Source organism: Mustela nigripes, chromosome 2 (genome assembly GCF_022355385.1).
Source record: "Mustela nigripes isolate SB6536 chromosome 2, MUSNIG.SB6536, whole genome shotgun sequence".
Classification (NCBI taxonomy): Eukaryota; Metazoa; Chordata; class Mammalia; order Carnivora; family Mustelidae; genus Mustela; species Mustela nigripes.
The window spans coordinates 61,816,879-61,943,487 of NC_081558.1; the positions used below are offsets into that span (position 1 = coordinate 61,816,879).

Below are 126,609 nucleotides of genomic sequence, written 5' to 3' on the forward strand. Positions count from 1 at the left end.
TTAGTGTATAGAAATCTAACTGAAATTTGTGTATTGATTGATATTGCATCCTGACATCTTATTTAACTCATTGATTAGTTCTGGAAGTTTGTTTTTGTAGATTCCTTGAGATTTCCTACTAGAAATCATGTCACTTACAAATAGGGACAGTTTAATTTTTTTCTACTCTGCATGCTTTTTTGTTTTTTGGGTTTTGTTTTATTGCCTTATTGTACTGGCTAGAACTTCCTAAGTATTATGTTGAAAAGTGTGGTAAGAACGGATATTCGTGCCTCATTCTTAATCTTAGAGGAAAAAGCATTTGGTCTTTTGCTATTAAATATGTTAGCTGTAGGTTTTTCGGTAGACGTTCTTTATCAAGTTGAGGAAGTTCCCCTCTATTCCTAACCTGCTGAGAGTTTTTATCATAAATAGGTGTTAGATTTTGTCAAATGCTTTCTTCTGCATCAGTTGATATGATCATAACATTTTTCTTTTTTAATGCCTGTTGGTATGGTGATCACATTAATTTATTTTCAAAGATTCAAATTATTTTCCAACCAGCTTTGAATACCTGGAATAAATCACACTTGGCAATGGTGCATAATAATTTTCATACATTGCTGGGTTACATTTATTAATTTTTTGATGATTTTTCATCTAAGCTCATAAAAGATATTGGTCCCTTTTCTCTTTCTTGGTATGGTCTTTGGCTTTGATATAAGAGTAGTACTAGCTTCATAAAATGAATTGGGAAATGTTCTCTCCTCTTTCATTTTCTGGAAGATATAAACATAATCCCTTTTTTAGTGTATGTGTTGCCAAAGCGAGCACAACATAATCCCTTTTTTAAAAAAAATTTACCATTTAGACCTCCTCTTTTATGTACTGCCTCTTTGTATTTTTTGTCCGCTTGTCTCTTACGTTGTCTTCTAAATTTGTGAGATTCTTTATGTATTCCAGATATAAAGTCATTATCTACACTGAGAACATTTTCTCCCAGACTATCTTTTCTCTTTCTAGTCTATTTAGAAATTAATTAAGAGCAGCATAATACAGTGGTCACGTATGTGGCCTCTGGCTCATGATAGCCAAGGTTCAACTCCCACTTCTACTACTTACTAGGCCTGTGACTATAAGCAAATGGCATATCCTGTCTGTGCCTTCATTTCCTCCTTGACAATACGCAGATAGCAATGGCACAGACTTCAGAGGATTGTTTCGACCATAAATATGTAATAACTAAAAAGAAGTTCAAAACAATCACTTGCAAAGAATAAGCCTTCACCATACATGTTAGCTACTGTTTATTTTTAATGATTTTTATAAAAAAAAAAAAAAGATTTTAGGGGTACCTGGATGGCTCAGTGGGTTAAAGACTCTGCCTTCAGGTCATGATCCCAGGGTCCTGGGATAGAGCCCCACGTCAGGCTCTCTGCTCAGCGGGGAGTCTGCTTCTATCTCTCCCTCTGTTGCTCCTCCCCCTGCTTGTGCTAGTGTGCTCTCTCTCGCTCTCTCGCTCTCTCTCTGTCAAATAGATAAATAAAATATTTTTTTAAATGTCAAGGAAGAAGGAGGAGGAGGGTGGGGGAGGTGAAAAAGAAGAAGAAAAAGAAGACCAGCTCTGGCTGCACCCTGGGCAATGGCACACCATCCATTAAATCACTTCTACAAGTCAGGTCTGGCCTACCCACAGTCTCAGCCAATGGTGACCAATTCTGAAGACAAGCTCCAAACCCACATTCTGTGGTAAACTCCTCTACCATCCATAGGCTGTGTGTTCCTGTGGGAGCCATTATCATCTTTAAATAGCCGTGGGGGTAGCGTTCTCCTAATGATTTTTTTCCCACTATTATGGTAGAAAATTTGTCCTCTGTCCATAGGACATAGCAATGTGTCACATCTGCTACTTTTAGATCCATTAAAGTCTTCTTTACTTCTTTTAGTAGCTAAGCACTTTTTACTAATTCATAATGGTATTTTCCTTATGTGAATAACTAGTATGGTTTCTGTCTCCTAACAGGACCTTGACTGATACAGTGGCAGTGTACACAACTGAAAATTTGATTACTTTGAAAATAGATTATCTCTGCACAGAATTCGGTATTTTTCTATATTACTTATTATTTGTTCCAATATCATTTTTGGGGAGCCACTCACTCCCTAAGTGATCTAAAATACCACCCCTGAAATATATAGTATCAAGCTCCTACATATGCTTGGATCTGTTTATGGGCACTCTGTGCAATCCCACTAACCTACTTCTCTATCCTTGTCCTTGCAACACACTATGTAAATTACTATTTACACTATATAAATTACTGTAGTAACTCTGGCAAGCAGTCTCCCTTCCCTGGTCTTACTCAGAATTTTATTACTGTCCTGGCCTTTTCATTTTCTAAATGAATTTTTGAATTATTATTTGTTTCATAAAATCACCTGCTGGAATATTTATTGAAAATACAGTGAATTCAAAGATTATTAGGAAAGAAAATGACATCTTGAAAATATTCAGTCTTCTAATCCAATATCAAAATACAGCTACTTATTCAGATCTTTATGTCCTTCAATAACATCTGAGAGTAATTTTCATAAAATACTTGCCAGTTTTTATTGTATTTATTCCTAGGAAATACTGTGTTGCTATTATGAAAATATCTTAGTTCATTCAGGCTGCTATAACAAAATACCATTGAAGTAGGACTTATGAGCCACAAAAATTTAGTTTCTGGAAGCTGGAAGTGCAAGACCAGGGTGCCAGCCTGGTTGGGTGAGGGTCTTCTGGATTTCAGATTTCTCTTTGTATTCTCACATGGAGGAAGGGGCTAGGGAACTCCTTGGGGTCCCTTTTGTAAGTGCTCTGATCCTGCTCATGAGGCTAGCCACCTCCCAAAGACCCCACCTCCTATTTCCATCACCTTAAGGATCAGGATTTCAGCATAAGAATTTTAGGAGGACACAAATATTCAGATGATAGCAGAAAGGTACATTTTACCTTTTATGAGTACCTCCCATGATTTTTGCTATTGGAGAGGAATGCTATTGATTTTCAAATGTTGATCTTGTATCTGGAAACTTTTTGAACTCTTTTTGGTGCTATGTTTGCACATTCTCTTAGATTTTCCTTGTAGACAGTCATGACTTTTGTTAGTAAATGTTTTGTGTCTTCCTTTCAACGCTTCAGCCTCCATTTCCTTTCTTCTCTTATTGCACTGAGGGCCTCCTGAGGGATGTTGATCAGTAGCAGTGAGAGTAGGCATCATAATTCTGTTTCTGTTTTAGCAGGCAACTGAGAGAATGGAGTTCAAAGGGCAACAACTAATACCTGAATTGAGACAGGCTCTGTAGGGAAGAACAAGACCTGAGCATTTGTTGAACAGAGACAGATCCTTGAAATGCCATATAAGCCAGTGAGAAGCTTGAGAGTGTAAAGTTCTTGCAGGGGCCCAGAAATAGTGGAGTTCACACCCTCTTGCATCCCTTTTCTCCCGAATTCCACCCGACTTTCACAAGGAAGATTAGGAAGAAGCTTGATAAAGGTCCATCCCTAGTGCTGGCAGGGAAGAGGAATAGCATTCACAGCCAAAACTCTACCCAGACCAGTGCTCCCTAATCCCTTCTTAAAAACAAAGATTATTATTCTACATATTCTATCCCATTATTAGAATTAGAATTATTCTATATTCTATCCCATTATTCTACAATGGGAAGGACAAAACATGAGCCTGAGAGCATGGTGGAAACCCACTACATCTGGGAGACAAAACAAACACAAAAAAAACCTCTACAGGGGCAAGGGGGGACAGGAATATGTGGGAGACCCAGGATTGTATTGAGAGGCATGAATAATTTTGAAGGATACATTCCCAAGATCCAGGTTCACATACCCTCCCAAAACTGAGGCTAAATCAATACATCAAAGGATGTTTACCTCCCTGTTGTCCACCACCATGCTAACAAGTGTCCTATAAGAATAACTGGAATACAACTGAGAGTGGCAGGAAATTGACTCCCTGAGAAGGACAACATAAAAGGAAGACCTAAAGCCAATAGGAGAAAGCTTCAAACTCAGCCCAACCGCTGATTAGATTGCCACCACCACCACCACAACCACCACCTTCTACCTGACAGCCTGGCAAAAGGAGAAGAATGCTCAACCTGTACCACTTGGAGTCGATGGTGGCCTACATTTAATAAAGTTGAGATAACAGGACTTCCCTAACACAATATTAGAAAGTTCCCTAGCATGAAATGTAGAGTAGATTTATCATGCATAACTGCATATCAGCCCTTTCCAACCTAACTCTCAAAATAGTCAAAGACCCTTCCTTTCTCCAAGGCACTGAAAAACACACTAATGGCAGGGGGGGTAGGCCAGAAACCAGCATCTTTGAGAAGCTCTGCACTGTCTGTCCTCTGCAATCAGGTATCATGATGGTATATGCTGTCAGTGACCTGGGAGCCTTGATTTCAGTGGGATGATGGAATTCCAGAGTAGCAGAGGCCAAAAGGCAATGTGTAACTGCCTTAATTAAAAGATAAGGAAGTGTACTTTTACTATAATAGGTAGCAAAGGAAAAGAGGTAACCAAAATAATTTGCAACATAGCAATCATTGAGGATGGCTAATTGATGGGAATGAAATAAATGGGAAGCCTACTAAAATTCACTTGATCTACTTAACAGGAGAAACTCCAGATCCAGTGGCCAGAAACATAACTTGAGTCACTACATTTAAGAGTCAAACCTCTCCTCCTTAACAACTTCACAGGCTAAGATCCCTTCACTTGAAAGGAAGACAAATTCTCCTTGAAGAGTGGTATTGCAGAGCTCCTGTTAAGTATATACTGTAAATCTTCTACCAGGCTTTTCTCAAAGTGATCTGCAACCAATTACTATAGTAATTGTGCACTGGGAAAAGGGAAATATACAGACCTTTCAAAGGTTACAAAACACTGACTCGGGAATCGACACTAATTTGAGGGGACACAAAATGCCTCTATGGTCTACCAGTCAAAGTGGGGTTTTATGAGAGTCAGGTGATGAATAGTGTCAAGGTCAAATCATAATTGATTCTGTAGATTCACTGACCCATGCTCTAGTTACTGAACATAGATCTGTGTAGTTCAATGTAGTCACTACTAGCCACATGCAGCTGTTTAAATTTAAATTTCCACTATCACTGGAAGTTTATTGGACAGCACTTGTCTAGACCAGAGATTAGCAAATTATGGCCTGTGGGCCAAATCTGGCCTTTTGCCTTTTCCTTCTTTTTGTTCTGTTGTTGTTATTGTTGTTGTTGGAATTTCATTTTGTTTTGCTTATTTTATTTGTTCTTTGGTTTGGGGGGATTTCTTGACATAGCCTGCAAGCTAAGAAAGGTTCTTATTTTTTCTTTTTATTTTAAATCCCTAAAATAAATCCCATTCAATTGTAGTGAATGATTTTCTTAATGTACCATTGGATTCAGTTTGCTAATATTTTGTTAAGGATTTTTGCAACTATATAAAGATATTGGCCTATAGTTTTCTTTTCTTTACTTTTTGTACTGTCTTTATCCAATTTTGGTATCAAGATAATATTGGCCTCACAGGCTGAATTTGGAAGGTTTTCTTCCTCTTCTATGTTTTTGGAATAGTTTCAGAAGAATAGGTATCAAGTCTTCTTTAAATGTTTTATAGAATTTGCCTATGAAAGCATCTGATTCTGGACTTCTGTTTGTTGGGAGTTTTTTCAATTACTGATGCAATCTCATTGCTAGTAATTGGTCTGTTCAATGTTTCTGTTTCTTCCTGATTCCGTTTTGGAAGGTTATATGTTTCTAGGAATTTATCCATTTCTTTGAGGTTGTCCAATTTGTTGGTTACATTTTTAAAGTATTGAGAAGGAGGAGGAGACAAATATCTGTCCCACAAATATTTAGTATCTGGTACTTTACAAAAAAAAAAAAAAAAAGTTTGTTGACCCCTGACAGTTGGAATGGCATAGTTGACAACAGGCAAAATCCCCACATTGGATCTTCAACATACAGTGTAAAGGCTATCATAATAGAAAGCTCCTTGAACTTGTTGTCTTTGTCCAGAGAGTGAACCAAAAGCAGTATCACACCCCTGAGGGAATTTAAAAGACTGGTGCCACCAACAAAGACTTTAAAGATGCAGAAGTAATGATACCTATCACATTCCATTTAACTTACTAGTTTGTCCTGTGCAGGAGGCAAATGGATCTTAGAGAATTACTGTGGATTATTGTAAACCTAATGAGGAGGTGGTTTTAATGGCAATTGCTGTTTCACATATAGTAGCTTTACAGCACTAAATCAACACGGCCCTTGGCCCCCATATGTAGTTACTAACCTTGCAAATACTTTGTCCTCCATATCAATTTGTAAAGATTGCCAAAAAGCAATTTGCTTTCACCTGGTATGGCTAACAATACTATTGCACAGTTTTGCCACAGGGCTGATAAATTTGCCTGTTCTCTGCAATGATACAGTTTGCAGAAATCTTCATCATATTGACATTCTACACAATAGCATACTTCAGTCTTTTTATAAATATTTTCTTTATTTATTTGACAGAGACAGAGAGCACAAGCAGGCAGAGTGACAGGCAGAGAGAGAGGGAGAAGCAGGCTCTCCACTGAGCAGGGAGCCCAATGTGGGGCTTGACCCCAAGACCCTGGGATCATGACCTGAGCTAAATAAAGGCAGACGTTTAACAGACTAAGCCACCCAGGCACCCCAACATATTTCATTCTTGATATTATGCTGATTAGATCTGATCAGCTGGAGTCACCTTAGCAAGACAGATGTGAACCAGAGGATGCAAGATAAACTCCATTAAAAGGAAAGGACATATAACTTCAGTAAAAATTTCCAAAGGATCTGAAGCTGTTGAGATATTTCCTTCAAGGTGAAATATAAATTGAAATTTTAAAATAATTTACAATAGCACCAACATCAAATACTTGGTATAAATATCACAAAATAATGTGTACAGGAGATGTAAATTAAAAACTAAAAACACAATGTAAGAAATCAAAGAAGAAATAAATAAATATTCATGAATTGAATTGTTCATGAATTAAAAGACTCAGTATTTCTAAGATGTTAATTCTCCCCCAGACTGATCTGTAGATTCAGCACATTCTCAATCAACCTCAGCATAATTTTTTGTGAGAACGAACAAGCTTGTTCCAAAATTTATATGAGGCAAAGAAACTAGAATAACCAAAATACTTTTCAAGAAAAAAAAAAAGAGGGACGCCTGGGTGGCTCAGTTGGTTAAGCTGCTGCCTTCGGCTCAGGTCATGATCACAGCGTCCTGGGATCGAGTCCCACATCGGGCTCCTTGCTCCGCAGGGAGCCTGCTTCTCCCTCTACCTCTGCCTGCCATTCCGTCTGCCTGTGCTCGCTCTCTCCCTCTCTCTCTCTGATGAATAAATAAAATCTTAAAAAAAAAAAAGAAAGAAAGAAAAAAAAAGAAAAAGTTGGAAAGTTCTCATTACCAATTCATTTACTATAAATCATTAGTAATTAAAAAGTATAGTACTGATAACAGGAGACACGTGTGGATTAATGGAACAGAATAGAAAGCCCAAAAATAGATCCATAGCAATTCAATGAAGAAAGAATGGTTTTTTAAACAAACAGTGCTGGAACAATTGGACATTCATATGCAAAGAAAAAGAACCTCAATCCGTACTTTGCATCATATATGAAGATTAAGTCTAAGTGAACTATAAGCCCTACAAAATTCCTAGAAGAAAATCTAGAGGAAATATTTTTCAACCTCAGACTAGGCAAAGATTTCTTAGATACAACACAAAAAAGCATACACATATACATATACATATAGAGAGAGAGAAAGAGAGAGAGAAAATAAATAAATTATACATCATTAAAATGTAAAGTTTCTATACTGAAAAAGACATTTAAGAAAATGAAAGGACAATCCACCACTGGAAGAAAATGTCTGCAAAGTAGAAAACTAATAAAGGACTCGGATCCAGACATATTTTTTTAAATCTCAACATTAAATAATAAACAAATAGCAAACTAATACAAAAAATTGGCAAAAGAATTGAACAGACACTTCACCAAAAAAAAGGTTTAAGGATAGCAAGTAAGCACACAAAAGGATGCTCCACATCATTAGTCATTAGGGAAATACAAATTAAAACTACAATGGTATACCATACATACAGAGTTGAAATTAAAAAAAAAACTAACCAGACCACATGTTGGGAAGTATGTGGAAGAAGTGGAACTATCATACAGTGCTGGTGGGAAAGTAAAATGTACAACCACTTTAGAAAACTGTTTGATAATTTGTTAAAAACTTAAGTATACATCTACCATATGATCCAGCCATTTTACTCCTAGATATTTTTACTTAAGAAAAAAGCATATATTTATACAAAGATTTGTACCAAATGTTCATAGCAACTTTATGAAAGCTAAAAACCAGAGACAAACCAAATTGTCCATCAACAGGATAAACAGACCATAATACCACCATACAGTGGAATACTACTCAGCAATAAAAAGGAATGAGATATTGATATATAAAACAACATGGGTGGATTTCAAAATAATTGTGCTTACAGGAGCCAGACCCCCCCCCCAAAAAAATAGTATGGCATGGACCTCTTTTTTTGAATAAACCTCTAGAAAAATGCAAATTAATCTACAGTGACAACAACAGATCAGTAGTTACCTGGTGATAGAGGTTGGGTGTAGAAAGGATCAGCAAGAAAGGATGGCAAAGGGCCACAAAGAAACTTTTAAAGGTAACGGATATGTTCACTATTTAACTGTGGCAGTACTTTCATGTATACACATGTAAAAATTAATTAAATTGTGCACTTTAAATTTTATTCTATGTAAATTGCATTCCAGTTTAGAAAAGAGAACTCATTACAAAATGTGATCCAAGGATCAACGTTTGAGTTATCTACTGATATGTAACTCCCTTGCCCAAAACATCATGGGCTTAAAACAATGACCATTTAATTTGCTCATAAGTTTGAGGATCGGGAATCTGGACAGGGCTTAGCTAGGTGGTTTGCAACATGTGCCAAGGGCTGGGGTCATTCGCCCAGCTACATTCAGCTGGTGGTCAGAGGAACTGGAAGACCCAAGAAGGCTTTATCCACATCATGGCATCTTGGTCCTCCTTCATGCAGACTGTATCTTACCACCTGGCAATCTTGGGCTTCCTCACAGCATGATAGTCAGACTTTTTCCATAGTGCTGATGTCCAAGAGAGGGTTCCAAAAGGAAGAAAACAGAAGCTCAGAGCTCTTCAGGTGCAGCCCCTTGAAGTTACAAAGCATCACTTCTGCTACATTCTATTGGTCAAAGCAAGTCACAGGACAACCCAGACTTCAGAGGAAGGAAAGCATACTTATCCCTTGAAGGGGCTGTGCAAAGAATCTGCAGCCATTTTAATCCACTATGACCAGGGAGCCACAGTGACTGCTACATGTTGCCTCTTCCTACCCACAAATCAAGTCACATGTCACTGGAATAATGACAGAGAAAAGCCCAACATCTCCTTGACCATGTAGTAACAACCAAAGCATTAGGAAGATGGTTTCTGCTATTCAAATTTCCTAGAGCACGTCTAAATTCAAATCCAGAGTTCAATCTGCAAAAGACTCTAGGAAATCTAGTTTCTGGCTTGGGTAGAGAAAGGTACACCAGGAGGAGGCTAACAAGGAAGCCAAGTGCCTGACCCACTACATCCATCACAGCAGGGATCAGATGGCATCAGGAACCACCAAAAGGATCTTTTTTGCTCCTCATTGTGGACCAACAGGTATGGACTGGGCATGTGAGCCAGGAGGCAGATGGAAAGCAGCTCCCTGCTCTCTACCCCCAGAGGCCTGGATACAACCATAGAAGGCATGCCTACTAGATGCTTATCTGCTGGGGAAGGGCTTCCCAGCTGGCAGCTTGGGCCTGGGTTTATAAATTGAAGAGATTCCTGCTGAGGTCTGGACCCTGGGGACATGTGAGAGCCATTCAATATGAAATTCTGAAAAGACAAAAGCCAAGCCAGTGTTCACCCTTCTCTTCCCCTCTGAAGGTCTGCTGATAGATGAGAGTGTGGCCCCTGTGTCAGCCCAGCCTGAAGCCAAGCCCCCTGGGAAGTGTGACTGATCTGGTCCCCAGCATTGCTCTCCTAGAATGGGGTGGCCATAGGGATCCTGTCTTTACAACCCTCAGAAATTACAAGGCTGCCTCCATCAACAGATGAGTCCAGAGGAAGGTCACGCTCCTGCAATGCACATCTGGGGTACCACGTCCCGAAGCCCTCCCCCAGGAACCCCAGCAGTGGCCACAGCCCTTTACAGGCCCTTGTCAGATCACTGCTCGTCCTGGGCCTGGCTCCCACCACGAAAGGTGAGGGGCTGGAGTGCTCGCTGTCTCAGCCCTGGCAGCCAGGATGCTCTGAGCCTGTAAGAGTGGGAGGCAGCTCTTCTGCTCTCCTGTCAGCGCTCACTCGAGAAGCTTGCACTCCAGCCCCTGCCTCTTGATACGCTTACAGACAAGAGGCAGCTTTTGTACGTTGCTGCCAGTTATGAGCATTTTCTGGCTTGAAGCACTGACTTCCAGTGAAAAAACCAATTCTCCTACAAAGTCTTCTGAATTCTCTTGTCAGGTCTGGCACCTTTGTACATCCACTTCTCTTGAGAGCGTGAGGACGATGTGAGGTAGGCCTTATGCTGGCAAGGGCCACCCTGGACCCACACCACCCAGGGCAGAAATGAGGACAGAAGTCCCAGGCAGAGTCCCTCCTCGGTGCCTGCGGACCTAGGGTCTTTCTTCCTTCCCCAGGCTTTTCTCTTAGAGATAGGGAAAGTGAGGCCCAGAGGAGTCTGGCTGTTGTTCTGCACAGCACTAGGGATTGAATCCATTGGAGTGGCTGACCCCCCTCCGCATCCTGTCCTCTTCCTGTTAACACAACATTTTGTATTTTTAGGATGTTGTGGATGCTGGGGTAGAGCAGGTGCTACGGAGGCTCAGAGGTTCCCTAAGTGCGCTAGGGACTCACCTGCAGCCTCCCCCACCTCTTCTCTACCACTACAGAGAGGAAATATCTGACTAGAAAAACACCACCACCATAAAATGAAACGTGACCAAAAATAGAACCAAAAATAAACAAACAAAACAACAACCACACACACACACACACAAAAAACACGGTATTTTGCTTCAAAGTCCACGACCCCTGTTTCTGGGCAACCAGAGCCTCTAGTTCAAGCTCATATACAGAGCAGTAAAGGTAGAATTCCTGAAGTCCTGCGCCTGCTCCAGCAATCTGGGGCTCAGAACAGTGGCTCTGACCACCGTCTCTTCAAAAATCACACATACCTGTTTCTCCTCCACTCACACACACTCACTCACGCATTCCTGAAGGAAGTACCACTTCTGTTCAAAACAGTAAGGATGTCTTCATTTTTATTTTTAAATTTTTAGTTTATTTATATTTTCATTTACACGCAGGCAAATTCATGCTTTTTGGTGTACTGCTCTGAGTGTTGACAAATGCGGAGTCACACCACGGTCAAAAGACAGAACATTCCATCATCCTGAAACCTTCTCTCCCTCATGCTATCCCTTTGTATGCAAGCCCACACTCCCTCCACACCCAGCCACCTAGCAGTCACTGTTCCTTTCATTTTTCCTTCTCCAGAATATCATATAAATGGAATCATAGAGTATATGTAACCTTTTGATGCTGGCTTCCTTCACCTAATATCACACATCTGAGATTCATCCATATTATGTATATCAATAAAAATGCTTCTTCAGCATATAAAAATAAGGTGTGATAGAGAATCAGTGGCCAAGCACAGTGCCCATCTGGTGATCCTGTCCAGCTCTGAGCATAGTTCACCAGGTCCTCTCTAACCAGCATCATACCCTGGGGTATGATTCCATCCCTGCCCCTGACCTGCTTGCTCATCACAGCCCACAGCCTGCCCAAGCCCAGATTTCCCAGCCATCCCGTCACCATCTACCTACTGCTGACCCTAGTTCATGTGACCATCCTGGGTGCTCCAGAGTCCTTGTGGGGCTGCTTGGCCCTCCTCCAGGAAAGAAAGCCTCAAATGCCCGCAGAGCCATGCAGGGAATGTTAATAAACCTAATACAACAAGAAATGGTGGGAACCAAAAAGAACTGGAGAGTGTATGTCCCAGCGAAAGACATTCACAGCAGTATAAACTGTTTCACACACTGTACCTGCCCCTTGAAAAGAAACTACATCTGTGGGCTGCATTCAGGGGCCAGGATCCTGTCAGCCACCTCTGAATCTCTCCTATGTTCCTCCACTCCACCACTGCACTGATGGGAACCATGACAGCACACAGGACAAACATGTCGCCGTTCTGAAGGAGGCAGAACTCAGAGGGACCACCATGTTCCCCACAGAATGTGATGGGACATGGGGGATCAGGTTGCCTTATGTGGACTTGGAATACTTCTCTGGGATATGCTTCATGCAGGTAAGGCTGTCAGAAAGACCAGCTGAGTGAAAGGGAGAGTGCCAAGGAGACCGTGCCCCAGCCACAGGAGCCTGGGTGTGTACCCATTGTGCAAAATCCGTCGCATCCGTCGCTGGCTCTTTCCTTATTCCTGCCATGTCATAGCCACCAAGAACAACACACTCCTGGACATATACAACCCAGGGTAGGGGAATGTGGCGAGCTCCACACAACCCCTCTTGGGTAGAGCTCCCATTGTCCCTCCAGCTGCCAGCAATGTGACTACTGAAAGCTCACAGCTGTGTCCTTTCCTGATGTCGCCCTTGCCTCAAGGGAGCTGCTTCACCCAAGGTTACAGAGGCTCGGCGGGAGCAACCCAACACCATGACTGGGTAAAGTATAGGCAGTGAAGCTTGCTCCCTCTCCTCTGGTCTCAATTTTTGGGAAGACTCCAAGAGGGTTATCCAGCTCCAGGGTCTCCTGTTGGCTTAGCTGAGACCATTGCCGGTAACTCCTCCCTCTGCCCAACCCTGCTTCCCTCACACCCTACAGATGTGGTTTCCGAGAGCAACCCTATAAGCCCCTTGAATGCAAGTCTCCACCTCAGAGTCTGTTCCTAGGGAACCCAACCTAAGGCAAAGGGCAAAAGGGCTTTCGTTAATACAAGTATCAATTTCACCCACAAAGCATTCCATTTCTCAAACAGTTTTCCAGATGTTATTTCACTTGATCCTATCAAAAACTCAATGAGGTGGGTAGGTATACAGTTACTCCATTTATATATGAGTAAAGTAAGGTCCAGAAAGGTTTTGTGTCTCATCCAAGGTCACATGGACAGTAATAATCTGTTTAAAATAAACTTCAGGCCCTCCAAGCCCGGCTCTCAAGATCCCTATAATGGCCAGAACTGCTGATGGGAGAGGGGCATCATTTTGCAGGGAGAAGGTGGGAAAGGCAGTGGTAGGAGCAGGCTGCCCCATACACTTGGGCTTCATACTATCCTAGGGCGCGATGCACCTTGCTAGACATCAGATTTTTATCTATTTTCTCTCAACTCTCCAGCAGATGGCAGTCGCGTGACTTGAGGAAGGGGCAGCTCTTCCTCATTTCTAGACCCAGCATCATTTGGGCTAATGGGGAGTCTACAGCAGCAAGGGGTGCATACATGCTTGTGTGTGTGTGTGTGTGTGTGTGTGTGTGTGTGTGTGTGTGTGAGAGAGAGAGAGACAGATTAGAGCAGAGTGTACATGTGGGAGACAGTATATTCCACCTGGCAACTGTCCTTCAGATGAAAAAGGTAGCCTGTTCATCATTTAGGAATAGGAGGGATCAGGTCACCATCCCCATGGAAACATGTCCTTGACAATGAATACATTTCTCTTTTTCTCTGCCCCTCCTAAGATAGAAGGTCTCAACTGCTCGAGCTCCAGAATAAAGCAAAATCTCTTCTGAGGGGAGCCCCAGCAACACACAGGGGTAACCTGATCACTCCTTACAATCATCTGGGGTGGGAACTGAAATGGAAGACTGCCTTCAAAATACAGTGGAGTGAAATACCTCTTGCACTGTCATGAAAATGGCAACGCAATCATTTAAAAAGGCATAAACATCACAAAAACAAAAAAACGTGGAAGAGGAAGAAACAGTGGTGTCAACCAGGACTTCATGGAAGTTGGAGCAGCAAATGACTTGGCAGCACTGGAAGGCTGAGCTCAAAGTGCTCACAGAGGGAGAGGTGCCAAAGGAAAACAAAGGACACTCTCGTTCCCCCTTGAAGTTCTAGCAAGTTTCTGGGACTCTGGCACAGGCCCGGGCACTGGGGATACCTTTGGAAATGAGGAGGAGGGGTGCAGCTAAAAACAAGGAGGCTGGGCAACAGCCTGTATTGAGAGCACCTGGGCTTCCAGATCCCTCCCCAGCAGACACAATCTGGTTCCAACTTCAAAGAGGCAGTCTCATTCAGTCACACGTAGAGTGGAAGAGAAGCATGAAGGTGCTGGCTTACAGTTGACTGTCCTTGGCGGCCAACATCTGCAAATCTCCTGGCCTTACCTCCATGTTTGTGCAATGATTATGTCATCTCCCCGCATGATGGTCTCGTTCAAGGCAGGAAGAAGGGGAAGAAAGCTCTTCTAGCTGCTCCTGTCCTTTTATCAAGAAAGCACATGCTCTCCCAGAAACCATCCCACCCCAGGCAAACTGTGCTTAGGACTCGTGGCCAGTGTCCAGTCATGTGGCTGGCACTGGGCACAGGGGACATGAGAAGGCAGGTACTTAGCCCGTACAGCCTCCCTGAGAGAACCAGGCAAGGAAAAAGTGTGGGGATGAATGTGGAGCAAGCGGCACTCCTTGATAGGGAGGCTTTAGAGGGAGGACAGTTGGGTGCCCAGGATCCAAGGTCTTTTCTCTCAGCTGGTCATTTTCTCAGTGTGGAATTCCCCCATCCTTTGCCAGAGGTCCAGCATCTAGCAGGGATAGGGAACCAGGGTCCCACTAGATCCCACTACTCTCGATAAAGGCCCTCACTCCTACAAGATGCCCCTTCCCAGAGTCAGAGATAGTTAGCCACTGATGGGGGAGGGGGACCAGCACCTGGCTGGGAGGACAGGGAGACACCTTTCTGGGTCTTCCTGGCTTCTGTGTAAGCGTTCCACCAGGCCTCCTGCTTTCAGCCTCCAGCCTGTACTTCCGCCTTCCAAGATGCCTAGTCCTGAGCGTCCAAGCAAGCTGACCCCAGATCAGCTTGCTTCTTTACCTCTTGGGACCCCAGGCACGAGCAGAGCGAAAACAAGAGAAACACGAGCTAGTTACCGCTTTTTCCACCAATTAACATCTCCTACCCTACCTGTCGTCCCTCTCTAGGGGAACGGATAAATAAAGCGTGGTGGGTGCCTAACAGAGAACACGCGGCAGCTGTCAGAAGCAAAGAACTGACTGCCCACACCGAAATGTGGCTAGAGCTCCAAAGCAGAGTGTTAGGGGAGAAACACAAGAAAAAGAATGGAAGTTAGAACAATAGCCATTTATATAAATGAAAAGCACATATACACAAATGGCCAATAAACCATGAAAAAGTGCCCAATTTCATTAGTCATCAGGGAAATGCCAATTAAAACCACAATGTAAAACCTCTGCACACCCACTCCAGTGGCTAAAATGAAAAAGATAAAAATACCAAATACTGGAGGATGCTGGAGGATAAACCAGAACTCTCATACAGTCACAGCTGATGAAGTATATATTGGTAGAACCACTTTGAAAAACTCTTTGGCAGTGTCTACTAAAAGCAAAAACACTCTCCCCCAGCAACTCTCTCTCAGAAATGCATACATACACTCCCCAAAATTCATACACTAGAATGCTCATAGCAGTGCTATATATGGGAACCCCACATTAGAAACTACCGGACACCCATCTGCACTCGAATGGGGAAATAAATTGTGGTATATTCACACGATGAAATTCCGAAAAGCAATGAGAACAAATAGCAATATGGATGGGTCTCACAAACTTAAAGTTGTTCGAAAGAAGCCAGATACAAGAGTTTCTACTCAAAGATTCCATTTTTGAAAGTATCAAATCTAGGCAAAACTCGGGTGCCAGGGTGGCTCAGTTATGCGTCTGAGATTGAGTCCCACCTTGGGTTCCCTGCTCACCGGGGAGTCTGCTTCTCCCTCTCCCTCTGCCCCTCCCCTGGTTCGTGCTCCCCCTCTCTTAAATTAAATTAACTAGGCAAAACTAGCATGGGGAATTCAATGTACGCCAGTATAGTAGTTAACCCTGGGGGAGAAGCAGTTGTGACAGTTAGAAGTCACAGAGGAGGCTTCTGGGATGCTGGTGGTGCTTGGTGTCTTGATCTGTGTGCTGGCTATAGAGAGGTTTTCAACTAGTGATAACCCTTGAGCTGAACGCCTAGGGTCTGTGCTCTTTTCCATGTGAAAGTTATGATTCAGCAGAGAAAGAAAAGCCCAGGGCAATAAAAACAGAAAACACATAAGCGTGAACAACAATATTATACAATTTACAAAGATGTGTACGTATTTAAAGACCTGCTTTTTCTCCTAGAGAGGGAGCCTGTGTGGGCCAGAGAATGACAGTGAAGTGATGATGGTGACCAAGGGAGTAAAGAAAAGGAAGTAATGCAAGAGAGGAATTGGGAATGGATGTGCAAACACAATGTTCTCAACCCAGCTTTGAACTGGAAGTTGGGGGGGGCAGATAAAGAAAAACCCCTCACTTAAACTTTGATTGTTCTGGACTGCTGACTGCATGTTCTTGCTTCAATTAAATGGGGTCTGGGGCCCTTTCCAGCCTTTTCCTGCCCCCTGCAGCCTCTCTCAGACCAGCAGATGGGTTAGCTGAATCTCCACGTGGTCAGAACTCTGACATCTCCTTCTCATGGGCTTCCCTCCCCTCGTTTCCATCTGGGGTGCCTGTAGAGTCACGCCTTAGCCTACCTACCCCTCTGGCAACATCCAAGTGTCCAACGCTAAGGAGGACAATGAGAACTCCAACTCTGCTGAAGCGAGGGTGCTCTCTAAAGATCCCTGCCCCCATGCCATGGACCCAGCTGCCTCCGTCCTAGCTTGGTTTTCTGCTTGGCACGATGTCCATTTGTAAGTTTTAATCTTCATTCCGGGGTCTAGAATCTGGTCGTGGAAAACCTCGGGAGGACCCCCTTCTACAGCCCTTTCCTCGTACCAAGGAGGTGTGAGCTCAGGGAAGGCGGTCCCGCGCGCCCGGGGGCGGGGGGGAGGGGGGGCGGGGGGGGGGTGCTGCCAAGTTGACACTGCCTGCACTTCCCGCTCTGGCCGCTAGTGGGAGATGCTGGCCAACCTGAGGCCCGTCAAGGGGCTAGAGGCCAGCGTGCTGTTTTTATGATTCATCTGTCTGGCCAGGAGCCATCCCACCCAATCCAGGGCCGGAAAGCGTCCTGTGTCTTAAGACTCTCCTGTAGACCGACTTTCTCACCGATTCCCCTACCCTGGACTGGCTGTCCTGAAAGCACGGGTAGCTCCTCAGTGTATGTGTAAGGCCTCCAGTGACACCTGGAACCCCACACCCAGATCCCAAAGGGACAATGGACTCATCGTTACCTCTCCAGAGTTCCAGTGGAGGGGCAGGTCACAGTCTCTGAGATCTCAAATCCAGCACCTTGGAGCTTTCTGAGATACCAGCCCCCATTTTGCCCTCCAAGAGCAATTCTTGTATCTTGGGGCTTTGAAAGTGTCAGAAAAGTAAAGACGGCTGTGGGCAGTGGCCACTGTGCAGGGCAAAGCATACCGTCCCTTCCAACTATGTTACTGGCCTGTGGGGAAAATCTGGTAGCCCATTTTGTTTTAAAAACTTGTGTTCCTGGATATGTTTCCCTATGGGTCAGCCTGGGTATGAGCGATAATTTGCCACTGGTCTATGTGTCCCTATGTGAGAGGCAGTGTCTGTCTCAGTATCCACATGTTTGAGCGTCTCTCTGTGTGTAAAGGTGTTGGTTGTATGTGTCCCAACAAGGTGTATGTATGTGAGCATGTGTGTGAGTCCATTTCAGGGTGGGTGTCTCTGTGTTTGTTGGTTGTGCCCTTATTTCTGGTCTGTGTGAGTGCGAGTGTCTACTATTGTGCAGAATTGTGTACTATCCGTGTTTCTCCAGCAGAATGTGGTCCCATGTAACTGTGTGCCTCTGTGTCAAGGGATACGAGTCTCTGAGTCATGTATCACTGAGTTTGTCAGAGTGTGTCTGCCTCAGTGTGTGTGTCAATGATGTGTCTGCCTATGTCCGTGTGGGTGTCTGTGTGTCAGCGCAGGTGTGCGTGTGTCGAGTGTGTCTGTCAGCCTCAGGGAATGTCAGCATAGGTGTCTGTGTGAGCCCGCATCAGGGTCTGTCCGTGTCCAGGGGGCTGGTTCCCCAATGTAGGGTCCCCAGGTCAGGGAGGATGCCTGCGTGTATTCTCCCGTGTGTGCCGGGATGCGTGCCTGTCCGTGTCCGCGTGGGTGGCTATCTGTGGCGAAGCGTCCCTGGGTCGGTGAGTGTGTACCCCAGCGTGTGCCCGCGTCTGCGTGTGTCTGTCTGTGCCCGCGTGGGCGGCTGTCTTTGGCGGGGCGCCCCCGGGTCAGCTTGGGGGTGTGCGCCCCGGCGGGTGCCCAGGGCTTCACCCTCTGAGCGGGCGGAGCGCCACGTGCGGAGTCCGGGGCGCGTCGCTCTGGGGCGGAGCCAGCCGGGGGCCCCAAGCCCCAGGCCGAGCCCAGGCGGGGCCCGCCCCCGACCCCGCCCCCGGCCCGAGCCCGCGCCCGCCCGCCGAGCCCCGGAGCCCGAGCGGAGCGGCGGAGCCGAGACGGCGGCGGCGCCCGTAGGATGCGCGGATCGCGCCCCCGGGGCCGCTGAGCCTGCGCCCAGTGCCCCGAGCCCCGCTCCGAGCCGAGTCCGCGCGGAACCTCAGCTGCCCATCCCGGGGCCAGGGCCGGGGGACCAGCAGGTGAGCGAGCGCCCCTGCGCCTGGGAGCACCGGCCGGGCCGGAGCCCCCTCCGCCTGCCGCCGCCCAACTTTCCTCCCCGAGGGTAGGAGCCTCCGGCCCCTATCCACCCCCTCCCCTGCCCCGGGTGCGCCCGGCAGTTCCCTCCCCCATCGCTGCCCCCGAGGCGGGAGGGAGAGAAGAAAGGGTGCAGATCCTCCGGGCTGGAAGGGATTCCCCCCGGGGTGTGGGGGGGGGGGCGTCTGTAATCGCCGTGCGCCCCCTCCCCATTCCTTTCCTTCCGGGTTTCCCGGTGCGCTGTCGAGGGCCCGAGGAGGAGGAGCTGCGGCCCCGGCTTCCCGGCCGACCCTGGCGCAGGCTCGGGGAGGGTCTGGGATTGGGACCCGGATTCCCGAGGCCGGAGACCCCAAGGTCAGAGCGGCGACTAGGCGCGCAGTGAGTGTGGTTCCAGAAAGCCGGGGAGCCGACCGAGCAGGGCTGGGAATGGGGGAGGGAGCCAATCACCCCCTTTCTCTGGGCCCCACTGATTGGTCCTCTAGGGGTGTCTTCTTTGGGACCGGATCGCTGCCTGTCCTGACCTGGGAAAGATCTCTGCGCCCTGAGGGAGCAGAGATCTAAATACGTGTCCTATCTCTGCGAGCTTCGAGCCCGAAGAGATCTCTGTGCCCTTTGACGCCCTAACGGGGCCGCATCTGGTCTCTAAGCGCCTTGAAGGAGGAGAGACTTCCTTGTGCTCTCAGCAAGGGAGATCTCTGTGCGCTGGGATTGGAGAGAGTTCTCTGCCCTGCTTGCTCTCGCTCTTACCCGGGCAGATCCACTCGCCTTGACGGGAGCGAGGAGGCTTTCATCCTCTGTGTTATTTGATCGTCTTTGGTGGCATGGGAAGGAACGGGAGGAACGGTTGTACCTAGCCTTGTGGAGGCTGGAGGTGCAGAAAGCCGTAATGGGGGAAATGCTGGGGACGAGGCCCTGGCCATAGGCCTGCCTTGCAAACACCTGTTGGAGGCCAGGGCACAGATGAATCAGCCAGGAAGCCATGGCTGACGTTGGGGCAGGAGTCAATCTTCTCTCCTTAGAGCATTGAGACCAGTCCTAGGAGGGCAGGGTGAGCCGCCTCTTAGGCTTTTTGGCTGGCATTTCGTCCCCCCTCCCACTGAGACCCTAGTCACCTTCCTCAGTGAGCCTGAACAACGGGGTGGAGACAGACACACCACATGACCCCCACCATGCGGCAGCACCTCAGCCTTCTCGCAGATTCCCACCAAGCCCCTCATGATCTAGAGGGACTCAGAGTAGCAGAGGCCCAGGCCACTGGGAGCTCAGGCCCTTGTGGCTGTCCTCAACTCCATCTCCTCACCCTCAACTCCTCCCAGCTGGAATCGGGCAGGTGCACGTGAGTGGGTGGTAATGGAGCTGGAAGGCGGAAGGAGGGTGGCACAGGATGATAGCTCATACCATGCTGCTGTCACAGGAGTATCAGGAGGGGAGAGTCAGGGGACAGCCAGACCGTGGAACACAGATTTGATGCTAGAATGTCCCACACTGTGCTGAAATGAGACCCACTGAACTTTTAATCGAATTCTGTCATTAGTGCTACATTGGACAGGAGAAAACCAAGGCCGGGAGTGGGTCAAGGACTTATCCAAGGTCATCTAGAGAGAGTCAGTAGATTTGGTGCACCACTCAGGATGAAGATTCCTTGAGAACTACTTCCTGGGGACCAAAATGAGCTAGGACTGACCAAAGAGGATCTGGGCAGAAAGGAAACAGGCTCTGGGATGCCGGCAAAAAACCTTCAGCCCTGTGTGGCCTGGGCAGCTGCTGTGCCTCTGCGGTGCTTGGCCCATCCCTGGTTGGTGATCAAAGCTCTTCTGGAAAAGTTCCAGGATTGACTCACTCAGCATGAAGACCAAGCTCACAGGAGTGGTGGGAAGCACCAGAGACAGCTGGGAGTTGTGGAGAAGAAGAGGCTAGTGCCCAAGCCATTCCAGAAGGGAGTCGTGCAAACATCCTGGAGCAGTGGTCAATGGCAGTCTCTGTTCTGTTCACAGGAGGGTAGTTCCCACTGACTTTTGGGAAAGTTATTGGAAGGGTATCACTATCAGAAGTGTGACCCCATTGCCCCCCTGAAAGAGGAATGATTACTTTTGGCCAGAGGAGTCAAGAGTATCTCTCTAACAAAAATAACCTTCCTCATGGGTTTTGAAGGATGAATAGGAGTTTTCGAGATGGAGAAGTTGCAGTCTAGCCATCAGGACCGGCATGAGCCATGCAGATTTGTGAAAAACACCCTTGTTAGTTCAGCAACCCGTTGGGTCTCATGGTGCGAGGGAGGGAAGAGCAGAAGCTAAAGCCAAGGTCACAGTCACGGGGGCCCTTGTGAGCTCTATACTCAGGAATTGGGAATTTATCCTCAGTAATGGTACTAAAAATAGCTAACATTCACTGAGTGCTTTCTGTCAGCCAGGCATGGCACTAATCACTTTATAAGGCTCATCTCAGGAATCCTTACATCAGCACGGGGGGTGGGACCTTACTGATGACAATACTGCAGGTGTCGAAACTGAAGGCCCAACAAGGTGAACTAACTCGCTCACTGTCACACATCTACTAAGTAGCAGGCCTTGGGTTTGAGCCAATGTGTCAGGTCTGCCCATACAGACCACGAGTGCCCTCAGAAGTCCTTCGGTTGAAGGAAAGGAAGAGTCAGGTCACCACAGGTGGTGGAACCTGTGGCATCCCAGCTTTCTTCTCTATTCAGAGACGTGCCACTTCTTCCCTCCCTGACTTTGATTTCTCATTAAATGAGATTCTCCACCACCACCCCACCACACTGCAAGAGTGAAGTTTAGGTTGGTAAGTTTGATAAAGAACAAAGGAGAAGTGACAGATATTTCGGGGTACTGAGTGGAACCGTTACTACTTCCAGAGACAGATCCAAACATGCAGTGGTCAGTTGGAGGGGAGGGTCCAGTGTTTGGCAGGAGACCGGGGCTGGAGGTGGAAACTAGGAATCATCTGCAGATGCTGGCCACGGGAGTCATGGCAGTAAATTAGATTGTCCAGCAAGATTGCAGACCAGTGGTCCTCAAGCCTGGCCACATTAGCATCACTTGGACAGCTTTTAAAAATTGAAAAACATGGAGCGCCTAGGTGGCTCAGTGGAATAAAGCCTCTAACTTCGGCTCAGGCCATGATCTCAGGGTCCTGGGATCGAGGCTCGCATCGGGCTCTCTGCTCAGTGGGGAGCCTGCTTCCCCCTCTCTCTCTGCCTGCCTTTCTGCCTACTTGTGATCTGTCTCTCTGTCAAATAAATAAATAAAATCTTTAAAAAATAAAATAAAAATTGAAAAACAAAACAAAACAAAAAAACCTATGCCCAGGCTCCACTCCCTCCCCTCAAGGTTCTAATTCATTTGACTCCAGGGTGAGGCCTGGGCATCAGAAATTTTCAAAGCACCCAGGTGAGCCTGATGTGGAGGAGAGAGTGCAAGAGAACAGCTTTGGTCCAGATCCCTGAGACACTCCAACAATTGAGGCCGAAGAAGTCTGCAAAGGAGGCTGAGAAGGAGCAGTCGGAGAGGTGGGAGGCAAGCCAGGAGTGGGAGGTGTCACAGAAAGCAAGGAGAGAGCATGTCCCAGAGGAAGGGGAGTCTTCTGTTTCTTTTCTTTCTGCTGAGCGTAAAGAAGATGGTTCTGAGAAGTTCAGGCATAGTTCAAGAAGAATGCCTACTTTTAAAAGGAGTGTCCATTAGATTGAGGAACAGTGTGGATGCTGGTGACAGTGAGCACCAGAAACTTCCTTAACACCTACAGAATGTGGTGCCCAACACAGATGGTTAGTTGTTGAATGAATGAATGAATGAATGAATGAGTGAATGAATTGGTGAGAATAGGAGCCAGTTTGGAGTGGGTTCAGAAGTGAGCAGGAGGTGAGGACGTGGAGACAGCACGTGTAGACAGCTCTTTGCAAGAGTTTGATGGTTTAAGAGGGAGAAAAGAGATAGAAGGGAGCTGGCCAGGGGTGGAGTCAAGGGGGTATGTAGGGAGAGCCCAGAGTGGACTCTAGGCATGTGTATCCATGCAGTGCACCCACGGGTGGTACTTTTAGGGCAAATACTTTTCCTGACAGTGAGGGGCCAGAGGTCTGAGTTGAAGTTGTGACTCAGAGGGGGATTTTGATGGCAGGAACTGTGATTCCTCCTGGGGGTGGGGGACAGGAAGGGGAGGGAGATCTTGCTCTGAGATGAGAAGTGTTCCAGAAAGCAGTGTTTGGAGACACATTGAGGTCCTCAAGAGCAGATAACCAGGAGTAGAGGGATAGGGTGGAAATCTTGTGGCAAACTCTATGAAGGAGGCAGAGAGCGAAGGGATGAAGCCAGGGGGCAGGCTGTGGACAGAGACTGGATGCTGCAGAGAGTAGACCAGGCATGGGGGGGCTACAGAGTAAGCCAGGACTGGATTCCCACTGCCTTCTGCCTCCCCAGGCTGACCTGAAGTGTTGGTCTGAGGCAGAGTTCAGCTTGGGGTGGTGGGGGAGGGCCCAGATAAGACATTCAGCATCTACTCGGTGCCACAGAAGATTCTAGAAGGTGTACAACTCAGATTCAGTAACTGCTCTCATGAAGTTCACATACTATCGGGGAAAGACAGACCAGATACCACTAAACAAATAGATACTGAAGGTAATTTTAAATCATGACCAGGTATATGAAGGAAGTAAAACAGGATGATGTGGTGGACAGACAGGAGTGATCCTAGACTGGCTGGTCAGGAAAGACCTCTTGAAGGAAGAGATTGAATTGAGACCTAAATAACAAGAAAGAAGCAGGGATGCTGGGTGGCTAAGTTGGTTAAGTGGGTGACTCATGATTTCCCATCATAATCTCATGGGTCATGAGATCAAGCCTGGCTCTACACTAGGTGGTGAATCTGCTTGAGATTCTCTCCTTCTGTGCTGCTGCCCATTCGTGGGGTCTCTCTCTCTCTCAGATAAATCTAAAACAAACAAACAACAACAAAACAAAACAAACAAAAAGGGAAAACCTATCCAGAGGAAATCTGGAGAAAGAATGTCTTAGAAAGAGGGAACTGCAGGTGCAAAGGCCCTAAGGCAGAGAAAAGCTCCTGAGGCATGGTTGGCTTCTGTGACCAGAGCAGAGAAAATGAGGTGGAGATGGAGAGGTTTCATGCCTCAGTTTCCAACTGCCACCCCTTCTGTCATCTGCCTCCTTCAGACTGCCCCTTTGTTATGCACAGCTTATATGACAGCCTGGGGCTGGCAGTGGTTCCTGGGAATGAAACTATTTTTAGACATAACTCTTCTCTCCGTGGGCCTAGAACATTCTGTGTCTTTTTAAGATGATCAATATGGAATGGGTGCTATTTATAGAGACCCCACATCAATTATTGGGGCCAGGGACCCTCAAATGGGAGAGGGAGTCCAGGAGTAGACTTTTCCGGGGCAAGTGCCATAGATGGCACAGCTTTGGCACCATGTGACTCGTGGGCTCTTTGAAACCTGTGTCATCTCCCCTGCCAGATCACCCTCATCCCGTTCCCAAAGAGTCACAGCCATGGGCTGGGGAGCCGGGTACCCACAGCTTTCCTACCTCCAACTTCATTTCCTGGACAAGGTTCTGGCATGCCCCAAGCCCCGCAGAAACTTTAGTGGTTATTGAAACTGGGGTCCAGTGGGACAGTTCTGTGACTCTCTTTGTCTATTCTTCACTCTGTTTACTACTCTGGTTAGGCAGAAAAGGAACCAAAGACCCTTGGGGCCTAGTAGGTTTACCCCTGGGGCCAGAGCGAAGGCTGCTCAGGACAGAGGAGATGGCTGGCAGGAGTTGGGAGCTCAGCATGCTTGCGTGCATGCACACACACACACACACACACACACACACACCAGTGGAGGTCCCTGTAGCCCAGAGATGCCAGGGGAGGGTATCTGGAGGAGGTGGGATTAGAGCCCAGCCGTGGCAGATGCCCAGAATTGGGAGAGGGGAAAGAGATCAGACTGTGTGCGCGGGCCTGTTGTGGGAAGAGAGCATTTATGCTCAGCGGCTGGAGTTCAGTTCTTTCTTTCTCTTCTTCAGTTTCTTCTTCTGACTGAATCTCCAGGGAGGCAGTGGGAAGTTGTGCCCCCACAAGTGTGTTAAGCAAGCGAAAGGACGGAGCCGCTCTCGTGGCAGCTGTGTGGGCGCGGGAAGGTCCCTCACCCACTAGGAGATCCCTCCGTTGTCATCGCCAGGGTGTGTGCTCCCCTCCTTACAGCCCTGGAGGCCGGGGACCAGTGCTGGTCAGCCTCTAGGCTCAAGGTCACTCGGGTACGCGGGTGGTGCGAAGCCCGGGACCCGCGGTGCCCAGGCCCCCACCTCCTGACCACTGTGCCCAGGCAGTCCCCGTGCTTTCTGGGAATGGATTTTGAGCAGCAGAAAGGCTCTTCCTGGCATCAAGACGGTGGTAAATGCCTTTCTGGCGGGTATTGATTCCTCGAAGTCCTGGGCAAAGGAAGGGCCTGGCTCCAGAGGCAGTGTTCAAAGGGATGGAGGGCAGGGAGAGGTTTGCCTGGAGCTGCTGATTTCAGTCCTCAGGTTTCATTAGCCATCCCTCCAGCTGGCCTGGCTGGGTCATCTAAGATGTGGGGGAACATCAGACCATGGGAGGGATCAGCCCAGCCCCATCAATACTTCCTGTGTGGCCATCAAAGCCCCAGCCTCATCGATCTGGGCCAGTAGCAGGGAAGGGGTACAAAGGTCGCCTCTGAGCCAAAGTGCCTGTTCCTGCTGCCCAGCACTGCTGCCTGCCTTGGGGCCCACCCCTGGGAAGAATCCCAGCCCCTGAGTCTGTTCCCCCTGCCCCAGCCAGAGGACACCCAGCTGCGCGTGCGGGTGCAGGCAGGCAGAGGGGGCCCGCCACAGCAGGACTTGAGGGAAAAGAAGGCACAGGGCAGGGGCCAGCCATTTGCAGCGCCAACCCCGCCGCCACCACCTCCACCCCCGTGGTGGTTGGATGCGGCACAGACTGCCAGTTAAATAAAGCGACAGCTAGTTGCTAACAAAAGTGGAAACCCAGGGAAAGCCCCCACTCACTTGCTGAGCTGGGTGCCGGTTAGATGTATAATTGCTGAGTTTCTGTTTCAGGAAATGTCTGAGGGAAGGAGAGAAAAATATTCCCTAAGGATCCCCCGGGGGCGGCTGTCCCCAGAGATAGCTGGACTTCGAGTCCCTCCCAGTCCTCGCCTTTTATGATCAGGCGAAGGACTTGTCCCCAGCTGGGTCCCGCGTGGTCACAGTGCATTGCAAAGGGAAGTCGGCAAATGCGGTGTAAAAGCCTCAGAAGCACTATGTCAAGCAGGAACATTTGATGCAAACAGCCCATACAGTGTGCTTCTATATATGCGAAGTTCTAGAACAGGTCAGACTCATCTATGATGATGGAAATCAGAAAAGCTGACCAGAAGGGGACACTAGGGAACTTTCTGGGGCGGTGGGAATGTTCACTAGCTTAACTGAGGTGGTAGTTACACGAATGTATGTATACATTTGTTAAAACTCATTCAACTATACACTGAAAATCAGTGCATTTTCATATAGATAGATGTGCCCATTCTGTCTCATAAACAATTTTGTGGCATAGATCTTGTGTGTGGATGGATTGGCTTATCTTTCTCTGGGGGTTAAGGGACCCTAAGCGCCCCCAGGCTTCCCTAGGGTACTCCTGTCTCCCTAATGCACACAGTAGGTACTCCATAAATGCTTTGGTTGCCATAACTTCAGTGTACAGTTCCCCTGTGAAACCATTTTTTTTTTTAGCCCAGGTGTTGAGAAAAATGAGTTGGAAGAAACGGGGCTAGAGACTTAGGATGCTGATTTCCAGCCATCTCGCAGGCACCTGTGTGCTGGTCGGGTGCTTCCTGGGCCACCTTTCTGGCCCAGTTGTGTGTGGTGTGTGGCTATAGACGGTACACAGTCTGGGCCAGCAGTGCCCTGGTTGACCGAGCCAGCTGTCTGACTTCTGAGTTCTTTTGGTCACATAGTGGATCCTCCAAGCCCCCACCCTGGAGTCCCTGGACCCCTAGGCAGCTCTGGGCTGTGAGTAACATCTCAGTGCCTGACATAACGTTCCAGACCCCTGTGCATGGAGAAATAATTGGGCTTACAAGACAGACTCAGGCCTGGAAGGAAGCGGATGCCAGGCGCCCTGTGCAGGGGGCCCTGAATGACCTGGGCTGTGTATGTAGTTCCCCTGACCTGGCACCAGCAATACCAGGGAACTTGAGACGAGCAAGCCCTTTCCAGGCTCCCAAAGGGCCCTATCCTTACTGTGGGGAAGGTGGAGTTTGAAAAAACAGGAACTCTGGCTGAATCCAGGGCTCAAGCCAAAGGTGCCCCCACCCCATTCCAGCTCTCCCCTCAGCTCCCACTCCAGAGGGAAGGGTCTGGTCCCAGGGACCCCTTTTTATTCCGCCTGGGGAATCACTTAAGCAGAGCAAACGGGTGGGGTTTTCTTGTCAGCTGAATTAGCCTCGGCTTCAGCCAGAGTGTTGGAATAAATGAGATGCAAATGTATGTAAATGAGGGCATCCCCGGCTTCTGGGGTGGGCGTGTTCGCCTCCAGAAGGGATGGGGGTGGGGATTCTGCAGGACTTCCCCAGATTGCTGGGGGCTGGGATCAGGACTGGAGAAGGAAAGCCCCCTGGGGATCATCCTCCCCCAAAGCTCGGGCTCTGGGCTAGACAGAGTTAATGTCTATGCAGCCTCAGAGGAGCGGAGCCTACAGGGAGCCGGTTCGCTGAGGCCCTGCACAAGGACGTGCCAATGTGCCTTTGATCTGGGAGCAAGGACCTGAATGCACAGGCCACGAGAACCAGCTGGCACCCCCACTGAGCCTTTGTCCAAGCCGTTACCCTGGGAGAGCCAGGACTGTGCAGATAATTGCCTGGGCTGGAGGGATGCCGTTGACCCCTCCCACTTCCCCCTCTCCTGACCCCCATCCCCACCTGTGGGTCCAGTCAGTACAACCACCCACAAGCCACTGCCCCAAACCGGGTGGCCACTTTCTGGGCTGCTGAAGACAACTCTCCTTCAACCCATCCCCGACCTGTCCTCCCCCTCTGCTTCTCTCCCCTCCCCCACCCCCAGGGCTAGCCTGAGGCCCAGCCCAAAGGCAGTGGAACTCTAAGTGTTTAGGGCCCAACAGCAGGGAGGGAATGCCATCTGGTAGAGAGGAACATGAACTACCCATGAGAGTCACATATGCAACTTAAAATTTTCTAGTAGCCACATTTTAAAAAGTCAAAAAAAAAAAAAAAAAAAAAAAATAAAAATTTTAAAAAAACAAAATTTAAAAAAAAAAAAAAAAAAAAAAAAAAAAAAAAACAAGTGAGATTAATTGTATCATTTCATTTAACCCCATACATCCAAAATGTTAACCAGCATAAATTGTAATCAGTGTTTAAAAGTTAATAATGAAATTTGTGGGGACTGTACCACTCTGGATGGCCACTGGGATAGCCACATTCCAAGTGGTCAGTAGCCATGTGGGCTGGGTGGCTACCCTTTTGGACAGGGCCGTTCAACAGGGCCAGAGCTGGAGATAAAAACTGCTGGGGAATCATTTCCAGCGGGGAAACTGCTGAGTCCCTGGCCATTGGCAGAAATCGGCCAGGTCTCCCTGGGAGCAGCCGCCCACGCGTGGGCACAGGCAGGTCGGCCAGCCAGGCTGCTGAGAGGGAGGAAGGACCAGCCTTGGCTGGACTCCTCATTTTGTAGGTGGGGGGGCGGTTCACAGACATGCCCCGCCCCTGTCGCAGATTGACCTTACCCCTTCCTCCCAGCCCTCTGTGCCAGCAGAAGTAGGAGGGAATGTAAGTGCCTTGGTGAGACCTGGCTTTCACCAGACAGACTGGGGCCTGCTTACTTAACCTCGAAGCATCAGATTTCCCTTTGTGTAAAACAGATACTAACCTACCCTCTCCCTAGAATTGTTGCAAGAATGAAATAAGGTGATCACAGCAGCACTTCCGGCAGTCCCAGACACATCATGAGCCTACAACCTTGCTGGATTGGCCCACCCAGTTTGTGGCTGAGAAAAACAAGGCCCAGAAAAAGGGGGCTTTGTGTTGTTCATCTCCAAGCTCACAGGCTGGGCAATAGGAAGGTTAATCTGGCATTCATTCATTCATTCATTCACTCATTCATTCACCAGGCCTTTAGAGGCACCTCTACTGGGCCAGACTGTGGTTCGAAAATTCAGGACACAGCCGAAGGGAGAGGGAGATGTGAAAGGAAGTCAGTTAACTGCATCCTGTGGTGAAGTGGGTATGGGGATGCAAGTGTGCTGAGAACACAGAAGGGAAGGCCAGCCATGGAGGGAGGACTGGGAGTGGGAAGCAGAGGAGGCAGCAAGACAGGTCTTTCGAAGAGGGATCCTCTGAGTTGGATCTAGTAGGAAAAAAGTAGTGACCACAGCAACCACAATAAGAGCAACTGGCATTCTTAAGATACTTCCTGTGTGCCGAGCCTGTACAAGTATTAATAATCTAAGCCTCAGAACAGCCCTGTGCAGCAGGTACGATTATGACCCCCCATTTTACAGATGGGAAAACTGAGGCAGAAACACATCAGTTAACTTGCCCAAGGACACGTGGAAATAAGTGGACAGGACCAGATCCCACAGGCACTTGAATCATGTCCCTATCCCATTTAGAAACAATATCCTGCAGAGAAGGAGTGGGAAGGCCAAAGGCGGAAGCAGAACCGGGCACAGGTCTGGGTTCTCTGGCCCAGGGCGTTTCCTCATGGCCCATCTTGGCAAGGCTGAGTGGAAATGTCCTCACAAGCCACCACAGAGTCTCTTTGCTGATGGCTCATCTTCATCTCCCCATCATCACCTGTTGATTTAAGATCCATTACCTTGGGAAGAAAAGTGTTCTATGAAGTCATTTGTAAGACCGTGTACACAGCGGGTGCTGATTACTGAATCATTCGATTAATAAAATGAGTCTATGAGTTGAGGTGTTAATTAGTTTTAACTCATTCTCCTCAAGGAAGAAATGAATTCACTCCTCCTGCCCTCACTGACACCTGTGGGGAGTGAGCCCTGGCCTCATGGGCACCCACATGCTCTCCCTGAACCTCTTGCTGAAGGACTGAGGAGCCGTGGAAGGCAGGGCCATGGGGCAAGGGCACAGGTGAGCTGAGTCTCCAGAGCGGGAGGGAGGAGGGAGGAGCCAAGGAAGCCAGCAGAGATTTTCTAGGAAGCCTGGGAACCACTTCCACAGAGTGCCTTGCATAAATTTACATAGCAAAGGATATTCTTTGCATGCTGTGTTCCAGAGGCTGTGATTCCAAGGCGACCAAAATGCTAGAGGTGACTCAGGATTCCAGAGCGTGCCTGCCTTGGGATATGGGAGGGGAATGGGAAGGAAGGCTCCACAAGGAGGGACTAGGCTGGAGTCAGGCCCCTCTTCACCCCTCAGGTGACCAACCTTTCTGGTTTGTTCCCGACCAAAGGGTATCGCCTCTCAGGATGCAGGAATCTTAGTGCTGAAGCCAGAGAAATCCGGAGCGTCACTCCCTGGCCCTGGACCATACCCACAGCTACACTCTTTTCGTGTTCCACAACCTGGCAAGGTGACCACCACAGATTGAGCCCCAGCTATGTGCCCCGTACATTCAGGAAAGTCTTCCTTCAGGAAGGCCAGCTGAAGAGACAACACGGAGACAGGTCCAGAGGGCTCCGGTGTCTGGTGCGGACAGTCACTGCTCTCCCTCATGGTATCTCCACCTTGTTGTAATACCCATGTGTACAGCCAGCGACTCAGAGGTTTTTGGGCTATTTGGTGAAATCAGACTGCCTGAGAGGCGATACCCTTTGGTCCCAAACAAACCCAGGGACTGACTATCAGGGAACCTTTGTGGCCAGGAAGCAGGCAAGGGCTGGATGCCCAGAGGAGGGAGATCAGCGTGGATGGGCAAACATAGAAGGTGTCCTAGAGAAGGGGGTCGTGAGGAGAGCCTGAGGTGGCCCTGCCATCGCACAGGGCAGGGGCTGTGTTTGGGAAGGGCTGGGCCAGGGAGTGGTGGAACTGCAGAGTGGAGGGAAAGAGAGAGGGGGCCAGTGGCCATGAGGTCAGCATTGTCCCAGCTGGGGGGACAAGGTCTGCCCCTGCGCAGTAGCATCCGGATTGGAGGGTGTAATGTTTGGGGGGGGGGGGGGGGGGGCTTGTAGCCAGTGTCGCAGGAAAGTATCAGATTGAAAAGGAAGCTTCACAGATTGCTTCCCTGGGCTCAGGAGCCAGCAGAACTTTGACAGAGAAGCCCCCGGTAACCAGAAACTGATAAACTTGGGACAGGATTGGGTTGAGGTCCCCTGGAGCTTGAGTCAGGCCGACAGAACAGGAGCAACCAGGTTGGGCAGGGTGGTCAGCTGGAAGAAGACGTTCCAGCCCAGGGAGCATCTACAGGACTGATGGGGACAAAGAAGCTAGCCTGGACGAGGGAAGGGAGTCATGGGGTGCTGCTTCTAGAGGAACAGTCTCAGAATCAAATCAGGCCAGGCCTCTCCACACATTGGATCTGTGTAAGACTGAGACGTGTTCTTTCCCCAGATTGCTGGGGGCCTGACCTCCTAGGCCTGCAGGAGATGGCTGGGTCTGAGCCTGGAGTGTCCTCGGGCCCTCCAACCCCAGCCCCCCAACTCGGGCATCACTAGAAACCTTGCAGCCAGGGCTCATCCAGTCTCAGCCTCAGGCAGGGCGTGGGCCCTGAGCTGCTAAAGGAAGAGCAAGGCCAAAACCAGGTGCAGGCAGGGGGAGAACAGGAAGAAAAAGGATCTGTCCTGCCTGCAGGCCCAGAGACAAAGGACACGCTTGACTGGTTTACTTTGGAACCTGAGGCTGCCTGGCTGCTGGGAACCTCACCTGGTTTCAGGAACCACAGAGTCCCAAGGATTCAGGTGCTCTACTGGAGGCCACGGGGAACAAGACGTTCCTCAGATCTAGGCCCCATTGTCAGTGCTTCTTTATTAACATGTGAAATAATGAGATTTGGCAGCAGGTCTGATAAGCCTTTTAATTGTGGAGTATCAATGAGTGTTCATGATATCTGAGATCCTGGGGGCACTGGTCACAGAACAGGAGAATGTCAGCAGGTTCTGTGGGTCCCAGCACCGTTAACACGATCACTTTGCTGCCTGTATTCGTGATTGAGGGAAGTGCTCAGTTGCATTTAAAAGTTAGTAAGAACAAGGAACATTTCCTCCTACGCTGAAATCTTTCCCACCCGTCCAAGAGGCTTTTAGGAACCCCTAAACTCCACAGACAAGGAAAGCTGTCCCTGCCATTAGCAGTCGGGAGCGTGGTCTCCCTTGGCCAGGGAGGTAGCTGGTGACTGGAGGGGAATCCAAGTGTGAGGGACAGGGGACAATTTTTTCCTTGACCTGGGTGCTCTTTCCAGCTGTGTTTAGTTTGAGAAAATTCATCCACCTGCACACTTAGAATATGTGCGCCAATCTACGTGAATCAATTGATTTTAATACACATTTTTTAACACCTTTACTGGAACAGACGGCTACGTAGGTGTGAGCTTGTATGTGCACGCACATTCTCTGTCTCTGTCTCTCTCTCCCTTACACACACACACTCCCCAGTATATACCGGTGAACCTCTGCAAGTCCATGGGCATACACGTGTCCCCAGAACCCTTGCAGGCATGGGACACAGATGGATACAATGAGACAGAGAACACTATTTTTAGGAAAAAATTCCAAGCCAAAGAGGAGGCTTCCTGATTTACTTAAATAGTGATTGCTGATGGTGGAGAGGATTGTCCTGGAAAGGGCCATTGTCATCCTGGCTGGCTTTTTTTCTTTTTTTCTTTTCTCAGTAAGGACTAAGGCCCTTGTTTTTGTAAAAATAATACAAGATCATCCTAAGTAATTCAAGCACTAAAGAAAAGTACAAAAAGGAAAGTGTACCATGACCCACATTTTTACCAGCAAAGGAAAAAAATCACCATTCATGGGGCGCTTGGGTGGCTCTGTGGGTCAGGCATCTGCCTTCGGCTCAGGTCATGATCTCAGGGTCCTGGGATGGAGCCCCATATCGCCTAGGGCTTCCTGCTTGGTGGGGAGTCTTCTTCTCCCTCTGCCACTCCCCTTGCTTGTGCTCTCTCTGTCTCTCTCTCTCTCTCAAATGAATAAATAAAAATCTTTAGGGAAAAAAAATCGCCATTCACGTTCGGCAATGAGCGTCACAGACACCTTTCTTGTTCACTCAAAGATGGAAGCTGAACAGGGACACGCTTTTATAACAGGGGAACCTACTCCCTCACCTGCTATTATTATCAAAGGTGTTCCTTTAACTTTTCTTGAATGAAACAGAGGAACAAGACCCCGAAGGATGGAGTGGTTTTTAGAGTGCTAGGTCCTAGGACCTCTCCTCTGACCTCCCTTCACACCGGCCTCATTGCCCTTCCCTGGGGACCAGAGGTGCCCTTTGGAGGCCTGGCTGTGTTATGCTTGCTCACCGTTTACCTGTCAGCTGACCAGGTGCCTGCCTCCCAGCCATCCTGGGCCCGGAGCCTGGGACCTTTGCTGGCTATGTGCAAGGATTGATGCAGCGGATCGCCGGGGTCATTGGTGACGTATTTCATGGGAGTGAGATCAAGGCAAAGCCTGCCTTTGGTTGACGGAAAGGGATTCTGTCCTGGCAGAGATCTCCAACAGGTGTCCGCCCTGCCCCCTTGAGCTGGTGCCCAGCCATTCCTGGGTTTGATGTGGTAATTAGCGACACTGCCTCCCCCTTCCCGGTGGAGTCCCGGTCGGAGCTTCTGTGCCTACCACATCCTGTTTTGCTGGGACAGTCAGGAGTACATTCTTTGGTCTCCATGTCATAGGCAGAGCATGTTCACACCAGGTCCCAGATCGGTTGAGGCCACGGGGGCCCACATTCTCGCAGTCTGGCATGAGTCCCATGCGTGTGCTTCTCGGACACCCCTGTGGAGGGTGGTCCCTGTTTTCTGGTTCGGCCAGCACCAGGGGCAGCCCTCATTTGTTCGGATTTGGGAGGAGGGGAGCACATGGAGAGGTGTGAAGAGCCCAAGATGCTCCATTGGAGCTTCCTATCTTGGGAAGAATGCTCGCCCTGGGCATTTGGGCAGGGGGCCCTCCAGCAGGACATTGCTGCAGTTGTGTACATGGGGTGCTGACATCTGGATGACAGCTCTGAAGCTGTGCCCCTGCTGTTTCAAACCCCCTGGCATTTGCCTGGGTCTGATTCGGCAGACACAGGTGGTCCTGCAGGTGCCAGATGTTGGCACCTCCATGCCCCAGGGAAAGTCTAGGCACCCTTTGCCTGCAGGCACATGGTGCTGTGGGGAGATAGACAGAGTACCCCCCTCCCACCCTTTGGCCCCACTGCCTGGGCTGCCTCTGCCCAGAAAAGAAGCCTGGGCATTGGCCCAGGACGCCTCTGATCACCTTCCACAGGGCTCCAGGGTTTCCCATAGAAGGGACAAGCTTGAGAGGAGGGACGGCACTGGGTACCTTTCCACACACTTCCCTCACCTGCACATTCTTCATCATTCCTTCCATCATTCATTTGTTCAGGACCAGCCTTGCCAAGGCCCTGGGACAAAAAGATGACAGGTCCCAGCCCTGCCCCAGCAAGTGTCCCTTCTTGTCCAGAGAGAGTCATCACCTTTGTAGGAAGTGTTTCATTCGGCTCGGTTCAGGAACCCACAAGGGCAAGTGTTCCCTTTTGTGTTGAGTGGGGCAGAACAAAGGACTTCAGTGACACAGCCACTCTTGACTAATTGCCATCAAATGTGCTCGCTAGGACGGGAAAGGGACCCTCCTGTGCATCCCCACACAGAGCCCGCAGCCTTGAGGACACTGGGTTTGCCCAGGCCAGCACCAGCGAGGTGTGCCTCTGGAGATGTTGGGGACTGTGGCCGGGACCCTCTCTGCAAACTTTGCGTCCTTCCCTCCACCTGCACAGCCCGTGTTCTCTGGCTTCCCCACAGGCCACGCGAGGACTGCCTGGGCCCCAGAAGCAGGATGAGAAGATGGCAGACTTCCTGTTACCTCGGGGCACCAGCAGCTTCCGCAGGTTTACCCGGGAGTCCCTGGCGGCCATCGAGAAACGCATGGCGGAGAAGCAAGCCCGAGGCTCAGCCGCCTCACAGGAGAGCCGAGAAGGGCTGCCCGAGGAGGAGCCTCCCCGGCCCCAGCTGGACCTGCAGGCCTCCAAAAAGCTGCCAGATCTCTATGGCAACCCGCCCCGAGAGCTCATCGGGGAGCCCCTGGAGGACCTGGACCCCTTCTATAGCACCCAAAAGGTGACTGCCGCCCACCTCCCTGCCCACACCTTCCTGCAGCTCCCCTCTCAGTGCAGTAGACAGGGAGAGGGCCTCGCCTCCATATGGGGCTGCGTTTGGGGCGGGCTCCCTGGGTTTGGGGGAGTGAGTCACTGGGGATCTATATTCTAATCATTTTCATTTTATTCCCGAATAAAAGCCAGAATCACGCAGCCTGATAATGTTTGGTGTTAGAAGAGAAGGAGCAGGCAGCCACAGTTGAAATCTTGCCTCCTTGGGGAGTGCCAGCTATGGGGGTCATCTGTAGTTAGACTTTCCCCTTGGGCAGACTCCAGCCATCCTGCAGGGTGTATGATTTGGAGCTGGACCCCAGAGCATAGCATGTGGACCCAGGTGTAGCCCAGGGGGTTCACTGGGCCTGGCTGTGCCTAGGTAGCTCAGGCCGGCGGCCGCAGCAGCAGCTCCTGGGCCTTGCAGGCTGGCAATGGGGCAGTGAAGGCGAAAGGGAAATCTCAGAAGGGTGGGAAGAGAGCTTGTTCTGCTGTTGTCCTTCTGAGTATAGGGAGACCAAGTTGCTTTTGTCCACGAGGCAGGGTGACTCGGGCTCCCTCCCAGCAGGGATTTCCACCCAGGAGTTGGATTCCCCCATCTGGGTGCCCTGCCCCGGCCTCACCGCTCAAACCACAGGCACACGACGCTCCCACAGAGGCCTGGTCCCCAGCTGGTTGCCCACTCTTCCAGGCCTCGCTGCTGGAGGAAGGCGGGTTTGCATTTGAGGATGGAGTCAAGGGTGGGCTGGGTCAGGGACACTGTTTTCTATCCCTGTGATCAAGAATACTTGAACCATGGCCCAGGGCAGGTACAGAGGAAGAAGGTGGTTGCTCTCATTATTGGGAAAAAGCCAGAGGGCAGACAGGGTCAGTGCTCCCAGGGCAAGTGTGAGTCCTGTGGGTCTGTATCACTAGGTGCCTGAGTGTGTGTGTGACCGTGCATTTCAGAGACCAAGAGCCTGGGGACAGGTGTGGTTGTCTCCTGTGTGATGGGAGTGGGTGTGAGTGTGTGGGTAAAGGGAAAGCCCACCCAGTCTATATGCAGAGGTGGGAGAAGAGACCTTGAACCTGGTTCAAGTGATGCAAGTTGGGGTGGGGTCAGAGTTAGTCTGGAAGCTGGGATCCATCAGGGTAGGTGGGTCTAGGTCATGGTTGGTCACAGCTGGAAGTAACAATTAGGATCGAGGTGAAGGCCAAAGCCTGTCATTTTGAAACTGAACTAAGTCCCACCCAACCTGACATTCCCCTAAACTTGACCTTATCCCACTACAGCCACAGGCACTACAGCCACAGGCAACACCGTAAGGGGCCACTGACCTGCCCTCTCCATGCCCTCTGCCTTTCTCTGTCCCTCTCTTCCTCCCACTCCACCCTTAGGAAGGGTTCTAGGGTTCTGAGTCAACCACTGCCCCCCAGAATCCTCCTTGTACAGGGGCCTAGGGGCCACCACCCCAACTTAAAGCCGCTCTCTGTCCACAGACCTTCATCGTGCTGAATAAAGGCAAGACCATCTTCCGGTTCAGTGCCACCAATGCCTTGTATGTCCTCAGTCCCTTCCACCCTGTCCGGAGAGCTGCCGTGAAGATTCTGGTTCATTCATATCCTTTGCAGTGAGTCCCTGCTGGGTGTCTCCTCCGGGCCCTACACGGAGTGGGCAGGGTGTTTGGGGCTAAGAATGGTGCAGGTCTCTGAAGACCCAAGCATCACGGTCATAGCCTAGTGGCGGGTCGGAAATGTAGAGCCCTTGGACCCCGCACCGGACCTGCCAAATAAGCGTCTGCATTTCAGCAACATCCCAGGGGATTCTTGGGCACGTGAAAGTTTGGGAAACCCAGTTTCAGTAGAGAAGCACCCTGGCAGCCAGGTTATTGAGGATCCCAGAAGACAAGAGTTCTGCCAATGTCCCCTGGCTCTGCTTTGGCTCCCAAGTCCCCTGCCACTGCCTCCCCATCCCCGCGCAGGGACCTCAAACAGGGCATCAGGGCTGGGCTGAGGAGAAACCACTTTCCAGTAAAGAGACGTCTGTTTTTTTCACACGTGGGCACCCTTCTAGGGAGGCAACACTTGCTTTTTGATTAAGTGTTGACGAAATGTTTGCAGTTTCAGAGTTCTATCAAAGAACTCTGGTTAGCATTAAATTATATAAACCACAGCCTAAAAAAGCTGCCGGCTGCGGAGGAACGCTCTGGGAGTGCTGCAGTGTGACAAGGGACAGACTGGCCTTTGGGCCCGAAGGGAGTAGTGACAAGGGACAGACTGGCCTTTGGGCCCGAAGGGGGCCTCATTCAGGCCGCGTGGGATGTGGGACAGGACGCCAGCACCCAATCACTGCTGTTCCGTGGACTTCAGAAAGGGGGCCCCACAGATGGGGAGGCAGCGGTAGGGAGGGTGAGGAGGCCGGTGTCCGGATGCAGTCAGAGGCATCTGTGTCTCGTGGTGCCAGCCTGGGCAGCCTTCCTTTGGCTGGCAGCTGGCTGGGCCATTAATCGAATCAGTGCTGCTGGGCTCTGCAGAGTGATTAGCCGTGGGCGCAGCAGGCTAGCCTGATAGAGCTCCCCAAGGCCCTCCCCTCCATCCCCTCTCTGGATGGACGTTTTCCGAGGCTGAGTCAAAGACCCATTAACCTCTGAGCAGGGCTGGAGGCTTCAGGAAAACAGCCGCCCCATGAGGAGCTAAGTCACCGAGACAGATGCTGACAGCTCAGGGGCTTTTCCTGGCCAGGCGGGGGTGAGGGATGCCCGTTCCAGGCTCCACTCACCTGTGCCCCAGTGCCCAATCCTCACCCCAGGGGTTAATTGGAAGAGCTCAGTGCCAAATCTGTTCTCTGCATGCAGACCCTCTCTCCCCGCCTCCGGCTCACTCCTGCCTTTCCCCCAGGGCTCGCTAGATGTGTGTGTCCAGGCAAAGTCCCACGTACAGCCACAGCCGTGGCAGCCTCGGAGAGGTCTCTAGAGTGGACAGACACTGAGGGGCGCGGTTCCGTTCAGGGAGCAGCCTGCCCTTCCTAGCTGTGTCTTCCTTTGTGAGGCAAGGGTAGTTCTGGATTTAATTTTGGGCCATTCTGCAACTGTTTCTAAACTCCTTGGAGACACCCAGCACTTTGCAGGGCACCCTGGGTGCATGGAGCTGAACAAGACCCTGTCTTTGCCCTCTTGGGAATTGTACCATCCCCTCAGACTGATAAGACAGCTACGAGAATAGTTGTCATTTCTGCCAGCGGGTAGGCGCCGGCTGGTGAGGACAGCGCAGAGGGAGAAGGCAAGGCCGGCCTCCGTTCCAGCTCAGAGCTGGTCTCCCCCTCACTCCAAGGGCGTGGCCTCCCTGAAAGCATGCTCCGGCTCCCACCTGGGGCTTCTCCTCCAGGTATCTAACCAACCCAACACTGTTTGGCAGCTGGGCGCCTCCAGGGATACAGCGGCAGCCCCAGGATTCCTGCAGGGCCCTGGGCTGGGCCCTGGGTGGGGGTGGCCAGATGAGGCCAGGGAGGTGGTTGGGAAGCACTGGCGCCCACAGCCTGGCCAGAGGGTCCGTTGAGCAGTGACTGAGGCTGTGCGATGCTGCTGGTGTCCCCCCTGCTTCCCCATCCCCGCCACCACCCCCACCCCCATTCAGGGCACGACCGACCCTGAGGCCTCAGAGCTGGCCTGTGTCCCCCAGGGCAGCTGCCCCAGGGAGGTGGCTTGCCATGGTTGAGGCCCTGAAGTGGGCTCCCAGGGGCTGCCTGGATCCTCCAGCTGCCAGGGATTGGAAGCACTCTGATGGCCCTCAATAGCGCCCCTTAGTGGGCTCGGGGGCAGTGGGGAGAGGAAGGGTCTAGATATATGAGGTCCTTGCCATTCAGAGTGTGGCACACAGACAAGTAGCAACAGCAGCCTGAGGATCTCGTAAGAATTGCCGAGTCTCAGGCCCCACCCCAGGACCTGCATTTTCTCGAGGGCCCGGCGATCCTCGCACACAGCTCCCTGGACAGGTGTTTCCAGGTGTGGGTCTCTGAGGGTCATCTACGGCTCACCTGGTAGTTTATTCAAAATGCGGATTCCTGGCCCTTTCCAGACCAGAAGCTCCAGTGTGAAGCCTAGGAATCCACAAACTCTTCGTGTATTTCTTTTTTTCTTAGTTGAAATGTAATCCACATACCATACAACATATTGTTTTGAGACGTCCAGCTGAGTGGATTTTAGTATATTCCTACGGTGGTACAACCATCCCCACTATCCAATTCCAGAGCATGTCATCACCTCAAAAAGGAGCCTCGTGCCCATCAGCAGTCACTGTGAATCTGCATACAGATTTCGTGTTCTGAGTAGTGAACTTGCACTCTGCTTACATTCTTTTCTGTTGTAGTGAGGAAAAAAAAAAAAACACAGAACATAAAATTCACTGTTGTGACCACGTTTAAGTGTAGGGTGCAGTGGTGTTTATGTGGATTTTATGTGCATATTGCCCTGCAGCAGAGATCTAGCATTTCTGCCAAACTGAAACTCTGTTCCATGCTTGGCTTATGTTTTCATATCCACCCAGATACCTCTGAGCCACCCATGGGTGCCCTTTGGGGCTCGGCCCTTTGGAAAGGGTCAGGGGGCAGAGATGAACAAAGCAAGGGGCAGGAGGGTGGCCCCTGCTCTCAAGGAAGAAAACCCACTCACTAGGAATGAGGCAGGCATTCCCAGCAATCTGCTAGCAAGTGCCCCGTAATTCCGCTCAGCTTTGCTCTGAGTGCCACGCTTGTTCAGCATCCCTGGGAAGTGGCCTAAAAAGTAAATATGGGTATGTAGAATTATTTTTTTCCAATGTATTTTTGTTATAATCCTGCAGAATGTGTTCCTGCCAGGATTAAATAAAAGAAACCAACTGAATTCCCAATTCTGCTGCAGTCACATTCAGAGAGGCATCACGTTCACGCCGAGAAGCTTTCTGCCTTCCTGGGTGCACAGGGTCTGTTCACAAAATCCTCCCACGTTTCTCTAGCAGATTCAAATGGGCAATCAAACCACATGTTTGTGTGTGTTTGTGTGCGTGTGTGTGCATGTTCACTGCATGACACACATAGATGAAAATGCCCCCCACAGCATCCCTTCTTTTCTCGAGGTTTTGTTGTTGTTGTTGTTGACTTCTCGGGATCCAAAGACAGGCAGTCTAGGCAGGCCAAGTTTAAGGCATTCCCCACCACCCATGCAGGCAGTCCTTGCTGGCATTTTAATCATGAGGCTGGGAGTGGGTGTTTGGGGACAATGACATGACAGGATTGAAGATGTTCAGCAGAGCTCAGACCTAGAGAGCTGGCCTTTGCCTCTGCCCACACATGGGGCCAGCTCAGTCATTGGCCTGAAACTGCCAGGCAGTGCAAACAGGTGTGCCCGGGGATGGAGTGCACTTGACTCATCTCTCCGGTATTGGCTGCCTGCCGGGCTCCATGGGGGACCCAGGGATGCTCTGAGCAGAGTCACGTGGACTGGAGGCACCTGTAGGCAGGAAGAGAACACGCACACATAGTGATGGAGAATAATGGAAAGGTGGTCCTCAGGTTCGGGAGAGCCAGGCAGGGTTTCCAGTGGTCAAGCAGCTCCCAGTCTAGGGTTTGCTGCACCTCCCCCTAAGCCGTTGCCTTTGGTCAAACAGCCAGAACCCAGGCAGGCAGCTCCTGTCATTCCCCACCATGGGACGCAGACCGTGGCTGGCAGCATTCCAAAGAGCGAGCCGTCTTCTCTGGCTCTTCCCTAAGTCTTGATGCCAGAGTTCAACTCACCTGAGCTCCAGCCGCGTCTGTTGGTCCAAGGCAGCCTGTCCACTGCTGCCAGGGGCCTTTTCTTCGCTCTAGTGAGAGCTGTTGAGAGGGGTCTCCCCAGGCAGCCCAGCTTGCTTCACCGTGACCAGCAGGCTGATGGATTGCTAAAGGAACCCTGTCCAGACTTGGGTGCCTGTCTAAACACCTCCTCCAGGAAGCCTCTTGCCCAGCCCTAGGCAGGCCCGTTTTCTCATAATGTCCCATCTTGGAACTGTTTCCTCCCTCCCTGTCTCCCACCCAGGGCCGAGCACACATGCTCTTTAGGTCTGTTCTTAAAAATGACAGTTTCAGGGGCGCCTGAGTGGCTCAGTGGGTTAAGCCTCTGCCTTCGGCTCAGGTCATGATCTCAGGGTCCTGGGATCGAGCCCCGCATCGGGCTCTCTGCTCAGTGGGGAGTCTGCTTCCTCCTCTCTCTCTCTGCCTGCCTCTCTGCCTACTTGTAATCTCTGCCTGTCAAATAAATAAATAAAATCTTTAAAAAAAAAAAATGACAGTTTCATCCCCTAACCTCCACCCCGGCAGGGTGGCAGTGTGCACACACTTTACAAAGCCTTTCACTCATTGGTTTTACTGCCCTGTGGGTAACAGAGACCACGTATGAGGCAGCAATACCCATGAGGCAGTGTGACTTGCCCCAGACCTTCTGTCTGGAGGCAGGAGGATGACCCCTTGGTGTTCTCATGCAGAGACAGGGCTCAGAGTAGGGGGGCCTGCGCTGGGAGGCGGGGGCTCGGAGCAGGGCCAGGCCATTGACCGGCTTTGTACTGACAGTCTGTGGCCCCTTCAACAAATCACCACAAATATAGTGGTTTAAAACCACAAAATGTAGCATCATACACTTGTGGAGGTCAAGAGTCCAGGAGGGTCTCACTTGAGGGCGTTTAGGCGGGGCTGCGTTCCTCCCTGGAGGCACCAGGGGAGACTCTGGGCCTAGTCTTTTCCAGTTTCTAGAGGCTGTGTGGACTCCTTGGCTTAGGATAGCCCCGTGTGTGAAGTCAGCAACCGCTTGTGGGATTCTTCCCACAGACAAGGCTCCACTGCCAACCGTCCTGCCTACCTCCTTTGCTTAGAAGGAGCCTGTGCTGACACGGGGCCTGCCCGGACAATTCAAGGTGATATCCCATCTCAAGACCCGTCATTTAATCACATCCACAAATCCCTTTTGTCATATAAATTAACACTTGTGCTTGTCCAGGATTCGAATGCGGTTGTCTGCGGGGTGAGGAGAGAGGGCTCTTATTCTACCGGCTGTAGGAATCTCCAGCCTGACCTTGTGCCTCAGTCTCCTCAGGTCCAAAATGGAGACAAAGTCCCTCCCCTCCACTGACCCCACATAGGGTTGTTGGGAGAATTGAATTAGTTAATGGTTACAGAGAGCAGAGCCTGGCACCTAGGAAGGGCTCAATAAATATTTACTCTTAGGGTCATTACTTTCATATTTCAGGAATCACCTGGGATCCCCAGTAGTGGATCAGGTGGGAGATTAGTGAATAAAGCTGGTTGAGGGGCAAGTTAACTGTCTGACCAATAAGGACAGCCTTGGCACAGAGTCTGGGTGTGAGGAACATGGGCCATGTGTGAGGGAGAAGGGAGTCGGGTTAGCCAGGGAGACCTGCCCACAGGCAGAGGGATGGGCAGCTCTCCAGCGGAGGGACCCCACCCCCCCCCCCCCCCCCACCCCCCGCAGGCTCCCTCCACCCCCCACCCCCAGCCACACCCCATGCCTCGAGAGGTGTCCTCCCACCAGGAATCAGGGCTTCCTGGAGCCATCTGCTTTAACTGAGGGAGGTTCCCAAAGCCTGATCCTCTTTCATCTCAGGTGAGAAATTGGAGAATTCATTATAAACTGGGGGTGGGGCTTGGCAGGCTATTTCTTAATTCCCTCAGTTCCCTAGAAGGGGGACTAGAAGTGTGGAGGTCTCATGCCTGCATTCTTTGAGAGGCCTCACTCACCTCTCCTCCCTCCCCAGCCGGAGCAGCCCCACACTCTCCCAGAAGTCTGCACCCCGGCTTGGCTGACTGCACTCAGACCTGAGGCGGGGCCAGGCCTTAGAAATCGGAGGAGCTCTGCTAGGGAGGAAAGAGGCAGGCCCCTAGGGCTCAATTACTTCAGCTCCCTGGCAGCCAGAGGGAATCTCAGGTGGGCTGCCGCTTTGCACAGGTCTGGGGCCGGGGACCACGTCGCCATGAGCCTGGAGGCAGCCGCAAGGGGCAGGAAGCCCAGCTTCTCTTCTTGGGCTGGGGAGGGAATTTGAGAGAGCAGCCGAGTGTTTCCCGTTCTGACTCAGGCCCCTTAGGGGTCCCCTGCCCTAGTCCCTCCATGGCTCCAGGGTCTGCCCCCTTGCTCCCTGTAGGTCTTGTGGTGGTGAGAGAGGCCAGGAGGTCAGTCAGGGCTTCATTTGCAGCAGAGAAGGTAGCCAGAAAGTTAGGGATGAACCAAGGCCTGGGGCAGTTCAGTTCAAGGTCAGGGGCCCAGAAGGATGCCCAAGACCCAACATCTGAAGAGCTCCCCTTCTGATGGGGAACAGATGGGCATTACCGCTTAGGGGGCAAGGGCAGGTGCCCCTGCTCAGAGGCGGTGCACCTGCTAAGGAGTTTCTTGAAGGATGGGGAGGAGAGCACTAGGTGGGGCATGTGCAAAGGGCAGGTAGCAGTATGAGGAGCCGTCGCCTGCATCCTCAGGGTTGTTGGGACAGCAGAACCCTTCAGAGAGGTCCTAGATCAAAGGTAAGGAGCCTTCCGGGGGAAGTAGGGGAAAGAACTGGGAGCCCCACTGCCAGGGCTTTCCTCTCCCTGCAAGCAACTGGCCCCTGAGGAGCAGTTTCCAAATCCCATCTCCCTCCCACGAGGTTGTGGGTCAAAACTGCTCTACTCTGGGGGTCTTCCTCCCTGCCCTCCAGGACGGACCCTAGGTGGAACTCTGCAAATGGTGCCATGTCAGCTCTCTGGTCCCTGAAGGGACTTCAGAGCAGGGCAGGGCTCCTGCTGCAAGTGCCGAGGAGGGGAGAGGTGGGCAGGGCCTGGGCCCTGGATCCCCCACCTCATGGGGGGGGTCACCCAATGACCACCATATGCCCATGTACATGGAGGCGGTGGCATGGCAGTGACAATCGCAAGGGCAGGACCCTCAGGCGCCAGTGGCCCGCCCGCCGGCCCACTGCACGCAGCTTTCCTTGACCTCTGCGCCACGTTGTTCAGTATGCTTATCATGTGTACCATCCTGACCAACTGCGTGTTCATGGCCCAGCACGACCCTCCACCCTGGACCAAGTACGTCGAGTGAGTATCTTCAGGGCCTCTGTGGCTGGCCTCTCCCTCCCTCCCTTTCCGTCCCATACCGTGGCCCCGAAAGTCACCCCAGAAGTCACCGGCAGGACTCACCCACCTGGAGGGTCCTTGGCTTGGCCCCTTCCCTCTCTGGCCACTCTTGGCCCCACCGGCTCCTTACCTTGAGCGATGTCCTCAAGGGAGGAAGCTCTCCAGGTTGGCCAAGTGGGAGATTCCTTCCTGACCCACCCTAAAGAGCACTGAGCTGGCTGAGGAAGGCTCTGACTTACCGAGCACTTAGTGTCTGCCGGGCGCTGCCGTGGAATAGTAAACCACATCTCCTCTGACCCTCCGGGCGGCACCATAGGATGGGGACAACCACTGTCCCCCTTTGGGGGACAACCACTGTCCCCCTTTGAGGGACAGGAAGCTGGAAATTGGAGGCATATCTTGTCCAGTAGGGCATGGTCCAGGGGTGTCCCCACTTCACTACTCCCTCTGCTGCCTCCTGGGACCATTTGCTCAATTTCAGAAAACAGCTTCCAGTCCATCCTTCTCAAATGAGAGTACGGTACCCTTAAGTTTCAAACAGACCCGATAGCCCCTTGGGGCGCGTGGTGCCTGTTTTCAGGGAACTGGCGGAATGTCAGGGACAGCCTCTCTTACCAAAGTGGCTTGCCTTGTGGGTCTCTGCGTTCGCCCAGGACTGCGGGGATGAAGGAAGCAGCTCAGGGTCCCGGCATCTAGGCATCACGATTCTTCACCCCACCCAGCCTCAGGCATTAGAACCTCAGCCCCCTTCCCCAGTGCACTGGAGACAGCTGTACCCACCCACCTGTAGGTAGTTGAGAATACACCATGCTCTTGTCACTAGTTGCTGAGGAACCACCAGCAAGGATGAGGGAGTGACATGATCTGAGCATCCTTACAGGGTAGACCCAGTGACCACCATATGCCCATGTACATGGCCCCCAGGGCTGGAGTGAGGAGAGAAGTCGAGGGTCTTCTTACACCAAGACAAGAGGGAACATGGAAAGGTCAGAGGGGCACATGGTGGGCGCTCAGCAATGCTGAGTCATCATGTTACGGCATCGACTTACAGCAAAGATGCTGTAATTAGTCCCACATTTGGACCAAGCCTCCAGCTAGGCCAGGGGGGGTGGCCAAGGGTCTGGCCTGAGGGCTACTTAAGAGCAGAGCTATCTAGGGCTCAGGCACGCACATGAGGAACCTGGCCAACCTGGCCTGCGGGCTGCAGCCTCCCTGAAAAGCCCTGCGGGTCTCTCTTCCCAGGTACACCTTCACTGCCATTTACACCTTTGAGTCTCTTGTCAAGATTCTGGCCCGGGGCTTCTGCCTGCATGCTTTCACCTTCCTCCGGGACCCGTGGAACTGGCTAGACTTCAGTGTGATCGTCATGGCGTGAGTACCTTGCTCTCTGCGCCGTACTGTGTCTCGCCAGGCCGCAGTCAGGGACGTGGGCGTCCTCCCTGGCCCTGCGCCACCAGGCCTTCTCACCCCCTCACTGCGGGCTGCATATGGCTGGGGAGCAGCCGCCTCACTGCTATGGCAAGAGGAAGACAGGATGGAGGCCCCCAGCCCCTCCTGGTGGGCCATGGCAGTCAAGCCCGCTCGCTCAGCAGTGGCCCAGTGCAGCCCTGGGCTCAGAATCCATTAAGATTCTGGCATAGCATCCTCTACCCCTTCCACGGTGGGAAACCAGTGTTACAGCCCCAGATCTCTGGAGCACTGTGATCAATGACCTAGATTCTAAGGTGATTAAGAATGAGTCAGCAGGAAAGACAAGGAGCCTGGAGAAGTGACTGGGCATCCCCAGGAGCCCACGCCGGGCACACCAGCACCTCTGCTCTCTCCACTCACGCACTCCATATTTTGGCACATTCTAAGGCACCTGGTCACTGGCATGATCCAGTGAGGTATCCTGGATGGAGAGCCCTTGTCCCCATTTTACAGATGACAAAACAGATGCCAAAGACCCACAAGGAGCCTGCCAGAGAGTGAATGGGAATATCCCCGGCCTGCTGCCATGCAGTGTCCTTGTCTGGAAAGAGATCCTCGCTGAGACTGGGTTGAGGCATTCCCCTCGGGATGTGTCCACAACAGAAGCTGCGTTCTGGAGGCAACGACTGATCAGGGTGGGCCTCCCGAGTGGGAGCTGTGGCCTGGGCTCAGCCATCAAACCCTTTCTGGAAGCCTGATGTGTGTGCGGGCCTGGGCACCACACCCTGGCAGGGAGCGGAGCTGGTGGGCCCAGTACTTTGCCCAGTATCCTTCCCTGACTCATGGAAGGATAGTGCTGGCCTCGGTGGTGTTGGAGGTTCAGTTCAGCGCCTGCTTTGTAGGATTCTCGGATTCACTAAATGTACCTATTCATGCCGGACAAGGTCTGCCTCACCCAGGACATGAGCAGCCCTGGCTATGAGCTCAGCCATGCTGTGGGGAAGAGAGGGGAGAGCGGGCAGCCAGACCCTGCTGATGGGGTGCTTTCCGGTGAGAGGGAGAGTCCACTGGTTAGAAAATGCATCAGGACATCTGCTTCTCGGTACTCTGCTTGTGAGCTGACACCAACCCACCGCCTTACAGGCGGGAAAACTGAGGCTCCGAGAGACACTGCCACTTGCCCAAAGCCGTTGTAGACTTAGGCCTGGGCAGAGCCAAGTGAGCAAGGGAGAGTGTAGCCAGAGAGAAGGCAGGGTGGTGGGGGACAGCCCTATGGCCTTGAGGGCCATGAAGAGAGCCATCAGGGGTTGAAAGGCAGGGAGTGAAGAGACCTGAGCTATGTATCATAAGTTTGCCCAGCAGCTGAGGGGCTATTTTCCTAGCCAGGAGAGAGATGGTGGTAGGGACTGGGGTTTAAGTAGAGAAGCTGAGGGACATGGTCAGATTCTGAATGTACTTTAAGGGTAGGGCTGACGGGAGACCCCAAGGTGGGTTTGGCTTAAGCAGTTGGGTGAACAGAGTTCCCGTTTGTTAACATGGAGGCTGACAGGAGGAGCTGGCCGAGGGAGGAAGGGACTTGAGCAACTAGATTGGAATGCATTAAGTCTGAAAGCATCCAGGGTGAGATGTGGAATAGGCAACTGGATATTCCAATCTGGAATTCAGGAAAGAGGTCCGAGTTAGGGATATATATTTAGAAACCATCAGGGTGCAGATGAGACTGGCAGCCAGGAGACCAGATGAATGAATCATCTAGAGTGAGCGTGGCCAGAGAAGGGATGGCGCCTGGGGACTGTACCTCGGATGCTCCAACATCTCGAGGTCGGAGAAGAAGGGGTGAGCCGAGAAGTCCAGAGGGCACCGCTATGGAAGGTGGAGAAAAGCCTGGACTGGGGACTGGTTGAGTGTGGCTACCCTTGAAAGATGCCCTGAAAAGGCTGAAGAAATCCAAGGCATAGACCATGGCAGTCCGAGACGTGACACCGCCTATGACCTTGATGCCACTGAGATGACCGTGACCCCGCTGATTGCCTTGACCCGACATGGGGGTACAGACACCTAATTAGACAGGGCTCAAGAGACTGGGGCAAGTATAGACATGCACTTTGTGGGGTTAGCTGTAAACAGGACTGAAACAAGGATGCCGGGGGTGGGGAAGACGGCAGAGCACCACTAGAGGGGTCTTTGTAAAGGAGATGCGGTGCAGGGGAGAAGAAGGCCTGATGGTGGAGGAGGGTGAGTTGCAGGAGCAAAGCCCTTGAGCTGGCCTGAGGGCCAGGAATCTAGGGCCCACATGGAACTCTGGCCGTCAGAGCAGGGAAGGCAGAATTTCAGGTGGGTTGGGAGAGTCGGTGATGAAAGAAGAGAATTTCTGTTCTGATCACTCGTATTTTCTTCATGGTAAGAAGTGGGTTCATCAGCTGAGAACACGGAGTAGGGAAGCTCCTACTCTTGAGGAGAGAAGGAAACCTCTCCACACAGAGGAAGGACATTGCACTGACTTTGGAAGGGGGCAGGAGTGTTACGCCAGGCCCAGGCTCTGGAGTGCCTACAGGAGGGGAGAAGTGCTCTTTGAGCCACTGGGGGCCTGGTGTCACAGGAAGGGGGCTGTGGCAGAACAGGACACAGCATCTGCCTGTGTCTTTCCTACTTCCCATCCTGGAGCCCGAGCAGGACTGTGTCCACCGCAGGGATGCTCCCAGACCCTGGGTCCCTTACCTAACTGTAGGTCTTTGGAAGATGATCTGAATGACCTCAGGCCCTTAGTGAGTCCTGCTGTCTTATCCCATGAGAGAGTCTCTGTCTCAGTCCCCATGGGAATCCACAGGGAACTGCTTCTTCCGCTTGGAATCACAAAGCAGGTGTGCTTTCCTCACCAAGGCCTGCCTGCCTGCCTTTGCTCTGGACCAGAACCAGGTGTGACAAAGCAGAACAGAGCCTTAGAGGCCAGCAGACCATTTCCAAGTTCCTGAGCATCTCCGGGAAACGGCACTTGCTTCCCCTGGGGCGCAGGGACCCACTGGAATGTCAGGGATCTGCTGTGTGCTGGACTGGCCTGGCAGCTCTGATTTGAGGTGTCCCTGCCTTCGGAGAACAGTGGTGCCCTCGTAGTGCAGTGAAATGCATCCTCCTATGGTCAAATGACTCCTTAAGGTGTTGGGGCGGGGGCTTCTAAAATAATTGAGGGAGCCTTGGGTGGCAGAAGTGGTTGATTCAATGAAACTCCCCCTCCCCCATTTTACAAATGGGGAACTGAGGCTCCGAGAGAGCCTGCCTCTTGCCCAAATTTGTGCAATGAATCAGCAGCCCTGCTGAAACTAAAACAGGTCCCCTTGCTCAAGAGGCACGCCAGGTCTAAGGTTCCCACCTGATCCCCCCTCCCACTCAACATAGAGACTGTAGGAGGGTCTGGGTTGCCAGGAGGCCTGCCAGGCAACCCTCCAGCCAGAGTTCTTCCCAGGGCCCCTCCCTAGCTGGGCATTACCTGCCCATTAGCACAGCCTCCCACCTCTTGGGGTTGTTATGGAAACTGAACCTGGAGGGGAAAGGAGGGAGGGCAGAGAGGAGAGGGTGGGCTGTACCTCTATGCCCAGCAGCCTGGGAGGCTCCGGCTGCATTGAATAGGAGGGCTGCACAGGAAGATGGGGGTGGAGGAAGAGGGGGTCTGCCCTTCCTCCAGATTCCTCTGGCTTCCAGAAGGGCTTCCCCTGCCCTGGGGCTGGTGTGCAGAAGTACAATGGCCTGGAGGAACGTTTTGCCAGCCTCACAGGGGCAGAGCTCTCTCTACCCCCAACCCAGCCAGTCCCAAACCTGGCCCTTTGCCAAATACAGGGTCTCTCCGGCCACACATCCTGGAGCCCCAGGAGAGGCCTCACTGGGGTGTCTAGGGCCCCCATGTGGGAAGCAGCCAGGCCAAAGACTCCGAATCAGCTAAAAGGGCAGGAGCCTCCATGTCACAGACACGCCATGGTCACGGACACGCCAACCGTTCACCCAGCCCTGTATCTTACCTTTGAGACTTCCTTCTCCTCAACATTGCTCTCCCACATGTGTCGTGACTTCATGGGTGACCACCAGCCCTGCTCCTGTTCTCAGCCACTCAGCTGGCCTTGCAAGCCTGCTAGGAGCACACACCCTGGGATCTTGGCTCCTCTGTGCTCAGTACCAGCTGCTGAGGAGGCGGACCATGAATGGAGGGCAAGCCTGAGGATGTAGGAAGGCGAGTTCTGCCCTGGGACAGGCAGAGACAGGCAGAGTCCAAGCTTCAGACAGGCAGGGCTTCCCTGGAGATGCGAGGGGACAGACAGGGTCTGCAAGGGACAAGAAGGGAAAAGCAAGGACCGTTGGTTCCCTCTGATGTGCACAGTGCTCTACTCACTCCCTGGGACCAGAAGAGACACTCTTGGAACCAGTGTCCTGAGTAGAAAGACTGCTGTCCCAGGCCACACTTACTGGTCCATCAGCAGAAAATGGGGCCCAGGGACACTGCAGGCTGGACCCATGGCTTTGTGTCTCATGGCAACATGAGCAACGTTCGGAGATAAACCTGAAAGTCTTGTGGCAACCCCATATCCAGATGGAAAGTAAAGCCTGAAAGAAGAATGTGGGACAGAGGTTTGAGAATCTGAGTCATCACAGAGGATGGAATAACCAACAAAAGCAGAGAGGGAGCTTGAACCAAATTAATAGTTGTATATGGGCCAGAATAAGGGAGGTGACATCTACTCCCCATCGGAAGTTTACAAGCTGAAGTGAGTCCAGGGGAAGGAACGGAAGCCACACCACAAAAAGGATCTGGTGTAGCCAGAAGAAAAGCTCTGAGAATGTGTCTGCTGACTTCTCATCTCTGCAGGTGTGTGGTGAGTAAGGAGGGAGCAGGCATGGTCCACAGGGCCCCATGAGGAGACACAGAGGAATCTGGTGTCAACCCAGTCAGAGAGCTGGACAAGGTAGGACCCGGCTGACTCCAGGATACTGAGTCCCTTGACATAGCCTACCAAGTCCTTCCCTGCAAATACCCACAGCTTGAAAGCAGATTCAGAAATTCTACGAGGAATGGAAGGTCCTGGAGGTCCAGACTGACTAGCAGTGAGTGCCCCCAGTGCACACTTGGCACTTGTCCAGCTTCATCGGTCTGCAATCCTGGGTCTGATGTCACTCAGATACCAGGTCCAACACACTTGGTTAAAAACCAGACATCCTGAGTCCACTGTCCTTTATTAAACATCAGAGGCCTTCGCTTAAATGTCATGTACCCTGGATGTGAAATCTTTGGTTAAATATCACCAGTCACTTGCCACTGTCCCGATGGTCCTGGTCACACACTGTCCACCCAGCTCTTAGACATCCTGGTCATGTGGCCCATCCACACACACCCTCACACTTGCTTGGGCAGCTCCCTTCTCCCCAGGGACCAACTCCTTCCTCCCGTGCCTGTGAAGACTACAGATGGGTGACTGTCCCAGTTGTAGGTTGGAACGTCTCGACCACTTACTCTGCCAAGGGTCGCTTGAACCCCAGCAGACCTAGAGGGCTGCTCACTCTTGAGGTCCCTCCTCCTGTGAAGAACTAGGACCATCCTTGGAGGTCTCCGGAGGTCTTAGAATGAGACTGAGTTGGGGGACTCAGCCTTCAGAGACCTTACTACACCTGTGTGAGGCTCTCAACCAGATACTGGGGCAACCAGGCACGAGTTGATCACAGATGACAGAAGATGCAGAGCAAAGCTGGGACCAGAATGCCCCTTGGCTCCTCTGCCACCCAGCCATCAGGAGCACCTCACTGAGAGAGCCGCCTCCCGTGTGGGGGCTTCCTGTGTGGACATCCTTAGGTCATCTCACCGAGGGCCCGATGTCAGGAAGGTAGAGAGGAGGAAGAGAGCCGGAGGGAGCCCTGGGCTGTCGGCAGCCCTCCCTGTGGGAGGGGGAGAGGGACTGGGCGGGTCGGGGAGGGCAGGCTGAGGTGCTGCCTTGTAATTCCCAATAACTGTGGTTTAATTCTGCAGGTATGTATCAGAAAATATAAAACTAGGCAATTTGTCGGCTCTTCGAACTTTCAGAGTCCTGAGAGCTCTAAAAACTATTTCAGTTATCCCAGGTAAGATGCCCAGATTTGCCTCTCAGATCTCAGCTACAAGTGACTCTCTCTCTGTCTCCCCTCACCCCTTCCCCCATCGTGTGTCTTCTACTGGCGTGTTGTCACTGTCTCGTGTGTGACTTTCCCTTGTTACAGATACACAACTGAATTTGTGGACCTGGGCAATGTCTCAGCTTTACGTACCTTCCGAGTCCTCCGGGCCCTGAAAACTATATCAGTCATTTCAGGTGAAAAATCAGGTTAAACGCCAAGGCCGGAGGGACACGCTCAGGCCTTCCCAGCCAGCTGGGCCCAAGGCGGCCCTTGGGAAGGCACCTCCAAAGGTGCCTGTCACCAGAATACGTTTCCCAGAGCTCGGCTGTGGGGGCTGTCGGCGGACATGGCTATCCCCTCAAAGCCTCACGAGGGGCTTCGGGCTGTCCTCCCCATCAAAGCCCACCCTCACAGATGCTGGGGGGCACACAGCTCCCACGGCATGTCCTGGATTGAACCCCAATTCTTCCCAAGATGGTGAAGTCCTTCCCAAACTGAACTCAGGGCTTTGAAGAGCTGAAAGCTTATATGTGAATTGCTTTGGCCAGAAGCATCACGCTCTGATAAGGAAACCAAAGAACTGAGTTTGAGGGAAACCACAGGCCCACGGGGCGGAGGGCCCAGTCCCTGCATTGGGCCCCCTGTGGTGACAAGGGCACAGCTGCCGCCACAGCCCCATTTTGTAAAACAGTGTACTCTGCGGACAGGCGTCATCGGGCCTTGGCGTCTACCAGCCCTCGCTGCATGGCGCGGTGGAGGTGTAGTGGACCGTGCATGGTAGCCTCGGGAAGCAATTCTCCTTGACAGATGTTGGCAATTGCACCCGGGAAATCCAAGCTCGGGCAGCCTCTCTAGAAAACCGGCCTACCCCAGCCATCCAGGAACGCTCTCAAAAGGCTTATGATTTCACAGCCCACAGAGCAGTGCCCCGAGGTTCCTTCCAGAGCCTTTTCTGAATGCAGCCACACTCAGAACCGGAAAAGGCCCTTCTTTGAAGAAGGCAGCTGGAGACAGGTTGTATATACCACCGATCTGGGGAGGTGTCAGAGCCGAGGGAAGATTTAAATGAAGCTGATGGCTGCATCCACTCCTGATGTGGAAAGCCGTGGGCCCTGCTCTGGAGGAGTTCAGTCTCTCCCCTGATGGGGTTATTATCTTAGAAGAGGACCCCCATCCACTTATGCTGTGTTCAAACCGAGCCTCAGAACGTTCCTCCTAGCCTCTGAACCCCGTAGGATGTGCTCCCTGCCAGTGCCCCAGACCCCTCCTAAGAGTGCGTAGCAAGTGGGACAGTCTGCCCCCAGTGCACACAGTCACCTCCTTTGAGACAGGTTTTGTCATTGGCCTGGATGCACACAGACATGCTTAGAAGCTCTCAAGGTCTATCCTCTAAGGTCCCAGGGACAACCTCACATCATCTGCTCACAAGATTAGAGAAGCACACTGACCACAGCAGTTGAGAAAAGGCAAGTTTCAGTCTGTTTTATAAGAAAGGCTAGCAAAGGAAAATATTTCTTGGAGTGAAGGAGGAAGCCTGCCAGCCTCAACCCAGGCCTTCTTCAAAGCTGCCAGCAACCCAGTGAGGAAGCAGACAGCAGACCCTGAAAGTGGTCGTTAGAAAAATGTTGTGGTCAGCATTATGGAAGTCTCCCCAGAGGAAGTGTCCCTTGACCTGGGGCTTAAAGAGCCTTGGCCTTCTCCAGACCTCGGTCTTCTCTCCCACAAAATGGGAAGGAAATCAGAATGGTTGCTTCCCAAGGGCTCTTCACCCAGCCTGTTAGAATTTCAGTGGCTGGAGTGTTTCCCAGTTGATGCCCAGGAGCCTTCCCTTCTTGGGTCTTTCCTGAAAAAATCCTGTTACTTCATTGGACTCATTCTTGCCAGAAGTGAGCTCTCTCATCAGTATGAGAAATGTTTAAAGAACTGGATCTGTGCTCACCAACTGATTGTCCCTGTGGACACGATGTCCACAGGCCAGGAAGGGCTTCACAGGGGCCTAGAACTGGATGCTAGTTGAGGCAGAGCTGGCCGCCCACCACCTCTTGCCCTGTGCTCCCTGCCGCATACAGTACGGGCCAGGTCTCCAGGCCCGGTGAGCAGAACCAGAGTGTGCTCACTGATGGGGTCCTCAAACCTCTGCTAGAGATGGGGTATGCCGAGCTACAGAATAAGGATCCTACCGCCACCACCTCTCCAGGCCCAGACCCCTGCAGGGTTCACACCTGCCCAGGGCAGTTACCAACATCTGCCAGGACAATTTCTACCGAGTACACTGAGTGCCTCTGAGCTGTGGGCAGGCAGCAGTGCTGGGGCACAGTGGGAGGACTTCCTCCCCAATCCCGTGGTTGCCCATTGCTGCCTCCCTGTCTCGAGGTCATGGGCACAGCAGCTGTGGGCACGGCCACCACAGGTGCTCCTAACACATTAACCAGCTGAATGATGGATGGATGGATGGATGGAGCTTAATCTGAGATCTGGCCGCTTGGTTGGGGGGTGGGGCGTGGGGGCAGGAGGCAGGCCTCTGCTGCTGGCAGAGAAGCCCTCTTCCTCCCAATGCTCTGCTCAGACTTGTCATAGGACAATAGCTCAGTGTCAGACCAAAGGCGTCTACACGTGCTTTTCTATCACTTCGCTGTGTGGTGCTAGCTTCTGCAGGGAGCTGGGCCATGCAACTAACACACCATGGCCTTGGCTTTTGGGAATGGGTTGGAAGGGGATGGGTCCCAGACAGACAGGGCAGGGGAGGAAAATGCAAAACAGGTCAACCCCTTCCCTGCCTTTGAAGCTTTTCCAAAAGGAGGCCCCTAGCCAGAGCAGTCGCTTTAGAACATTACCCACCATACCCTTGCCAGACCTCCTGATTTCCACCCCCACTGTCCTCCAAGAACACACCACATTCCTCTACCAGGAATGGCTTGTCTCTCCCTGTTTCAAGGATCAAGGGAGATTCCATTGCCTGAGAATGGGCCTGGAACTCAGTGTCCTTCCCACAGATTACATTTAAAGGTCTACCTTGGGACCAGCCAGACGGGGACAGGCTTTGAGCATTTTCTTCCTCAGGAAAACAGTATTTCCCATTTCCTATGTGATTAGTGGAGAGCAAAGAGGCCTGGGCCCTTCTGACTGCCCCTGGGAGAATCAGGACGCAATCTCAGTGATAGAGGAAATGGGGGCTTTGGTCTGGAAAACCTGAGAGAGGCCTCCTTCACCTGCCCCCACCTCACGATTGCCCACCTCTCCCAACACCCCCTCAGGCCCGGCCCCCACCCAGTGGAGCAGGGAGCACGGGGCCTGTGGTTACCCCCCTGCTCATTCTTGCCTTCCCCAGGTCTGAAGACCATCGTGGGGGCCCTGATCCAGTCTGTGAAGAAGCTGGCCGATGTGATGGTCCTCACAGTCTTCTGCCTCAGTGTCTTTGCTCTCATCGGCCTGCAGCTCTTCATGGGCAACCTGAGGCACAAGTGTGTCCGCAACTTCACGACGCTCAACGACACCAATGGCTCTGTGGAGGCTGATGGCCTAGTCTGGGAGTCACTGGACCTCTACCTCAACAACCCAGGTGCAGGCTCACTCTGTGGCCTGGGCAGGGCTTTATAAGGCCACACGGGCCTCACTAGAGGTCAGACCTCCTCCCAGTGGCCATTCAAGCCCTATCTGAGCCCCTGGAGACCCAAAGGTTTGCTCAGGGATTCCAGCCCCTACCCTTTGGAGCTCTAAGAGAGGACAGAAGGGGAGCAGACTTTGGGCCTGCCCTCAAGAGTTCTGAGGCTAGATGGCTGGACACTTGAGGAGAAGGAAGGATGGAGTTAGCTGGAGAGGCAGACGAGGGATGGCAGCTGCCGTGGCTAGAGGCGGGGATGGACGCTAGAGAATCAGGCATGGGGAGAAGACCAGCTTACCTGCCTGGGAAGGAGTGCTGGCGGGCATGGGACATGGCGCTGGGGTAATCTGTGAGGCTGCAGAGAGCAGGTCCCACCTGTGGGGCACGGGATGGTGCATTCAGCTTCTGTGTTCCCTGCCAGAATGTTAATCCCATGCACATGCCCCCCAGAACCCCAAGAGAGAGTCAGAGCAAGCTCAGTGATTGTACAAATCACATGAGCTGCTCCTGTCATTTCACTGATATGTGGTTTTCTGCTTTCGGCTGATGGCCAGCACCTCTCTTAAGTAATGCCATCAGTCTGATTCAAAGGTAGATAGTGGTGTAAGGCCAGATTCCAGGCCAGGGACATTCTGAAGTTAGGGCTTCTTCCCTACAACAGTAGTCCACGCTGGAAAAAGAAACAGACCACAACTCATGGATTCCATTTGCTTATGGTTCAACTGTGGCCAAAGAGCAGTGGTTCCAGAACTTCCGCATGTACCTGGAATGTACCACATGTCACCTGGAGGGCTCCAGAAAGCACTGCTGGGCTGCACCACCCGGGTTCCTGAGTCAGTAGCTCTGGGGCAGCATTCGGGAAGTTACTTTTCTCAGCAGGTCCCCATTGATTTCCTGCTGCCGCTGGGCTAGGGACCACAGTTTGAGAACTGTTGCCTTAAACTAAGGCCAGTAGTGGTGGGTGATGACCAGAGGGTAAGGGACAGGACTGGGTGCTCCATCTGTCACCGAGTCCAGCCCCAGCCCTGTCTGAGCAGGCCACAGTATCACCACGGTGACCATAGTTTGTACCTCTTGCAAGAAGAAGTGGACCCTGACAGAGCTGGGCAGTAGCCTGCCAAGACCATGCTAGGACTCAGTAGCCAAGATGCCTAGACCCTTGCCTCCTGGTTCAGAGCCTCTCTTGGCCCTGGGTGTCCTCCTGAGTGGCTCAGGGCAGGGTACAGAAGCTCCCTGTGGGGACTTCCTGAGTCTTGTGGGAGCTGGGGGGATGCTGGCAGCTGAATGTCTGAGGGGGAGCAGAAGGCAGGCCGGGGAAGCAGCTGGAATTGCATCAGGCCTGGCCAGGCAGTGGGTAGGGGTCAGGACAGGGGCAGAGAAGAGACCACCAGTGGCATCTCTGCCTCCCCAGAGGCCTGGGCACAGCGCGGAAACTCCGGGAGTCTGGGCCACACATGTCCTTCACCATCGGTTGTTCCTCTTTCAGGAAATTACTTGCTGAAGAATGGCACCTCTGACGTGTTACTGTGTGGGAACAGCTCTGATGCCGGGTATGTGGCACCCGCCCCCCAGGGCCACCTCACCCAGCAAGGGTGAGGTGAGGTGAGGGCGGCAGGCGAGGGCCCCCGCTCCTCGGTGCTTTCTCAGCTGACTGTGCTTTCGGTTTATGCCCTTGACCGCAGGCCTTCCCCTGCCTCTGTTCCCTGCTGGGGCCTGGCATCTTGTCACCCCACCCCCACCACAGGGGGGGCTCAGATCTGCAGGGAGGGGGACAGAGCCCAGGGCCTCCTGCCAGCCCAATCCTGGCTTTTTTCCCTCATGGAAGCCCCCCAGGGCTGCCCCCTTCCACTCCAGTCTTCTCTCCTTCCCTATGCATCTGTCCTCTGGGTCAGGAGTAAGTGTGGCTTTCCCCAGCAGCCTAAATTCTCCTCAGGGCCAGCAGAGCTCACACCTGCAGCCTTAGTGGGGTGCCCAGAGATGCCCCGTAATCACGGGCAGCTCCCAGGGCTCTGTACAGATGGGGTCTGAATCAGTGTGACCGTGACACTGTTTGGGGAAGGGCGGGACCCTCCCTCCCCAGACCCCAGGTGAGTCTGGGGAGGGAGGGGCTCTGTGGGGCTGCAGTCCCACATATCTCGGTAGGAAGTTTCAGCCCTTCTTGTAGCTGAAGAGATTGTCTGGAGGGTCTTAGGACATGAGCAAGGCACAGAGGCTGTTTCCTCCCGCTTGCCAAGTCCCCTTCCCCAAACCTTCTGTCTCTCACACTCGTGAGTCCAGCCCAGTGGTCCATCTTTGGGAGAGAGGCTGTCCCATCTGGCTCTGTGAAACATCAGTCCGCCTCACTCCGCCTGTGTGCACCGTCGTGCAAATGGGCACATTCTCCAGACATGGCCAGGCCCCGGCCCATCCACCCCCGCATCATCCTTCAAGCCCGTGGCCTGGCATTTGCCCTGGTCTCCATGCTCTTCAGCTCTGTACTGTTCCCCCAAGCCTCACCGTCCTATCTGCACCACATACCAGCTCTGTGTTCATCTCCCCGTGGGGTAAACAGCCAGAGGAAAAGACCATGAGCCAGGCCCTTGGCACTTCCTCCGTGAGGGAAGAGGTCATTCACATAAGCCGCAGGGATGGGTATCGTGTGGGCAGAAGGGAGATGGATTAAGGCCAAGATGAATACAGATGGGTAGAGAAAAGATGGAAATGGTGTCCCAAGGGGGAGGCACGGCAGGAAAAGTCATGGCAGCAGGACAAGCAGTGTGGGACTAATTTCGTGGAACTCAGCCCAGGCATGTGCTGGGCTGCCCAGGGATAAGAGTCAGGCCCAGGGGGCATCTTGGTGGGGGGTGGGGCTCTCACAGCATGGAACAGAGTCTGTGTGTCTGACTACAGGACATGTCCTGAGGGTTACCGGTGCCTAAAGGCAGGGGACAACCCTGACCATGGTTACACCAGCTTTGACTCCTTCGCCTGGGCGTTCCTTGCACTCTTCCGCCTAATGACTCAGGACTGCTGGGAGCGCCTCTACCAACAGGTACATGGGTGCCCGGGCAGCAGAAACACCAGGAACAGGCTGGGGACCCACATCAGGGACCAGGATGCACAGGTGATTAGCCAGAAGTGGCCCCAGCAGCTTCTCCACTGGCAAGAGCTGGGGGAGACTAAAGGAGAAAGAGACAGGGACCTTGTGTCTAAGGGATGGGACACAGCAAAGAAACTTTGCTGGTAAACAAGTATTCATCCCTCTTTGTGGGACACTGTGCTCTGGGAGTGCAACATTTCACCCTATGTGATGGCATAGTCCCCTCTATGCATGCAACATTTCTTCTATTGATTGGAACACTCTGCCTCCCTCTGTGGGTGTGACACTATCCCCTGTGTGTAGGTCCTTCTGCTCTATAGGTTAGGACACTTACCTCTAGAGATAGGATATGCTCTACTCCCTCCCCAGGCTGTGGCCATTTGAACCCTTGGCACAGGCAGACTGAACAACTTGAAATTCCATGACCATGACCTAGAAGGGGTCCCAGTGAAAATAACCTTTATCGCCTTACTCCCCCAGACCCTGAGGTCTGCAGGGAAGATCTACATGATCTTCTTCATGCTTGTCATCTTCCTGGGCTCCTTCTACCTGGTGAACCTGATCCTGGCTGTGGTTGCCATGGCCTACGAGGAGCAAAACCAAGCCACCATCGCTGAGACCGAGGAGAAAGAAAAGCGCTTCCAGGAGGCCATGGAGATGCTCAAGAAAGAGCATGAGGTGGGTGAGCACCAGCCAAGGAGCCTCTAAGCCAAGCCCTTTCCTAACTGTGGGTGCCTATAAACCTGCTGGGCAAAACTGGTGCTTATAAACCTGGTGCATGCTGGGTAAAGCTGGTGCCTGCTGGGTAAAGCTGATACCTGTAAACGTGGCATCTGCTAGATAAAAGGCAGGTCCTGCTGGATAAAGCCAGTGCTTATAACCCTGCTGCCTACAGGGCAGAGCTGGTACCTGTAAGCATAGTGTGTGCTGGGTAAAGGTGGTGTCTGCGAGTGTGATGCATGCTGGGTAAAGCTGGTGTCTGTGGATGTGAGGCATGCTGGGTAAAGCTGGTACCTCTTTAAGTATGGCATCTGCTAGATGAAAGGCAGTTCCTGCTGGAAGCTGGCATCCGCTGGGTGAAGATATTTCATGTGACGATGGTGTCTTCCAGGTAAAAATTTGGTACCTGGGTAAAGACAGTGCCTGTTCATGAGGTGCCTGATAGGTGAAAATGGTCCACACTGGGTACAGGTGGGCACTGTGAGTGTGAGGCCTGCTGAGGGAAGGGTTCCCTCTGACCATGGTGTCTTCTGAGAGAAAATGGTGCCCTCTGGGTAGAGGTGGTAGCTCCTGCTAAAGGAGCCTAGTGCATGCTGAATAAAAGAGAACCACCTGTCCATGCACTGAGTTTATCCTAGTCAAGGGATGCCTTCTGGTAGCTTGATGAGGAAGGTCAAGTTTGGAGGCCTGAGCCAGCTCAGAAAGTAAGCATGGCAGCACTGGTTACCCATAGCCCCACACACAGGTGCTGCAGGCTAACTACTGAGCCAGCTGTTAGACATCCACTTTCTTCTCACTGCCCCAGGCCACCACCCTCAGCACCAGTCTGGGCCAGCGGAAGCTTCTAGAAGATCTCCTGCCCTCCAGTTCTATCACTTCCTCTGCTTATCAACTCTCCCCCTTCAACTGTCCTTCACACTTCCCTCTTCCAAGAGCTACCCACCTCAGCCACTTATTTCCTCTTCCCTGGACTTTGATTTTTGTCAGAATATCCTGGGTCTGTTTGAGCTCATGTCTCCATGATACCCTTGTCGGCAGTTAAGTGTGCAAGTCTACTTCCTGATGGGGAAAGTGAGATACTGAGAGATGTCTGGCCTGCCGTAGCCTGAGGCTGCACAGAGTCTCAATGACCAAAGTCATCCCTCTTCCACCTTTTCCAGGCCCTCACCATCAGGGGTGTGGACACCGTGTCCCGCAGCTCCTTGGAGATGTCCCCTTTAGCCCCAGTAAGCACCCATGAGAGAAGAAGCAAGAGGAGAAAAAGACTGTCTTCAGGGACAGAGGAGTGTGGGGATGACAGGTTCCCCAAGTCCGACTCAGAAGATGGTCCCAAAGCAATGGTAATCCCCAGCGGTGGCTCTGGCCCTTTCCGGGGGGGGGGGAGGTTGGCATCAAAAGCCCATTATGTTGGACCCCTGGTGCCATCAGCGGCCCCCATGGTTGCTCCTCAGGGAAAGTCTCCTTAAACCCACTCCAGACCATTCCTGTTTTCTATGACCGTTCTTGGAGTGGAGGAGGTCTAGGCAGAGAGACGAGCTAGGTTTGGGCATTGTGAAGTCCCCAGCACTGGGACTGGGGTTGGGACTGGGGGACACCTTGTGGTGTGGATTGGGTGCCCAAGGACATGGCCATATGAGTCAGGTGCATGGCTGATGGCCCCCAGTCCTGCTCAGGCCAGACCTGTTTGTACCACCAAGAGCTTTCCTGCCTCCTTCTCCCTCTGCCCAGCCATAGGCACATCTTCAGGCACAGGCAAGCTTGAGTCTCAAAGCCCAAGAGGCACAAGCTTTAAGGGAGCAGAAGTCCTAGATGAGGCAGGATTGTCTCTACCCCCTCCTCTGAACACAGCTTAACTCAGCAATTCCCCCACACACACCCCGCCGCCAACCCCAGTTCCTGAGTGGCCAACAAAAGCCCTCAATGCTTGGGGCACCTGGGTGGCTCAGTCAGTTAAGCATCTGACTCTTGATCACAGCTCAGGTCTAGATCTCAGACTCATGAGTTCAAGCCCTACTGGGCATGGAGCCTACTTCAAAAAAACAAAAAACAAAAAACCCAACTCTCATTGCTGTGAGAGAACTTCTCAGTCTCGGTCTCAAAGAACACCACAGGGGAGAGGCTGCGAGCACGTGAAGAGCTGGCTTGGTCATGTGCCTTCTCCCTGTGCCCCCAGAATCGTCTGAGCAGCGCACATGGCCTCAGCAGGACATCCATGAAGCCGCGCTCCAGCCGCGGGAGCATTTTCACCTTTCGCAGGCGAGACCTGGGCTCAGAGACAGATTTTGCAGATGATGAAAACAGTACAGCGGGGGACAGCGAGAGCCACCGCACGTCACTGCTGGTGCCCTGGCCTCTGCGCCGGCCTAGTGCCCAGGGACAGCTCAGTCCGGAGACTTCGGCTCTCAGTCACGCCCTCAATGGTAAAAGGAACAGCACGGTGGACTGCAACGGGGTGGTCTCCTTGCTGGGGGCAGGTGACCCTGAGGCTACCTCCCCAGGGAGCCACCTCCTCCGCCCTGTGATCCTGGATCCCCCCCCAGACACGGTGAGCCAGCCCCACAATGCAGCCCCAGGCCAGATCTGGTCTCTGAAACTGGTCACCAGTGACAGGTCCAAAATTCTCACCTAATATTTACTGAGCACCTATTGTATGCCGGGCTCTGGGGGTGAAGAGCGGAAAAAAAAAAAAAAAAAAAGGCCAAAAAAATTCTCTGCCCTCGTAGAACTTTCTTGATAATGGAGGCAGATGGGCAAACATCAAAGAAGAAAAATAGGTATATATATCTATACAGTGTATAATGTTGATAAACAGGGAAGAGAGTTAAATATTTAGCAACTGGTAAGGCCCAGGCACTGAGATGCCACCGTGGCACAGAACTGGTATCCTGAAGGCTCTGTGTGTGCCAGGGGTTAGCCCGTGGAGTTACTGGATCTTGAACAATGCGGAGGCTTCTAGGAAAGAGGCCAGAATGGCCAGGGGATACTTACGGCATTCTGGACAACAGTTATTTATCAAGCCTAAATATTTCAGTACTTTGCAAAATGGTAAACATTAGCACAAGTAATGAGTGCTGTGGGAGGGCACGAGTAAGGGTGGGGGAGCAGGAACCCTTACCCATTAGGAAGCATTTAAACAAAGACCTAAAGGAGGCAAGGGTGGGAGCCCAGGCTGCTTTCTGAAACTGGGCGTAGGGGGTGATACAGCACCCAGATTCTAGACACAAGCTGGGTTTGATTTCCAGCTCATAGTTTACCAGCTGGATGGCCGTAGGCAAGTTGCTTTCTTTCTCTGTGTGTCTGTCATCTGTAAAATGAATTAAAAACACCCATCTCAGATTGCTATCTCCTATGGGTACAGCAATCAGGACATCATGAGTATGTTGATGCTGTGATAATGTTATAATTATACACCATCATTGTATCATCTGAGGGAAGCATGTTCCAGGCCTCAAGAGCACCCAGTGCAAAGGCACTGAGGCCGTGAGAGTGCCCAGCCTATTGAAGGAAATTCCATGAGGTCAGAATGGCTGGAACCCACGGAACAAAGGCGAAAGCTGTTGGAGTTATCATCAAAAAGGCAGCAGAGCGACAGGGCAGAGCATGAAAGGCCAGCCAGAGCTCAGATCAGTCAGCCAGCCCTGGAGTGTCCTTGCTGACCCCTGCCCCCAACACAGTGCCCAGAGCAGCCCACCCAGGGAAAGGGCACATGTGTGGTTTATACCCAAGGCCTGCAGGAGACAGAGGAGAAGAGACTTCCTGAGGAAGCTAGAATAAGACAGGGAGCCTTGGTTGGGAAGGTGGGGCTGAAGAGAGAGGGCTCACAGCCAAATGGGCTGTTTTGCTCCAGCTCAGACGGACTCTGGCTGCGGGACTTGGCACAGGTTAATGAATCGCTCTGTGCCTCAGCTTCTTCATTGGTTAAGTGGAAATGAAATTAATATCCACGTCAACAGTTTGTGGTGAGGACTAAAAGGGTTAAGACCTGTCTGGTGATTAGACTGGTACTTGCCTCATGTTCAAGTCATTGCTGTTATTATCTGTTACCCTTTATTACTGAGGAGGAAGGAGTAAAGACTCCTGGGCAGTCACAGTCCTCTAGAGCATGGAGTCAGAGAGAGGGTCCTGAGAGAGCACTGGAGGCAGACCACCCCTTCCAGGTGCGCCTGGAGGGCCCTGGCAGTCACCTGGAGGGTGGGACTTCTGGCCTGGCCTTTCAGGAACACTGAATCCCAGTGGCCTAGGCCCTCCTGCAGGTCTCAGCGCATGTGTGGAATCAGGTCAGCAGCCCAGAACACTAATAGAATTTCCTAATCTCATTAGGGAGAAAATCATCTCATTGTGCTGCACATGTCAGAAGGAATCCAAGTTCAAACACTTCATTACCGGACACTCTGACTTCACCCTTTCTCACTTCTGCAGGGCCCATTTGTAACCTCAAAGGGATTAGCGGACGAAGGGGCTTATTTGCAAAGTTAAAGGAATTATCAGACCAAGACGGAAACATTGTAAAGTTAAAGAGATTAGGGGGTTGTAGGCCAGGGGGAATGCCTTCTCTGCCTCCACCGGGTCCCCAGTGAGGCCTGTCTGCCCAGTTCTAAAACTGAAGACAGAGCATTGTGTGGGACACATAGTGGGCACTCAACCAAGATAAGAGGGGGGGAAGAAGGGCCAGCCCACCAGACAGCTCATGTTTAATTTATCCCAGTCAAGGGGGTAGAGGGTGAAACTTTCCTTTGTCTACAGGAGAGCATGTGGCCCAGAAGGCCAGATAGGGGTGGGGAGCAACAGTCTTCTCCCTCCCCCCCACCCCGTACCCTCATCTAGCTAGTTAGAGGCAGGGCTAGAGCTTAATCTAAGCCTTCTGATTCTCAAGTAATTATCCATGCAGCCAACATTTGTCCAATGCCAGCCTGCCACATTGAATTGGAGGCTGCAGGGATATTGTGAACAGAACAGATGAGCGCCAACATCGTGGAGTTTACTTTGTAGTCAGGAAGACAGATGGCAAACCGGTCAGCGTTTCCAGGTTAGCAGTAAGGGTCATGGGACAGACAGTTGCTGGGGGTGGGGGGTTGGGGATGGCTCTTAGAATCCTCGGGAAGTCCTTCCTGAGGAGGTGACATTAAAATTGGCAGGCAAATGATTTGAGAGAGCCAGCTACAAAGATGTGGAAGAACCATGTTGAAGGCAGAGGGAACAGCAAGTACGAAAGCCCTGAAGGAGAGGAGGCTTGGCGTGTTGGAGGCATGAGAGAGCCAGGCAGAGTCAGGTGTGATGGAAACAGCTAGGAGGGATACAGAAACACTTTTGGTGAGTTAGGATTTGGACTCTACAGTGCCTCGTAGGTAATAAAAGGTTTGAATTTACTCTGAGTTAGATGGAAAGCATGGGGAGAGGGGAGGCACGGATTATAGTGGCCTGATTTCCTTTTTAAGGGAATCCCTTTCTGCTGTGTCTGGAAAATGGAAGAGATGATAGCATGCACTAGTGCAGTGTAACAGCTAGCTCCTGCTCCATAATGCTGTGTAACGAACCACGCCCAAAGTCAGTGGCTAAACATAAGCCTTTATTCTCACACTGACTTACCTGCCACTTACCTGTGTTTTGGCTGGTCTAGGTCGGGCTTGGCTGGGCAGCTCTGCTTCTGGCTGCACATTGGCTTGGCTCCTCACCATGGGTCAGGCTGAGGGCTGCTCTAAATGCCTCAGTGCTGAGGTTCAGGTCAAACGTGTGGCAGCTACCTGGGGAAACTGTTTTCATAAATGATTACTGGAGCCAAAGCCAGTGTGTCATTAGTGAGACAGGGAAGGGTGCTTCCCCACAGTGGGAGAGCAATGAGGAAATATTTACTAAATAATAACTCAGACTATCACTGTCGAGGAGGAGGTAGAATGCTTGAATACTTCCATGACCAGAAGCTCACTCCCTCACTAGGCACATTTCAGGGCAGTCCCACCAATGGCAAAAATTGACTTTAACTGGAGTGCAGATCAATTTGGTGACCACCCCAAGTCCTGACTCTGCCTCCCTGGGTAACCTAGGCCCCTCTTCCTTCTGACCTACAGAGATCATAGGGCCTCACACTTGCACACTGAACAGCCCCATGCCTTCCGCAGCCCCAGCTCAGGCTCTTGCACTGTGGTCATAGAGGGCCACGCTGATGGGAAGGCTTCATGCCCCACCCTTCCCCCTGTACTGGGAGGCAGGGCTCTGAGTAAGCCTAGAGAGTTCCTGCCACCACCTCCTTCTATCAGACACACCACATCTGTCCGCAGATCTGGCTCTTTTGCTTACAGAAATGATGCCAGCACAAGGACAACGAATCCCACAGTGCAGAAGCGTATGAGCACAGGAAGACTTCTCCCTCTCCTTTGCTCCTCCACCCCGCCACAATCCCATTACCCAGATATCCTCACCTTGACAGTTCCGTGTGTATCTTTCAGGGCTTCTGCTTGTTTTTTCATCAAACTGTTTGTCTCAGAGGTGCTCCCATGGGAACACACATGGGACTGCCTCCTCTCTTTGTGTCTGTATCAGGGTCCAGAATCAGACTGTATCCATAATTGATTTTAATATTCTTTCTATTGATTGGTTTTGTTTTTACGGGAGGAAGAACAATGCTGCAATGAACATCATTGCATATATATTTTGGGTGCACGTGTATAATTATTTATGAAGTTAGATGGCTAGATGAGGAATTGCCGAGCCAATTTAAAATTTTCTTGGTAGGTAGAGCCAAACTGCCTCCACAGCTGCTCCCACCAGCTATGTCTAAGCATTGTGCTTTATGCTTCTATTAATGTCACCTCAGAGCAGGGTTTTGTTTTTGTTTTTTTTTTTTTTCCCCTTTACGTTTCTTTATGCTCTTGACTCCAGAGAGCTTGTGGTCAATTAAGACTCCCAGACTGTTTTTGCATGTACTAATGTACAATGACAGCATCTGGTTAATAGAACTTGGTACATGTAGTTTCCTGTCCACACTCAAGAATTACCACTGATGAGAGACAGTGAAGAAAGGAGGATGGAGATGATGATTGGCAAGAGAGATGGGGGAAGTTATGAACAGGGAAGGAGTTGGGAGCAGAGAAACCCAGCATCCGTGTCCCATTAAGACCCCCATCCTGTCTCCCCATGACCCCCCCACCCCAATCCTGAGTCCAGGACCACTGTTCCAGGCCCAGCAGCTGCCCCAGGTTCAGGAGGACCCCCCCTTCCCGGGCTGATGCATATCTCCTGGTTGCTCCCAGACCACCCCGTCGGAGGAGCCGGGCCGGCTCCAGATGCTGAACCGCCAGGCTCCGTGCATGGATGGCTTCGAGGAGCCGGGAGAGCGGCAGCGGGCCCTCAGCGCAGTCAGTGTCCTCACCAGCGCCCTGGAAGGTCAGCTTCCCCTGATGTCATCCAAATGCTCCCACTCCTGCCCCCTCCCACTTAACCTGACCTGAGCCAAGCATCCCCCAGCTTCTAGGTTTGCCTCAGACATACCCACAGTGGGCCCAGACTTTCCAGTCTCTGTTGCCTGTTCATCCTCCCGAGCCATGTCTGTGTTTCTTCCAAACATTCCCACAGCTGTCCTGGACTGTCCTGGGTGCTTCCCAGTCTCACCCTGTCCTTTCCCAAGCATCCTCATGCCTTCCCGAAACAATCCTGGCCCAGGCATGCCAGCCCTAGCCTATTCCCACCCATTCCATGCCCACCCCAGGCTATTCCAGCTGGGATAGGAAGCTATCCCAGCTGGAATAGCCTATGCCCTATTGTAGCAGGCACCCCACATCTGTCCCAGCCAGTACCCCCCAGGAAGCCCCCAGGCATTCCAGTCTGAACTTGGCACCACCACCCCCATCTTGTTTCCTCTTGTCCCATATGTGTTCACATCTTCTCTGGCCTGTTCCAGGCACCTGCCATCTGTCCTAACATGTCCTAGATGCCAACGTCTGTTCTTCTTGTTTTGGGTGTCCTTAGATCCAAACTTGCCTGTCTCAGATGTTGTCTTGTCCTTTTCAGCTTGTCCTCCCCAGGTGTCCCCATGTCTGTGTGAGACTGTTGTCTCAAGAGAGCCCCTATCTGTCATAATCTGTCTTGCCCGAGTTGTCCTCACATCCATCCTGACCTCCTGCCCCTGTGGCCCTCCCCTATCCTATTTCCAGAGTAAGGGGCCAGGTCATAAGCCACATTTTCCCTTAGCCTTCCCTGTCCCTTTCACGGTCCCCCTGTCACGAAGGAGCCCTGCCATCTCCCCAGCTAAGTCATACATCTTTTCTGGGATACCAAATTATCTGTGAGTCAATCCACAAAAATCAAACCAGCTCATTGGCTGCCCCTGCCCCTAGAGCTGGAAGAGTCTCACCGCAAGTGTCCACCATGCTGGCATCGCTTTGCCCAGCGCTACCTGATCTGGGAGTGCTGCCCACTGTGGCTGTCCATCAAGCAGAAAGTGAAGTTCATGGTCATGGACCCATTCGCTGACCTCACCATCACCATGTGCATCGTGCTTAACACACTCTTCATGGCTCTGGAGCACTACAACATGACAACCGAATTCGAGGAGATGCTGCAGGTTGGAAACCTGGTAAGGGCTGCCAGCAGTTCACTCTCAGATGGGCATCCTGGTGTGAGGAACTCTCGGCTAGCTGGCACAGCCTTCATGGGTAGTGATGGGGGGTGATGCAGAGCACGAAAGGATCTTCTGAAGGTGGGAGTCACCGTGGAAGAATCTTGGAACAGGAAGGGTCAGGATCAGGTTTTAAGGAGATGAGAGCTATAGCTGGGAGTGAGTTGGGGATAAAGATGCCCCAGGGCTGGAAAACAAAAGTGAGTTGAGGGTAAACTTGAAATGTGCAGGGATGTGAGATATGGCGATTAGTACTGGGAGAGGAGAGTGTATGCAATAAGAGGCAGTTCTCTCAGGGGAAGGATGGATGGACGAGAGAGGATGGATGGATGGACGGATAGTTGGGTGTAGTTGAGCCAATCAGGCAAAGCCAGATTTGAATTCTGAGTCAGCTCTTACTAACTATGTAACCTCAAGCAAATTAGTTACTCTCAGTCATTGGCACAATAAGTATTTGTTTAATTTAATAAATGTAAAATTAGTATGACAATTGCAAACTCATAGGAAGCTAATGAGAATTGAATAAGATAATGTGTATAATGGGCTTGGCTCAGAGTTTGATAAACAGTAAGCACTCAAGATAAATGATAGCTGTTGTCTGTGGCTATCATCACTGTTGCTGTTATTAAAGAGGCTGCCCCTGGAAGTCAGAACGTCTGGGTTCTGATTCTGATTTTTTTTTCCTTGAGATCAAATCAGGTCCTACCTCTTTATTCTAAAGATGGGAAACTGAGGCTCAAGAAGTGACATAGTGGTGACAGAGCTGGGCATGTGACTACTGTCTCCTGAGTCTAAGAGACAGGGCCCCACTGGCTCTGCCCAGTTAAACACAGACAGCCATTCTCTAGGGGATCCCGGGTCAAGCCTGGCAGAGAGCCTGGTGGCTTCTGAAAGGAGCTTCCGGCACCATCACTGAGGTTGGGTGGAAGAGAAGTCTATTGCTAAGAGAAGCAGAAGTCCAAGCTTCCTCTTACTGCAGAGCCAGCCCTATCTTGGTCCCTATGGCGCAGGTGACCCCCCCAGGCAGGCAGGTCTCCTATGCTGCAGAGTGTGAGGATTTTTTTCCTTTATTACTTTCCATATCTAGACCTCTAGATCGTTTTCTTGGGGTCTTCAATTCTTCAATTCTTTTTCACAAGCCAGAGTCCATTTTGCTATAAATCTACTTTCTTTCCTTCTATATGCAAACAGAATGGAAAGCTCTATTACAGTCTACAGGTGTCTCATGGCGCAATTGTGCCAGCCTTGTGTGGGCTGGTCCTCAGGTGGCGGCTATGTAGGTTTGCAGTTAAATGTGGTTTTATAGGAATGTGACCATTGGGTGGCATTGAGCGCAAGTCAAGGTGATAAAGATCTCTGGTGGCTTCCCTGGATCACTGAGCTGTGACTGAATTGAAGTTGTATTAAACTTGGGGTTCTATTCCAAGGTCATGTCCTTGGAATATAGCTTTGTTTTATTTCATCTGGATAGCTTTATTGCTACTGTGTAAGGTTTTGATTGTCTTGAAGTTAATATATTCTCCATGGTTTAAATGTTACATGTAAAGAAACAAAACCACAACAATAAGCATGGGAAAATAATCTTGGTAGGGGAAAAAAACCTTTCAAGCATGTCATTAAAGACCACTTCCATAAAAGAGAAGATCAGTAAATTTGAACTTTAGCCCATCATCTGAAGAACAAATGCAACTTCTATTCCTAACATTGTGGGCCAAAAAACCTGAAAAGTCCCCTACTAGGAAGCAACTAAAAATAACAGCAAATGTTCTTTGAAATGCATATCAAAGCTCATGAGAAAGTAACAAAAATCCCGTAGTGCCAGAAACAAAGAGGAATTTAAAAACCATAGCAGTAATCATGTGAAACGGTTCTGTAGTTGCCCTGGTGGGAGCCAAGAGCAGGTAATATTGCTGATTTGGGTAATCTGGGGACATGGATTTTAGTGTAACTATAGAGACAAGGCAGGTCTTTAGACAATGTGAGTAAGGGTTGGAACTGAGTAGCCCCATAAGAATATAACCCTATTTTCAGTAGAATGGTTAACCAGAAAAAAACTCCTGACACTGAAATTGGGAAATGATAAAGGAAGCTTGTCATTCTCAGCCAGGGCTGAAGAAGAGGGGAAAAGTAACCTCTGGAAGCTTGTGACTGTGAATTTGGCCTTATATAGATTTGGAGTTCAAATTTATAGCTCAGTGTTTCTGGGACCAGTGCCTAAAAATTTAACAGATAAAATGGATCCTATGATATCTTGGGGTCCCTGCAAGAAGTAATCACAAAACTTCTCTGGAAAGACATACTTTTAACCCAGGTCAAGCATATTCTCCAAATTACAAAACACACAAGGAAATAAACCACAATGAGGAAGAGTCAGCAGACAGATGGACATAGACACACACACACACACACACACACACACACACACGCTTATCTTCTTAAGAACGTCACATAATATAACTGTCTAATACAGATTATAAAATAAGAATGTTCATAATAACTAAAGACATAGAAGAAGGAATTAAACATTAAAGAATAATATAGCTTTGGAAAAGAACCAAATCAAATTTCTAGAAATGGAAAATATAGCCACTGAGATTAAAATCTCAATGTATAAATCAAATAGCACATTCATATAGCTAGGGAGAGAATAAAATTAATATAATTTTAGATCTAAGGACGCTTCCCAGAATGTAGAGAGATGAAGAGAGAGAAAATATGAAATCAAGGTTCAGAGACATGGAGTCAGAATGAGGTCAAGCACACAGCTGATTGGGGTTCCAAAGGAAAAGGTAGGACAATGAGGGCAAAAGAGTGTTCAAGAAAAGAATAGGTGAGAACTGATCAAAGAAATGAACCCTTAGATTCAGGAATTACATCACATCCTCACAGGATAAATAAAATATCTAGACACCATGAATGTAAAAAGCAAAGACATCATACAGCAACCAAAACAAGAAAGATAGCTTACTAAGGAACAACAGTTAGATAGATGGCAAACTCTACAGTAGCTTCAACAAAATTCAGAAGACAGTGGAATAATCATTCCGAAGTTCTGGGAGAAAACAGTGGACACCTTAGAATTCTGTATCCATTGTCCTGCCATTTTCGAAAGACACTGATTACTGAGAGTCTACACACACACAAAGTACACAAAAATCTGTATGTCAGAAAGAAGTAAAATGATTGCAGAAACAGGATTTGAGAAGAACCTGAAAGGATTAGTAAGAATGTGGGTAAAGCTAAGCAAGCATTGACTGTAAACACAAGAATAAGAAGAGTGCTGATTGCAGGGTATAAAAAGTAGGAACTAAAACATTGGAACTAAAATGTCCCCCACTTCCTGGGAAGCCACCATCAGCACTGCTCAGTGGCCCTCCCTCCAGGAGTAGCATATAAAATAGGCATGGAGCAGGGATTGGAGGTAAGAGGGGCTGAAGTTCATGTACACTCTGAAATAGTACCTTAGACACTCTTAACTCAAGCCTGATTGTTAAAACTTTTAGAGTATTCTAAGAGGATAGGGATGGGAAGTCTTAATTGCCAAGCCAGAAGAAAGGAAAATGGAGAAATTTTACAACTTAATCTAATAGAAGAAAACAAAGAGGAAAAAAATACAAGATACAATAAAATAAAAACAGAAGTCCAAATATACCAGGAATCATAATAAATAAAGGTAGGGACCACAGACACCAGTTAAATGACAGATTGTTGGTTTGGTAAAGAAATCAAATGAAGTTATATGTTTTTTACAGAAGGTACCTGAGTATATTTTGGGATCCAGAGTCCTAAAAGGGATTAAATAAAAAGAGATGGGGAAAAAAATAGAACAGGCAAATACTTTAAAGAAAATTGATGGAGTTATATTAATATAAAACAAAATAAACTTTAAAGAAAAAGTATTATTAAAGGATAAAGAGATATAAAACATAAAGATGAAAAGAACAACTCACCAGGAACATATCATTCTACCTGAATGCGCTAAATTACATAGCTTCCAAATATATAAAGCAGACAGAAAGATCTATTTAACAAGACCACAATCTTAGTGGGAGACTACCCTTCATAACTCACGGGTCAAGCTTACAAAAGATCACCAAGGATCTAGAGGACTTAGATAACAGAAATGAAAAGCTTGACTTAATGAATGTACAGAGCACAACACCCAGTAGTTAAAGAAATCATACATGGAACGTTTACAAAATGACCACATTTTATGCCTCAAAGCAAGTCGCAGCAAAGATAGGCTATTGTGCAACCTTCAATCTCCAGGCATTGCCCAATTAAAATGTATGTGTCAGAATCTCTAAAAATGCTCATTGACTATGCAATTCCATTTCCAGAAATTTATCCTAAGAAAAGAATTGGGCAAGATGTTTTAAAACAAGTATGTGGAAGGATATTTATTATGGTAATGTTTCTAATAGAGACAAAAGGCTCATCACAGGGAAATACTATGGCACATCTGTGCAGTGGAATATTCCACAACTATTCAGGAAGGAAGGAAGGAAGGAGGGAGGGAAGGAGGGAGGAAGGGCAGAAGGAAGAAAGGAAGGAATGATGGATGGAAGGGAGGAAGGAAGGGAGGGTAGAAGGAAGGAGGGGAAGGAAGGAGAAAAGAGATGCTGTAGATCATTTTTCATTGACATTGAAGGATGTTCCCAGGAATTAAGTTGCGAAAGCAAGTTTACATAAAAGATATTAAAGAAATATGGTCAAGGAGAATTCAAAGTTTCCCAAAGGTACCCCCACTTCCTGGGAAGCTACCATCAGCGCTGCTCAGTGGCCCTCTTGCCCAGAGTCAGGGGAAGTGGGTCCCCACCCTCCAGTCTCTGACTGCCAGATCCCAGTGAGCCTATAAAACATGCAGAGTTGTTTGAAGGCAGCCCCTGCCTGGGCCTGGCACTCTTGGCTTCTCACATCAGTTATAATAAATAATGCCATGGTAACAATAATGGGCCTGTGGTGGGGAGCATCTGCTCTGCATCCATTAGCTCTAACTCTTAGTAACTTCCTATGGAGCTGTCCTTATCCCCATTTTACATATGAGGACACTCAAGGCTCTGGGAGATGAGGAAACTGGCCTGAGATCACACAGCAGCAGACCCAGCTTTGGAAACTGAGTCTGGCCGCCATTCTCTACATGTCTTTAAACCAACAGGCTTTGATCACATGGCCTTAGAAAGCCTGGGCTGGTCCTTTGGAAGGAGGAGTCTGGCACCAAAATTTATGCCCTTATAAATCAGTGGTTCTCAAGCTTAGCTGCATACTAGCATCACCTAGGAAATTAAGAACAAAAAACACTTAACTCCTGGGCTGTCCTCCAGTCCAATTTAACTAGAATTTCTGGGAGTGGGACCCAAGCATCTGTATTTTTAAAGCTCCCTAGGTGATTCCAAAGTGCCCCACATTTGAGAACCAGTGGCCTTTCTCAAACTTAGAATCTGGGTATCTAGTCAGAATACAGGTTCTGCTCGAGCAGGGTCAGGGGTCTTCAAGATTCAAGCATCCAGGTGATGTTGTTGGTTCCTTATCACTTCCCCCAAGAGGCATTCCCCAAGAGCTTCTGCTATCTTGCTCTTCTGACTTCCAATGCCAACTAATATGTGCTCTCTTACTGCCAAGACAGATTTGCACTTGGGCAAAGGGAGGCGGGATCTCTCCTGAGTACTCACACTCATTCCTGTCCCTGAAATGAATGTGAGCACTCTTGGGTCTGGTGAACTGGCCTTAAGAACACACCCACCCTGGGGTCCTCAGAAAGGATAAGGGAGACCAGAGGGCCGGCAGGGGTGAGGGGAAGGGGCTTCGCAGGCCCCACCCTTAGGGATTCTCAGGGAGACCCAGGGCAGGGAGTGTGGCTGACAGGACACAGGGCATGCAGGAGCTGAAGGTCGGAGGCCCAGCTATTTGTATGTTTATATTCAACAAATATTGGGTGGTTGCCTACTGGCTGGGCACCATTCTTGTAACGTAAGACAGAAAAGGTCCCTCCTGTGGAGCTTACAGTCTAGCCAAATCTGTAGCTACATATACAGTTTGTTACATGGTAGAAAGTGAGGGAAAGAAAAATAAAGCAGAGAAGAGGGAGGAGGAGTTTGGTGGGAGGGGGCCATGATTTTAAGCATCAGGAAGCCTCATCCGTTAGGTGGCTTTTAAGCCCAAACTTGAAGGAAGTGAGCCCTGTGAATGGGGAGAGCAGAGGTGGTGCAAGGGAAAGGGAGCAGCAGGTACAAAGGCCCTGAGGAAGGAACAGTGAGGAGACAGGCTGGAAGAGCAGTAGGAGATGGAGTCAGAGGGATGGAAAAATTATGGGTATAGAACCCCGAGACAGGCTGGGGTGCTGAGGAAATGGGAGAAGAACCCCAGCCTCCCCACACAGGAGGGAGCCCAGGCATTGAAGCTGAGGCCAAGAGATGTCACAGGCCCTCCTTTCCATAAGACCCCAGCTGGTGGGAGAACAGTTCTCTCTGGGTACAAGCCCTGAGCGGATCCCTGAATTCACGAGGGCTGGCTGACCGGTGATGCCGTGGTAGCCCCCCGCCAGCCGTCCTGGTGCCCTGCCCCAAGGCCCATAGCAATCCCTGCCCCCTAGCCCACCGCCACAGGGCCTTATATGAGCAGAGGAGGAAAGGACTAATGCAGGCATCCCTGCATTGCCTAGGGATTACCTTTGCCTCCCTTCAGCACAGAGCCCCGGACAGGGGTTGCCGAGGCCTGGGTGATCACCCCTGTTTGCCGACCCCAACAAGCTACTCAGTCTCGCTGTCTCTGACCTCTCCTCCCTCACAGGCCTGGTGCTATCTCTAGGGATGGTCTGGCCCTCCGACCTCAGCCCTCACCCACAGAAGACCTCAATGACTCCTCCCCACCCTCACAACAACCCCCTGAGATCCAAGAAGGCCTCGGAAGCAGGTCCAACTTCCTGCCAGCCACACCCTCCTAGGGCGTCCCCTCCTCCAGAAACCATGGGCCCCTCCAGGCTATTGGCCCACTGAGGAGCGGTTGGAAATGGTCACAGCTGCATGACCCACCACATGATGGGCTTCTTGACCACAGGACTCTGCTGGCCCAGGCTGAGGAGCTCCAAACTGTGTCTAACAAATGGAGGGAAACCCAGCCTTTGTCTACCTTAGGAATATTTCCAGAAGGAAAGAGGGGGTTGCTCTAAATCTTGAAGGACAACCCTAAGTTCATTTCCTGGTTCTCAGATGTACCGGCTATGTGACTTCAGGCAAATTATTAACCTCTCAGTGTCTCAGTTTCCTTCCCTGTAGAATGGGGATGATGATACTTTCTTTGTGGGTTGTTGGGCATATGCACTGCATTCTAGCCCAGGACTGGCATGTGGTCATGCCCTCAAGAAGAGTTGGGTGATTGTTATTACAGAGATAATAAAGCAGATAATAAACCACCCCAGTGTGTGGACAAGATGGAGCAGGAAGAGCATGGGCAGAGGCCCTGAGACACGGAAGCCTTGAGTGTTCGTGGGAATGCGTGTATTTGGCACATGAGGAGTAAGAGTGCTTCCTGTGGAGACAGGGACTGGAGGGTGTCAGGCTGGGTTGTGATACCCCCCACCTCAGCCTCCCCTGCCCCCAGGTGCTTCCTAGAGCTATCATTCTCTTCAGGGCCTGAGATGGGCCTGGCTGTTTCTGAGGACCATGCTGGCAGATCATGGGTGGCGAGCTGAAGAGGGAGTGGGGACATCAGGCTGCATATGTCCCCGGGGGCCTGGTCCATGGCTGAGCAAGCACCCACTGGGAGCCAGGTGCAGTCAGAGCTGGCAGCCCAGGAGGGGGTTCCTGCAGGAGCAAGAGTCAAAAAGCGGGGCACCCCTCCTGGCCCGATGGTCTTTCCAGCCCAAACACTGGGAACCCCGGTCTCTCTGTTCCACCCCAGGTCTTCACGGGGATCTTCACCGCAGAGATGACCTTCAAGATCATCGCTCTGGACCCCTACTACTACTTCCAGCAGGGCTGGAACATCTTTGACAGCATCATTGTCATCCTGAGCCTCATGGAGCTGGGCCTGTCCCGCATGGGCAACCTGTCAGTGCTGCGTTCCTTCCGCCTGGTACCTAGCTGGGCCCTCTGCAGGAGGGAGGGGAGGGGGCCTAGGGCACTGAGGCAACGCCCTCTGAGGTCACCACTCAGTCACCCCTACTGTGATCCATCATGCCTTCTCCCAACAGCTATTTGCTGGGTACCCCAATGCTGGTGATGCGGGTGGTTGGGGGAGGGCAAGAAAGGAGATATCCTTCTGGGAAGCTATGGGGATGGCCATCCTGATGACTTGCAAAGCCCTTTATGGCTCACCATGCCCCCTTTAGCCCTCGTAGTATCCCAGGAGAGGAACTAGTATTACTACATACCCATTCCACAGATGAGGAGACTAAACGCCAGGTGAAATGAATTTCCCAAAAGCCACATGGCAAATAACAGGTGGAGCCAGGCCTGCCAATAGCTCTCCTGGGGTTCTGCCTGCTGGTTTCAGAGTCAGCACTTTGGAAACTCTAACGTGCCCGCAAATCATCTGGTGATCTTGTTAAACTGCAGTGCCTAATTTAGTAGGTCTCGAGTGAGGCCAAAGCTGCTGGTCTTTGGACCACTCTTGGAATGCAGAAAGCCTGAGAGGTCCACACATGGGGCTGGAGGTAGGTCAGGGAAGGCTTCCTGGAGGAAGTCTGGGCAGTGTTGTTAGGTTCACTGGAGGCTTGGAAGGCAGGATGGTAGAGGCAGTAGAGAAAGCCCAAGCTATAGGTTCTAACCCTGACTCTACTGCCATGAACTAATGGACTGAGATAAGTTACTCCACCAGAAGGGCTGGCTTCTTCATCTGCCAAAGGAGGCAATAACAGTGCCTACCCCATGTGGTTGTCGGAAGCTCTGAATGACGTGAGTATCCTAAGCACAGGCCTGGCACAGCAGGTATTCAATAAATGCTAAGCATCTGGCCCCCTTTTCTGTGATAACTGAGCAGAGAGAAGGTTGGAGGGAATGGGGCAAGTCAGAGATGGATTGACCTGATGAAGATGAGTCTGGAAGAAGAAGAACACTCCATGCTGGAGAAGTCTATGGGAAGTTCCTGGCAGTGAGCCTGGGGTGGGTAGGAAGCTGGTATGGGGATGAAGAGCAAGGCTGAGTTGGGGAAATGAAGCTGGAGATGTTGACCTGACTCAGAGCTGAGCCCAGCGGAGCTGCCCTCAGGCTGTAGAGAGAAAGAGCAGTGTGTGCTTCTGGAGAAACACGTGTCCAAGGGCCCCCTGGGGTTTCAGGTAGGAGCTAGCAGGGGGTGAGGGTATCCATGGGCGGCGGGAACTAGAGCCCCTCACAAGGACACCTCCCTCCCCAGCTACGGGTCTTCAAGCTTGCCAAATCATGGCCCACCCTGAACACCCTCATCAAGATCATCGGAAACTCGGTGGGGGCACTGGGGAACCTGACGCTGGTGCTGGCCATCATCGTGTTCATCTTCGCTGTGGTGGGCATGCAGCTCTTTGGCAAAAACTACTCTGAGAAGAGGTACCGCATCAGTGACTCAGGCCTGCTGCCCCGCTGGCACATGATGGACTTCTTCCACGCCTTTCTCATCATCTTCCGCATCCTCTGTGGGGAGTGGATCGAGACCATGTGGGACTGCATGGAGGTGTCTGGGCAGTCACTGTGCCTGCTCGTCTTCTTGCTTGTTATGGTCATTGGCAACCTCGTGGTAAGTTGGCCAGTGGCCCCATATACACCAGCCCACCGGTCATCCCTCTGCCCATTCCCTTAACTTCCTTCCATCCACCCACTCATTCACTCAGTGAGCTATCGAACTGTCCATTTATCCATCAATCTCATCATCCATCCATTTACCCATCTGTCCACCTATTCATCATCGATCCTTCCGTCTATCTACTCATCCATTCATTCGTCCACCCACTTATGCACCCATTTACTCATCCATCTGTGCACTTATCACCATTCCATCATCCACTGATTCTTCCATCTCTCTACTCATCCATGCATCTTCCTATCCAGCCATCGATCTACTCATCAGTCACCCACCCGCCAATTCACCCATCCTTCTGTCCACCTATCCATCAATCTGTCTACTCAGTTACCAATCTGTCTACTCTTTATTCACTCACTCACTCACCCAGCCATCCAATCATTAACTCCCCACTTACTCATTCTCATATCCATCCGCCCATTCATTCACCCATCATCTATCTGCCCATCAACCACCCATCCGTCAGCCGCTCTTCATTCATAAACACACACACACACACACACACACACACACACACATACACCCTACCTATTCATCCACCCATTCACTCATCCACCCAACCATCTATCCATTCATTCATCACCCATATTTTTATTCTCTTATCTTTCCCTCCACTCACTAATCCAGCCCCACATCCATCCGTCAACCCACAGTCCATTCACTCATTCACCAGTCTTCTTCATCTACCTATTCATCCATCCAGCTCTCTACTCACTCACTCATTGACCCATCCATCCATTTCCATCACTCCTCATTTACTCCTTCATTCATTCACCCACCTAGGTACCTGTTTTTTCATTATATACTCATTTAATATCCATTAACTTACTTATTTACTCATCTGCCAACTACTTCATTAGTCACTTGCTGTTCAATGATTTATCACACAGGTTTTCAGTTCAGCTTAACAAACACTTCCTGTGCCCCTGTTGCATGCAAAATATTATGGCAGGAACTGCTGGGAATACAGAATTGAATGTGGCCCTGCCGTGGCTTACCAACTGGAGAGTGGGGAGATGGAGAGCTCAAACAGGCCTGAAATAACTCTTAAGCTGGTCAGAATGATCAGAAGCATTAAGGAGTATCCCTTGGGTGCTGATCCCCACCATAGGGGAAATCAAGGAAGGCTTCCTACACGAAGGTTTGGGGTAGATGTGATTGGTGATACTAGAGTGGGAAGGAACAAAGGGAGCAAAGCACAGGTGCAGTAGATGTTGGTCCAGATAAGGCAGGATCCATGGGAACTTGTATGTCACCCTGGGTAGTCGTGGGGGAGTCCGAGCTACCCTGTCACAAGGGACCCAGCCTTGCTTCCCTGGCCATCTGTGCATCCTAGGACAGGTGCCTCTTGCCTTGTACCTTACAATGTGGGGAATTCTGCAGTTGAGAGAGATCAAAAACCCCAATGTCAGAGAAGGAGCTTTGGAAAGCTCCTTCTTTGGAAAGCTTCAGGTGGAGGCAAGTGAGTGATTCAGGAAGAAGTCAGTGTCCACTGTGGATGTGGAGCTACTTGTCTGGGTACACAGGTGGTCCACACATGCTCAGACCTCACATCTGCTTGATTTGACTCTTGCCAGTGTGGACAGCATAGACTCCCATCACCTCATAGAGGCCTCAAGTACCAGGGGCTGCAGTTTCCAGACAGATCCCTTCCCCAAACCTCCCTGGTTCTCCTCCAGATGTGCCCTAACCAGGCAAGGGTGGGCCCAGGCCAAGTTGGTGGTCAGGCTGTCTCTAGCCCCACTTGTTGGGGCCCAGAGAGGTGGCAGGGCATCGGTGCACACTGCCAACAGAATCCAGCTCTTGGGCTGCACCCTCTTCCTCATCTTCAACTGGCTGCCCCTTGGGCTGGAGCCTCATTCAGCCCTGGCCCTGCTCCAGGGGCCAAGACTATGTATTCTAAGGAAGCTTATGAGTATGCCAGGCTCTCAGACCAGGGCCAGGCCCGCTGCCCTCATGCACACAGCCCTGCCATTTCCTAGCGGATCTGCCTGGGGATGAGAAGATTAGAGGCTGCTGGAGGAGGGAAGCTAACACAGCCCATGCTGCCCCCTCCCTGGTCGCCTCAGGAATTGGGCTGCTGTTGGGCGTGGGTGGAAGCAAGATTGCCATTGAAATGGGAAGTCATGATCAGGCAAAGGCTGGGGAGCAGCAGCCCGATTGAAGGGGAAAGCACTGGAAGAAGCCAAACCTGGGCACCAGGCCACAAGGGAGGAGCTGGTGTTCTTGTGGGGGCGGACAGGGCTGCCCCCACACCACTCCCCTCCACCTTATCCCCTAGCCTGGGCTCCAGATACCTGGACGTGAGGCATAGGTGAGGGCGGAGGAAGCAAGGTGGGCAACTGGGAGCCGAAGCAGGCCAGCGTGGCCGAGGCTGGGGACTCAGCCAGAGGTCAGTGTAGACAGCAACCCTGAATCATGTCACGTGCCCTGCCAACCAAAGATGACATTTTGACTTTTGACAGGTGTCAAAAGTGATCCTCTCCCCATACAGAATGCCAGATCCTGCCTCTTCCCCTTGCCATTCTGTCCTCCTGAATGTATATTGCTTCTTAAACCAAAGGCATGTTTCTGACTCCCTGGCCTCCACAGGTCCTGAACCTCTTCCTGGCTCTGCTGCTCAGCTCCTTCAGTGCAGACAACCTCACAGCCCCTGACGATGACGGGGAAATGAACAACCTCCAGTTAGCCCTGGCACGTATCCAGCGAGGCCTGCGCTTCCTCAAGCGGACCACCTGGGACTTCTGCTGCGGGATCCTCCAGCGGCGTCCCCAGAAGCCTGCAGCCCTCGCCAGCCACGGTCAGCTGCCCAGCTGCATGGCCACCTCCAGCACCCCACCACCCCCGGAGTCAGAGAAGGCGCCTCCGGCCCGCAAGGAGACGCGGTTTGAGGAAGACGAGCGGCCGAGCCAGGGACCCCCCGGGGATGCAGAACCTGTGTGTGTGCCCATTGCTGTGGCTGAGTCAGACACGGATGACCAAGAGGACGATGAGGAGAACAGCCTGGGCACGGAGGAGGAGTCCACTAAGCAGGTGACTGCCCCACCCCCCGCATATATGCAGCACCTACCTGTACAGGGCCCAGGTCTGTGCTTGCCAGGGCTCCCAGCCTTGCTTCACGCAGCTGACCCTGCCACCCTCAAGAGGCAGCGTCACAGTGGGGTGCTGAGGCCAGCTGTCAGCCCTCTCTTCCCAACCCAGCCCTGAGGGGACCTTGGAAGGGGCTATTGTCCATTGTTTGCCTGATACTAGCCAGGAGCAGCGAACTGTACAGAAAGGGGAACTGAGGCATGGCAAGAGAGAGACTTGCTAGGAGTGCCTCGCACACCTACGACAGAGTCAGCACTCCTGCCCACCCCTTTTCCCCCAACCATCGTCCCCCTCCAGTACTAATATGGCGGAATGTCTTAGGGAGGGAGGAGTGCAGTCTCCTGACCTCCTGACTGCCCTTTCCCCTCCTCCCAGGCCCAGGACTAACTTGGAGATTTAAAAATAAGCATCCCTAAGATGGCAGGTGTCAGAGACAGCACTATCTTATCTCCCAACCTGTTATTTTTAACACTTAGGACCAGAGTCTGGACAAAAGGGACAGTGCCCCCAATCCCCTCAGTTCTCCCGTGGCCTGAGCCAAGCACAGATGGCTTCTTCTTAGGTCTTTAGGTCAAGCAGTGAGTGGTTCTCTGTCTGACTGGGCCCGTCCTCACTGCTTGCTGTGGGCCTGCGCCGGTTGGGTCTGCTGTGAAGGGACACTGCTCCCCACGTGGGGAGTTGCTTCCACATCGTTCTGCCTCCCAGTGGTCCCAGAGGCCAGCTTCTACCCCTTCGGTCAGGCTGTGGGACAGGGACAGTGTAAGCTGGGGAAGGGCAGTGCTAGCAGTTCCCAGACCACGGCTACCAGTTATCTCCAGGATGCTCCCTTTCCTGCTCCTCTCCTTCTCTTGAGGCTGTTGGCTCTGGCTCCCCGGGGCCAGTGTGCGTGCATGTGTGTGTGTGCGTGCACACGTGTGTGGAAGGTGCCATGCAGAGTGCCGTGGGAACTCATGGGGGAGGTCTGTATGTCCCTCCTAAGTGGAGTTGCCAGCATTTGGGAACTGGGCAGTGCACCCCAGCCACACCCTTCCGGGGAGTGGGAGGAGGGGAGACTTAGGCCAGACTGACCAGGATCCTCCCAGAGGGAGAGACCTTCGGTGACCTGAGGCCCCATGAAGAGGGCAGGAGGCAGTGCTCCAGTTGCTTATGTGGGGCCCTGGGACACTCGGCCAGGGAGCTCATGGGCTGGGGGTCTCTTCGGCAGGAATCCCAGCCTGTTTCCGGCAGCCCAGAGGCCCTCCCAGAGCCCAGGGCCTGGAGCCAGGTGTCAGAGACCCCCTCCTCCGAGGCCAGTGTGGCTCAGGCAGACTGGCGGCAGCGGCGGAAAGTGGAGTCCCCGGCCCCAGGGTGCAGTGAGGTAACACACACCTTTGTCCCTGAAGCCAGCGGGGTGCCGCACTTGGATCGGAGCCAGTCTGAGGGGTTCTCGCACACACCTGCATTTCCTGGTGGGAGCCATAGCCACGGTCACAGGCAGTGTGGGAGACCTGTCCGCAGAGGGGGGCACGGGCAGCCCTGCCCTGACAGGGGAGGGGTGGCATGGGGCCCAGAGATTCTGGAAGGTTCTGGAAGCTGCCAGCCTCCGTGTGCTCCGTGTGCTAACCCTACCCCCCCGTGTGCTCATCCCTCCTCACTCAGTTCCCATGCTTTGGTCCTCTTTGGCAAATGTTTGTCCTGTGAATTACCCCATTCCAGGGGACTTTGGGGGCCCCTGAGAACAAGTTCTTGAAGCATTGGCCACCAGCAGCTTCTCTCCTGGACTAAGGCCAAGGCCGCAAACGGGAGGCCTAATCTAGGGTTTTGTTCTGGCTACAGAAGGATTTTAATTTGAATATGCTACGAACATTTAAAACTTGGTAGCTTTTATGTAAAAAAACAAAAAACAAGAAAACAAACAAAAATTCTGCATTGAAATGCAGAAAAAAAGTAGGAAAAATGAAAAAAAAATTGGAAGAAGAACCACCCCGCCGGAGACAAGTGATGACCACCTCCATGACACTGACTAGAACTCCCTGGTTTGCCACATACCCACATGCTTAACTTCATTCCACAACTTGCAAGCATTCCACGCCTGTAAGCATTTGAGTCTGCAGCCCCTGAGCTAAAGGACTGTGGCGTTGGTCATGCTCCCTGACCCCACACAGCCACCCCCCGTGCATGCCAAGCATGGTGGAAGGTAGAGGGCAGGTGTTCAGAGGCAGAGCAGCCTGACCCTAACCCTTGGTCCAGCAACTGTGACTTGCTTCAACGGAATGTTGTACCTTTTGTGCAATGGGTTTATAGGAGACTTTGTGATCATGATCAGCTCTGGAGCACGAGCACCTGCTGGAATCTTCATCCTGACAATACAGGTCACTCTTCTGCCCTGGAGGTTCTGACACAGAGGCATGTGGGAGCAGGAAGATGCAGGAGGGGTCCAAAGTCATGGAGAGGGAGGGTTTTCATACTGGAATGATGACACTTCTTCGTCTCCTCAAATCAGTTCATGGTAGGACCCATCAAAGGAAGAGAGAGGTGGGCTGGGTGTTCCTGGACAAGGACCCCTCATCCCACCTGCAGCGGGTTCCTGAGAACCTATCTCCCAGCCAATGCCCCCTGGTACTTTGTGCAGCTCCAGCGTCTGAAAAACAAAGTAGTGCGGAGATCTCCTCTGGCTTGTGCCTTTCCCAGTTCAACTGCGCAACGAAGTGGGGGTCAGAAGGATGAGCCCTCAAAGCCACGGGGACCCCAGAAGGGCCAAGGCTCCACCCTGCACCCAGAAGCCCTCTTGACTTTCCCATCAGCATCCAACCCTTCCCCATCACAAACGCCAAAACTGAAGAGGACTTTGAGAAAGCAGCAGAGGGAGTCACGGAAAGAAGGGAAAAGAAGACGGCTTTAGGAGCAGAGGCAGGCCAAGGACTCCAGCCAGCTCATCTCCAAGTGGAGCATAAGGCTGAGCTACCCAGGCATGCCCACTTGGCTGGCACCATAGACAGGATCCAAGGCCACCAAAGGCTTCCCTTCCCTCTCAGAAGCCTCTTGCCCCTGCCACGCCTTCTGTAGGGTAGGCTCCTAGGAGCAGAGCCTGAGACGGGCGTCCTGGGCCCCCAGAGGGAGTGCCCCCAGATAAGCTGATAGGGAAGAGCGAGAAGAAGGATGAAACCAATGAAAAAGCTCCGAAAGGCTCGGTCCTGGATTCAGGCCTCAGCCTGGTCCAGTGGGGAGTCCTGGGGCACACACTGCACATGGCATTGTCCCACTACCCCCTCCCCAGGCAAGGGGCTGGCCTCATGTCTTCCGACATCTGTGCAACAGTGGGTGTCAGCCACCTATGGCTTGGGTTGAAACCCACAAGCTATTACGGGGCATGGCCACTCCCTGGCTATAGACCGTGTTCGGAAGAAGGGGCCAGCTCCACATCAGTGTTCATGGTGCAGTGGACCTACCAGAGGGAACTGGGCCGAGCACTGGCAGTGACCACTACTGCCTCCCCCAGTGACCGCATCCACATGGGACCGACGGACACTCGCAACGCCGCATGCCCACGGTTCTCTGTAATCAGATTATTCAAGGGCTGGCTGGCAGAGCCCTGTGTGGCCAGGCAGGGCAGTCTCCAGGCCCTTCTTGCTTTGACTCCGGGCTCTGCTCATCACCCCAGCACTCATGAACTGGCAAGAAGCGTCGGTTGGATGGCTGGCCCGTGCTCTCTGTGTCTGACCCCATACCGGTGTGTGCCTTTGGCCTGGTTCGGACTCTGTTCTGGGTGTGGGGGGCATGCCTGTTTCCACTGCGTGTGCCAAGCTGCCACTGTGTGTCCTTGTCCGAGTGTGTGCCCGTGTTGCCACCCATGTCTGTCTCTTCCCAGCTGGACACATTCCCCAACCCCAGTGCTTTCCAGTACCCCCTGCACCTGACCCTAGACCCCAGCAGACCAGAGCCACAGACTCAGGAGCCTCTGAAGTCCAACCTCAGTTCAACCTGGGGCAGGTTACCACCCACCCACCCTGGGCTCAGATTTCCAGGTTATGCAGTGGGAAGAAGTCTGGGCACCTCCCCTCAGGAGCCCCTGGCTGCCCCAGACTCGGGGCTCAAGGCTGGAGCTTCTACGTGACCCTCATTCACCCCATCCCACACCCCTGCCCACAGACTCACGAGGACAGCTACTCAGAGGGAAGCACAGCAGACATGACCAACACTGCTGACCTCCTGGAGCAGATCCCTGACCTGGGTGAGGATGTCAAGGATCCGGAAGACTGTTTCACTGAAGGTACTGCCCTGAGTGGCCCTTTGCCAGAGCCTCAGCCCCACCGGGGCAGGGGGGGCGGTGTGTGGGCAGAACAGCTAGCAGCTCCTTGGGGCCCAGGGCCATGTTGCACCTCACCCTGACCCCAATGCTTGCTCTCCCTCCACATTCCTCATGACCTGGGGGGCCCCCTCCTTCTACCCAGGACCTGATGACACCCTTGCCCGTGGACTGCTGGGCTGGGCAGCTGTGGGTCAGCCGCACGGAAGACCCATGACTGCATTGGTAGAATGACAACACGAGTGTGTGACCCCCAGCAGCAGGGGCTCCATCCTCTTCCCCATGCCTCTAGCACACGGTGCCTGGCTCATTGCAGGCCTTCTGTAAATACTCACCGGTGGTGACATGTGCCCGTCATCAGCATCTGTGGCTTTTATGAATTGGTGGTGAATATTCAGAAGGCAACTGGGGATAAAATGAGAGTTTCCCCTCCACATGGCATGTCCTTTGGGGCTATCAATGAGGGCTTTGCCCTTGCCATGGCTCAAAAACTGCAAACGTGGAAAAGACCCAGGGACCGAGTACTCCAGGAGTTCTGGAATATCCCCCCAGGGGGAGAATTTCCCAGGTGAGCAGAGGAGAAACTGGTGCTCAGCCCAGCCCAGCCTTCCCTCTGCTCAGATCTGCCAGGCCCTTTACCCACTCACTGGATGCCTAGTCCATCCGGCCTTTCCACAGAGCTCTTGCTGAGCATGGGTCCCTGAGGACAGCACTGCAGTGCTCCCTGCTGTCCCATCACACCTGCCTATCACGTCACCCTGTTCACTACTCCACGTGATAACCTCGTTCTCTCAGTCACCCCTTCCGAGGGGTGGGCATCTGCAGGCCCCGGATTGGGCCTGACCCTTCCTTCCCTCCCCTCCACAGGCTGCGTCAGGCGCTGTCCTTGCTGCACCGTGGACACCACGCAGGGCCCCGGGAAGGTCTGGTGGCGACTGCGCAAGACCTGCTACCGCATCGTGGAGCACAGCTGGTTTGAGACGTTCATCATCTTCATGATCCTGCTCAGCAGCGGAGCCCTGGTACCCTCCTGGGGCTGCAGGGTTGTGCAGAGAGGGATGGTGGAGCGGGGAGGGCAGGAAGGGTAGTCTGCCACTGGGAGCTAGGCCAGAAACTGGGGCAGAGCCTCTGCTGTAGATGGGCTTCCCCCGGCCCCTGGCACGGGAGTCAGCTCACAAATTCCCATCGCCACAGCAGGAACGGAAGTCAGAGCCAGAAGGGCTCACGGAGGTCATCTGGCCAGAACCCTGGGTCCTGCCAGAGGGGAATGATTGGCCCCATTTCACAGCTGGCATAGGTCATAGGTCACAGGTCACCAGCCTCCCTCCGCCAAGTGCTGGGGACACACCCACCTGCACCTTGCACCGTTAGGCCATTTCAGTGCAGTTAACGATGCTGCCTGAGATTCCACTGGTAGCTCCCTTCATTCCAGCTGTTCCAGGGTTAGAGGCAGGGCTGTGTAGTTTACACATTGTCACATTTGATCCCAACAACAACCCTTTGCAGAAACATTACATAACCTGCCTAAGGTCCCACCACTTGCAAGCAGCGGATGTGGCAGTCAGATTCAGGAGTCCTTTGTCTTGACCTTCCACTTGTTCAATAGGTCTCTTCTAAGTTTTCCTTCTATCTAGTCCTTTGAGCCGTGGGGAGCAACAACAGGAGGAAGAGACACCAGCCCCGACCTCACTGGCTGAGAGTCTAGCTGGGGAAACCAGATTCAGTAGGTTTGAGGTAGTCAGAGATCAGCTCGTGAGAAAACATTGAAAAAGAATAAATGACTGGGAGGTCAGGGGAACTGGAGCAATCAGGAAGACTTTCTGGAGATAGCAGGTGAAGCTGGGCTATGCAGGACAAGGAGGTTTGCTGAGACCAAGAGTAGCAGGGAGGCCCTCCTGGAATGCCCTATGTGGTTCCCAAGCACCCTATTCTGATCTCTCAGAGTCCATTTAGGAGGAGATGGGATGGCACTGGAGAGGGTTCTAGAAGATGCTGGTGAACGGGGAGATGGGTAGTCAAGAAGACAGAGGAGATAATCACTTTCCTGACCCAGGGGAGCAAGCACTTGATATCGTTGGGGAGGTGAGAACCCCATGTTTGAGCAATTGACAGGAAATGCTTTGAACCCCAGAGCAAGAGCGAAGGGCACTTTGACCCAAGGCTATGTGCCTCCACTCTGTGCCACCTCCTGAGCTTAGGTCATGGGGAAGTGCCATGGCAGTCACCCCTGTATCTCTGGGCCTCTCGTGCCATCCTGTACTCCCCTCCCCTGTTCCAGAGTGGGCCTAGAGACCTGACTTACAGGCCGCATGTTTTACCATTGGCAGCTAGAGCCAAATCTCTGTAGGCTTCAGAGAAGGATGATTTGACAATATGTTAACGAGTTTTGTTTTTAAATAGCCACAAACAAGGGCAGCCAGAGCCATGTAGTCTGGGCTGTGGAGGAAAAACTCAGCCTGGCATAAGTGAGGAGGAGTTTTGGCAAGCAAATGGTGAATCTAATCAGGGTAGACAGCCAAGCACAGCTTTAAAAAAAAACACGTCGATGATATATTGAGAAAAAGAAGTCTGAGTGTGTTATTTAAAGTTATAAACTCGGTTAACAGAAAGCAAACTATATATCCCTTCCAAATTGTTGAAGGGAATTTTCTTTTAAAGAAAACAGAGCTCTTACAGCAGAAGATAGGAGAAAAAAGAAGGAACAAGGCGACATTAAACCAGGAAACAAAAAATATGGTGGCAGAGGGAAAAGCAAATACGTTTTAATAATAATGATAACTGGATAAAATTCATCTTTTAAAAAAGGAAAGGAATCTGAATGGATTTTAAAAAACAAAAACAAAGACTTCACCTATGTACTCTTAAATGACAAACCAAAACACTGTCACTCAGAAATAGTAAAAGTAAAATAATAAGATTTATCAGGCAAATGCAATCATGACAAAAATCAGAGTGTTTGTGTCTGTTAATACTAAGCAAGGTTGAATTCAATGTAAAAAATGTGAGATAAAACAAAGCAGGTCACAGCTATAACAAAAATAAAACTACTGGGGCACCTACGTCACTCAGCAGAGGAGTCTGCTTCTCCCTCTCCTTCTCCCTCTGTGCTCTTGCTCACTCTCTCAAATAAATAAATTTTTAAAAGTAAATAAACTATTATGAATATATTTTTGCTTGGGATTGCATAACACTTATATCAAACAAGAACTATTAGAAAAAAAAAGAAAAAGAAAAAAGTGGCAGTGATGCAATAATACAGGGAGATTTAACCACACTTTTACTAGTTCCTGACAAATCACATAAAAAGAACAAGACTATGAGAGAACTAAATTATGTATATATATGTAGTTAACAAGGTTGATCTAGCCTAATAATAAAAACAATAACATTTAAATAGCACCCACTATGTGCCAGATCCTGTCATAAGCATTTTACAAAGATTAATCCATTTGATTCTCATAATAACTCTAAGAAATGAGTCTGTTATTAAGTCTGTCTTACAGATAAGGAAACTGCTAGATGTAGCAAAAATAGAAAGACTAAAAAACAACAACAAAAACAATCCTTAGAATTGTAAAAGTCATTCTTAAACTGTGGATCAAACAGAAAATAGTTGGATGGTACATTCATGGGTGCTCGTTATATTAAAAAGTAAGCAAATAAATAAAATACAAAGGCTACTCATGGGCCAAAGATGACAGTGTTTGTAAGTCAAAGATTATGATTCAACCAATTCTGTCCACTTAAGATCTAGAAAAATAAGAAAGGAAAATTAGAAGTAGAGAAAAAAAAACTGGCTGGGGAATAAAAAACTAGAAAATAATAATATTGAAAGCACCGCTTGTAGAATGCAGCCAAAGCTGTAATAAGGGGAAAATACATAGGGGCGCCTGGGTGGCTCAGTCAGTTAAACATCCCATTCTTGATCTCAACTCAAGTCTTGATCTCAGGGTCATGAGTTCAGGGTGCCATGTTGGGTTCCACACTGGATATGGAGCCTACCTGGGGGGGACAGATGTAGCAACAAAATATTCTTAAGGACAATAAGAAAATAATAAAATTTAAAAAACAAGTTAACCAATTAAAAATAAATAATAAAACTGATATGAAATTCCAAAGCTGATGCCTTGAAAAGTTAATAAAATAGATACACCAGTAGCTAATTCTGATCTCTCACATCTCCAAGGATGGGTTCTTTTGCATTCCCAAGGAAGAAAATAATTCCAGTCCTGTTTAAAATGTTGTAGTGTATGAGGAAAGATGGAAAGTCTGCACATCCTTTTTATACAAGCTAAATAATGCTGATTTTTAAAACCTCAGGTATAACAACGGGAAAACCATGGATTAGTTTTCATACACCATACTTATGAATAGTGTTGCAAATATCTGAAATACATGCAGATAAGAACCAGCAATATACTTTAAAAATTAAATAAGTCATACCAGGTATATTCTAAAATGGGAGAATAGTGCCATACTAGGATATCTATGTATATGAATAGGACAGAGATTTAAAAATATAATTATCTCAATGCATACCTGATTTTTAAAACTCCAGTAAGAGTAGAAATTAAATATATTTCCTTAGTGAAAAATTTGTTCAAATTAACTTCTATTATATCATTAGTAGTAAAGCACTTGAAACATTTTTATGAAAGTCATGAGTAAGAAAAGGTTGCTTTAACTACATTTTAGCTGTAGTTCCATTATTGAATAATAATCTTGAAGTACTAGCCAGTGCAATTGTAAGCACAAAATAACAAGGAATAAATATGACATGAGATGTTGTAAGAGGTACATGCAGAAAACTCTAAAACTTTGCTAAGCACTGTAAAAGAAGACAGACCAATAAGTATACTATAAATACACTCTGGTCTTGGGTATGGGAACTCCATATTAGGTCCTAATGCAGTTAATAATTTCAGTGCAATAACAATAAAATTGCAACATTTTTAAAGGGAATTTGACAAAACATTGCTAATTTTATCTTGAAAATTACTAAAAACAGCCAGGAGAATTCATACTAATTCAGGAACAGACAGAGAGCAATAAAAGCACACAGAGAGGTCCAGTGGGCTTAAGTAAGTATAAAAATGTATTTTATATGGTAAAGTTGACTTCTAATCCATTAATAAAGTGTTGTAATGGTGAAAGCTACTCTGAAAAAAAAATAAAATGGATATTTGCTATTCACCAAAATATATCGGATTTTTAAAACTGTGATATAAAATAATGAAAGTTCAAAAGGCTAAAAAGAAGAAAAGAAGCGTCATTTTTTCCCTCTAGCCTTAGACTAGGTAAGGGCTTTCTTAACATGACACTGAAAGTTTTACTAGGTGAAAATGATAATAAATGATGTAATTCTATTAAATGATATAATAACAAATGAAAATAAAGTGTGAACATCCAGTATGGTAAACAAAAGTAAACAAGATTTTTTTTAGTAGGTTGAATTTATTTAATTTGTTTTCTTTTCCAATTTTTTATTTTATTTTAAGATTTTATTTATTTATTTGACAGAGAGAGATCACAAGTAGGCAGAGAGGCAGGCAGAGAGAGGGGGGAAGCAGGCTCCCCACTGAGCAGAGAGCCTGATGTGGGGCTTTATTCCAGGACCCTGAGATCATGACCTGAGCCGAAGGCAGAGCTTAACCCACTGAGCCACCCAGGTGCCCCTCAAGTTTTTGTTTAAATTCCAGTTAGTTAATACACACTGTAATATTAGTTTCCAGAGTAGACGTTAGTGATTCATCGCTTACATACAACACCCAGTGCTTGACACACCCCCACCTTCATACCCATTCACCTATTAAGCCCATCCCCTGCCCACCTCCCTCCATCAACCCTCAGTTAGTTCTCTATCAAAAAGAGCCCATTTCCTGGTTTACCTCTCCCCCCCCCCATGTTTATCTGTTTTGTTTCTTAAATTCCACAAATGAGTGAAATTTTATGGTATTTATCTTTCTCTGACTGACATTTCACTTAGCATAATACTCTCTAGCTCTGTCCACATCGTGGCAAATGGCAAGATTTTGTTCTTTTTGATGACTGAGTAATACTCCATTGCACATACATCCCACATCTTCTTTGTCCATTCATCAATCGGTGGGAAAAGTAAACTAGATTTAAAGGCACACAACTGGGATGGAGTGTATAAAACTGTTAACATTTCTGATTAAACCAGATACTCATGTAAAAAAAAAAAAATTAGATGAAGAGACACAGGCAGTTTGCAAAAGGGATACTGCAGATATCCAAAGCAATGATGTCAGCATTACTAGCAATAAAATAATTAAAATGTAAGAAAATACAACTTTCATTCTTTAGCCTGAGAAGAGTGACAAAGGAGAAACCCCACCACAGTCAGGGGAGTGGTGAGGAAAGAGCCAACTTGGTGCACTCTGGAGGGAGTGTCTGTCGGTGTCCCCAGCCGGAAATCCTATTCCCAATCTGTACCCAAACTACACCCTTGACCCAGCATCACAGTTCTAGAAATTTATCCCGAACAGATAATCAGACACACTGCTCACTGCAGTGTTGTTTCTTTTTTTTTTTTTTTTTTTAATTTATTTATTTGTCAGAGAGCGAGCGAGCCAGGGCGAGCACAGGCAGATAGAGTGGAAGGCAGAGTCAGAGGGAGAAGCAGGCTCCCTGTGGAGCAAGGAGCCGGATGCGGGACTCGATCCCAGGACGCTGGGATCATGACCTGAGCCCAAGGCATCTGCTTAACCAACTGAGCCACCCAGGCGTCCCTGCAGTGTTGTTTCTACTAGTGAGAAATCGGAAACAAATGAAATGTTCGTTAATAGGAGTTTGGGCTAAAAACCCAAGGGTATATGCAAATAAAATATTAGGCAGCCTTTTAAAAGAATACTACATATCACATGTGTTCACATTAGAGAGTAAATAAACACTCAAAAGATTGTTTAATGGAAAAAAAACTTTAAAGCAAAATAGTTTATCTTAGGAAACTGTGTCCTTGTATATACACATAGTGTCAGAAAGAGTTTTGCCCTAACTATTAGCAGTGGTTACTATAATGTCATGAAATCAGAGCTGCACTCTGTTCTTTTTTATAATGTCTATATTTAATTTTTTGTGCACTCATTTTTATAAGGAGGAAAAAAAACCCACCTACTTTTTGTCTTGAACAACTCCCAGAGTCCATTTTAGGAATCTGAATTATCCTGCCATGCTGTCTACACTAACTGATTAGCCACACATATCCCTGGGTAGTGCACGTCAGGGCTGACGGCATGGACCACCTGGGCCACTGGCTCATGCGGGCCCTGCAGGCTGGCAGGGAGGCCCATAGTGACAAGCAGAGGTGACTCCCCTGGGCCCCTGGTGACGTGTTCAGTTACCTAGCCAGGGAGTCTCCAAGCACACTGTGTGGGGGGAGAGGTGGCTTGAGAGGCCCAGGTACAGATCAGGATAGGAGGTACCAGAGGGCACTTGGGAACCGGCAAAGTTCCTCCGTTGGCTCAGGAATTCAGGTTGAGGCAGAAACGAGGTGGAGAAAGACACCTGCCAGCATCTTAGAAACTCTTGACTCCTGGATTCTGAGGGTTGCAGGAGCTTTGGGCTCCCCAGGATACCTGGTCTTGTTCTTAGTAATGCTAGTAAGACAAACTGTCTTTGCTAGCATTTACTGGAGATTTTGCTTTCGATTAGCTCTCCCTGGTTTTTGTGTGTTTCCATAAACACATTGTAAAGGGGACTTTTAATGATTGTTATCACTGGACACCAATTTTGTGTCCTATGAAAAGTAGGTAGCTGCATCAAGCACATAGCAAAATGGCAACAAAAGGAGGGTTGGTGGGGTTTGCAGCAGGAAGCCCTGAGCTGCTCCTACACACAGCCTCCGTGTTAACCCAGGAAATCAGCACGTTTTCGAGAGATGCACTAGCTCAGAACTGAGCCTCACTCTCCAGCATGAAGCGTTCTCACCACACACTGTGCTTTGTTGTCCTCATACCGTGTGAGATCATTTCATGAGCCAGGAGAGCAATGCTGTTCTAGTCCAGTGTGACCTCTAAGGGGCCCCTCCACAAGGGAGTCTGCTCCTGCCCTCCTGGGCAGCACCTCCTGTTAGAGATGAAGTCTCTGAAGGGTGGGATGGGTGGTGGTTGGAACGTCATGTCCCCCTTGTCTGGCCTGATCTGTAGGCCTTTGAGGACATCTACCTGGAGGAGCGGAAGACCATCAAGGTTCTGCTCGAGTATGCCGACAAGATGTTCACCTACGTCTTTGTGCTGGAGATGCTGCTCAAGTGGGTGGCCTATGGCTTTAAGAAGTACTTCACCAACGCCTGGTGCTGGCTGGACTTCCTCATTGTGGATGTGAGTGTGGCCCAGAAACGGGGAGGGGTGGGGAGACCGGCTGCCAGGGCAGGAAGGAGCTGAAGCAGAGGGACTGGAGGACGGAGGGACAGGGCAGGTGGGAGTCAGCAGGCTGACGTGAGGCACTCAGCTGGGCCACAGAGCATGCAGAGGGGAGGGAGGCTGCCATCTGAGGTCACAGGAGAGCCCCAGGACCTGGCCATAAGGTTCCCCGGCTGGGAGGGATAGGAACCTGGGTGTGGCCATCAGAACCCCAAATTGGAGAGACAGAGGAGCAGGGGGAGACCTAGGCTTCTGGGGAGACGTGACTCACTACAGGGGAAAGTGAGGAGCAGTCCAAGCAGGAGTGCTCCCCTCCCCCGCCACACACACCGCCCCCTCAGGATGGCCAGAAGTCAGGGAGCAGACTAGCCTGTATCCCAGCACTGCCCATGTGTGTCATGAAGTGTCTATCAGGCCCCCTAGACAGGTGGCCAGTTAAGAACCTCTGTGTCCCCACATGGTAGGAGACTGTCTGTGCAGAGGAGAGAGGGAGCCAAAGGCCAGAGGGGACAAGGCTGGTGAAGGGATTCTGGGCAGGGAGGGGCAGGATCTTCTGGGCTCAGGGAGAAGGTACCGCTGGGGGAAGGTGAGAGAGGGGTGTGGTCACCTGTGACTAAGGGGCTCTGGATTGCTGCCCTGGACAACTGGGTAGCTGGCACAGCTTTTCTGCCTGTCCAGGGAGGGTCTAGGACAGGAGGTGGCATTTCCTCTGAGCACCCAGTTGGCAGATAGAATGGGAGGCCTCTGCCCCACAGCCACCCAGGCCCCAGGACACTGCTGGGTACCAAGCAGGGTGAGCGCAGGGCCCCACAGGGCTCCTGAGCACAGGTGAGTGGGAGAATAACCGGAGGGGAAAATGAGACCCGAGTGTGGAGTGGCCTGAGGGCAGAGGGAACAGGCAGAGATGGAGGGCTCCGGTGAGGCTCACCGTCTGGTGGTGGAGGGTCCTGTGGAATGGAACGTGGGTCAGCATCTGCAGACCCAGAAGGCTTTCCAGAGGGCACACGGGCTTGGCCTCAGGCTCTGCCCACCAGCAGGGGCTGTCCTTCCCATGGTTGCACAAGAGGCCCAAGCGTCTGTTCAGCCCCCACATCCCACTCAGAGGCTAAAGGGAGGAGGGGTTCAGCCCAGGTGGGAGGTCAGCCCATGGGTGGCCATAGCAGGAGAGGCTCCTTGGGCTAGTGTGTAGAGACACAGATCCAGATCCTTGGGCTTCTGGTTCAAGCCTCTTTCTATCACCCCAGTGACTGAGAGGATGCTAATGTTGGGGGGAGGGGTTCTAGGAGGACAGAGAGAGCAGGAGGGAAGTCTAGCTGCCCTTCTAGCCTGGGGTCCTCAGAGCCTCCCTGAGAGGAAGGAGAGGACCCAGAAGCCTCCTGCCCTGGGGCTGTAAGAGGGCCCGGGATCCTGGCAGCTCTGCCCTGAGGCTCCTCACCCAGCAGCTTCTTGGGAAGTGGGGCCTGCTGAACGACTCTCCTCAGGGAAGGCAGGGGACAGTTTGCAAGGACTCTGGGAAAGCCCCCCAAGACACCCCCTTGAGGAACTCAGGACTGAGGCTGGGCAAAAGGGATTGTCCAGTGCTTCCCGTCCAGTCCCAGAACTGGAGAGTGAGCTGTGGACAAGGAAACTGAAGCTCTCAGCAGAGAGGGGCCTTGCCCAAGGTCGAGGAGAAGGAAGTGGAGGCTGGAATCCAGCTTTCCTGATGAGGGCCGTGCTGCCCCCTCACTTCACGGGAAATGCCATCTTCAGGCCCCAGGGTCTGGAAAAGGCTATTTCCAGAATCAATCCCTGCTTTTTTTTTTTTTTTTTTCAATAAATATTATTGGGTATCTACTATCGTAAGTGCTGGGGATCTCGGGGACCAAAATAGACTAAAACCTCTGCTTACATAGAGGAAGGCAACCACAAACAATAAACGTACCCAGTAAGCCAGCTTTACACTCAGAAGCTGACATGTACCAGGGAGAAATAAGATGCGGAGAACGAAAGGGGATTAAGAGGGCCAGGACGCCAGCAAGGGGAGGGTATAGATGACAACTTTAAATAGGCTGACCAGGTTGGGTTCACTGAGATGACACTGGAGCAAATGTGAAGGAAGCTGGGGTTAGCCAGGCAGAACCTTCCACACAGAGATTGGAACAGCAGTGCAAAGGTCCTGTGGTGGGGCATGCCTGGCATACTTGAGGAACTGCAAGGAGGCCAAGTGGCTGGAGCAGAGTCAGTGGGGAAAGGAAGAGCAGCAGATGAGGTTGGAATGGCAAGGGGCAGAGCAGGGCGCCACCATAGAAAACCATGGACTTTTATTTAGAATGAAGTGGGAAGGCACTGCGACACTCCAAGCATGAGAGTGGCATGAAGTGACTCCTCTTACTGGAGGAGTCCAGGGGGTGGGGGTGGGGCACCCACAGTGGCAGGCATAAGAGTCAGGAGGCCGTGGCGGCTGTCCAGGGGAGAGAGGACAGTGGCCTGGCCAGGATGGTGGCAGTGGCAGTGGTGAGAAGTATTTGGACTTCTGATGTATTTTGAAGGCAGAGCCAACAGGAAATCCTGCCGGGGTGGGCGGAGGGTGTGAGAGACAGAGAGGAGGCAGGGATAACGCCAAGGCTTGTGGCCGGAGCAGCTGGAAGGATGGAGTGGCCCTCAGCTGAGACGGAAGGGCTCTGTGTGGGGCAGGTGCACAAGCTTCAGGGGCACAGACAATGGGGGCAAACTGCTGGGAACGAGGGGACAGACTGGCCAGAGCTGGTCGCTGGGCCGCAGAGTCCCTGCTCGCGTGTCCCACCTTCCAAGATGTCTGATGTTGCAAAGTCCGGCTTTGGGGGAGAGCCCCAGGATTGTCTGTCCACTCACAGTCAGCCGAGGCCCATCCTTCCTTACCAAGAAGAGACTTCTTTGGGGAAAGGCTGGGGAGGCCCAAGAATCTGACTCGAAGGAGGGTCGGTGGGGACCAAAAGCCCAGGCTTTGTGTGCCAGCTCCTCCGTGCAGTGGCTGGCTTGGGAATTCAGGTTTCTATCCATAGAACAGGAAGAATGCATCCCAAGTCCACGGGTTAGTGAGTGCACAGAGCAAGCTCGCTCTCAGCAAAGATCTGAAAGCTGGGACACACTAGTCTCACCCCCAGGCTCCTTGGCCCAGGAAGGCCAGCCCAGTGCGTGGCGGCCACAAAGATGATGCCACTGGAAATAGCACAGACTAGACATGGGGAAAGCCTGCTGGCTCTTCACACTGGCCTTGCTTTAGGTGGGCTGGGAGACCCACCACCCGTCTCTAGAGCTGTCCCCACGGCATTCATGCCCACCTTACCTCCCACAGGTCTCCCTGATCAGCCTGGTAGCCAACACCCTGGGCTTTGCCGAGATGGGCCCCATCAAATCGCTGCGGACCTTGCGTGCGCTCCGACCCCTGCGAGCCCTGTCACGGTTTGAGGGCATGAGGGTAAGGGAGGGTGACTGCCTTCCTGCCAGGGCAGTGGGAGGTGACTCCACTGAGACAACCCAGGTCCACTGGCTGACCGAGAAGCCCAGCCCAAAGCTGGGACTGTGGCCCCCCAGCCTGTAGGGACAGGGTGCCAAATCTCTAGGAGGAGTGCTGCTGGGCTCACAGGCACCCAAAGGGTGGAGAGTGGTGAGACCCCTCCCCCTAGGCCTGCCACCTCCTGCTTCCGCTCTGGGGCGGGGGGCCATCTGTGTGTGTGCTCTGCCTCCACGGGCCCGCCTGTGTGCCCTCCTCCTGGCAGACACAGGCTGTCTTCTTGGTCTGCCATGGGCAGCACGGCTGTGCCAGTCAAGGTGAAGGAAACAAGGAGGGAGCGGCTCTACCCTCACCATCACACAGCAGTTGGCATTTACTTAGCAAACTCTTTCACACTGATCTCTAAGTGCAGAGCCCTATGCATTTTTTAAGTCATCAAATTTCACCAAAGAATATGTGCATATAAGACAACTTTAAAGGCCCCACCAAGGCGCCTGGGTGGCTCAGTTGGTTAAACCTCTGCCTTCAGCTCAGGTCATGATCCCAGGGTCCTGGGATCAAGCCCCACATAGGCACCCTGCTCAGCAGAGAGCCTGCCTCGCCCTCACCCTCTCCCACTCCCCCTTGCTGTGCTCTCTCTCTCTCTCTCTGTGTCAAGTAAATAAATAAAATCTTTTAAAAATAAAATTAAATAAAAACCTCACCAAGAAAAAACATTACCCCATAATACATAGCAAGAAAACAAACATGTGTGTGCATTTGTGTGCACATGTGTTTTTTGTTTTTTTACAAAACCTGCGCAGTTCTGCTGCGGCTTCATCAGCCACACCTCTGTGTCTCTTGCTGACCCAGCAGGCTCCATCCCACAGCCCCCATTTTGTTGATGGTTTCAAACTTTGCCCACACCCCTATGAGGGAAACAGGTCACTTATTCCTGGTGCGAAAGCATTCACAAGTGAATCATCCCACCCCAAGTTCAATGTCTCTTGGGATTAAGGGCATTTGATTCCCAAGGGCTGTGGAGGAGATGGGAGTAGCCTTGAGTGCCTCTGCTGGGGCTGTCGGCCATGAGCCACCTCCATGGTTTCCACCCTGTTCATCATGCCTGCTGGGGACAAGGGAACCCTCCTCACCTGCACGTGTCCGCATCACCCGTCCCAGCCCCATGCTCACCATATGGCCCCACACCAGCGTCACTTCCAGTCAAACACCTTCCTGGCTCCAGGATGGTTGGACACTTGGCCCTCAGGGGAGCAGAGCCCACTGTATGCCTTTGCCAAGGAAGCCTCCCTGGGTTGCTCTGAATTTCGATGACAAGACCAACACCAGGGCTCCACGGGGTCAGAGAGCTGCTCACGGGAAGGCAGAGGCCCAGGGAGGGCCCACACCAGACCACCACCACCTCCGCCCTCTCAGCTGGGCTCTCACCACAGTGTTGGAGAACTGCCAATGCCCCCACCAGACATGCCTCACAGAGGTCCCCGGGGCATCCTTTATGGAGAACACCCATCCTTCCTAGTAACAGCAACCTTAAAATAAACCAGAAACTTAGCTCAAAGTTGTGTCTCTGGAGGCCCTTTCCCATCAAACTGCTGGCATACTTAACTAGAGAGACCCTGTTGAAAATTCAGTGTGAAGGTCATGAATTCAGGGCAGGAGGACCAGAAGGGAAAGGCAGAGTTTCCGGAGTTGCAGCAGACATTAGTGTGCAAAAACAACAAAAAGTGTGTGTGTGTTCTCTACCCCCCCCCCCACCAACCCCCCATCATCTCTCCTTTTATTCCCCATCAGGGCTTCCACGCAGGGTGGAGTTAAGTGGGGGAAGTAGGGGCATAGGTAGGCGCATCTTGAAAAGGGCATATGCTCTGGGCACTCCCAGGAACAGAGCCTCTTCTCTGTCCACTTGAGGTCGTGGTCAATGCCTTGGTGGGCGCCATCCCATCCATCATGAATGTCCTCCTCGTCTGCCTCATCTTCTGGCTCATCTTCAGCATCATGGGCGTGAACCTCTTCGCGGGGAAGTTTGGGAGATGCATCAACCAGACTGAGGGAGACCTACCTTTGAACTACACCATTGTGAACAACAAGAGCGACTGTGAGTCTTTCAACGTGACTGGTGAACTGTACTGGACCAAGGTGAAAGTCAACTTTGACAACGTGGGGGCCGGGTACCTGGCCCTTCTGCAGGTGGTAAGTCCTAGAGGGGAGAGACTTCCTTCCTCCCACTGGCTGTCCAGCAACAGGCTCCTTCACCCACAGTGTGGGCAGGAGGGGGACAGTGGGTCCCCTCTGGGTCCTCACAATAGGGTCACTCTGCCCAAAGGAAGCTAAGGAAACTCTAGGACTTTTTGGCTCCTTGGCAAGTCCCTGGATTTTCCATTCTAGAACAGGTGCCACATTCTCTAAGAAGCATGGCATGGGGGTTCAGCACTGAGGCAGACCCAGCTCCCCAGCCAGTGGCCAAGTTGACAGCCTCACGCTACCAATTTGGCAGTGTGATGACACAGGTTAAAAATCAAAGACCAGAGACACACAGAGACTGAACTATTAGCCACACAGTGACTCCAGCCTTCTGTTACGAGATGACAAGCATCTCGTCACCTTGGGTGCTCTCCAGCAGCTGGTTTCCAGAGCATACCCAGCCCTCTCTGCACCAGACAGGGCTTCCTGGCACGGGGAGCTGAAGTAGCTTGCCTGCTCTGGGGCAGCCTCAGTTTCCCCATCTGCCCTGCCTGTGTCCGAAGAACTCTCAGACATGAAAGTTTGTATGGACAGTTGTACCCTGAAAGGAGGCTTGGGGCAGGATTGGCTTTTGCCGAGGACAAAGGTGAGACCCCCTGGATGGTCAGCCTCACCACCAAGCATGTCTCTCAAGTTCTTCCACAATCTTCATAGCAGCCCAGGCTGGGGCGGATGGCGCAGCCAACACCAGAACCCTGTGGCATCTGGCCGCCTCCTCTGCTGCCTTGGGGCAGCAGTCTTGTGTGGGCTCATGGGAGCTGATTGTTGCATTTTCAGATATTTTGCAAGCCATGGTTAAAAATCAGATGTTATAAACTTATAATTCATTAAGTGATATTAAAACAAAATCACAGGGTGGCTGGCCAGCTCAGTCAGAGGAGCATGCCACTATTGACCTCAGGATGGTAGGTTCAAGCCCCATGTTGGGTGTAGAGATTACTTTAAAAAATAAAATTTAAAACAAAATTCACTATTACCACCTATTATCATGTATGCCCCTGAGGTTGATCATATGTGCTGTAACCATACAGTGGAGACCACAAAGCCCCACTCCTATGTGTCTCTTCCCACATCTGTGTTCAGTAACAGCCTGTTGGTAACTTGAAACTGACCATGGTGGAAGTGTTTACCCAGAAAAACTGGCAAACACAACAATCAGGGCTTTGTTCTCTTCTGGAAAACCATTTGTTAGCCACTTACCAACACACCACTGGCAAAAGGACCCCCCTTAAGTATGAGAGGAGGTGGGCATGCTTCAGGGCCATCCTGAGAGGCCACAGAGCAGAAGCCACAGGCTGCTCTGAGGTGCACGACAGAGGGGACCAGGTCGGGACAGGGATCTACCGCTCTGTCGCTGACATCTGCTGTAGGACTGCATCGTTTTAGAATCTGGAATGAAGGTAGATCTGATAGGCAGACCTCCTTCAGGCCTTCTCAATCTCCTAGCCAACTTCAAGAAACTTCTTAACCCACTCCACAGCCTCCTTACGGTATGAGCTCAGCCAGCCTCCCCTCCGCCTCCAGCCCTGAACAAGGCCTTTTCCTGACCACATAGCCATGTGTGGACCTGGCCAAAGGGCCAGGGCACGATGCTTGCTTCTCGTAGGAAGCTGTTGCCTGACCTCATCTGTCCGGACAAGAGCCCCTCATAGCTCAATAGATGCAAGTTCACTGATTCTTACTCTTGTCTTTTCCTTCCAGGCAACATTTAAAGGCTGGATGGACATTATGTATGCAGCTGTGGACTCCAGAGGGGTAGGTAACCATGCTGGCCTCTCCCACCAAGTCAGGCAACTGAGGCTCCAGAACGCTTGGCCTCTAGCGCCTCAGTGCCCACACCCAACAGCCCACCCCATAAGGACCAGTGTCTTGTGTCAACCTGCAGTTGAGAAGGCCCTGGAAGGCCCAGGCCAGGCCCTGGGGCAAAGTTGCATGATCTCCCAAGGAACCCCAAATCCTCAAATATCTTTCCAATTAACTTCACTGTAATTTACGTGAATCTTGGTCTTACCCAAGAAGAGACCGGGTGGAAGGAATAAAGACGCAGATCAAGTTTCTTCTGTGTCCTTATACCCTAGCCCATCACAGTGTCAGCCCCCAGCCATCACTCTTCTGAACTCCGGCCCTGCCCGCCCTGGCCCGCTCTGCATACACAGACACAGACACGCAGCCCTGGGCTGGTGCCCTCGCTCCGGACACACCCTCTCTCCCAGGCAGCCCTGCCCCATTCCTGCCAGCCTGACTCCTGTGTCTGGCTTCTCCCCCTCAGTATGAAGAGCAGCCGCAGTGGGAATACAACCTCTACATGTACATCTACTTCGTCATCTTCATTATCTTCGGGTCTTTCTTCACCCTGAACCTTTTCATCGGTGTCATCATCGACAACTTCAACCAACAGAAGAAAAAGATACGTAGAGCACCTGCTCCCCGTGGGCCAGCAGGGGAGGGCTGGGTACCAGGGGACTGAGGAGCCATTCTGGCCCTGGCCCCATTCTGCCTTCCTGCTGGGGACAACCAGTCTTCCTCCTATGCTGCTGGAGTGGGTGGGAGAGGGATGTGTCCTTGACATAACAGCCCCCCAACCCGTAAGAGTGAAAGGAGGGATGCCATGCCTGCCCTAGCCTACCTGACCCGGGAGGCTCCTGAGAGGAGCTGGGCTGAGGGATGGGACTACTCACCCAGTCCAAAATTGAAACAGTGGCCTGGGGTCTCTTCAGCGCTACCAGCTAGGCAGAGAGAACGTCCAGGGTGGCTGAGCTGAACAGAGGAGAGGGTGGGGGATGGGGACTGGATTTGCACCTCCCAAAGCCAGAGAGGCCTCAGAGTAAAGGGAGACAGGGACCCTGCAAAAGCAGATTTGGGGAGGACTCTCTGGTGCAGGATAGGGACATACTCCTTTCCACCAGGAGAAGAAGTGAGGAGGAGGCTGGCCAAGGCACCCAAATCAAGGAGGCAAGATCCCTATATGCCCCATGCCAGAGCCCCTCAGAACCCCAAAATGAGTCTGGTGCTGTCTCTCTGCACTTAGGGGGCCAGGACATCTTCATGACCGAGGAGCAGAAGAAGTACTACAACGCCATGAAGAAGCTGGGCTCCAAGAAACCCCAGAAGCCCATTCCGAGGCCCCTGGTGAGCCAGCTTCTGATTCAGCAAGAGTGGAGAGTTGGGCTGGGGGGGCCTGGGAAACCCCAAACCCCAGGACTACTGAATTTTCCAATGAAAGCCTAAGTGAGCTTGCCCAAACTGTCCACTCAGATTTGTGTATTTCCTTAATAGTAAAAATTCTTAAATATGTACCTTTCAAATTCATTAATCAATAGAGTTTTTATAGGATGATATCACTGGAAGCAGTTTTACACTACAGAAAATGGAAATCTGAAAAGTTTGGGAAAGTTGCTCCAAGAATGTATTAAGGAAAATAACACAGGATTTGACATCTTGTTTAATCCTTTCTCTATAGTACCACAAACAGTTTGCCGATGTCAGGAGTGGGGTTTGGACCCAAAAGGCTAGAAAAAGTGCCAGGAAGACCACAAAGAAGACTTATCATGCATTTGATCTATTCAGAGACTGAGGAAGTGTTGAAAACAGGGCTGTGAAAAATCAATACTCTTTAAAATATGATATGTGATATTTTAATATGAACATTTTTATTTGGGCATTTTTAATCTGATGGTATTTAATGTAAAAGAATGAAAGAACATGAAACTGCTTCAAAATTTAATCCCCCCCCCAAAAAAATCAACCAGGGCCATCGGTCAGTGGGTCAGTGCAGGGACGGAGGGGCTCTGTCAGGCATCTCAGACTCCTGAAGGAAGTGAGGAAGGCATGGGCAGCTGTTCCAACCAGGAGGGCCCCCTCCCATGGGAGTCCTTCTCCTCTGAGTGCGCCCTCTTCCCCTGCCAGAGTGTGAGAGCAAGGCAGCCTCTGTCTACCCACCCCCATTCACAGCCTCTTCCTTCAGGGGACGGACTCAGCCTGAGTCCCCTGGCAGGTGGTGCCAGGAGGGACACTCAGTCCCCTGTGAGACTGACTCCCTTGCCTGACCAAGCCATTCTTCAAAAAAGTGGGGGGTAGGGGATCAGTACTCAAAGTAATTAGGTGACATAACCCAAATCACTAGCTAGGAAGTGACTGTACCAGGTTTTTAATCCAGTTCATCAATTTTATCTAATTCCTAGCTTTTCACCATGCTTTGGTTTATGTTAGTTGTGTGTGTGTGTGTGTGTGTGTGTGTGTGTTATAGTTTTCTCTCTTTCCCCAGATAATCTGAGGTGGCTAACGATTAAAGACACTTAAATATAGTTAATTGAATAAACAGAATCAATTTCATAAAGGATGGAGAAAATTTGTTAACCTGAGGACCAATTACTAGGCTTGAACTTTAAATTTGACCTTGAGCCATCAGACAGTGGGTGTGTGGGTGCAAAAAAGAGAAGCACAGTGAACGATGATGTGTTAGGGAAGGTCCCGATAGGAGAAATCTTTCCTGAAGGTTCAGAAAAGACTTCAGGGAAGAGAGAGCCCGAGAGCTGGGCCTAGAAGCAGGAGAGCCAGGCTGTTTCAGCCTCGTGACCTCCTCTCACCCTAACGGTCTCACCAGAGGGTGGAGAGGCAGAGTGGATGGTCTGGGCTGAGGGGCATCAATAGGCCTATCTGAGGTCCCAGCTGAACCCATCCTTTGCCCCTCCTTCCAGAACAAGTACCAGGGCTTCCTGTTCGACATTGTGACTAAGCAGGCCTTCGATGTCACCATCATGTTTCTCATCTGCTTGAACATGGTGACCATGATGGTGGAGACAGATGACCAGAGCCCCGAGAAAGTCAACATCTTAGCCAAGATCAACCTGCTCTTTGTAGCCATCTTCACAGGCGAGTGTATCATCAAGATGGCTGCCCTCCGTCACTATTACTTCACCAACAGCTGGAACATCTTTGACTTCGTGGTTGTCATCCTCTCCATAGTGGGTGGGTATGCAGGCCTTTCCTCCTGTGCTGTGTCTGTACTTAATGCCAAGTGTACTAGACTCCTTTGTTGTTTCCGCTGCATTCCACACCTCTCCCTGTCACACACACACACGCACACTCACCTCCACAGAGAACTTGTCTGGGAAGGCCCACTCAGGCCAGGGGGGCCATCCTGGCAGAGCAGCCCCATGGGATGCTCTGTGAGAGCTTCAAGGATGAATCTCGGAAAGGTAGTTGGAGCTGGACAGGCTTCCCGGCCCTCCCAAGGGAAAGGTGAAAGGAAGAAGAGACTTTCCTAGGGTGAGATGAGTCTCCAGGGATGGGAACAGGTAGCACTCTAGGGTAGAACTGATGCCTGGAAATGGAAAATTCTAGAGTTTAGCCACGAAGATGTGTGCCAGACTCTTTCAGACATCACCCACCTTGTGCAATTGAACTTACAAAGTCTACCTTGAGGCAAGGAGATCATCCAACTAGGAACAGAAGAGATAGGATTCACATTCCATCTGTTCAGGCTGCTATAACCAAACACCAGACTGGGTAACTCATAAACACCAGAAATTCCTTTCTCACAGTTCTGGGTGCTGAAGGTCCAAGATTAAGGCACCAGTGTGGTCATGTCTCCTTGTGAGTGTCCTTCCCCTGGTTCATAACCAGCACCCTCTTGACTATGTCCTCACAAAGTAGAAGGGGCAAGGGAGCTCTCTGGGGTCTCTTTTATAAGGCACTGATCCCACTCATGAGGGCCCCAACCTCATTACCACAGCACCTCCCAAAGGTCTCACCTCCTAATACCATCATCTTTGGGAGTTGGAATTTCAACATACGAATTTGGTAGGAGAGTCAACCATTCAAACCATAACACACGTCCATGTCTGTTGACCTCAGGGTTCAAATCCTCTTTTATTTTTGTTATTTATGTATTTATTTATTGAGTGAATGAGAGAGCAGGGAGGTGGGAGGGGCAGAGAGAGGGGAGAGAGAATCTGAAACAGACTCACCACTCAGCGCAGAGCCCAACACGAGGTTCCATCTCACCACTCTGAGACCGTGACCTGAGCCAAAATCAAGAGTCGGACGCTTAGCCAACTGAGCCATTCAAGTGCCCCCCCTTTTTAAATAGTAACTTTATTGAGATACAGTTCACATACCTTAAGATTTACCTTTTTAAGTTTATGATTTAGTAGTTGTTAGTATACTCACAGAGTTGTGTGACCATCACCACTACATCTCATCTTAGAATATTTCCCTTGCCTCCAACAGAGACTCTGCACCCTTTTAGCAGTCACTTCCCATTTTCCCTCTCCCCAGCCCCTGAAACCACTCATCTAAGATTTTGAAGGACTGCCAAACTGTTTTCAAAGGCAGGTGCCCCGCTCTACATTCCCACCCTCAATGTAGAAGGGTTCCAGTGACTCCACATCCCCACCAACACTTGTTACTGTCTATAATTTCTTACCACAGCCACGCTGGCAGATATGACATGATCATCTCATTGAGGTTTTGGTGTGCATTTCCTTAATGACTAACGATACTGAGCATCTTTTCATGTGCTGATTGATGACTTCCTGTGGTGTGTCTTGGTCTATAACAGAAGAAATGTTTTAGAGACAGGTCTATTCAAATCCTTTGCTTATTTTTTTAATCAGCTTACTTACATTTTTATTGTTGAATTGTAAGTGTTCTTTATATATTCTGGACACCAGTCCCTTATCTAATACACAATTTGCAAATATTCTTTCCCATTCTGTGGGTTGTCATGTCACTTTCTTGGTGGTGGTTTCTTGAAGCACAGAATTTTTGTTTTGATTAAGTCCCAGTTCATCAAGGTTATTTTTCCTTTTTGTTGCCTGTGCTCAGAGCCCAAACTCTTGACCCCTCCGCCATGAAACTCTGCCATGGAGTGGCTGACTTTTCCTCTTTCTGCCGCCCATGTACATACAGCCCATGCCTTTGGTGACCTCAGAGGAAAACGCGGGGGCTGAGGCAGGGGCTAGCTGTGGTGACAGAGAGACGTTAGAAGCTGGATGCAGGGTCAGGAAATGCTCTGGGAGGTCCCAGACAGGGGTGAGGGTGAGCATGCCGGGTGGGACTGGAGAGAAGCTTTAGAGAATGCAGGATGTCAGCAGCTGCAAGGGCCAATGAGGGGTGGTTGTGGGGAGCTTTGGGAGAAAGTGTGTCATGTACCTCAGAAGCACCTACGGGTCCTGGTGCCTGGCCGTACTGGAAGGACTTGGCTAACAGCTCCACTTGGAGCCACAGGGTCTGAGTCGAATCCCAGCATCTCACTGACGAGGTGACAGCTTAGGTCAGTTACTTCACTTCTCAGTTCCCACTTCTGGAAAATGAGGACGATGGTATCCTCTTACCTCCTCGGGTGACCGGAAGGGCTAAATGGATGGATATAAAATGCTCAGGCCAGTGGCTTATTGACAGTAAACATGACACATGACAGCTGGTGACATGCTTACATGAGGAATCTAGAAAGGTCACTTGGGCCAATACAAAGAGTTTTTTTCACTCTTTCTCCTATAACTTATATGCCTGCTTCTTGAAACTCCAAACCCAGAGTTGTCAATAGAGACCAAGGGGAAGCCCCAGAAGCTAGCAGGGCTGGGAGGATGACAGTAACGATGGCAGAAACGCTGAGTTGCGACAGGCACGGCGTAGTGGAGAACACAGACTTGTAGGCCGGTGCTTTTTGCCCTTCCATGAGCACATGAATCATCTGAGCTTATTAAAATGCAGTGGGACTACGGGTGAAACTGAGAATCCACAGTTCTGATAATCAGCCCAGGAGATCCGAGGGCTACTGGTCCTCGGACCACACTTTGAGTAATGAAGAGCTGAAAAGCCCGAGTTCTGATCCAAGCTAGGCCACCTTGAGGCCTCAGAACCCAGGATCTAGAAGATGGGCCCAGTATGTCTTTACTGTGCAGGTGTTCTCAGAAGGCTAAGGGACAAGAGATCTGGGAAGGCACTTTGGAAAATGTGTGGGTACTGTGCATCTCACTTTCTGGATCATAAATGAGAAATGGAGCCCCAGAGAGATGGGAGGATGCTGGGTCCTTGCACGCCCCCATTAACTTGGTCCTCCTGAAGGGGCCTCCTCCCCTTAGCTCCTTGCCATACTGAGACCCATCCAGTGACACAGGGCGAGAGGGAGGACAGAGGTGCACAGGTGGCCATGGTCTCTGTTGTTTCCCACAGGTACTGTGCTCTCAGACATCATCCAGAAGTACTTCTTCTCCCCAACACTCTTCCGAGTCATCCGCCTGGCCCGAATCGGTCGCATCCTCAGGCTGATCCGAGGGGCCAAGGGGATCCGCACGCTGCTCTTTGCCCTCATGATGTCCCTGCCTGCCCTCTTCAACATAGGGCTGCTGCTCTTCCTCGTCATGTTCATCTACTCCATCTTCGGCATGGCCAACTTTGCTTATGTCAAATGGGAGGCTGGCATTGACGACATGTTCAACTTCCAGACCTTTGCCAACAGCATGCTGTGCCTCTTCCAGATCACCACGTCAGCCGGCTGGGATGGCCTCCTCAGCCCTATCCTCAACACAGGACCCCCTTACTGTGACCCCAATCTGCCCAACAGCAATGGCTCCCGGGGCAACTGTGGGAGTCCGGCCGTAGGCATCCTCTTCTTTACCACATACATCATCATCTCCTTCCTCATTGTGGTCAACATGTACATCGCTATCATCCTGGAGAACTTCAGCGTGGCCACGGAGGAGAGCACCGAGCCTCTGAGTGAGGATGACTTTGACATGTTCTATGAGATCTGGGAGAAGTTCGACCCAGAGGCCACCCAGTTCATCGAGTATTCGGCCCTGTCTGACTTTGCCGATGCCCTGTCTGAGCCGCTGCGCATCGCCAAGCCCAACCAGATAAACCTCATCAATATGGATCTGCCCATGGTGAGCGGGGACCGGATCCACTGCATGGACATCCTCTTTGCCTTCACCAAGAGGGTCCTGGGTGAGTCTGGGGAGATGGATGCCCTGAAGATCCAGATGGAGGAGAAGTTCATGGCGGCTAACCCGTCCAAGATCTCCTACGAGCCCATCACCACCACACTCCGGCGCAAGCACGAAGAGGTGTCAGCCACAATCATCCAGCGGGCCTTCCGGAGGCATCTGCTGCAGCGCTCCATGAAGCACGCCTCCTTCCTCTTCCGCCAGCAGACAGGCAGCAGCGGCCTCTCTGATGAGGATGCCCCTGAGCAAGAGGGCCTCATTGCCTACATGATGAACGAGAACTTCTCCCAGCGCTTCGGCCCACCCTCCAGCTCCTCCATCTCCTCCACATCCTTCCCGCCCTCCTATGACAGCGTCACCAGGGCCACCAGTGATAACCCCCAGGTGCGGGTGTCTGACTACAGCCGCAGCGAGGATCTCGCGGACTTCCCCCCATCCCCAGACAGGGACCGCGAGTCCATCGTGTGAGTGGCAACCCGGCAGTCCAGGATGCACCGGGGGCGCAGCCTGTTGCTTCGCAGCTCACGTGACTGCGACCACAAGCCAGCATCTGCTGGGCCTTCCTTGCTTCGGGCTCGGGGTGTGAGCAATGAGCCTCGGCCCCACGGCTCGACAAGGCAGAGTTCGGTGGCGCCCACGCTGACAGCCAGAAGCAAGTGGCCAAGCTGACCATTCAGGGTGGCCTGACACTGGAGGCCCTGCCCACGCCGGTGGCCGGGGCCAGTCAGGCCACATCCTGGGGCTCTGAAAAGCTCTACCATCTCAGTTGCTGAGAAGAAACACAAAACTGAGACTGTAGATGTTGTGAATGGGCTTTCATAAATTTATTATATTTGATATTTTTTTACTTGAGCGAAGAACTAATGTTTTTTCCATGGACATCGGCAGCAGTTCACACTGCCTTTTCTTAACTCCCAATGAGAGTGTCTGTGAAGCTGCCGGAACTTTCTTCTCAATGCAAAAGTACAACCCAGTGTGGCTCCCACAGGCCCTCACAGCCCCGGGGCCGGAAGGGGTTCCCCTGCTGCGTGGGCTGTGGCACCGGAGGCGCTGAACCCCACTCCTCCCCCAGTGTCTGCACAGAGTCCAAACAGAGGCCAGACACCGGCCACACGCAGCCCAAGCTCCCCTCACCCGAGCCTCAGGCAGAAGGGTTCTTGTCAGTGGGGGCTCACTCTGGCCTTCCCTTGTCCCCAGGGTACTGTTTGCCCCCTGTGTTTTTATGCAGGCCATACTGGGGTCATTTCTACAAAAATACAAAGCTTCCAGAAGAGAGTAACCGGAGTCCCAGGGCTGGTCCTAGGCGCTGACGTTGCCTTTTCTTCCCAGGAGAACCTGGCCTTCTGTGTGAGTATTAACATTAAAGGGAAGGGCACGAGGAAACCAGCCCCAAGCTTGGCCTGGCCCCCAGCTTGTCCTTGCTCCTGAACCCGGCAGACCCCGCCGCACAGGCCAGGGAGAGAAGTCTGAGCCCCGTGCCACGAGGGCTAAGAAGCTGAACAGCCCTCCACCGTGGGACCCCAGCGCATCTGAAGAATGGAATCTGTTGTCATGACCGGAGCTCTCTTTCCAGACCTTTCTGCCTCTCACCATGTGTGTGGGGGGGGGGGGGGGGGGGGGGGGGGGGGAGGACTCCTGTGTGGTGCCCAGCAACTCTCCAGACAGAGTGGGGAGGGCAGCGTGGGCCCTGTACCGGGAAGGAGCCTTGGGAGGGTCAGACACTTCCCTGCCCTGGGAGGGGAATGGACTGTGGGCAACCTTGGGAAAGGGAGCCATGTGGCCCCGGAGCAGCCCCTCTGGGCTCAGCCTGGGGTCCCGGAGGCACCAGCCACAGGCAACCTGGGGCAGGGTCCAGGCCCTCCACAGGTCTCGGGAGAAAGCCTTTTCAGGGAAAAATACTTTTTCTAGTCCAGTTACCCCCAGGGCTTCTTGAGCTGCTGACAATCCTATTTAGCATATGCAAATCTTTAAATGCAGAGACCTGTCTCCCTGAGAGTGACAGTGTTGGCTGGTGGAGACTGAGCAGGCAGGGGCTCAGCTGCCCGCCCATCCCAGCTCTCCAGCAGAGCCGACACCCACCTCTGGGCAGCCCCGGAAGCTGGAAACGCTGCTCCTCACCTACCTCGCCGAGCTGTCAGAGGGCTGGACGTTCATGAGCTCGTGGCAGTGCCGAGGGGGCATTGCTGGCGAGTCAAGTATTACGTTTCTTTCTGTTGCCCCGAGTTCCCTTGGTGGCTACCCTAGCCCCCGTCCCCCCACCCACCCCAGTGATCTCTCTTCTCCCGTGTTTCCCCTGAGTCCAGTGCGGGATGTGGTTTTGACCATACCAGACACACTTCTCTGAGTGGAAATCTTATTTTTGTAGCTCTTTGTGCTTTGCTCTCAAGGCTCGGAGCGGTGTGTGCCCCTCCCTGGCACTCGGCGCCCACTGCAGGGGCGGGAACACGGTTTGGGAGTGCAGGCCTGCTGGCTGCCCAGGTGGCTGGAAGGGGGCTGTGGTTTCGAGTGTGTGTGTGTGTGTGTGTGTGTGTGTGTGTGTAAGGCCTGGGAGCCCTGACACAGGTGCCCAGGGCTGTGGCTGAGGCTGGATAAGCTAGGCCTGACTCCTTAGCTTTTAGCGTGGCTCTCATTTTCTTTTTCCCAGAATGGCACGATGACCAGTAAGAGGGAAGAGGGTAGAAAAAGGAGGGAGCATCAAGTGCCAGCTGTTGTCTGAGCTAACTGAGCACTTCTCACCAAACTCTGTGTATAAATAAGATACATATTTTTAAAACAAACCAATAAATGGCTTACATGACCTGGCCTGGGCTCTGTTCTTGTGATTTGACAAGGGCGGCGGCAGAGGCCCACCGAGCCTAAGAGGAGATCTCCCCCTGAAACCAGCCAGGGAGACGGTGGTGGTGCGGGGACAGGGGCAGGATAAGACCCCGAGAACCACGTGGGACTTCCCCTCATTTTCCAAGGAGAACAGATGGGAGCGTGGCTGGTCTAGGAAAAGTGGGGATACCTGAGGCCTGCCTTCCAGGAACCCTCATCTGGAGCACTGTGGAGGGCGAGGGCTGCCATTTGAGGCTTCCATAATGGAGAAGGTTGGGAAGAGTGAGGCCACAGAGAACAGCCAGATGGTCTGTGAGTTAACACAGGTGGACCTGTGGCGCCTTCCTCTGGCTCCTCACTGCTGCCCCAGTGCCCCAGCGCCCCACCAAAAGTGCTCCACAGCCAGCAGAGGCCTCCTCCTGGCTGGCTCTCTGTCCTATCTCATGGGTTCACTCCATGGCCTCTGACTCAGCAGACATCTGCCCCCTCTGGGGGTGTTGTCCAGGCTTTCTTCCAGGCTCTGGCATTGCCTCCTTCAGGGGACACATCCTCTGGGATCTGACTGATCTTGGGCCCTGCTTCCAGGAAGAGAGAGCAGGAAACACCCTCTGCCCCTCCCCACTACACCCCCCTCCTGCAGCCACGCTTAGAGTGGAGCCTTGATATGGAGCCCAGTTGCTACCACTGCACCCCAGCCTGGCACGTCCAGCTGCTTCCTGGGACACCAGCATGGCTTTCAAGCCCAGCCACCCAACACTGGGCTGGTCTGTCTCAGCCTGAGTCCCACAGTGGCCATCTTCAACTGCAGAATCCTCCTCACTGCCTGGCCAGCCCAGGCCCTACTGGCCTGCCTTGTCTGCATCTTTCATTCCTGCTGTAAGGGACTCAGAGGCTTTCCTTCTTTCCTTTCCTTTCCCCTCAGCTACCAGAGTGATTTCATCCAAGATGGCTGCCTCCTGGATGAAACCCTTTGCTGGCTTCCTGTTGCCTTGGGATCCAGGCAAGCGGTACCTGGGCCTCCAGCCCCACCAGCCTCCGTGACCATCTCTTTCTCCAACCCTCAGGGACCCAGGCTCTTCCTCAAGACCCTACCAGCGGCTGTTCCCTGCACTAGGAACACACTGGCCTCCTCTCCACTCAACCCAGGGGCCTCATCTTAACGTCACCTCCTCTGGGAGCCTTCCCTGACCACCCAGCTCCCTTCCCCATCACCTGCCCCCACTCTAAGTACTGCCCTTGTCACAGCACTGAATACCACTATTGCAAACACCTGCAAAGCCCATTTTATTCCATTTTATTCAGCAGACACAATCTTGCCCTGACCCTGGATGAAAACAGGGCTGACCCTGAGGCCAATTCCATGGCCATTCAGTTCCGTCTTGGACAAAAGAGCAGCCTGCAGCCACGCTGTAAATATGATCTTAGCCAGGGCCCAAAACTGCCCATCCCATGGACAGAGACAGGGTGGCTGTGCTGCTCCTCCTCCCCACCAGCAAAGGTACTCCTTGCTGAGCCTTCTCCCTGCGGTTTCCTCAGCCCAGGTGTGCTCTCTTCCAGGGACCCCTGAGACCCCTTCCTTTGCCCATCATGGGCACCCTTGAGTCCAGCCACAGCCTCTTCCTCCACGCCCTGTGACAGCCCCCCCACCCCAGGCGGCTCTCCTGTGGTGGCACACAACGGTCCCTCTCAGCCACCTGCCACCTCTGGTCCAGGAGAAGCACTCAGAGTATCTGCCCCCAGACACACATACACACACATGCTGGGGTGCGACCATGCCCAACCATAGCCTGTTTCACAGCCGCCACCAGAGCAGGGGGCCCACAGCTCCCCTCTACATCCCATGCAGTCAGGTCTCATCACCTGTCCACCTGAGCTTCCCGAGACCCAGTGAGGCCCCATCCTCCTTGTCTCCATCATGTCAAAGCTCTCCAAGAAGGACCCCGTGGACCTGGGGAAGAGCTTCGCATACCTGACATGGGCCCACACCAATGGAAAGCCACACGGGGTCCTGGAAAAAACAAGTGATAGTTCTTCCCAAAGAAACCCTCCCACAGCTCCCCTCAGCCCTCCACTTTCTTGGGCCCCTTTTTATATTCTTGATGTGACTGTGAGGTCCCAACATGCAGTACCACTTCCCTTGAAAACCATCTGCATATGAGAGACATGGGGTTTGGGACCCTGAAAGCCTTGGTGTTGGTCCCTTGGTCAAAAGTGGGGCAGAAGCAGGCCACCCTCACCTCTGTTTAAACATCTTTCCCCAACCAGACAGAGGTTTTTCAGAGGGCAGGCCATACCCCAGTGTTGTGGGCTATCAGCAACTGTTGTAAAAAATGTCAGAATTTGAAACAGCAGCATATCCTATGCAGTAAGGGTGAATGTTGTCATGTGAAACCACTGTTTCAGAGAGATATATATTTTGGGTGGGCACCCACATGAACAGAGGGAGTGATGGAAATGTGCTTCCCATCACAAGAAAGCAGCCTGAAGACTGGGTTCATGGCTGGTCTCGTCACCCTGCACGCGGGACCTAGCTCGGGAGCGGGCATGGCAGGAGCCCCGCACGTGTTGATGGAGGGAGAAAGGTCGGGCCCCCCACCCTAAGCTGGGAAGGGTCAACCTCCTCTCTGGCAAGCTCTAGGACACGATGGCTCAGTCTGGGCCCAGGCTGCGGCTTCCCCATCATTCTCGAAGCCCAGGCTTGGCATCTGGGGTTCCTGATCTCCTTATGCAGGGTCTGCCCCAGCTGCCTGAAGTGGACCTTCGCTTGGCATTGCACAGGGCAGGCTCCTCTGGAGGGAGGCCCAAGTGGGGCCACAGCTGTCATCAGGCCGCCGTAGGGTAAGGCTGGGGTCCAGGCAACGAGTGGCTCTGAGGGACGGATGCCGGCTCCTGTGTCAGAGGGAAGGCATGTGGCCCAGAGAGCTCAACCCTTGGCAGGGAGAGAAATGCTCCTGGTTGGACGTCAGCTCTCACCCTGGGGCCATGGCTTTGGCAGCCACCCTGCCCCGTGCCAATGGCTGCCCCGCCCTCGGCCCCAGCAGCCACGAGACTCGAGCCCTGGTGTCCGGAGGCTAGGAGGGCGGGAGGCATGGAGATGGAACTGGGACAGAGCCGGCACAGCAGCCGCTGGCTCAGGGAGGCCGCAGCATCGTGTCCCTGGGCAAGCACCGTGTCCCTGCAGCGGAGGCTGCTGGCACCTGGCCCTGAGTGCCCCTGGAGCAGGTTAGTGGGACCCTTTGCTGAATTCACCTGTTCCTCTCCTGTGCTTGATTCCTTCATGGCCTCTGCATTCCCTGCCCCTTTCTCATAGGCAGTCCCACCTGCCGCTCTGGGTTCCCCTGGCAGGTCAGGCATGGGGCTGTCTGACATCCTCACCTACATGGAGACACGGGCAGATTCACACACACACGTGCATACTTGCGGCGCTGTAAGCTGGGTCTCCACTCTGGGGCCAGCGGTGTGACATCAGGAAGATGCCTGAAATGCCAGGGATGAACCTTAGGCTTCCTGTCCCAACATCCCCTGGACCAGGGACCTCAGGACATTCCCAGGACAGAGATAGGCAGACAGGCCAGAGAGGGTGGCCAAGGGACTTTGTTTCAAAACTATGCTCAAAGGTGGCTGACACGGCCAAGTTCTGTCTGGGGACCCCAGGAGGACCACAGTGGCCCTGCCAGAAGCACCACTCTCTTGCAGGTGTGCCAAGTCAGCCTGAACATCAGGGGTGGGGGCTGGGCCAGTTGGAGCCCAGCACGTATAATGACCACCCTGACAAGCACTTCCTCCTATGCCAGCTCACGGGGCTGGCATCCCCGGGCAGCTGCCAGGCACCTGCTACCGGAGAGAAAATCCCCATCATCCCAGCCCTTGTGGAGAGACGAACTGGCTCAGATTCCAGAAAGACATGCAAGTGAAACAGAGCCCCCCTCCCCGGATGTGGGCTGGCCGCAGGCGGTATGTCCTGTCCTCCATCCCTGCTCCGTGCCCAGCCTCTGTGGGCAGAGCCTCGGGGAGCAGGATTTTAGGTACAGCCAGCCAGGGCTCTGAGCTTGCCTCCAGCATTTGTTCTTGGAGGAGCCGTATCTCCTGGGGGACCATCTGTCTGCCACTCACCCTCTCAGCTGTACCCCCTCTTCCCAGAAAGCCAGGCATGGGGCTGTGGGAAGGGCTGCGGGCCAGCTGAGGGCTGGGAGGGTTGACCAATATATGAGGCTGGCTTCACTGAGATAATTGGGCCTCCTGTATCCTGTATCAATCCATCACATTTATAGTCTTCTCTCCAGACAGGAGGCAATGAGGAAATGACAGAAGCCAATAAGGCTAATAAATAGAGAGTAATAGAATAACCAGTATGTACAGCCCATCCCCTTAACCCCAGAGCCAGGAGCAGGGCTAAGCCCCTCCCCTCCCTCTCTGTCTTGACTTCAGCCACAGGACGAAGTTCACAGTTGAAACCACTCCCTAGGGGGTGGGGGATGAGGCAGGGGAACAGCTGGATTTCCTGCTGCTCAGGCCAAAATCTTGGTGTCATCCCTGCCTCTTCTCTCAGTCTCTCTCTCTCTCTCTCACACACACACACACACACACACATCCAACTTCCAATCCAGTAGGAAATCCTGTTGGCTCTACCTGTAAAATATATCCCAATCCAACCACTTCTCAGCTTCCACGGCCACCCCTGGGCTGAGCACTGTCCCCTCTTGCCTGGATTCTTACAAGTGCCTCCCAGCTGGTCCCCGCTGCAGACCATCAGGGCAGCCGGTCGGACCCCATGAATGCTCAGCACAGAGGCCCCCAGGGCCCCCTTGCACTCAGACAACAGCCTGAGCCCCCCACAGCCCTGTTTTAGCCATCCCCGCTCCCTGCTGCTTCATCTCGGGCTGAGCACTCTTCACCGTGGGACCTCAGCACTGGCTGTCCTCTGCTAGTCACCCTCTTCCCCTAGAGACTAGCGCAGCTCCCCCTTTCTTCAGATTTCTTCTGTCACTTTTACATCGAAGCTGCCAAGATCATCCTATTGTCTACCCTCTGCAGCCCACTGCTTCTACACTTGAATCAGGGTTCAGCAAGGTATCATTTCCATACCACGAAATTCATTCACCTCTTTACAAACGTGGCTTGATGTGTTTGACAAATGCACAAGCAGTAGAGCCACCACCACCAACATCAATATATTAGACATTCCCATCACACCAGGGAGGTCCCCCACCCTCGCGTCTGGCAACGGCTGAGCCTTTTCCTGTGCCTGTGGATCCACTTTTTCCAGCAAGGTCATATGAAAGGAGTAATACTGTACGTAACCTGTCCCGTCTGGCCGTCGCTCAGCATAATACATTTGAGCCTCAGCTGTGCCTTAGCTGGAGTGTTAGTTTCTTGCCGCTGAATATATTGCATTACAGTTCATTGTGCGTGCAGTGGCTGATGGACATTTGGGATGCTCACAGCGTCTTGTTATCATGAATGAGGTTGCTAAGAATGTCTGTATACAGGTGCTCGTGTGGACCCATTTTTTTTTAATCTCTTGGGTAAATACCTAGAAATTGAATGTCAGGGTCCTACGATTAGTGCACATTTAACTCTACAAGTTAGCAAATGTTTCCCAACATGTCTGCTCGGTGCTCATCCCCACCAGCAAGGAGAGCTCTGGTACCTCTATCTCCATGCCAGCATTTGGAACTCTTTTTATTTTTTTCTTCAACTGTGGCCAGTGGAGTGGGTGTACCCATAATTTTAATTTGCATGTCCCTGTTAACTGATGATATCGAGCCTCTTTTCATGCGCTTATTGGCCCCTGTTCTCTTCTTTGGTGGAATGTCTGCCATTGTGGGGAAGGAGCTCTCAACCACTGCTTTATATGCTGACTTCGCCATCTGAAGGAGCAAAGAGCCCGCGCAGGGTGATCACATCTCCGTGCTCTGCGTGGGCCTGCTGTGTGGTCTGGAGTCTGGTCTCCCTTTCCCCATCGGTGAGACAGGTGTAACAGGAACGCGAAGGATGGGGTAAATTAAGACATGGGAAGAGTTTACAGCAATCCCCAGTACACAGTAAGCACTTCGTAAATGTCCAGTGTGGCGAAGACGAGTGTTGTCACTAACCCCTGGGTGACTTGCTCCTGTTGATCCCATTCCCCTCCTCACAGCCCTGTGTTTTCTTTTCTTTTCTTTTTTTTTTTTTTAGATTTTATTTATTTACTTGAGAGAGAGACAGTGAGAGAGAGCATGAACGAGGAGAAGGTCAGAGGGAGAAGCAGACTCCCCGTGGAGCTGGGAGCCTGATGCGGGACTCGATCCCGGGACTCCAGGATCATGACCTGAGCCAAAGGCAGTCGTCCAACCAACTGAGCCACCCAGGCGTCCCAGCCCTGCGTTTTCTAAGTGGTTGGCCCCACCTTCTGCAGTAACGTCCTCTGGTTTCGTGAGTTGTTCCATTTACTGACCCACCTCTCTCAGGCCCCTTCCTCCACCCAGGGGTACCCCTGACAGCCACGCAGCCCTGGGACCCTCATCGCACACACAACACTGCACCATGCCCTAGGGCCAGCTCCTCGGCCACACAGTGAGAGGGACCATGAGAAACAGGAAGGAGTCTGAAGAGTAGTTGGAAGGCAGATGACACCAGACAGGACCAAGAGAACCTGAGAGTCCGGAGAAAGTGGTGTGGCCTTGCCGGGACACCACCCATACCCCACAGTGGCTCATATGCTCCCCCTGCACCCCCGCTTCCCGCCCCTGCCCTCTCCCGAGCTCAGTACCATAGGTGGGCTGCCAGGCCTTTCTGAGCCCCACTCTGGCCCCAAGTGACCTCTGGAGGAGAACTGGGCCCCCTCCTGAGGGAGGGAGTGGGGAAGGGGAGGGAGTAGGGGGAAGGCAGCCTGCACAGGTCTGGGGCCGGAGCCAGGGCGCCATGGGGAGTGAGGAGGAGGTGGTGAGAGGACAGCCCAGCAGGCCCAGGGACTGCCTGCCAGGGTGGTGACTGGGGAAGCTGCAAGGGCTTAGGGGCTGCAAGCTGGGGGTTCTGGAGGCCAGAGCGGGGGAGGACAGGAAGCTCTACCCCCCTCCCCACACACCCACTCCCACAGCACCCCAGTCCTTCACTTCCACTAGGCAAGCTCTTCACGCTCATTGTCGCCTCAGTCGTAGGCAGTCCCACCCAGCCTCCCCAGCCACCGGCCACCGCCAAGACTGCTCTGGCCCACCCGTGCCCTCCTCTCCCCGGGGTGAGTCACCACCTCAGAGTCTCCCTCACGACACGCCTGCTGTCAGGCCCCAGCACATGTCCCCATTCCCACCCCCAATCTCATTTCTCTGCTCCCAGGTAGCAGCCGAAAATCACTCAGCCCAAGGACAGCCTCGCCAGGAAGCCCCATGCCAGCTCCACCTGGGACATGGCCAAGCCACCCCCACTTTCTCCTGTGGAGACCACCGTGTTTGTAGGATAAACAAAAACTGAGCAGCGGCCAAGGCCCTGCCAGCAAGGCCGATGCCAGTGATTCACACCAGGAGAAAGTGGCAGGAGGCCTCCGAGCCAAGGGGGTCCCCTTCCTCACTCACTCCCACTGAATGATGTCAGCCCACACAGAGGACCAGCTGGGGAAATGGTGGCATCTGTCCATCCTTCCTTCAGCAAACACGTACCACGCATCTTCCAGCTTCTGGAGTTCTAATAATGGGCAAAAGCAGACAAGGCCCCTGCCTGTGTGCAACTCACAGTCATGCTGGCAAGGCAGATGTTTACCTTAAGATCTACAAACAAGGGCTGCTTCTAGCCCCCCCAAACGGGACAGGGGATTGGGGGCAGCAGTGGGGAGCACCAAGGGCTATGAGCAAGAATGTCCAGGTGCTGGAGTCCAGGGGAATAAGGATCTCCTGAAGACACGGCATTTTTGTTTTCCTGAGACGGATGCTTCCAAGCAGAGAGAAGAGCAAAGGTGAAGGTCTTGATGTAGAAGGAAGGGGCCCACTGCAGAAGGAAAGTTGGCGCCTGGGGTTGGATCCAGGGAGCCCTTCCTGGGGAAGGATCCAACATGAGCCTGGGGCCCTGCGGGACTGTAGACTGGGTTTACTATCTGTCCTTTGTGCTGTTTAGGCAAGGACAGGGTTGCTGAATGGGTTGGATGTTGGTAAGACTCTGCCTCCTGCTCTGAGGACAAGATTTGTGGGAGACAAGAATGAACAGGGAAAATAGGTCAGGGGGCCTCTGTCAGGAGAGGTGATAGTGACTTGAACCAGAATGGGGACTGTGGAGAGTGAGAAACGTGGGAGCTATTTCGGATGCAAAATTGGAAGACTGAGCACCCAAGAGTAGGTGAGGAGGCTCCTCTGGGCTCTGGCTAGGACAGTGGGGAAGGAGCCACAAGGGGTCTCCTCGGGTCCCCTCCTAGGCTGCCACTCAGTCCTCTTCCTTCTGCCCCATTGATGGGTGATTTGTTGGGGGCTTATTGTATTTAGGAAATAATTCTAGGCCTTATCCTTCCTAATCCTGTCCTGTGTCTACCATAAGCAGCATGAGCTCAAAAAGACCACAAGTTCCTGGTACCTGCTTGAGGCAATCATGCATTGCCGGTGACAGGACAAAGTCTGCTTCTCTGGTCACTGTGAACGCACCTGTATGAACAGCCCCCTGTGCGTGAACTGCCCCACAGCACAGAGCACAAAGGTGGCCTCGGGCTGCTTTGAATTTTTCCCATTAACCAATTAAGAATTTACATGACATACCCCCTCTTGAGGGGACTTTGCCTTCAGCTTGAATTTCTTAAAAACAAAACAGTATTTGGGGTCTACCACCACATCACTGTTGAGGACACCCAGACACCTCGCGGGGTCCAGCCCAGGCTACCAGAAGACAGTACCATTCTTCAAAGTCAAGGGCAGCCTGGTGGGAGCCCCTACTTTGACTCCTCTCTAGGTGATGGTCCTGCGGATAAAAAACTCCAGGCCCCAGCCAAGAGCACCAGCAAACTCTCAGCATGGTGAAGCCTTTAGAACTCCCCACAGCCGCTTGCCTGCATGCTGAAGTCAGCCCTACCCCATGACACAGAGGCAGGCCCTTGCTGGAAACCTCAGCCACCACCCCACCACCCCGGACTTCTGTTTCTCTTGGGCCAATTTCACTGTAGAAGGCTGTGGCCCAAGGCCCTTATGGTTGCGTCCCCCACTCTACCCCAACAGATCTCCTCCTTCCCTTGCCATCTCAAGAAGTAGCAGCTGGGTATTTTCTTCCCTTCCTGAAGCTTGGGCCCCTTCTGTAAATTGATGCACTTCCTCCAGGGACCAGCTTTGCATACCAGGGATCTCAGGGAGGAGAAGACTTGGATCTAGTTTCAAAATAGTTAACTAACTCTAAGTGGGGCACCAAGGCTACCTACTCACCCTACATTTGCATGACTGAGAAAGCCAATCAAGTGGACTCCAGGCATTTTCCTTTAAACTCTAACTGTACCTGCTACCTGCAGACAGAGCAAGTAGGCTGTACGGGGCTGTTAATCTTCCCTGCAGGCCCCAGAACCTTGAGGAGGCTTATTTAAAGAGCAGATCTCCAACAGTGCTCCAACCCAACCTCAGCACAGGCTTGGGTCTAAGTGCTTTTCATGCAGGAAAAAGGAAAGTTTCCAGGTGGAAATCTTCCAAATGTGTCTTCCCCAATCACCTTGTCACCAGACTGTTCTAAGCAAAAACTTTCTCATAAATTATCTTTGCCTTAGGCTGTTCACACACAAAGGTCACATAGTTGTCTGCCTCTTATATCACACACGTAGCTGGGGAAACAGTTTCAGAGGTTCCCACAGCTGGAATCTCCAGAGGAATTCTGACCAGGAAAGGGCAGATGAGGTCATGATGAAGAGGGAAAGAAGGAAAGAGAAGGCAGACAAGACCCAGAGAGCTAGACAGGGAGAGAGGACTCTCTCCGGGTTATGTCGCCCCTTTCCCCCTTCCATCTCTAACCTGCAGCTTCCTCAGCACTCCCCCCACCATCCCATCCAATAATAATACACTGGGTCAATGAGCACACGCAGCACCCAAATCTTGGTTTATAAATACCATTCTCAATTAAAAGGAAACAGACTCCTTGGTGAGGTGGCTGATTCATTGCTAGAGGAGAGAAAATACGAGAAGAACACAGAGTATGTAGCGCCAGAAAGGAAGAGACTGCTCAAAGACTGGCAGGCACCAAGAGACATGGGAGCCAGTGTGACTGGGCCAATTGATGGAGCTTTAATGGAATGATGAAGTCAAAAACCCACCAATGGGTGAAGACCAGTGGGGAAAAGTGTCCCTCACAGTGGGAGACTGGATATTGGGAGCCTCCCCATGTGATACTCAGAGGAAGACACAGCATCACTCTTCGTGTGATCTTGCCAAAAATGATCACCTGAAACTGGCAAGAAGGCAACAACAGAACAGAATTTGAGCCACATCATTCCACAAAATAACTGGCCAAGACTTGTCAAAAATGCCAAGTTCAAGAAACACAAAGAGAGGATGAGGAATTTACCCCGATTAACATGACAGCTAAATGCAGTGGGTGACCCTGGAAGAAGAAAAAAAGAGACAAAAAGGAGATGTGATTGAGACAACTGATCCAATGTGAATATGGACTGTGAATTAGTAACAGTATTATATCAGTATTAAATTTTCTGCTTTCGATAACTGGGCTGTTGTTTTGTAAAATTCTTGTCCTTACCGATGCACACTGAACTATTTAGGGATAAAAAGGCATGGTGTCTTCAACTTACTCTCAAGTGATTCGGAAAAAAAAAAAAGGTGCGTGTGTATGTGTATATGTGATATATAGTATATATACGATACTGAACATAGAATACATTATATATACACAATGCAGAATAAGAATTATAAAATAAATGGGCCAAATATGAATAATTGGCGAATCTCCATAAAGGACATGGAGGCATTGCTTGCAATTTGAAATGCACTAAAATTTACATAATTCGTGACAGTGGCCAACAGTTACATGCTACTTACCCTGTGCTGGGCTGTTTAAACGCTTTACCTGTCTTTTTTTTTTTTTAATGATTTTATTTTTATTTATTTATTTGGCAGAGAAAGACACAGAGAGAGAGGGAACACAAGCAGGGGTAGTGAGAGAGGGAGAAGCAGGCTTCCCGCCAAGCAGGGAACCAGATGCGGGGCTCGATCCCAAGACCCTGGGATCATGACCTGAGCAGAAGGCAGACGCTTAACTGGCTGAGCCACACTGGCACCCCATCTTCCCCATCCTAGAGCTCCAGGCCCTGCGTCTCCTCCCCCAGCCCCAATGCCCACAAATGCAAAAATTAGGGGTTTCTGGCCTCGGCCTTCTGGACCCTGGCTGGGGCCTTGGAGGAGAGAAGAAGGCGGGCCCAGCTGGAGCAGTAAACCCAAAGCCAAGGTTGAGGAAGACAGCCGAAAGCTGATGGCCATGGGGACTGGAGGAGACGGGATGAGAAGACAGAGAAGGACCAGCCCTGAGGGGCAGTCTGCGAGAAGCAGGGGGTTACCAGACCCCAGCCCCACAGTCACTGCTGGGCTGGGATTGGCTGGGGGTGGCCAGCCTTCTAGGCACTTCTCCAGAAAGGACTGAGGGTAGCCTGTCCCCTACCACCCGAGGAGGCTGAGGCCTCACAGGCAAGGGCAGAGCTCCAGAGCCTGAGCCGGGCTGAGGGTCAGGAGGATGGCAGTCTGGCAGGGAAATGGGGGTGGGGGAGGAAGACACTGACGTCTGAACTCAGAAGTGGAGTGGACCCCCGCCATCCCCTCCCTGCTGAAGGGCCTGTCACAAGGCGGCCGTGGCTCACACCTGCTTATCAGGGCTGGGGTGTGGAGAGGGTGTCGGGGACGGGAGATAGGGCTGGGACAGGGCTGTCCACACCGGCCTGCTCTGCCTCCCTCATTCACACCTCCTCAGAGGCCCCTCACCCCACTTACCCGCTGTAGCCTCCAGCCTCCCTCAGCTTGCCTCAGGCAGGCAGCCCCTGTAGGCGAGGACTCCACCCTGGACAGTTAAGAGACCCAAAACAGGGAGGATCTGGCAGAGTCCCGCCCACCCCTCACTTGGCCGATAGGGAAACCAGGACTAAGGAGATGCCACTCACCTAAAATCAGATCGCGAAGTACACGCAGGAGCCAGAAGTAGGCCCTAGACCGGAGCACAGACGGGCCTGAGCCTTACCCTGGGGACCCACGAGGCAGGGCCCAGGGCCATAGTGAAGTGGGAGTGAGAGGGACATTCTTCCTGAGGAGCGCTGTGCTTCTCAAGCTTCAGCCTCATTTAGGGAGAGGGAGCGCACGTCACGCTGGCCATACTGGGCCTGGAAGCCCAGGCGCCAACACCTGTGCTGGACCGGCAGTGGATGGCAAGGGATTCAAGGCTCCCTCAGAGTTGGTGGGCAGACGGGGGTGGAGAGAAGAGGAGGGAGGACCCGGAGCGCAAAAAGCAAGAGGCCAGCTTGGGAGATGGTAGGAAAGGAAAACCTCTGTTCCCCTAGGTGGCCTGGAGCCCCAGCTGTGCTGAGGCCTCAGACGAGCTGGGGAAGCTCAGGGAAGCCAAGCCACAGCCTGCCACTATCCCCTCACTCGTAGCCTTAGAGATCATTTGGGTGGAAAGGCCCCTGGCATAACCAGAGGTGGGACAGTTCAACTCCTGCCTCAGGAGGAGCCGGAGCTAAGAGGGGAGGGGAGGAAGGGAGGTAATTCCAAGATCCTGGTTCAAGGGAGAGGAAAGTGTGGGATTCCCCGCAGCTGGAAGACCTAATTTTAGCTCTGCTTCCCCAGGACCCAGCACATGAAACCCCCTTCTCCTATCTGACAGTCACCTCCTTGCTCCCATCTTCCCAGCAGGGCAAGCTGCTTCAGACCAGACACCGGGCCCCCGCAGAGCCTGAGTAAGGGTGCCGCTGGGGAAATGCCCTGGGAACCCCAGCCTACTGGAAGCAGTGCCCAGCACGCGGCTGTTATGAGACACAGGCCCCTGCTCTGCTCTACTCACGCAGCCGGCTGGCCCCCAAGCACAGAACCTGGGCCTTGGTGGGAGACCAGTGCACCTGCCTTCCTGCCTCCTCTGAGACACCTTCCCCGCAGCTGTCCTCACTGTCCTCATCTGGTCTCACGGGTCCCTGCTGGAGAACTGACTCACAGCCATACCCTAGTGTCCAAGTTTCCCAGGCCTCTCACCAAGACAGTGCATACACTGGGACTTGAGCAGATTTGTTGGTAACTCCAAAACATTTTTTTAAAGCTTTATTTATTTGAGAGAGAGAGAGAGAGAGAGAGAGAGAGAGAAAACACAAGTAGGGGGAGGGGCAGAGGGAAAGGGAAAAGCAGACTCCCCTCTGAGCAGGGAGCCTGACAGTCGGGCTCAGTCCCAGGACCCCAAGATCATGACCTGAGCCAAAGGCAGACACTTAGCTAAGCCACCCAGGCGCCCCAAACTCCAAAACATTCTTGAGCATGAACTATTTCCAGACCCCTCTGGAGGCCCCAGAAAGGAGTCAACTCCATTATTTGTCTGCTTCTAGGAAGTTAGCGGGACCGACAGGGCCAAGATGAGCATGAATGACTGGATTACAAAGCAAATTAAAATAACTCCAACAGCTTTGTGGGGGGAGGGCAAATGTCAGAGCGAGAGCCCGAAAACCGTCCTAAGTTACGCATTCCTGGAGCTTGTTTCCTCATGTGTGAAATGGTGGGCTGAATAAGCTCTGATATGAAAGCACTTTGCAAACTGCAGAGCAGTGAGAGTTGAAAGTTTGGTAGCAGCATATCTAATGGTCTCAGGACTGGGGAGACACGATTGCTTCCACCTGGCCCAGAGCCCAACACCATATTAAGATCAGGCTCTGTCCTTCACCTCCTCAGGACATGATGACCTTCATCTGTCATTGTCTTGGTCAGTTCAGGCTGTTATAACAAAATACCACAGACTGGGTGACTTATAAACAAAAGAAATTTATTTCTCACAGTTCTGGAGGCTGGGGAGTCCAAGATCAAGGTGCCAGCAGGTTCAGTGTCTGATGAGAGCCCATCTTCTGGTTGGGCCAATCATTGTGCAGTATCCTCAAATGACAGAGGGGCAAAGGAGTCTGGGGTCTCTGAGATCTTTTATAAGGGCACTAATCTAATTCATGAGGGTGGAGCTATTCCCCTGCCAAAGGCTCTACTTCCTCATACCTTTAGGAGGGGGTTAGATTTCAAGGTATGAGTTTTGGGGCCATACATTGTCTCTGGTAGTCACTGGTAACAGGCTACACTTATTGAGGACTTAGCTTATTCAATTCTCAAACGATCCTGCCAGGCATCTTCAACCTGTTCCCATATGAGGAACCTGATTCAGGACAAGTGAGGTCCGTTGCAGGAGGCTGCAGTAGGTGGGAAGCTGGGATGGGGACCCAAGTGCACCTCTGTACATAGGGAGGTATCCAAAGTGCTGGTCCAGCCATGCTGTGCACACCCAGAGATACAGTAAGCACTCTTACTGTCCTGGGGTGACTCACAAGCAAATTGTGACAGAGACTTATTTTTGCACTGTGCAATCAATTCAGTGTTTCCCTTTTTAAAAAGAACTAGAAAAGAATTGAACTTAGAAAATATCAGAGCACATTATTGTCACATGAATCTTGTTGGGTGAGTGTGTGAAGCAGGTTGCCATATAAAATGAATTTTTTTACCAATGGGATCTTCCGTGGCTCTGTCTCATTCAATGTTTTTAACAGACATGTTGAAGGCTTGTTTATCTGATCTGCAATCTCAAAGCTGGGAGGCAGAGCTAATATGTCAGATGGCCAAATCAGGATCATCAAGAATGCAAACTCACATAAGATGGGGAGAAATCATAATGAAATGAAATCTTAACAGTAGGGCATACACATAACCCCATATTTGTGTCCCAAATATTGACTGTGTGAGTGCATGATGGGGAAGTGACTTAACAACAGACCATGGGAAAATGACCTGGAGCTGTCAGCTAGACCAAGTTCCACATGGACCAACAGGACTGTGAGAATAGTGGAGCGTCCCTACTAAGGGAGCACTCAATTCAGCACTGCCATCACTGTGTCTGATGCTTCTCCCAGATGTGGCTGCCACACCATAAAGGCCACATAACATCGTGATGGTGGCAGGTCAGAAATCCACGAATGCCCCGGGCATTAAGCATGATGCCCAGATGTCTTTATGAGGTTCCTATCTCTAAAGGACTATCAGGTGAAAGCAGGTGCCAGCCACCTCTGTGTACCTGGGATGGCCATTTAGGGCCTGTCACTGATGAGTAAGTTGCAGGGAAAGTTTCAGCTTAATGTTATGAAGCTCAATAATAAAGGAAAGTGGGTACCTGGGCACCCAAAGCAATGGAAGAAAGTTCTCCTTTGATAGTCAGGAGCTCAAAGCCCACCTTCTGAGAGGACTCCTGTCTAGGGAATGTGTGTGTCGGTGGAGTGGCAGCAAACTGGGGCTTGGTCCAGTTCCAAACCCTGGAGAGTCATCAGAATCAGCAGTGTGGCTTGTGTTAAAAAATACAGGTTTCAGGGGCACCTGGGTGGCTCAGTGGGTTAAAGCCTCTGCCTTCAGCTCAGGTCATGTTCCCAGGGTCCTGGGATTAAGCCCCGCATCGGGCTCTCTGCTCAGTGGGGAGCCTGCTTC

At 51.5% G+C, this 126,609-nt stretch overlaps 1 protein-coding gene across 1 annotated transcript; it reads left to right on the forward strand.

Annotated features, from left to right (window-relative positions):
• The first annotated feature begins 18,782 nt into the window (after positions 1–18,782).
• On the forward strand, positions 18,783–109,782 carry SCN5A (sodium voltage-gated channel alpha subunit 5). Its single transcript, XM_059390533.1, has 28 exons — positions 18,783–18,946; positions 34,973–35,287; positions 36,796–36,914; positions 44,291–44,380; positions 45,662–45,790; positions 51,834–51,925; positions 55,287–55,517; positions 57,046–57,109; positions 58,449–58,590; positions 59,119–59,316; positions 60,519–60,698; positions 61,532–61,903; positions 66,606–66,738; positions 67,689–67,927; positions 75,869–76,042; positions 77,321–77,677; positions 80,333–80,773; positions 82,035–82,187; positions 84,959–85,079; positions 85,983–86,137; positions 93,284–93,457; positions 96,813–96,935; positions 98,880–99,161; positions 100,914–100,967; positions 101,482–101,619; positions 102,237–102,341; positions 103,910–104,180; positions 107,391–109,782. The coding sequence occupies exons 2-28, from the start codon at positions 35,015–35,017 to the stop codon at positions 108,629–108,631; spliced, it is 6,051 nt and encodes a 2,016-aa protein (XP_059246516.1). The 5' UTR covers positions 18,783–18,946; positions 34,973–35,014; the 3' UTR covers positions 108,632–109,782.
• Positions 109,783–126,609: the final 16,827 nt, after the last annotated feature.

Excerpts from the sequence above, each read along its gene's own strand:
- SCN5A (XM_059390533.1), top strand. The coding sequence starts at position 35,015 with ATGGCAGACTTCCTGTTACCTCGGGGCACCAGCAGCTTCCGCAGGTTT. Across the intron at positions 45,791-51,833 it reads TTCAGTGTGATCGTCATGGC|GTATGTATCAGAAAATATAA; the intron begins GTGAGTACCTTG and ends TTAATTCTGCAG. Across the intron at positions 93,458-96,812 it reads TGGACTTCCTCATTGTGGAT|GTCTCCCTGATCAGCCTGGT; the intron begins GTGAGTGTGGCC and ends TACCTCCCACAG.